Source organism: Eriocheir sinensis, chromosome 5 (genome assembly GCF_024679095.1).
Source record: "Eriocheir sinensis breed Jianghai 21 chromosome 5, ASM2467909v1, whole genome shotgun sequence".
In the NCBI taxonomy this organism is placed as follows: Eukaryota; Metazoa; Arthropoda; class Malacostraca; order Decapoda; family Varunidae; genus Eriocheir; species Eriocheir sinensis.
In genome coordinates this window covers 22,724,184-22,868,362 of record NC_066513.1, presented here as the reverse complement: position 1 = coordinate 22,868,362, position 144,179 = coordinate 22,724,184, and the positions used below count along the sequence as shown (strand labels likewise).

The 144,179-nt window shown below is 44.3% G+C and overlaps 1 protein-coding gene and 2 long non-coding RNA genes across 3 annotated transcripts; 2 read left to right on the top strand and 1 right to left on the bottom strand.

Moving 5' to 3' along the window:
• Window positions 1-10,305: 10,305 nt before the first annotated feature.
• LOC126982615 (uncharacterized) lies at window positions 10,306-14,694 on the top strand. The gene is made up of 2 exons (XR_007735271.1): window positions 10,306-13,199; window positions 13,271-14,694. It is a non-coding gene; the product is annotated as an uncharacterized LOC126982615 (long non-coding RNA).
• Window positions 14,695-42,668: 27,974 nt separating this feature from the next.
• LOC126985386 (uncharacterized) lies at window positions 42,669-123,045 on the top strand. Its single transcript, XM_050840193.1, has 5 exons — window positions 42,669-42,907; window positions 104,085-104,322; window positions 113,307-114,431; window positions 114,858-116,011; window positions 118,233-123,045. Exons 1-5 carry the CDS (start codon window positions 42,682-42,684, stop codon window positions 118,487-118,489), a joined length of 3,000 nt encoding a protein of 999 aa, XP_050696150.1. The 5' UTR covers window positions 42,669-42,681; the 3' UTR covers window positions 118,490-123,045.
• A 4,447-nt stretch (window positions 123,046-127,492) lies between these two features.
• On the bottom strand, window positions 127,493-130,106 carry LOC126985395 (uncharacterized). The gene is made up of 2 exons (XR_007738676.1): window positions 128,749-130,106; window positions 127,493-128,689 (listed from the first exon to the last, which is right to left on the bottom strand). It is a non-coding gene; the product is annotated as an uncharacterized LOC126985395 (long non-coding RNA).
• Between the last annotated feature and the right edge of the window lie 14,073 nt (window positions 130,107-144,179).

The following is a 144,179-nucleotide window of genomic DNA, read 5'->3' as shown; positions in this document are numbered from 1 at the left end:
TTTTTTTTTTTTTTTTTTTTTTTTTTTTTGTGTAATTCTATGGAAGGAGAAAATGAATACAAAGCAGAAGGATTAAAAATAGAAAAAAGAAGGGATGAAGAAAGAAAGGAAGGAAGGAAGGGATGCAAGTAATGATGAATGAATGAAGGAAGGAAGGAGAAAGAAGCAGGGATGGAAGGAAAGAAGAATATATGTTAGAAAAGAATTATTTCTCGATGTAAAACTATCGTAGAAGGAGAAAACAGAAAGATTGAAGAATGAAAGAATGAAAGAGAAAGGGATGAAGAAAGGAAGAAAGCAAAAATAGGGGAGGAGGAGAAAACGGAATAACATAACGATTGAAGAATGAAGCAAAAAGGAAGAGATGGAGGAAGGAAGGAAGGAAGGCAGGAAGGAGGAAAGGACGCCTGCTGGAGGAGGGTGGCAAAGGCGTCTTTTATGCTGACGGACTGACTGCCTCCCGACCCCTTACCACACCTTCCTGCCATGAATAATAACTACCCTCCCCCTTACCCCCCCCTACCTCCCCCCCTCTCTCTCTCCTCCAACCTCTCCTTAAGCTGACTTCTCGGGACTCGCCTCAAAAGCTATTTACCGAAACCTTCTTACCGATTTCCCTTGACTGACTGACTGAGTGACTGACTGACTGAGTGACTGATTTTCACTTTCCTTTTTCAACATTTTTCATCACCTTTACATTTTTTTCATCATGCACAAAGAACTGAAAATGGTTTAGTGTGGTAAAATGAGTCTGAGGAAATTAGGTAAACGAAAGGCAAGAAAAGAAATATATGTGCAAGTATGTATGTATGTATGTATGTATGTATGTATGTATGTATGACCTCTCCTCACACACCCTTCCTTGCATCAGTGTCTCCTCCAGCATTCCAAGAAGTGAACGTGTGTGCATGCAGGGATGTGAGTACGCAAAAACACTTTCCATCCTTCCTTCCTTCCTTCCTTCAGTATTTCAAGCGGTGGACTTTCCTCCGCCGAGCCGCGAAGAATTTGAGTGGCGGACGCAAGACCAGCGAAAGCACCACCACCAGACCCCAGACCACAAAAATACGTGAACCTTCGACCCTCACCTCATCTCATTTTCCTGCCAAGCCTCTTTCCCCTCCTCTTCTTTTTCCTCATCTTCCTCCTCCTGCTTTTCTTCCTTCAACTATCCCCTCCCTCTGTCTGTCTCGTTCCTTCCTTCTCTTATTCCTCATTTTCTCCTGCTCCTTTTCTTCTCCAACCTTCCCTTTCCTGTGTCTGTCTCCTTCCTTCCTTCTCATATTCCTCATTTTCTCCTCATTTTCTTTTCCAGCCTTCCCTTTCCTGTGTCTCTCCCTTTCCTCCTCCTCCTATTTATCATTTTCCTCCTCCTACTCATTTTATTCTTTCAACCTTCGCCTCCCAGTGCCTGTTCCTTTCCATCGCCTGTTGCCCCTCCTTTCTTTTTCATCTTACTACTTATATTTACTCATTCTCCTGTCAAGACCTTTCCTCCTCCTCCTCCTCTTCCTTCTCCCCATTTTCCTCCTTCTCCTCCAACCCCCCTTCGCTATGTCTGTCCCTCCCCCCCTCGTCCCTACCTTCTTTTTCATCTCAATGCTCATACTTTCACATTTTCCGTCCCTCCTTCTGCGCGAGGTGATGACAGGAAGGTTTTTAACGCCGCCGTGGCTCCACAAACACTCTAATTTCACGTTCCTCGCCCCACCGGACACCTTTCTGTTAGGTTGTCAAGGTGAGGGACGGCCAGGTACAGGTGAGGGCTATGGGGGGTTCCGGGGCGTCACCTTGGCTCTTGTTCCCCGTGACTTTTGCTCCTACGTTTCCTTACTATCATAATTCCATGTCTTCTGCTCCTCATTCAGTCTTCCTTCCTCCTCATGTTTCTTCCTCATCATCTAATTCTTACTTTCTCTTCTATTTCTCCTTCTGTTTCGTCTCATACTCTTCTTACTTTTCATGGTTTATATCCTCTTCTCCTGCAGTTATCTCTTCTATTTCTCCTCCTGCTCCTCCCCATACTGCTCTCCTTCTTCCTCTCTTCTTTTTCCTTCTTCAACTCTTACTTTGTCTTTTATTTCTGCTCATTCTTCTCCTGCAGTTATCTCTTCTATTTCTCCTCCTGCTCCTTCCCATACTGCTCTCCTTCTTCCTCTCTTCTTTTTCCTTCTTCAACTCTTACTTTTTCTTTTATTTCTCCTCATTCTTCTCCTCATCCTGCTCTTCTTACTTTTCTTTCTTCTTCTTCCCCTCCTTCTCCTCCTCCTCCAACACTTATATTCGTTTTCTTCTTTTCCTCTTCTTCTCCCTCTTCCTGCAACTCTCTCCAGCATGTGAAAATGAAGTGTTAATTTTTCCTTCTATTTCTCCTGCTTCTTCTCCTTATACTGTTCTTCTTACTTCTCATGTTTCTCCTCCTCTTCTTTCAACATTTTCTTTCTTTTTTCGTCGTCTTCTCTTCTCTTCCTCCTCCTCCTGCAACCCTCTCAAATATGTAAAAATGTATAGGTTTTTTTTTTCTCGTATTATTTCCCTTCTATTTCTCCTTCTGCTTCGTCTCGTGCTGATTCTCTTCCTTCTCATGTTCCTCCTCCTCTTCTTCCAACTCTTTTATTTCTTTTTCGTTGTCCTCTCTCCTCTTCCCTCTCCTGCAACCCTCTCAAGCGTGTGAAAATGTTTAGCGTTTTTTTCCTCCTTTTCTCTTTCCTCCTTTTCTTCGTAACCCAAGATAGTTCACGCGTCTTACAACCTCCTCTCTTCTTATCTTTTTATATTTGTTTTCTGTTTCTCCATGTCCATATCTTCTCTCTCTCTCTCTCTTATATATATATATATATATATATTTATCATATTTTTGTTCCTTCTGTTCTGTCTGTGTTGCTTTGGTGATCATTTTCTTGCTTCTATTTTATATCTTTTTATTTACTTCCATTTTTATTTTATTTATTCTTTTTTCCCTTTTTAATGTTTTTTTATATCAACTCTTCCTTCTTTTCTTCATTCTCTCCTTCATTCTCTCTTCTTCCCCTTGTTGATAAAGTGTTCCCAAGCCTACACTCGTTTCCTTAAATCAATCAACTTTTTTTTTCCTTTATTCGCTCCATCATTCTCACTTCTTCCTCTGGTTGATAATGTTTTCCTGTGCCTATAATCTTTTCCTGAGATCAATCTTTCTATCTTTCCTTATTCGCTTCGTCCTTCTGTCTTCTCCATGGTGATAATATTTTCGCATGCTCTAATCGTTTCCTAAAATCAATCCTTTCTCTCCATTATCTCCTTCCTTCTCTAATTGTTTCCCCATGTCTATAATCGTTTCCTTTCCTTGTGCTTAGTTATCATCCTTTCCCCTTTTGTCCTGTCTTCTCCTTGGTGATAATATTTTCGCTTGCTCTAATCGTTTCCTAAAATCAATCCTTTCTCTCCATTATCTCCTTCGTTCTCTAATGTTTCCTCATGTCTATAATCGTTTCCTTTCCTTGTGCTTAGTTAACATCCTTTCCCCTTTTGTCCTGTCTTCTTCTTGGTGATAATATTTTCGCATGCTCTAATCGTTTCCTAAAATCAATCCTTTCTCTCCATTATCTCCTTCCTTCTCTAATGTTTCCCCATGTCTATAATCGTTTCCTTTCCTTGTGCTTAGGTATCATCCTTTCCCCTTTGTCAGTAAGAGTTTCCGCTTCACCATCGCGTGCTACATCCCTTAGTCGAGGTGCAAGCGCCGCTGAGGAAAATCCCATTATGAGAGAGACGCGCGGTAAAATGAACTCTGTGTCGTATTCTCCGTATGGCACATGTATTAAGGAAAGCTTCTTACCGGAGATGGCCTGACGCGGGTGCCGGTGATGGTGTGTGTCTGAGTGCGGGTAGGGGGAGAGGGGCGGTAGAAGAAAAGGGAAAAGGGGGGAGGAAGAGACAGGGGAGTTAGAGAGAGGCGGTAGAAAAAGAGAAGAAGGAAAGAGAGAGAGGAGGAAAGAGAGAGAGGAGAGAAGAGAGAGGGAGAGAGAGAGAGAGAGAGAGAGAGAGAGAGAGAGAGAGAGAGAGAGAGAGAGAGAGAGAGAGAGAGAGAGAGAGAGAGAGAGAGAGAGAGAGAGAGAGAGAGAGAGAGAGAGAGAGAGAGAGAGAGAGAATTATATAACTGTGTGAAAGATCTATTTTTACGGTGAGGATACAGACCAAAAGCTAAATAAAAGGCTGAATAAAAGGCTCAATGAATAAAAACAACACACAAAATCACTGCCCTCGTGATGAAACCAGAGGACGAGGTCGAAAGCGATGACCATGCAATCGATTTCTCTTTGTTTTTCGTATATCTATTTTTATATACGACACTTAGGAAAACGAATGTAAAACTCTTCTGGATATGTCTGTAAATTAAATACCGTCACCCGGAATCAATCGCCTCACACTAACAGTTCACAGATGACAGACAGGTGGGAGGAGAGATCAGCCAGGTATCAGATTATTCCTCTAAGCGACAATACGATTTGCAGGCACTTAATCTTTATTCATACTCGACGCTCCGTGAATGTTATGAAAACGGCTTAAAATTTGCCTGATCTGTTTGTGACACTCAAGATTTACTCACGTGACGGTAATGCCTTCAGCGGTGAGTGGAGGACAGCGAGAAAAACGAGAGGGAGGGAGGGAGGGAGTCATGGATTATTCAACGTGGACTAAAGGACTTCCGGATAACACTTGCTCCATTATACCGACCCCAATCAGGCGTTCTTTTCTTCTCTCTTTACCACCTCAGGCACACAGCGAGCCAAGACCCTCAGTGACTGGCTTTAAAATCCTCCTCCTGCTCTTCCTGCTTCGAGGGGCTAAGCAGACGTCCCCTCTTATTCACTCCGCTGAGCCGCTCGTCTGTGCAGCTTCCTCCCCTCGGCCGCTAATTCATCCCGGGTCCTCGTCCCTTCCCATCATCCCTCGCGCGCCTCTTCTTATCTGTCCCCGCCCCCCCCCCCCCGAGTTGTTGGCCCCTGTCAGTCTCCGCTCCGGTCCGGCGTGTGATTAAAGTCGTGGCAATAAACTCGTGATTAATTCAGACCGGGACACAAGGCAGCCGGTTCATCCCGCCCGCCGCCCGCCTAACCTAATTCTGTCCTTGTCGGGTGGTGTTTTCCGGTTCATCCATCTCACCTACACACTCACCTACACACGCACACACACACACACACACACACACACACACACACACACACACACACGCACACTGACCCTCTTTTCCTCCGCCCTATTAGCAGGTCTCGACGCCACTGCAAATTATATCCATTCGTTGCCACCCCTTCCTTAGCCGAGTTAATTAGTTCAGTGTTAAAAGATTTTTGCGAACGCGCTTTTTTAGGGTCTTAGGTGTAGAGAGGTAATGAGACCGTCCTCTGATGCTGGCTCACCCAATATATCTACCTATTTATTTATCTTTCACTTCATATATTCCTTACAGGTTTACCAATGACTCCCCTAATTAATCTGTATGCATATCTGTGTATCTATCTATCTACCTACCTATCTATTCATCTATTTGTCTCGATTTCCATTCATTCATTCATTCCTTTATTCATCTAATCAGGTATCTATCTAATTACCTATGAGGCGATCTATCTATCTTCTTTCCCTCATTTATCTTTTTTTGGGGGTAACCATCTACGTTATTGTCGTTTTCCCAGTCTATCTCCCTTCCATCGCTTATCTGTTCATCTTTCTAATCATCTTTTATCTCTCCATCTTTCTACTCATCGAGCCGGCCAGCCATCAAGTTCCCTCTCTCATCCTTTTCTGCCTCGCGGCCCATGTGTTCACTGCTACATTTTCTCCTCTGTGACGGTAATTGAATCCATGCAAGGGGCTCTGGGGTACAGTTTCAATACTCCCCTTTGCGTGTTGTCAGTATATTTCCCTTTCCTCATCAGTCCGTCTTCCCCTCTTCACGATACACGGGTTAGTTTTATTACCATTTTTATTTTTGTTTCGCCTCCTCCCTCACGGCGCCGTGCTCGAGGTAAACAGACAGATCGGAGGCACAATACATCACCCTCAGCCAGCCTCTCCCTGCCTCGCCTCTGTCTGGCCTGTTGATTGATTGGTTCAGCCTTACAGCCACACAAACACCTGAGACCCTCCATCCATGCCTGCCGCCCACCTGCCTGCCTGTCTGTCTGTTTGTCCGTCTGTCTGTTTGTCCTCTTCTTTCCTCTACTCTAGCAGCAACACCTGAATCGTCTGTTTTATCGCCGTCGCCACGCGTTTCAAGACCAGTGTAACCCTTATCTACCTGAGCAACAAACGACCTAAGTAATAAAACAACAATAAGACAATACTGTATCTTAAGCCACGTCGCTCTACTGAACACGCGAGGAAATTAACTAAGTTTGCAAGGCGAGGGTCCGACCGACCTTGCTTCATTTTCCGACGGAGGGAGAGAGAGAGAGAGAGAGACACTTGCCCCGCACGCTCAGGGCCGCTCGTGTGTGAAGGGCGGCACGTCCAAGTTTGTATTTATCACGGGCTCTGACTTGACGGCGCCAGGCTCTCGTGCCTCATCCGTCTCTGGCAGGACCGACTCACCTGGGACACAAGGGGCACCTGAACCACCCGTGCCACCACCTACACCCCCATCACCGAGGCCTACCCCTACCCAGTATCAACTAGGATGTTATACAAGTTTTCTTTCTGTGTTTTCTTTTGGGTATTGCAGGTAAAAGGTATGAGGAGGGAACCTTTGTTAATTTATCTCAGGTGTGAGGAATGATTGATTACCTACACGGATAGAAGAGACAGACAGGTGAAAAAAACAAAGAGGGGAAGACAAATAGGGCAAGAGGGCAGGTAGGTAGGTAGGTAGGTAGGTAGGTAGGTAGGCCGATGGACATAAAAACACGGAAACTCAAAATATATAAATGCAAAATAAAACATACGCCCACACACGCCATCCCCCTTCCACCCCTGGGTAAGAAGGTAGGCAGGTAGCTAGGTAGGTAGGTTGAGGGAGGTAGACAGGTAAATAGTCCAAGATAAAACAAACACGGACACACCAAACAAATAAATGCAAAATAAAACATGCGCCTCCTCCCCCCCAACGCCTTCCCCCCCCCCCCCCCCACACACATACACCTAAAAAAAAGCAAAAACACAGCACTACACAGCTTCGGCACAACACACTCGCCGTACAGGGATTAATGGGGGTCTGTGCACAATCCCTCGCCGCCGTCCTCTCTTACCCCCTCCTCCTACGCCCCCTTTATCACTCCCCCTCCCCCTCCTCCCCTTCCCCCCCACCTCCCCCGGGCCCGTCACAAGGCCGCCCAAAACCGTCATGTTCGTCAGCCGCCCTTCCAGATTGCCTCGCCGCTGAATCATTAATCAACACCCGGGAGAAAGAGAGAGAGAAAGAGAGAAAGTGAGAGTGGGGAAAAACTGAGTGAGAGAGAGCTCCCCCCCCCTCTTCTAGTTCTCCTTCCCCTCTTCTTCTTTCTCTTCCTCTTCCTTCTTTCTCCTCGTCCTCAATCTCTTCCTTCTTCTCCTCCTCCTCCACTTGTGCTACAGATTATTTTTATATTTTCTTGATTTTTGTATGTTGGATAACGTAAAGGTGGTGGTGGTGGTGGTGGTGAGGTGGTGAGGTGGTGGTGGTGAGGTGGTGGTGGTGTTGGCGATAATGGTGGTGCCGGAAAAGTTGTCTAACCTCGTGTTTTATTGTAACTGCGAAAATTACCACAGGAGCTCCACTCATGCGAGAGAAAAAAAATAGAGAAAAGAGAGATTCGAACAAAAACAGACAGACAGACAGACAGACAGACAGACAGACAGACAGACAGACAGACAGGCAGACAGACAGGCAGGTAGGCAGACAGACAGACAGACAGACAGACAGACAGGCAGACAGACAGACAGACAGACAGACAGACAGGCAGACAGACAGACAGACAGACAGACAGGCAGACAGACAGACAGACAGACAGACAGGCAGGCAGGCAGACAGACAGACAGGCAGACAGACAGACAGAGACACGGGCAGACAAAACACACAGACGGACACACAAACAGACAAACAAACACACAGGTAAAGGGCATTAAAAATCTATAATGTTGCAATTGGCCCTGGAACCAATATTTTCGTGAGCCCTAATCCCGTGTATTTACCTGCATTACGCGAGGTACAGGTGTATTAAATCCGGCAGGTGTACGACAAACACGGGCAAGTAATGGCACACAAACTATACACAAAAATACTGGAAACTCATTAATGTTATCAGATATTTATTTTATTCTCATCATACTTTTTTTTATATTATTTTCAATGATGTATTACTATTATCACAAGCATACACACACACACACACACACACACACACACACACACACACACACACACACACACACACACTAACAGCCCCTCGAGCTCCCCCAACCTCACACACAGATACCCCAACCCTCTCTCTCTCTCTCTCTCTCTCACACACACACACACACACTAACAACCCCTCGAACCCCCAACCTCACACACACATACACACACACACACACACACACACACACACACACACACACACACACACACACACACACGAGCCTCCCCTCCCTCATCGCCGCCACACGTGCCACCCCTAACTTACGGCTCTTTAAGTGGCTCGCTTATACACTAGGAGGCGATAAAACTCACATTATTACTACGCTCACTTCCGCCCCCCAGCTGTCGATTTTTATGCGTCTCCTCCCTTCCTCCCCCCCTGCCTTTTGCCCTCACTCGCACCCAGAGCTAGGCCGGTGTTCTTCTCCCCCTTCATCCCACACACCCTGCCTCCCCTCACGCCTCGACCTGGGCCCTGAGTTCGTGTCCTTCGTCTGATGTTGAGTTCGTGTCCTTCGTCTGATATTGAGTTCGTCTGCTCCCTCTCCATGCACACAATACACTCCCCCCCAGACCCAGACAGACAGACAAACAGAGATGGAAAGGCAGACAGGACAGCAGGTAAGTAGGTAGGTAGGTTAATAGACATACAAACACCCCATTGCATCATTACGTTTTTTTTTTTTTTTGTCCTATACTGTGACAAATAAAAAAGACCTCAGAGAGTGTTCGGTTTCTCCTCACCCCCCCTTCACACACACACACACACACACACACACACACACACATTGCACGCCACCTACACCCGGAACTTACCCAATGTGCGTCTTCTCCCCCTCTCCCCCTCAGTCACCCAAGCACACTTCACTACCCGCTCCACACCCCGACCTGAGCCTAAACTACGTCCAGCATAAGGGCGATTTCTATACGTCTTCTCTCCCCCCTCCCCTCCCCCCGCGCCCCCCACCCATTTTGAGGTCCCTCCCCGCGGACCACTGCAATAAAGACAATAAACGTGTGAGGCCAGGAGTTATTCATGTGTATTTCTCTCATGGGAAGTATTTGCTATGTTCCTGGTGGGGGGAGGGGAAGGGGGGAAGGAAGGGAGGATAATGGGGGGGTGAGGCAAGGTCGGGTTATAGACTGTGAAGGAGAACGGTTAATGTTTCTTCATATGATTAATGCGTTTCTTTTGTTTTCTGTCTGTCTATGTCTGTCTGTCTGCCTGTCTCACCTTTCATGACTACAATAACTACCACGAAACACACACACACACACACACACACACACACACACACACACACACACACACACACACACACACACACACACACACACTACCGCATCTCTCAAATCAGCAGCGGAAATCATTACGATAAAATTAAAGGCAGTGTTTATGAGGACCGCATGAACGCGAGGGGTAAATAATTCCAGTGATGTTTGACCGGGAATTAATTCTCGGTGTTCCTATAAATGAAAACGTACGGAAGAGGGATTAGTTTGCTGCCGGATGTTATAAATGCATTTAACGCCGGCGAGTAAATGGCTTTTGGAGTGGCCAGACCTTATACCAATCGAGTGAATACCAATTTATTTAAACCCCTCTGTAGCAATACATATTAGTTACTCTGCAACACACACACACACACACACACACACACCTCTCCCGCACCCCCCCCCCCCCACACACAAAGCCACACGCAACTAACACATGAACACTAACACCCTCACACTAACGCACTAACACGCACACTAAAACTACTCTCTCTCTCTCTCTCTCTCTCTCTCTCTCTCTCTCTCTCCTTCCCTTAGCAACACTTCCCAACCAGCCAAATAAGGGGCAAGACAGGGAGGTAAAGGGCCGAAAGTCGAATCTTAAGTTAGCTACAGAAGACCCTTGCGGTGGTGTTGAGGGCGGGTTAGTGGAATGCAAAGGAGTGTCTGGGCGGCTACTGAGGACGGGCCCCTTAAGGAAACAATGAGGCCGGGCGTGGGCGGGAAGGGAGGAGAGAGTGAGGGCAAATCTTCACCTTTACGCACACTGTACAGCTTTAAGAGGACGACCAACACCTAAACCAACACTTCCTGACTTAATTCTTGTTTGGATGAGAAGGTGGAGTGTTGAGAGAAACAGATAGATGGATGGATGGGTAAGAAAAGGGGTGGAAGAGAGAAATTAAAGTGGAAATGCATAATGAGGGGGGGAGAGATTTAGGAAAGAGGGTAAGGAATGAGGGAAGAGGAAATTAGAGGTAAAGGAGGGAAAAAGAAGGGAGCAGAGTCGAATGAGGAGGAGATGGAGGTCGATAGTTGCATAGACATAGATAGATAGATATAGATAAATAGATAGGTAGAATAATAGAAAGAGTGTAATGCAACAAATCCTGGTTAACAATCGTCTTCACAATAACAAACATAATCTTTAGTGTGGAAGAGAATTAAGATAAAAATTTGTGGGTTGAGTGCTAGCCGGGAAGCATTTTTTTATTTTTTTCACTTTGCCTCGAATTGTTCCTGTAATGGCGAGGTTAATGTTGCCTCGAGATGGATTTCGGGCAATAACTTACTCATTAATCAGACCAAACGACTTGCACGTCTCAGGAGCGAGGAAAACATGACAGGGCACTCAATCTCCCTACCACGAGAATGATGGAAAATTAGAGCAACGAAAAAATCTTAAATACGGTTATATACTTGGAGTTAGCAGGAGGGAGAGATGGAAAGACAAGTAAGATGATGATGAGGAAAGAGGTAAATAAATGAGAAGGCAGGAGGGAAGTACTGAGGAGATGCGAGAGGAGGAATACAGAAGAAAAAGTGGGGAAAAAAATGCTTAAAGAAAAAATAGGTAGCTTGTCATCATCAAAAGGAAAAACTGTGTGGTAAAAAAACTTTCCTCACCACATTATAATACCGGTGAAAAATTAAAGTGGAAAATAAGGTTCAAGTTGGCATTCAAGAGCTTCAAGCGTTTAAGATTAAGATTAAGCAAAAACTCGCTCGAAACTTTTAAACGTGGGAAAATTTACGACTAAGAATGCATCAACTTTCTTTCCACATAAAACCGATGAATCACTAACAAGTTGATGAGCGTGAATATAAACACAGGTAAGTGACCCTTGATGAAGACCCCTTAATAACCTATGCCCGGCCTGGCGTGACCTGAGGAGGAAGAGGGAGGGAAAAGGAGAGGGAGATGGAGAGGGAGAGAGGGAAAGGAGAGAGGGAGAGGAAGAGAGGGAAAGGGAGAGAGGGAGAGGAAGAGAGGCAAAGGGAGAAAAGAAAAGGAGAGGAAGGGAGAAGAGTGGGTGAGATGATTTAAAAGGGAGGGAAGTTGGAGTAGGCAGGTAGGCGGAAAGGAAATAAAAGGAAAATGATGAGGAGGAAAGAGGTAAATAAATGAGAAGATAGGAGAAAGGTATGGAGGTGAGGGGGGAGGAAGAAAGGGAGAGGAAGGGAGAAAGACCGACGAAAAGGGTGGAAGAGATAAATGAAAATATATATGCATAATGAAAGGGAGAGGGAGGTGTAAAGAGAATAAAAAATGAGAAATTAAAGAGAAAAAGAGGAGGAAGAGGAAACTAAAGGTTGAAGGAGGAGGAAGGGATGATAAGATATGAATGAGAAGAAAGATGAGAAAGAAAGGAAGAGGATAATAGAAAATAGATATGAAGAACAAGATTAGAGAAGGGAGAAAGGAGTAGAGAAAGAGGTAAAAGGGAGGATGATAAGAGAGAAAATATAAAGAAAAAGATATGGGGAGGAGTAATGAGCAGAGAAAGAGATTTGAAGGAGAAAGATGAAAAGAAAGGAAGAATAAAGAAGAATAAAGGATATGGAATGAGCAGAGAAAGAGATTTGAAGGAGGAGGATGAGAGGAAAGGAAAAATAAAGAAGAATAACGGATATGTAATGAGCAAAGAAAGCGATTTGTGGGAGAAAGATGAGAATAAAGAAAGAATAAAGAAGAATAAAGAAAGATATGAGAGGATAAATTAAGAACACATAAACAAGAGAAGATAGGGAAGCGTGAGGAGGAGGAAAGAAGACGGGGAGTGGGTGGGTGGAGGGGGAGGATAGTAGATCACCCAGCAACACCACCTCTCTAGCTGGACATCAAAATACCTTCCAACCCCCCCCCACCCTGAAAACCCTCCCAGTCAGCAATGCCTCTTGTAGCTGGTCTTACGTCTTGGCAGCAGCGGCCATTCGTTCCTCGCCTTAAACACCAGACTTCGCTAAACACGATTATGAAGAGGCGGTGGGCGTGTGGGGCGCTGAGAAGAGGAGGAGAAGGAGGAGAGGGATAATGAGGAAGAAGAACAAGAGGAGGAGAAGGTGGAGGTGGAGGTGGAGGGGTGGTAGCTCTGGTTAAAGAAAAAATATGATGACTGGCAGCTTTTTGTGGGAATGGAAGTGAAGAAGAGGAGGATGAAAGACTGGAGGTAGAGGAAAGTGGAAGAGGGAGGGAAGAGAAAAGAGGACTGGGGAGGAGAAAGAGAAAACTAATGGGAGAGAAAATGGGCGTGTTAGTGAAGGAAGAGGTGGATGGAAGACTAGCGATGGAATGAAAGAGGAAGGGGAGAAAGAAGAGGGAGAGGGAGGAGAAAGAGAGGAGGAAGGGGAGGGAGAAGAGGGTTGGGGAGATTAAAGGAGAACTAAGAATAAGGAAAAAAGTCTGGAAGAGGAAGAAAAAGGAGAAGAGAGGTGGAGAAATAAAGGGGATTTAAGAATAAGGAAATAAGTCAGTTAGAGGAAGAGAAAGGAGAAGAGAGGTGGGGAAATAAAGGAGAACTAAGAATAATGAGAATGGAAAACTGATAAAGGGAGAAGAAGAAGAAGAGAGGTGGGGAAATAAAGGAGAACTAAGAATAATGAGAATGGAAAACTGATAAAAGGAGAAGAAGAAGAAGAGAGGTGGGGAAAATGAAGAGAAAACCAAGGATAAGGAAAATGAAAGCTTAGAAGAGGAAGGGGAGGAAGAAGAGAGGTGGAGGTATGAAAGGAGAGGCAAGGGTAAGAAGAATGGAAAACTCGAAAAGGAAGAGAAAGGAGAGGAGAAGTGGGGAAATGGAATAAAGAACAGAGGGAAAGGAAAATGGAAGACTGGAAAAGAGAAAAGAAAAGAGAAATGGGGAAATAAAAGAAGAATGAAGATTGGAAAGAATGGAAAACTCGATAAGGAAGAGAAAGGAGAGGAGAAGTGGGGAAATGGAATAAAGAACAGAGGGTAAGGAAAATGAAAGACTGGTATAGGAAGAGAAAACAGAATTGGGGAAGTGAAAGGAGAAATAAGAGTAAGGAGAATGGAAGACAGGAAGAGGAAAAGAAAGGAAAAGAGGGATAGGGAAAAAAAAAAGAAAAATCAAGAGAATGGAAAATAGAATACTGGAAAAGAAAGAGAGAAGAAAAGAGAGATGGAGAAATAAAGAAGAGAGAGAAATAAGGATAAGGAAGATGGAGAGAAAGAATAAGAGAAATGGGAAAATAAAAGAAAAATCAAGAGAAAGGAAAATAGAAGACTGAAAAAGGAAGAGAGAATAAAACAGAATTGGGGAAATAAAGAAGAGAGAGAAATAAGGGTAAGGAAGATGGAGAGAAAGGAGGAATAATTAGTACTAGTTGGGTAGAGGAGAGAAGAGGAGGAGGAGGAGGAGAGAGAGTGAAAGGACAGGTGTGGGCGGCAGGGGGGGGGGGGCATCCCTAAGCGTCAGCCACTAACTCAGGTAATTACTCCTCGCCCCCCACCCCCCTTCTCCCCTCGGCTCCTCACCTGGGCCAGAAAACTCGCGGGAAATTCAACTTGGCGGGATGTAAGTTCGGGCAAAAAAGTTATGTGATCAAAGGTGTGGGAGACTATAAGGTGCCTCACACACACACACACACACACGCACACACACACACACACACACATATGACGTATATACCCCTCACCCCTCAAAAACCAAGCATATCCACCACGTAAGTAAAAAGTATATAGCCATAACCAATTATTATGAAGAAAAGAATGACAAAAAGTGGGAAAAATGAATCCAAGAAATTAACAGAAAATCACAACACAAACACAAAACAAACAGAAAAACACATAACAAACCCTAGAAATTAACAGAGAATCACAACACAAACAGAAAAAAGGAAACAGAAAAAGCAAAGAATAAAACATAAACAAACAAAATGCACCAAAGAATAACAAAAGAAAGACCAAAAACTTACCCAAAAAGTCAAACAGAAAATTGAGACATGAAGAGCAAGAGGGGGGGGGAGAGAGAGAGAGAGAGAGAGAGAGAGAGAGAGAGAGAGAGAGAGAGAGAGAGAGAGAGAGAGAGAGAGAGAGAGAGAGAGAGAGAGAGAGAGAGAGAGAGAGAGAGAGAGAGAGAGAGAGAGAAATACACATTGAGGACAAATAAAACAAGACAGAGAGTGAGAGAGAGAGAGAGAGAGAGAGATAAATACACACAGATGACAATAGAGATCAAGACAGTGAGAGAGTGAGGGAGAGAGATACACATAGAGGGCAAGATACTAACCAAAGCAGAGAGCAAAGAGAGGCGAGGCGAGACAGGGCAAGGTCGAGACGGTGTTCAGAGTGGTCGAGTGTCTAGCGAGCTTACACTCTCCCCGTCAAAAAAAATATGGTAAAAAAAAAACCCAACGCCGCTCCATTAGCAAAGCGTCAGAGAGCAAGAAGGAGAGAAAAGAAGAAAGGAGGAGAAAGGGCATAAGGGACAAGGAATGAACAGAAGGGAGGATGAAGGAAGAGGAGGGGAAAGGGACATTAGGGGAGGGAGGCAGAGGCAGGGAGAAGAAGAGGGGAGGATAAAGGGAGGGAGAGGAAATAAGGAGGGGCACAAGTGACAAGGAATGAACAGAAGGGAAGATGAAGGAAGAGGAGGGAAGAGGGACATTAGGGAAGGAAGAAAGAGGCAGGAAGGAGACAAGGAAGAGAAAAAGAAGAGAGGAAGATAAAGGGAGGGAGAGGAAAGGAGGGGGGGACAAGGGAGAAGGAATGGACAGAAGGGAAAATAAAGGAAGAGGAGGGGAGAGGGACATTAGGAGAGGAAGGGAGAGGCAGGGAGACCAGTAGGGAAAGGAGAAAGAAAGCGGATGAAATTACACGGAAAAGGAAGGAACAAGAAGCAAAGAATGGATAGAAGGGGAGGATGAAGGAGGAGAGGAGAGGGACATAACGAAAGGGAGGGAGAACCAGGGAGGAGAAGAAAACAGGAAAGACAAGAAAGATAGAAAAGTACAAGAAAGAGGAGGAAACAAAGGGCAAAGAATGGACAGAAGGGGGAATGAAGAAGGAGAGAAGAGAGACATCACTGAAGAGAGGGAGAACCAGGGAGGAGGAGAAGAAAGGGAAGAGAAGGAAGAGAGAAAAATACAAGAAAGAGGAGGAAACAAAGGGCAAAGAATGGACAGAAGGGAGAATGAAGAAGGAGAGAAGAGAGACATCACGAAGGAGAGGGAGAACCAAGAGAAGGAGAGAAGTAGAGAAAGGAGGAAGGAGAGAAGGGAAGGAAGAAAGAAGAGGAAACTACAAGGAAAAAAGGAAACAGGAGGGAAAAAATGGACAGAAGGGAGGAAGAAGGAGGAAGCGGAGAGATACATAACGAGAGGGAGGGAGAGGCAGGGATGAAAAGGAGTCAAGAATAGAGAGAAATAAAACAGGAAAGTGAAGGAAAAGGGGAAAGTACAAGGAAAATGAGGAAACGAGAGGCAAACAATGGACAGAAGGGAGGATTAAAGAGGAGGAGACGAGAGGGACATTACTAAAGAGAGGAAGAAAGAGGAGACAAGTACAAAGAGAGGAGGAAGCAAGGAAGTAAAGGAAGAGAGGAAAGGAAAAAATGGACGAGGTAGGAAATGGAGGTAAGAAAACGATGAAAGAAAAAGACAAGAAGCAGCAGGTGGTAAGCGGAGGAGGAGGAGGAGGAGGAGGAGGAGGAGGAGAGAGGAGAGGATAATGTTAGGTGAGAGAGGCGAGGTAAGACGAGGAAGAGGAGAGAAGAGGATTAAGAGGAAGCCAGAGGAAGAGAGGAAAAAATGGAGAGAGAGAGAGAGAGAGAGAGAGAGAGAGAGAGAGAGAGAGAGAGAGAGAGAGAGAGAGAGAGAGAGAGAGAGAGAGAGAGAGAGAGAGAGAGAGAGAGAGAGAGAGAGAGAGAGAGAGTAAAAAGAAGAAAAAGAAATGGCAGGAGTCAGAGGGGAAACTCAAATGGAGGGTAAAAAGAGAGGAGGTCGGTTGAGGAGGTAAAGAAGAGGGAGAAGAAGAAGGGGAGCTAGGAGGGGGCGGAGAAAGGAGAGGAGATAAACGAGGAGTCGAGAGGAAAGCAGTAAAGGAGGGAAGGGAGGCGGGGCGAGTGTGTGGAAGAGGAAAAAGAGGGAGATTTAGAGAGAGGGGGGAAAGAGAAGGGAGGGAGGAACATGTGGTGAGGAGGGAGAAACGAGAGGGAGAACGAGGAATATTTAGAGAGAGGGAAGGAAGAGGAGGGAGGGAAATGTAGAGTGGAAAGAACATGTGAAGAGGGAGAAAAGAGAGGGAGAAAAGAGAGTGAGAAACCGGTCAGGAAGAAGGAAAGAGGGAAAGAAAGGGAGGTAAGAAAGAAGGAAGGGAATAAGAGGGAAAGGAAAAAAACAAAAGGAGAAAGCGATGGAAAAATAACACACAGGCAACTTAAAGACAAATACAATAAAGAATAAAGGAAAGGAAAATCATAGAAGAGAAAATGATGGAAAATGAAGACACAGGAAACATAGAGACAAATATAACAGAGGAAAAATAAAGGAGAAACACAGAAGAGAAAGCGATAGAAAAAATAAAATGAAGGAAACTTGAGATACAAATATAATAGAGGAAAAAATAAAGGAGAAACACAGAAGAGAAAGCGATAGAAAAAATAAGACGCAGGAAACATAGAGACGAACATAATAGAGGAAAAAGGAAAGGAAAAACGCAGAAGAGAAAGCGATTGAAAAAATAATATGCAGGAAACATAGAGACGAACATAATAGAGGAAAAAGGAAAGGAAAAACGCAGAAGAGAAAGCGATAGAAAAAATAAGATGAAGGAAACTTGAGATACAAATATAATAGAGGAAAAAGGAAAGGAGAAACGCAGAAGAGAAAGCGATAGAAAAAATAAGACGCAGGAAACACAGAGACGAATATAATAGAGGAAAAAAGAAAGGAAAAACGCAGAAGAGAAAGCGATGGAAAAACAAAACACAGGAAACTTGAGATACAAATATAATTGAGGAAAAAGGAAAGGAGAAACGCAGAATAAGGAAAAACAAGACACAGGAAACTTGAGATACAAATATAATAGAGTAAAAAGGAAAGGAGAAACGCAGAAGAGAAAGCGATGGAAAAACAAGACACAGGAAACTTGAGATACAAATATAATTGAGGAAAAAGGAAAGGAGAAACGCAGAAGAGAAAGCGACGGAAAAACAAGACACAGGAAACTTGAGATACAAATATAATTGAGTAAAAAGGAAAGGAGAAACGCAGAAGAAGGAAAAACAAGACACAGGAAACTTGAGATACAAATATAATTGAGGAAAAAGAAAAGACGAAACGCAGGAGAGAAAGCGATAGAAAAAAATAGGATGTAGAAAACTCAAGATACAAATATAATACAGTTAAAAGAAGAGAAACGCAGAAGAGAAAGCGATGCGAAAACAAGACACAGTAAACTTGAGATATAAATACAATGAAAGGAAAATTATGCTCACCGATAAATTAATGTTGACAAAAGCGAACCAATATATTATCCACGAGCCAGCCAGACGCATCGGATGAGAGAGAGAGAAAGAGAGAGAGAGAGAGAGAGAGAGAGAGAGAGAGAGAGAGAGAGAGAGAGAGAGAGAGAGAGAGAGAGAGAGAGAGAGAGAGAGAGAGAGAGACACACACACACACACAGACACAGACACAGAGAGAGAGAGAGAGAGAGAGAGAGAGAGAGAGAGAGAGAGAGAGAGAGAGAGAGAGAGAGAGAGAGAGAGAGAGAGAGAGAGAGAGAGAGAGAGAGAGAGAGAGAGAGAGAGAGAGAGAGAGAGAGAGAGAGACGGGCAACACTCTCCCCGGCCTCCAAAACAGTGATTAGCGCCTCTTTAGCGTGAATTAAGGTGACGTAACTCTGGTACCTGCAGGGACCAGAGACATGAGTGCCGGTAAGCCTCGACTCACCTCATCCCTCCTCCTCCTCCTCCTCCTTCTTCTCCTTTTCCTCTTCCTCCTCTTAATCTCCTCTTCCCTCTCATTCTCGTCCTCTCATCCCTCTTCCTCCTCCTCCTCCTCCTCCCCCTTTTCCTCTTCCTCCTCCTCAATCTCCTCTTCCCTCTCATCCTCGTCCTTGGTCTACTCGTCCTCTTCCTCTTCCCACTCCCCCTCCTCCTCTTCCTCCGCCTCCTTCTCCCTCCCGCTCTTTCTCATTTTATTTCTATTTTTCTTCCCATTCCTCTTCCTCTTCCTCCACGTCCAAATCCTCTTTCTCTTTCTCATTTTTCTCTTTTTCCTTGTCATTTTCCTCCTTTTCCTTCTTCTCCTCCTTCCTGGTTCTCTCATCCAATTTACACTTCTCGTCCTTACCGCTCCTCCACCTGTGCGTCCAGTCCACCTGTCTTCTCCGTCTCGCTGTCCTTCATCGTGTAAGTTTCTGGACAGGTGACGCCCTTGGACACGACTAAGCTTTATCTCCCAAGTCTTTAATAGTTATCTTATGCCTTGAGGGTTGTGGATGTAAGTAGGTTGGAAGGTTTCTTATCTTTTATTATTTTTCTCCTTTTCATCTCCTTCATTCATTCTCTCTCTGCCTAAGTCTACGCTGAAACTTCTCTCGTATACATCTCGCAAGTTTCAGCTTCCAGCCTCCTTCATCATCCTCCTTCCCGAAATATATACGAGCGTTATATTTGTGGATGCTGAGGCTGTTTTTGTTGTTGTTGGCGGCGGTGGTAATGCGGGTGTTGGTTCCTGAGGCGTTATCATTAAGAAGCAGCAAAAACAACGGTATTAGCAACAACAGCATCTAAAGGAAAAGGCAAAAGGGAAGTTCGTCAGCACCTTAGCACCTTAGCACCAGTAGTAGCAGAGGCAGCACCGGTCAAAAGAGAGGTTCGTTAACACCTTAGCACCACAGTAGCAGAGGCAGCATCGGTCAAAAGAGAAGTTCGTCAGCGCTTTAGCACCTTAACACCAGCAATAGCAACAGCAGCAGCACCCACCCTATCGGTTTGTCAGCACTGGGTCGTGGCTGATGAATCCTGCTCGCGGCTTTAATAACACACGGCATCACAAAATCTCTGGAACTAATTAGTGGCGACACACGCTGGCCTCTGGGAGTAATTCAGTGTTTTTGTGGCTTGCTGGCTCACGGCGGCCGCTCGGAAGCCTCACAATTTTGTGGAGCTCAAACTTATTAATTTTACCCAAACCATAAAAGGGAACGAGGTAAATTATTAGTCCTCTACCTCGACGTGTGCCAAACAAACAACTGATATATAGATAAACGCAATTACTATTCAACCAAACTTTTATGTTATCTGTTTATAAAGTTAACGAAAAGGACGAAATGTAAAGAAAAAAAGGGACAGATTAAGGAGTTTACGCAACGCTACCGAAATATAGAAAAAAGGAAAGGTGAACAATCATGGACATAAAACGAGTCTGTACAGGCTTGTCCCGTAATGAATATTTTTTCGTACAATAAGTGAATAGAAAATGTAAGCTGCTATATATAAAAAATGGAGTAATTAAATGTTTTACTGTGTTGTGGTCAGGTGTAATCTAAAAGCCATACCTGACGACCGAGTAATTACAGGTGAGGGAGAACACGAAGCTTAAATAGAAGGGCTTGAAGAGGGAAGAAGATTTTTTTTATGCTAAATGACGGTGGAGGAGGAGGATGAAAAGGAAGGAGTGGATGATCTGGAGGTGAGAGAGAAGAGAAGCTGGAGAAGTGAGGCTCGGGAAGGGAGAGAGACTATTTGAAGGCGAGACTCTGAGGGAGAGGAAAGGGAGAGAGGGTTGAGAAGCTAATCCGGGGGCGAGGAGGGAATAAGAAGCTTGTGTAGGGAAGTTTGGGTGAAGGAGAAAATTCTGCAGCAAAGTGAGTATGGCGGAAGGAATGGGAGGATGAAGGAAAGGTTACCAGGGACACGTGGGGAGGGGGAGGATTTTTTATGCTATGAAATGGTGTGGAAGGAAGGGGAGAGAGGGAGAGGGAAGGGAAGGTTGTTTGGAGAGAGGCGTGGTGGAGGGCAGGATTCCCTAACGTTAGAGATTATATGGGATGAAGGGAGGATAAAAAGAGGGAGTAGAAAAGGGGAGTCAGTATGGGCAGATAAAGGAGAGGAGAGAGGCAAACAGTAATGCAGATAAGGAAAGCCGGATGAAAATGAATAAGGCAAAGAAGAGGAAAGAATATCAAAGGAAAAGTATGCGTGAAAGTGGAAGAAAGAGGAGAGGGAAGGGAAGGTCGTGTGGAAGCTGGGATGGTGAAGGGAGGAGCATTTTTTTTTTTTTTACAGCAGAGGAGACAGTTCAAGAGCGTTAAAAAAAAACAATAATGAAAAAAAAACGCTACTTACTGCTCCTGAAACGACAGTATGTATGGAATGAAGGAAAGATAAAAAGAGGAAGGAAAAAAAGGAAATTCAGCAGGAAACGTAGAAAGAAGAGAAGATGAAGCAGGAATCAAGGCAAGCAGTAAAGGAGTTAAGGAAAGCCGGGAGAAGATAAGGCAACGAGGAGGGAAGGTCAGCAAAGGAGAGGAGAGATTGAGAGAAAGTAAAAGGAAGGGAAGAGGGAAGGGAAGGACATATGTGAAGGGAGGAGTGATGGAGGGAGGGAGTTTTTAAGGGAGACTATGGGATGAAGCAAAGATAAAAAGAGAAAGAAGAAAAAGGGGATAAGTATAGAGTTTTTAGAGATTGTATGGAATGAAAGAGAGATAAAAAGAGGAAGAAAAAAAAGGAGGTGAGTAAAAAGCGGAGAAAGGGGAGGAGATAAACCAGTTAGAAGTAGTAAAGGAGAGCAGGGAAGAAGATGAATAAGGCAAAGAAGAGGGAAGGTGATCAAAGGAGAGGAGTGAGGGAGGGAAAGTAAAGGGAAGGGAACAGGGAAGGGAAGGTTATGTGTGAAGGGAGGAGTGAGGAGGGAGGGAGTTTTTAAGGAAGACTATGGGATGAAGGAAAGATAAAAAGAAGAAAAAAGGGGGTCAGTAGAGAGTTTTTAGAGAGATTGTTTGGAATGAAGGAGAGATAAAAAGAGGAAGAATAAAAACAGGGGTGAGTAAAAAGCGGAGAAAGGAGAGGAGATAAGCCAGTTAGAAGTAATAAAGGAGAGCGGGGAAGAAGAGGAATGATGCGAAGAAGAGGAAAGGATATCAGAGGAGAGTAAAGAGTAAGAGGAAGTGGAGGGAAGGCAAGGGAGAGGTGTGGATGGAAGGTGTGTGTGAGTCTTGATTACCTGGGGAAACACACCTTGATGTCTGATTAGGAGCTGCTGGAAAAAATAAAACGTAAAAAACAAAAAGGAAAAATGCAAAGCTCGCACATTCAGGAGTAAAAAGAGAGCGCGTCATCAAGTACACACACACACACACACACACACACACACACACACACACACACACACACACACACACACACACACACAAAGGAAAAAAAATGCCCCCAAAAATGAGCGAAAAAAAAACGCAAAAGAGAAAACAGCACCTGCCCACCCGCCTGCCTGGGAAACGTACAAACGAGATGAAAAAACGGAAGCAAAAGAGAAACAAAAGAAAGAGGTAAAAAAAGAAAAAATGGCAACAAAAAATAACGACAACAACAACAGCAGCAACCATTTGAGGCACTAGAGCAGCACCAACCACACGCGACTCAAAAAAAAAAAAAAAAAAAAATAACGTGCTTAATGAAACCTCGTTCGGAATTCTGATTAATGAACACGAGAAGAAGAAAGATTAACACGGTAACTTTTTTATTTTCATGTACTCGAAGTTCCAAGACCGACGGGAGTGTTCAGCGACGCCGGGATAGAAACGCCGACTGTTCAGAATTATGAGAGTCTTTAAAAACACGCTTTCATTCTTTTTTTTTTTTTGCTTTACACCTTCACCCGCAGATGCATTCACACCCACGCACTCTCTGTCTTCTCTGTCTTCTCTGTCTTCCGTATCTATCTATCTATCTATCTATCTATCTATCTATCTATCTATCTGTCTATCTATCTGTCTATCTACCTGTCTATTTATCTATTTATCTACCTATCTATCTGTTTATCTACCTATCTATTTATTTATCTACCTATCTTTATTTATCTATATTTCTATCTATCAATCTTTTCCATACACACACACATACACACACCGAACCGTGACAGTGTTTAGTAAATTAACCTTTATTTCACACAATCATTATCAATATAACAGTAATTTGCTCTTTTTTCCTCTCCTGTGAACTGAAAAATTACCCATCAGTCCGAACCCTCAGATTACACGCGGGGACGAAGCTTCATTAAAGAGATTATTTAGTTTCACTTTATGTATGTGTGAATATAGTTTTACGTTAACCTCAACACAACTCCATCCTTTGAACACCTCCAGTCTAGGTCAGGAATCCTACAATACCTCATCTTTCACTCACTCAACAACCTCCCCACAACATTATGCAGCCTCCGACCAGCACCCTAACCAATCCACTACTTTAACCCTCCCAAAACCCCAGCAGTATTCAACCACAAACCAGCTCCGTAACCTCACACTACCCCTTCCTTTAACCCCTCCTCAACCCCTCCTCAACTTAATCTCAGACCAACAACTTAACCTCTCTAAGCCCCATTCTTCAGCCCATTCACAACCCCACCACAGCTTATCCCCGGACGAGCATCCTAACCCCACACTAAGTCGTCCCTTATACACTCCACATCCCCTCCATAACCCTTCCTCTAATCCTCTTTCTTCAACCTCTTTACATCCCCAATACAACTCAGCCCCGGACCAACACACTAACCCCTCCTCAACTCAACCTCCGACCAGCATCTTAACCCACCAAACCTCATCCTTCAACCCCTTCCAAACCCCACTACAACGCAGCCCGAGACCAGCACCCTAACCCAACACTACAAAATACTTAACCCCTCCACAACCACTCCATATCTCAGCAGACCAGCTCCCTAAATCCACTGAACCACATCTTATAACCCTTTCCCAACCCCAGTACAACGCAGCCCAAGACCAGTACCCTAACCCCACACTACCCCATTCTTTAACCCCTCCACAACCCATCACTTAGTTAGCCTCAGATTAGAACCCTAAACCCTCTAAACCTCATCCTTTAACCCCTCTACAACCCTACCACCACGGACTCACCCTAAATTCATGTCCTATAACCAAGCACACGAACCTCCTTAACCCTTTCCCAACCCCCTACAACGCAGCCCTAGACTAGCACCCTAACCCCACGAATCCCCATTCTTTACCCCCTCCACAACCCACCACTTAGCCAGCCGCAGAGCCAGTAGACAACCGCAAGTATATCAACGTAACGAGGAAAGTCGGCCAGTTTAGACCCGCCTGACTTAGACTCGAACCCCGGGTCTCCCCCCTCAGGGCAAGGAGGCGGCAGGTGTCCCAAGCAACGCAGCCAACTTAACCTCTCAAGACGGCCTTCGATCGTAAAAGTTTCCGTCCATATTACTTTATCGGAAGAAATTGGAAGTCCCGGCATTAATGAGCGGGGGGGGGAGGGAATGGGGAGGGGGGAGGGGGGGAGGGGACGAGAAGGGTGAGGGTAAGGGGGAAGCGTATGAATTATGTGCCTGTTGTGTGTGTGTGTGTGTGTGTGTGTGTGTGTGCTCTTCTCAAGGATAACGCCTCAATAAAACCTGCCGGACCTGCTAACGAGTTTCAGTAGCAATACGAACGATACATAAAAATAATCGTTATCTCTCTCTCACCCACACAGGGACAATCATGACAACAACAACAGTAACAACAACAAAAACAACAACAACGACAACAACAACAATCGCTTCACCTTGTCTACCTTGATACCTTCACTTGAACGACTAATTACATGCCACAACCTCCCCCGCCCCCCCTCACACACACACACACACACACACACACACACACACACACACACACACGCCCCTCATTACCTGTATACATTAGTGAGGCGCGCTGAGTGGTGCTGAGAGCCGGGATGCATCATGGACGGGCGCTGAATAAAATAACTCCGCTGCGTGATTAAATAAAGCCGGCTCGGAGGAATGTGTGAGTGAGAGGGGAGGGGGATTGAGGCTTATGGCAGTACAGCTGAGTAGGTACAGGTGGTGGTGGTGGTGGTGGTAGGTGTTGTGGTGGTGGTGGTGGTGCTAGTTCTCGGTTTTAACGTTTTAATGATCAGTTCTATTTTGGGGTCATTTTGTTTTGTTATGTGAGATTATTTTGTGTGGATGCATATTTCTGTGGTCAAAAAAACTCTAGTAATAGTAGTAGTAGTAGTAGTAGTAGTAGTAGTAGTAGTAGTAGTAGTAGTAGTAGTAGTAGTAGTAGTAGTAGGTGGCTGAGTGGTTAGCGTGCCTGTCCCGAATTCGCCGCGTCGTCGATGGTGTGGGTTCGAGTCCCCCGCTACTACATGGAATTTTTCAGTCACCGCCGAGTGACCTAAGACTACCCACATGCTGTCCTGAAGACCACCTATCAACCCGGACTCTAGAGGAACTGTCCAAGGGAAATCAAGAATAAGCTCCGGTGGGCAGCATGAGCCAAGAATAGAAGGCGCCGCTATAAACACTTGCCTGCGCCACGACGGGCTCGGGCCGACCACCAGGCCCCCAAAAGAATGCCTACCGGTGCCATAGGCCAATATTTAAAAAAAATACTGCTATTACTACTATATAGCCGATGGTATTGAGGGTAAGATTCTACAGGTTTGAAGAGGAAGGAGGGAAAGTAAAGAGAGGAGAATAAGTTTTGGGGGGTAAGAGAAAAAAAGGGAGGTTTAAAGGGAAAAAAATGTGTAAGTGTGAAAAGAAAAGAAGGACTAAGACTGAAGAATGAAGGAGCAAGGCCAAGATGCGCCCCTTTTTCCACGCAGATGCACTCCCCCCTTACCCCTCCCTCCACCCACCTACCCACACACGCACAAGAAAATTCAAGCCACGGTCTCGGTAAAATTTCAACTGCACGAACGAGGAGGAAGAAAACTCACTGAGAGAATGACCACCTGGGGACGGGACGCAGTGAATGGAGAGGCAGGAGACAGAGTGTTCAGGTGTAAAGGCGCAGGACAGGTAATACTGGAGTCCTCGTCTTCCTGCTCCGACCCAAATGTGATATTGATTCTCTTGGGCACACGTAGTAAAAGAGAAAAAAGGATTATAATATACCCATTTACACTCTCCCTCTCTTTCTTTTTCTTTCTTTCTTTCCTCCTTTCCTTTTTTTTCTCTCCTTTTTTCTTTCCTTCGTTCTTTCCTTTTTTTCCTCCTTTACTTCTTTCCTTCTCTCCATATTTTCTTTCTCTCTCTCTCTCTCTCTCTCTCTCTCTCTCACCCCAAGATCACGCCACGAGCCAGTGATTACAAAAGCGTCATAATGTATGTATCCGGAGCCTCGGCAGCACGTAGCAATATTCACGGCGTCTATATTGCTTTGGGGACGAGAACTTAAATATTTCCGTTCACATTCACCTCCTACTGATGGCGCTGGTGCTGCTGTATCCTGCGGGGTATTAGAGTTAAACAATCAGTAGAGCGGGTCCGGAGAGTGAATGAATTATGTACACTACTCGACTTTGATATCCGGCCAAGGAGGAAGAACAAAACCCAAGAGTACTAACCGGAATATGATTACCTGGCGCACTGTTAACAAAACCGCGCCAGCCAACAGTCCCTCCAGCAGTCAGGGCGAGGCAGGGGAGTGAGTGAGGCAAAGGCTGTGCAATGCGCTGTAAAGATAACCGTTATCGGCCGCCCACCACCGACAGAGTTACCCCTGTCACGCCCCCACCCTCCACCCGCCGCCCACCGCCGCCTCCCACCCGCGACACCCTCCCGCCCATGTTCAATGTACACTTTATGCAGAGATAAGACCACCTTATCGCCACACACGCGGCTCACAGCGGGAACGAGTTGGCGGCACGTTGATTTTTTCCTCCCTGAGTCTGTATAGCGGAGGTGTTCCAATAGTCGGGTGTATGAACGCTTTTTATTCTTATCATCGGTATTGACTCTACTTTGGTACGCGACGGTTATAGTTTTTTTTACATTGGTGGTAGAAGTGAAAGCCGATTTTTATAGTGTTAGTTTTTCCCTCACCGGATGGAAATGGATGATTAATCTTTGAATAAACGAAGAAAAACTCTGTTGCACATTTTATGGCCCCATTCTTTTCATTTCACTAATTAGCGACACATTTTCTTACCAATTTACGGACTAATAAAAGAGAATATCGAAAAGTGTAAAAGGAGAAGCATTGTTGATTCATATTCTTTTTATCTTTTGCTTGAAATTGAAAAACGTGTTCGCTTTCGTTAATCCCAAAAAAACGAGTTAGCTCGCGCGTTTCCTGATTCCTAATTAACATTTTAATTCATGCACATCAAAAGACAGGAGCCCGTGTACACGTATTACGTCAGGCTTTGCACACACACACACACACACACACACACATACACACACACACACACACACGTCACATAGGGCCAGTCTTACAGTCCAACAATACAGGATGTTCGTAAGCTCCCTAACCAAACACAAAATACGACGAAATTCCTTGTAGTTCTAGTGTTTGTCGTTGATATAAAAAGGAGGGAATTTTCGAAAACCACACAGGAAATTTCTTTATTAGTATCTGGTTTTGAGTAGAAATAACGGATCATTGTGGTGGATATGGATTGGTTTGGGCGCTAACAACAATGACTATAATGGACTGTGGAACCGGCCTATAATCCCCATTGAGTAGCTACAAACGGAACTCGGCCAGACTTCAATTTCTAATAATCCCTTCCGCTAAAAAGACAATTTCATAATAATTTTCCTGGCAACACATCTGCACGACCGGCATCCAGGAATAACTTTAACAGCCCGGAACAGAAAACGAAAGGTAAATACAGACCGGCGGACGAGAAAGAACGCAAAAACCAAATGGCTTTCCTGAAACAATACAACAAAACTATGACGCCCGGGATGACACTTTTTCCCGCACCTGGTCACTCCGCCTCACCTGCCGCCCCCCCCCACCCCCACCCCCCGCCCCCCCACCGCGGGAAAAATGCTAGAAAGTTTTGGCGACTCGGTTCACGTGAGCAACTCCTCCTCCTCCTCCTCCTCCTCTTTCTCCTCCTCTTCCCTTTTTTCTTCCTCCTCATCCTCGACTTCATCCTCCTCCTTTTCCTCCTCCTCCTCCTCCTCCTCCTCCTCCTCCTCCTCTTCCTCTTCCTCCTCCTCCTCCTCCTCCTCCTCCTCCTCCTCCTCCTCCTCCTCCTCCTCCTCATCCTCCTCCTCCTCCTCCTCCTCCTCCTCTTCCTCCTCCTCCTCCTCTTCCTCCTCCTCCTCCTCCATCTCCTCTTCCTCCTCCTCACGAATCCCCCTTTAGGCTAAAACATTACGTGAGTTGAAATCAAACTCTTCCCTAAATAAATTAAGAAAGACTCAGATTTACAGAAACCTCTCTAACACTAGGCGAAGGTTAGCCCGGTGGATCTGGCTGAACCGGGGCTGACAGGCGCCTGAAATATCGGACGATTGGCCTTATTTCTCTCGCGTTTAGAGTTATGTAATCGCCTCCACTTGAAAACCACGCAGGCAATCACTTCTGCCTGGCTGGTGCTCGTATACAGCTCATGGAGGCGATAGTATAAAGTCCACACACGAGTTTCATAGCTTTTTAGATTTATATTATTTCTATATGCCTGTTGCCTTGTCTCTCTCTCTCTCTGTCTCTCTCTGTCTCTCTCTCTCTCTCTCTCTCCTCCAACGCCTGTAAACTGCAAAGGTACGTATATATTATTGCTCGAGCGCAGCCTTGAAAAACAAACTCAATTTCACGAGTGTGTAATTCCGAACTGCACGCTATCTGGAGGACTAAGAGGAGTAATATGAGGCCGGGGAGGGAGAAATGTCGGACAACCTGGTGTGCCTGAGAACGCCTGGCAGTAGTGAAGGTGTAAATTCATGCCTCACGGGTGTAGACATGCCGGGGAAGAAGAATGCATATAGTAACCCTGGGAAGGCAACAACTCAAGGTGCATGAAGAAGCCTTGAAAATCGAAAGCTGTCTCAATCTATTAAGTTTTTCCTCACACTATATTGATATGCACACCGACTTACATACACACAGACAGACGGACAGACACAGGCACAGACAGACCAACAGACCCCCCCACCCCACCCCACACACATACACAGAGCACCGTCCAGCCAGGTGTGTTCAGCAATCAGAGGGCGCCACATAACCTGTAATCCACGTGTTATTCAGCGCCGGGACGTCACAGGAAATCAATTCACTGTTTAAACTATTCTATCGCTTCACTTGCTCTGTTTAACTAATCAGTTGCTCCCATGCTCTACCTCTACCGGCGCTGGACTTGTTTCACGGTCCATCCCTCGTGTCTGTGAAGCTCTGGCGGAGTGCACATCCCTCGCCTTTCAAACAGCTGTAATCACCTTTTTCACTGAGTTCGTGTGATAATACAGGCGTCCGATTATAATGTAACCTATTGACTTCATTAGTTTGCTCATATGATTTTGTACAAACTAATTTTGCAGAGAACAACATTATTAAATTTGATAGTTATTGGAATTATGAACTCAACTGCCTGTAACACTTATCAGTTTAGTTGTGCCAAGGTAATTCTTGCCTGAATGAATGTATTTGATCATATAACTACATATCGGAATACTTCCTTCTATCTTAATTTGATACAAGTCTGAAAGGATTAAATTATGGTGTGTTGCTTACCAACATGACCAAAGAGCGAGACTTAAGCAAAAGCAGTAAAAGGAACGGCCAGGGAAGGAAACCAGCCAAAGAATCCCTTTAAAAATGTTAGATTCACGGATTAATCCTGCACGCTTTGAGGACGTGTTCATCCCTCGCTGCGGAAAATATGAACGCGGGTCAAAGCGAGGAAGAATAACGCCAAAGAGGATAAAGCAAAGTTCCGTTATTTTCCTGCGCGGGTGAATGAAGCAATACCACAGTGCTTAACTTTTGGCTTGCGGAGGAGAGAGGAAGGATGAAAAAAAAATGTAAAGTCTCTCTCTCTCTCTCGCTCGCGCGCCAAAGAAGATGGATGGGGCCAGTCAGCTTCGGCGGATTGCCTTCATGATAACACTGATGGTGAAAAGGAAAGACAGGGACGGAGGTGAGGGGGGAATGAAGGGGCGTCGAGGGAGTGACGGCATCCTGGTGACGTGATCGAAAGGCAAATGTAAATATTGAATGCCCCGATAGGAATCTTAGTGAAGGGTGATCAAAAAGCTGGGAAGGGAGATATGGACGACTGAAGGAGGAAGACGTTAAGGAATTGAAAGATAACAAAAAAGTCTTATGGATTAGTGTGTTGAATACAGCCATTTCGAAGATGTAAGTAAAGGAGGGGAAGATAAAGATATGGACGACTGAAGGAGGAAGACGTTAAGGAATTGATAGATAACATAAAAAGGTCTTAAGGATTAGTGTGATGAATACAGACATTTCGAAGATGTAAGCAGAAGAGGGGAAGATAAAGAGGGAAAAGATGAAATACCAAATGATGAAGTGGATACGGAATCATTTAATGAAGAAAAACCTTATTGATTATGGGATTAATTAGAGCCAGGGCGGAGGAGAGATAAGCTTAACGAGGGGACGTGATAACAGGAGCAGATTCTAAGCCCTTACAATGAATAGGAAGGTGATTATAAACAAACAAACAAATGAACTTTAAACAGGCAGAATCCAAACCCCTATAGAGGAGAAGGCAACAAGACGTGCTGAAAACAATACCGGAAAATCAACAATAATATAATGTACAAGGGATTTAGAACAGAACACAAACTAATTAGCAGGAAAATGATATAATGTAAACTTAGGTAATAATAATGACCGCAGGTGTGTGTGTGTGTGTGTGTGTGTGTGTGTGTGTGTGTGTGTGTGTGTGTGTGTGTGTGTGGTGCCATTGCCAAAACAGCACATTACGGCATCGATATGACCTTTAATGGCACACTTAGCGCAGTTTTATGGTATTTGGCACTCACTGGAGGACCAATACCGCCTCGGGTAATAATAATAATAATAATAATAATAATAATAATATTGAAACACATCGAACAAATCTGACTATGAGAAGACAAAACAGAAAAAGACAAAACAAAATACAAACGAGGAAGAGAAGCAGGAGGACTGAGGAGGAGGAAGAGAGGAGGGGAGGACGAGGAATATTAGGACGACAAGAATGAAAGGAAGAAGAGAAATCAAAGAAGAAAGTGAGACAGCTAACCTCCTAATCCTGTTCTTCCTTCCTTCCTTCCTTCCTTCCTTCCTCCTCCTCCTCCTTTCCTCCTTGGCCTATCGAGTAAGTGTGTCCCGATATCCAATGTGGCGCGAGACTTTATCGGAAAATGAGTCCCGGGTATTGTGCTTCCCGCTATCCTCGTGTTCCCCGTGATGGATACTCGCTTACGAGGCTGACGAGCAAATTACGTGTTGGGGGCAAGTCGTTCTGGAGGTGGAGGCGGGAGTTGTTTTCGCTTTTTATCTTGTCCTTGGATACGTTGGATACCAAAAGCGTCTAAGTGGAGCAGTGGTTTGCGAGTATAACTACGGATCTGCGGGCCTGGGCTGTCGACGCGCGACCAACCCAGCTGTCCATCCTTCCTTTTGGGATGGTCGATAAATAGGTACTTGGGGAAACCTGAGTAAGTTAAATTGTGGTGACCCGTACGGAGATGATCACCGCAGCAAGCTCAGCCAAAGCGTATTATTCATCCTTTAATGTACCTTCAATAATTATAACCGTATAAATGGAGATATCATTAGGAAGAAGAGGTAAATGAATTAATAGATATATATTCAACAAAACAACCATATCTATAAAACAGATACATAAATACTAATAAATTCCTATGATCCACCAATACGTTTTCTAGGAGAGGCGTTGAGAGACCAACTATCAGGCGCAGGTATGCTGACTCACAATTACCTGTATTTAATCTTGCACAAGTGGCTTCATTTGGGAGGTAACATCATATCGGCTTTTCATCGTGACGCATTGTTCCTGCGACACTCGAGGGGACGAGCAAACACGTTTCTTGCACACACACACAGTTGTCTTTATTGCTGCCAAGACAATATCGAGTTGCCCGGGGTTGTGAATATTGGAAACGCTACTTACTTGTATTTACGACTTTAGATGACTTTGATATTCCCCGGCCTGGAGCGTTGCCTTGTTTGTCTTGCAGCAACACACGCGAGAAAAACCTCACCTCAGTTATGTATTGCCGCCGCCGAGAGAATGCCTGAGTCGATTCATTTAATATTCGAAGCGTGCATTCCATTTACGATCCCGGTTGACTCTCCTGTATGTTACCCGCTTATATGGAGAGTGTTATTTATTCTAGTTTACATTATATTTCTCCCAGTATACATTTTTTTTATATATTTCCTCCTTTATATAAAGTTGTATACAATTTACATTATATTTTCCCAGTATATATAAGTTATCCAATATTCTTTCCCTTATATAAAACTGTCTATTCCAGTCACCTACAGAACAAAGAAATCTACCATTCCTTGTAAACGTTAGTCAGGTGTACAGTCGGCTAAAAGGTATCGAACACCCAAGAGTCGACTGAATAGAATTTGAGCGAAATCTGTGGACATGGTGTTGTGTTGGTTAGGTAGGTGGGTAGTGTAGCCCCCCCCAAAAAAAAATTCACAACACCATGCCTATAGATGACCCTCAAATTCTATGCAATCGACTCATGAGTGTTCGATACATTTTGCCGACTGTTCAGGAACGACAACAACGTCTCCTAACACTCTATTACCGTGTGTAGGAACCAAGTCCGAAACAACCACACTTAACCTCACACACAGGAACCAAAGCCGCCACTCCTACCATTTATATCCATGTGGGGTACAGGAGCCCTGCCGGCATACCTGACCTGTGACCACCGCCGCCAGCCACCACACCTGACACACACCTGCCATTGACGGGGTTCCCTGGAGCACGAGAGAGTCACTTCTGGACGGCTGCCTCACCTCTGCTTTGATCTCTCTCTCTCTCTCTCTCTCTCTCTCTCTCTCTCTCTCTCTTATTTTTACCTCTAACTCTGTCCTCTCTCTCTCTCTCTCTCTCTCTCTCTCTCTCTCTCTCTCTCTCTCTCTCTCTCTCTCTCTCTCTCTCTCTCTCTCTCTCTCTCTCTCTCTAACTGACTCTCTCTCTCTCTCTCTCTCTCTCTCTCTCTCTCTCTCTCTCTCTCTCTCTCTCTCTCTCTCTCTCTCTCTCTCTCTCTCTCTCTCTCTCTCTCTCTCTCTCTCTCTCTCTCTCTCTCTCTCTCCCCGTCACGTGCGGCTCCTGATCACCACGTGTCTCGCTTCTCGCCTTTCTCTCGCCTCTCGCCTTCACCTTTAGTGCCGCGGTCCGCCTCGGGCTCCTCGCGCTCAAGATGAAGAGTTCCTGAAACCCTCGGACTCGTAATAATCGTAGCGGGGGGATGGAAGTGGGTTTAGGCTTTTCATTTAGGCTTTTCATTCAGGCTTTTCATATAGGTTTTTCATTTAGGCTTTTCATTTAGGCTTTTCATTTATGCTTTTCGTTCTTACCTACTATTTCTTGAAGTCTTTGCATATTGAAATGATAATCGTGAAAGTAAATATATAAGTTCACATCTCTTCGGGCTTACTGTAAAAAAAAAAGTGTTTCATACTGCCTCACTAATCTTGAAACTATACTTTTAGATGGGTAATAAACTCCATCACTGAAGAGACTTATAATATTTTGAGTCACCTTTTCAATCACTACATCACAAAGGGAAAATAAAACGTATCACCAAAAATTTTACGTAAACAAAATAAATACGTTTTTCTGCACCGGTTACTTGATAAAATAGATGAACCGGTGCAGAAAAACGTATTTATTTTGTTAACGTAATTTTTTGGGTGACACACTTTATATTCCCTTTGTGATTTAGTAATTGAAAATGTGGCTCAAAATATTATAAGTCTCTTCAGTGTCTTATTGATTTTATTATCCATCTAAAAGTATAGTTTCAAGATTAGTGAGGCAGTATGACACTTTTTTTTACAGCAAAGGAGACAGTTCAAGGGCAAAAAAAAACGAAACAATAATGAAAAAAAGCCCGCTGTTCACTGCTCCTAAAAAGAGTCCATAGGAGTGGCCGAAAGATAGGTCAATTTCGGGATTAGAGGTGTCCTGATACACTGCTCGCATGTTTTCTTACAATATATACAAATGATCGTCAGAGGTAAGGATGGGGGAACAGCTTCAAAACGAACACCTTTACTTGGATCTATGATGGGTTAGGTATATTTTCATTCCCTTGTTCCTTTTAGATTGCACTATTCCACTCTATTATTCCATCACTGAGACGGTCATATATCGTCACCTTCGTAAACAAACCGCCTTAGTCATTATTTTCTACTTTACAGGAAATGCGAAAAGAACTGTCGTTATCTCATTTGGCTTAAGATTTTGGCAGAAACGAAAAGGCCAATTCTAGAACACTCAAACCCTGAATGACGAAGGCAACTATACAAAAATGGTAGTCGCATGTTAAAAAAATTGATGTAGAGAAAAATCTGGAAATCGCTGAAAAATGACTTAGGCGATTATTTTATGAGGGTGACGATATACTCCTTCAAACAAATACCTGTCCGTGGGGTCGTGAAGGAAAGAAGGACCCGTTCTACTTCAAGCTCCCTTTATTCACTATATTCAACTTATTATTCCTTCACTCAGACAGCTATATATGATCCCTCAAACAAATACCTCTCCGCGGGGTCGTGAAGGGAAGAAAGACTCGTTCTCCTTTGTCTTGGTGAACGAATAATGTGGAATATAGCAACGAATAAAAGAGAGAAGAAAGGAGAACGAGTCTTTCTTCCCTTCACGACCTATTTACGATCCCTCTTTTCGTTCTTATACTCCACTTTATCATTCCATTACCAAGACAGCAATATATAATCCCTCAAATAGATACCTTTCCGGGAGGCCGTGAAGGAAAAAAAGACACATATTATTTTTTTCTCAACTCCTTAACTCTAATCCTCGTTCACTAAGGAACCATATTTAATTCCTCAAACAAATACCTTTCCGAGGGGCCGTGAAGGAAAGAAAGAGCAGTTCGCCTTTCTGCTCCCTTTTTTCTTTGCTATATTCCGCGTCATCAGCAGCGAAGTGGAAAAGCACAGTGAAAGAGGGAAGGAAAAGGTAATACTGGCCCTCCTCGCCTCTCCTCGCCCCTCGCCTTGCCCTCCTCGCCCCTCGCCTCGCCGTCCCTTCCTCGCCCTCCCCTGCCCGCCAGCCTATTCCAGCACCAACGGCCGGGATCAGACAATATTGCCCTTTTGCATATTTCACATTTGTGTGGAAATTCTACCATCACAGCGAGGCAAATGCGACCTAACGGCTGACTTCCCAGTTTTCGTATATTATCATTCACGAATTCCGTTCATGTGCGCGTGTTCAAACTTATTTCTTCCGCTGTGCTGCTGTTACAAAGGCCCGCTTGCTACTTTTAAAGGGGAAAATAGAGATGTATTAATAGGCTATTGGAATCAGTTGAGTATAGGTACCATGTGAGAATATAAGTCCACTTGTTAGTAAACCATACACACACACACACACACACACACACACACACACACACATAGACACACAAACACAAACACCCCCCCCCCCCACACACACACACAAACACACAGAAACGCACATATAGACACAGACACAGACCTAAACCCACACACACACACACACACACACACACACACACACACACACACACACACACACACACACACACACAGGATCGGAAGCCATCTCCTGCACGCACATTTTTACTCGCCGCATTCCGGTAAGCGGGTTTGAACGAATATTTCGGAGTTTGATTCTTGTCATGAAAAAGAAAAAAAATAGTATCTCAAACTCCCAGTCGTTCTGCATACAAAATAGCTGAACCAAGAGCCGATATATATATATTTTTTTAGACGGTCGTTTTTTAAATGTTGAATTTTTTTTATATGCGAGAAGGTTTGCAGTTTTTCCTCTCGCTCTCTCACGTACACACCGATATACATGTTTTTCTTTTTCTCTTCCTCCGATTATTCCCACAGAGAGAGAGAGAGATAAAGGAAATTGCTTGCTCGTAAAATGACCGGAATTCCTTGTCAGAACGTACGGGAAAGAGTACAAAGAGTAACACAAGAAAATAGAAGAGAAAGGGGGAGAAGTAGAAACACACACACACACACACACACACACACTACTAGAATTCACTATTAAACTCACATAAAAGAACCAAAAGCGAAAATAACACAAGAAAATAACACAAAAGCTTCTTAAGGCTTATCTACTTCCTTATCTCACTTCTCGATAAGAGGCTAAAACAGGATAAGCCATTTCCCCCTCTTTTATCCCTTCCTCTTTAGCTCTTCCCTCTGGATTATGCCCGAGTTCCGTTTTCTTCCAAATTAGCGAGTCCGTGCGATTCCTTTCCATGCAGGGGAGACCCGTTTGTGGATGATTAGTTTCGGGGAACACAGAAAAAGACTTACTCATTCCCTTTCATGCGTAAGCCTCCACATGCTAGATTCTCATTCTCTCTGATCTCATTTTCTCTCTCTCTCTCTCTCTCTCTCTCTCTCTCTCTCTCTCTCTGCTTATCTATGTATCTGCTTTAACATTTTTCCTCCTCCCCTTTTCTTCCTTGTTCACTTTATCTTCTAACCCTCTTCACCTCCTCCCTCCATTCCCCCTCTTCTCCTATTCCGTCCTCTTCCTTGCCTTCCTTTTCTCCTCTTCCTTTTCTTACTCTTTCCCTCCTCTGTTCCTGCCCCTTACTATCATTGTTTCCTTCCTTCATTCGTCTTCTTATCTCTTCCTTTCCCTCTTCCAAACCTAATTTAAACCTATCTTCTTCCTTCCTCTCTTTTCCTTCTTTATCTTCTAACCCTCTTCTGTTCCTGCCCTTTACTATTACCGTTTCCTTCCTCCATTCGTCTTCTCATCTCTTCCTTTCCCTCCTCCAAACCTAATCTAAAACTATCTTCTTCCTTTCTCTCTTTTCCTTCTTCATCTTCCTTCGTTTATTTCTTTTCCTCCCAACCTACCTTTTATTTTCTACATTTTCTCTGCCTTCTACACCTCATGACCTCTTCTCCCTCCTCCGTTTTTCCTTCCCTACCTTCCTGCTATTTTCTTTTCCTTATCTAACTTTTACTCTCTCCCTCTTCCCTTCATTTTCCCACAATCTGACCCTTCCTGTCCTCCCTGTCTCTCCCTTTCTCCCTTTTTCATTTCCTATCTTCCCTTTATCTCTTCCTTTCCTTTGCTAGAAAGTACCCTCTTTTTTCTTCCCTTCCCCACCTGATGACCCTTTCTTTCTTTCCTTTATCTCCACCTCTCCCTCCTCCCTTCTTTTCCCCACTTTCTGACCCTTTTTTCCCTCCCTTTACCTCCCTCTCTCCCTTGCCTCTTCTCTTCCCCACCTCCTGATCGTTTCTTTCCTCCCTTTATCTCCCCCTCTCCCTCCTTCTTTCCCTTTCCTTCCCCACCTGACCCTTTCTTTCCTCTCTTCTCCCTTTCTCCCTTCTCCTTTCTTCTTCCTTCCTCTTATCTTCTCGTGGCCTTTGCAGCGTTTCTGTGCCCGTCACACGCCGCGCCGGGCCTGTATTGCATCATCGTGTTTTAACCCTTATCTGTGACGCTCAAAGGGGCGGTTATTAAGTGAAGGTTTCTGGCTCACTCGACTGTAAAAAACGCGTGAGGAAAGCCATTTCATTAAGGTATTTAGAGCCGCTTAAATTTGCTTATTAAATGCATCAAGCTTGACTAATCTGTATCCAGCTTTTCCTACCTAGTGTTCCTTTACTCCTTCCTCCTCTTCCCCTTCCCTTTCCCTTCCGTGTTCAGGGTTAATGATTTTGGATATCTGACCACCTGGAAAATACTTAACGGAATTTGATGCTTAATTTGTTTTTGTTTTTTAGTCGAGTTATCACGTAAAAGTCTTCTAAACTCTTTCCATTCCATCCTATCGTTCCTCATCTCAGGTTTTCACACTAATTATTGCTTCTTATTTCACATTTTTTTCAGTATTTTACTCTTCATATAGCTGCTTATTCTCACAACTCTTCCTTCTTTAACCCAAACTTGTCATCTCCTCTGAAAGGTCCTCTCATTTTTCATCTCTGCCAAAAACACATCTTACTTCACATTTTTTTTTCAGTCTTTTACATGTCATACTGCTGCTTATCCTCACGGCTATTCTTTTTTTTTTTACCCAAACTTGTCATCTTCTCTCAAAGGTTCTCTCATTTTCCATCTCTGCCAAAAAAATAGTCTTCTTATTTCACATTTTTTCAGTCTTTTACTCGTCATACTGCTGCTTATCCTCACGGCTATTCCTTTTTTTTTTTTTTACCCAAACTTGTCATCTTCTCTCAAAGGTCCTCTCATTTTTCATCTCTGCCAAAAACACGTCTTATTTCACATTTTTTTCAGTCTTTTACATGTCATACTGCTGCTTATCCTCACGGCTATTCCTTTTTTTTTTTTACCCAAACTTGTCATCTCCTCTCAAAAGGTCCTCTCATTTTCCATCTCTGCCAAAAACACATCTTATTTCACATTTTTTTCAGTCTTTTACATGTCATACTGCTGCTTATTCTCACGGCTATTCCTATATTTTACACAAACTTGTCATCTTCTCTCAAAAGGTCCTCTCATTTTCCATCTCTGCCAAAAACACATCTTATTTCACATTTTTTTCAATCTTTTACTCGTCATACTGCTGCTAATCCTCACGGCTATTCCTTTTTTTTTTTTTTACCCAAACTTGTCATCTTCTCTCAAAAGGTCCTCTCATTTTCCATCTCTGCCAAAAACACATCTTATTTCACATTTTTTTCAATCTTTTACTCGTCATACTGCTGCTAATCCTCACGGCTATTCCTTTTTTTTTTTTTTACCCAAACTTGTCATCTTCTCTCAAAGGTCCTCTCATTTTCCATCTCTGCCAAAAACACATCTTCTTATTTCACATTTTTTTCAGTCTTTTACTCGGCATACAGCTGCTTATTCTCACGGCTATTCCTTTTTTTTACACAAACTTGTCATCTTCTCTCAAAGGTCCTCTCATTTTCCATCTCTGCCAAAAACACGTCTTATTTCACATTTTTTTCAGTTCCTCACGGCTATTCCTTTTTTTTTTTTACCCAAACTTGTCATCTTCTCTCAAAAGGTCCTCTCATTTTCCATCTCTGCCAAAAACACATCATATTTCACATTTTTTTCAGTCTTTTACTCGGCATACTGCTGCTTATCCTCACGGCTATTCCTTTTTTTTTTTTTACCCAAACTTGTCATCTTCTCTCAAAAGGTCCTCTCATTTTCCATCTCTGCCAAAAACACATCTTATTTCACATTTTTTTCAGTCTTTTACTCTTCATACTGCTCCTTATTCACACAACTCTCCCTTCTTTTACCCAAACTTGTCATCTTCTCTCAAAAGTCTTTCATTTTCCATCTCTGCCAAAAACACTAACACACATTACTATTATTTCTACCAGTTTAGTCACCGCCATTCCTTTCAAGTCCAGTCTTACAAATCTCACCACCACCACCACCACCACCACTACCACCACCACCACCATCACAGTTTTCAGCGGCAGTTCAAAACATTAACACAATTTTTTATTTTTTGTTTCTGCAAGTTTAGTCACCTCCATTCCTTTCATATCCATCCGCACCACCATCACCACCTCCATCACCACCACCGTCACCACTAAGGCACAGTTTTCAGCAGTGGCAGAGTCCATTCGAAGGTCTCTCAGGAGGAGGAAGAGGAGGAGGAGGAGGAGGAGGACTCACACCAAACCGGGTTAAGGAATTTATTTGATTTGGAGCGCCACCCAGACCCGACCTTGCCCCTCGGGAAGCAGCGCCACTCTCTTCCTATTCTTCCGATTCCTCCTAGTTTTCTTTTTCCTCCTCCTCCTCCTCCTCCTCCTCCTCCTCCTCCTTCTCCTCCTCCTCTTTCTCTCCCAACTCCTCTTTCTCTTTCTCTTCCTTTTCTCCTCCTTTTATCCCTCCTATTCCTCTTCCAGCTCATTCTCTCCCTCTTTTTGTTCTTGTTCTTCTTCTTTCAATTTCTCTTCCTCTTCCTCCTCCTATTCCTCCTCTTCCTCCTCCTCTTACTCTTCTTTCTTCTACCTATAGTCTGACCTGTGGCGCCATCTTCCTCATTTTCTTTCATCACAACTCCCCTTACTTCACCCACGTCCACTCAGCCCTAATCTGCCCCCCTTCCTTTCATCCCTAAGAACTCTTAGTACTGCCCCAACCCAAATATCAGCCCAACGCCCCGAGACACCCCAGGGATGTAAAAAAACAAACCGTGATGTTCCCCTGACCGTGCATTCTCCTGCCTCGCCTTACCTTGCCTTACCCCTCCCTTGCACTCTCCTCGCCTCGTCCTCGCCCTCTCCTCGCCTCGCCCTAGCCCTCTCCTCGCCTCGTCTTTGCCTTCTCCTCGCCTCGCCCTTGCCTCGCCTCGCCCTCCCATCACAAGTAAGAGAGTATAAAGTAACGGCGATGTGTTTTTTTTCCTCATTACAAATTGCATACGATAAAGGGATTTAACACGTAAGTCATTCATAGAAACACACAAACACACACACACACACACACACACACACACACACACACACACACACACACACACACACACACACACACACACACACACACACACAAAACCTTTTTTCTCCCTTCCTCAAATGGGAAACCAAAAGCTGACGGCAGCATTTAAACTTGTGGTCGGTCGCTCCCGCCCTGTCCCCAGCTCTGGGCGGTGTGGCGTGGCTGGGCGCTGGCCAAGAGGGTGGCGCGCGCTCGTCCGTCAGGTGATGTGGCTGCGGGTGGGTGGGAGGGAGTGGGGAGGGGGAAGGAGGAAGAGGAAAGGGGAGGGGTGTGGGTGCGGATAAAAGGTGTGTCCATAAAGTGTCTGTCTGGTGGGTCTGATCACATTGTAGCACGTCACACCTTTTCTCTAATTTGCTATTATAAAATTTTATTAACCTGGCTTTTTTTTTTATCTTACTACCGACGATTATGATGATGTTTTCGAATCTCATAACGTGTGTGTGTGTGTGTGTGTGTGTGTGTGTGTGTGTGTGTGTGTGTGTGTGTGTGTGTGTGTGTGTGTGTGTGTGCTCTAAAAAAATACGAGAAAAATGAAGGAACACTGCAAGGATTTTCGTCTTGAAGGTCGCTCTTCCTATCTCACTCGTTAACCTCATCCATGCCCCTCTGCTGCTTCCTCCTACTCCTCCTCCTCCTCCTCCTTTTCCAACCCCCTCCGATCACAGCCAGATGCCGCCCAAGGCAAGGATTCCGTCGACAGAGTATTTGTGATTTTAGCGGAATTTCTACTCGGAAAATTCAATAACAACCTGCAGCGTTTTTGCTCTGTGCGTCGCTTTGCCAAACGAGCAGGTGGCTGGATGGCTGGATGGCTGGCTGACTGGCTGGGTGGCTGACCGGGTGGCTGGGAGGGTGGGTACATGAATGGCTGGGTGAATGTATGAATATAGATGGATAGATGGGTGGTTGACTGGAAGGGTTAATGGATGGCATGGGTGGATAAATGGCTGCGTAAATGTATGGATATAGATGGATGGATGGGCGGATGGCTAGGTGGCTTACTGGCTGGAGGAATGGTTGGATGAATGTAAGGAGAAAGATGGAGGAATGGGTGGCTTGGTAAATGTATGGATGAATAGATGGATGGTTAGGGAGAGGAAGGGAGAGATAGATAGCTTCCCCGGAATGACAAGGATCAGTTTTGTATCGTGTTCCGGCGGGAGAAAATGTGGAATACTTGTCATATAAACGCTTGTTATTAATACCGCGCCGGGCCGTCATGCGCGGGGAAGGTTAGTGTGTTGGTAATGCCGTTATTGGACGAGATGTCAAGTCTTGATTGAAACGGTGCCAGGCAGGTAAAAAAAAAAAGTGCTATGTGATATATGTTTTTCCCTACGTTCGTTTAGAGTGGGCAGGGAGGGACGTGTGTATGTGTGTGTATTGGACGGACACACACACACACACACACACACACACACACACACACACAAACAAACACACCCACCCACACACACTGTAGGAGGCGGGAAAGAATGACTCGGATACGCAAGAACAATAATATCCACAACAAATTGCGATTGCCGTCACATAAAGTCTTTTTTCCACTTTCCTCGTGCATTATAGGCGCGTGTAAGTCGGTGAGGGATGAGGGAGAGGGCGATAAAAGTGAGTTACGTGCTCCGGAGCGTTAGTCACCCTTAGGCCCGTCTGGAGGTGTGTGGGGGGGGGGGGGGAGTGGGGGGGATTGCGAGTATGGTAGTTATGGAAAAGTGGCGGTGATGATGCAGGTGATTTTGATGAAGATGGTAAAGAGAGAAAAAAGGTGAAGTAAGTAGTGACGGTGGAGACAGAAGTGGAGGTGGTGCAGATGGATGTGGTGTAGATACGAGTGGTTGTGCAGGTGGAGGTGAAAATGGTGGTGGTGCTGGTGGTTAAGTTGGTTCTTGAGAAAGTAGTAGAAGTGATGTGACAAGCTGTGGTAATGCAGGTAGTGGTGGAAGTGATGGTGCAGGTGGTAATGGTGGAGGCGACGGTGAAGGTAATGAAGCCTGAGGAAGAGCCGGTGTAACAACTTGTGGGGGTGGTGTTGAAGGTGATGAAGGTGGATGTGGAGGTGTAATTTTATGTGTTGCAACAGTAAAAAGGATGATCTTTATCTTAGCAAAACTTGTGTGTGTATGTTTTCTTTATGTTTAAATTCTTTTTACTCACTGTCTTTGTTTAACGGCGCTATGAACGTGTCTTCCCACAGGTCTGCTCCTTCCGTTTGTTGCTCAGGACGTTTTAAAAATAGGATAGTCTTCATCTTTATAAATTTTGTGTGCTCTTCTTTATGTAGTTTTAACCTGTTTTTAACCTTTTAGTATTAGTCAGGTTATATCGTCTATAGCTCAGGACGCTTTACAATAAGTGACGTGTTTTTTTTTCAGATGAGCGTTGAGTGTGATGGGCTGGGGGTGGCGGCCTGCGGCGTGCGGTGGGCGTGGCGGCCCTGCGCGGGTGTGGGCGTGGGTGTGCCTGCTGGCGTGGGCTGGCTGCTGGGCGGCGCGGGCTGAGGGCTGCGGCATGGGCGAGCTACGGTGCCACGACGGGAGCTGCGTTTCCGCCGACCAGTACTGCGACGGCGAGGCGGACTGTGCGGGCAGCGAGGACGAGCCAGCGCACTGCACGCGTGAGTACTGCTGGCCTGGCCAGATTATATCTTTTGTTCTTTGTCTAAACGGCCCTGGAACGTGGGATGTTTCCTTAGTGGGAAGTGGAAGATAATAAATGGATCTAAGACACCTGATTTACCGCTCTCCCTAATATCATACAGGGACTACTGGCTTGTTCCGGATCTCCTAGTTCTTTCTGTGTCTATTTTGGGTGTTCAAAGGATGAGTCGGCAAACGTCACGTAAAATTATCTCGCCTCACGTTCTCTGCAGGACTATAAAGCTGCTAATGCGTGACCTGTGTTTTTCTGACTACTGGATCTGTTTTAGGTGTTTAATTCAAGGGTCTTGCTCTGTAACATTCCCTTCCCACTCTGTATGAGTTTAAGAAAATTAATCTACTACTACCCCTACCTCACCCTGTGGCTACTCCTGGCCTAGATGTGTGACGCTTAACGACATACTTAAACTCTTACTAAATACCGCCGCTGTTGTACTTTTACCAGGGTAACAATAAATATGGGTGGAGCAGTAGTAGTAGTAGTAGTAGTAGTAAACATAGCGGCAGTAGCAGTGACAAAAGCAAAAATTACGACAATACAAATGTAAAATCTGCAGTGAAAGTCTACGGTAAAAACCAGCAGATTTCATTACTTCCACGTTCTTCTCTTACCCCCATAAAGCAACACAGTACTATGGAAGGAAAATCATGTACCACTCCCAAAACAGAAGGGCCGTTGACAGGGAAGAGCAAAAAAATATCGCACATTTAATACACAGCGTCGTAACGTTATAACAGTGTCAGGGCGCGGCGGAGGGGAGGCGATACGAGTATTAATAATTGCAGGTTGTGGCTCATTTTATGCTGCTTTTTTTTAATCTTATAAAAAAATAAGTAGCAGACGGTAATAATAGTAAGCCGCTGCATTTTTAAACAAACTTCTTGCAAAATATATAACTGAAGAGTTATTTAGAGAGAGAGTGAGAGATTGAGATTGATTTAGAGAGTCAGATTGATTTTGAGAGAGAGAGAGAGAGAGAGAGAGAGAGAGAGAGAGAGAGAGAGAGAGAGAGAGAGAGAGAGAGAGAGAGAGAGAGAGAGAGAGAGAGAGAGAGAGAAACAAATAAAAATCACGAGATGACTGACAATAGAGGGTATAGTTTTAGCAGTTTAAACAAAGGATTAACTACTGATACCAACAATGGAAAGGTATAAGCAAGTAACTATTGAAATAACATATAACAACAAATACAGGTGCCAGTTTTTCCAGTTTAAAGCAAGATTATGTTCTTTTACCTTTAAGTGCTAGTTCAAATATTCCTCCCTCTTATGTATACCTGCACAGGGCTACGTCAGGTGAAAGGGAGGCAAAATAAAATGACTCAGAAGCAGCTCAAGAGGGAGAGAGCAGCGTGCGTCTGGCGGAGTCTGGAAACTGAGGCGTAGAATCATTATCCGCGAATTAAGTTCAGAAGGAAAAAGCGAGAGATTATAACTTAATCGCCATAGCCTTAATTTAATGACACTGGATCCTCCTCCTCGTCTTCATCATAAGCAAATTTCGCGCGGCGGTAATTTATGTCAAAGAATTTATCTGGCCGAGGAGAGGAACTTTTTCCCGCCGCGAGAAGGAAGGAAAAAGGAACGAGAAGAGGAACACGAAACGCTCCGACCAACTCAACAGTGTGATGAGAGAATTAAAACTTCGTCAACGGTGCCGGGATAACGTTAAGAAGCTTACAGTAGCGGCGAACACTTACTTCTTTCTTTTTGGCGAGCGAGAAAAGATTGAGATACGATTTTGTTTTAAGAAAGACTCACCATTTTCTTTCTTATCTCGATGTTTGCAGTAAAGTGGCATCTTGTTATTTGTATAGGAAAAGTGTTTATAGAGTTATTATTCACCAGATAGAAAGATAAATGAAGAGAAGAAAGAAGTGTGGAAAGATAGGAAGTAGAAAAAGCGTAGAAGGGAGGAAGAAAAGGATAGTGATGGAAAGGGTAGATAGGAAGATTACAGGAGAGAGATAAAGGAGGTAGAAGGAACGGAAAGAGATGGAAAGATGGAGGAAAGATAAGAGAAACATGAGGCAAAAAGGCAGGATGGGAAGAAGAGTAAGAATGAAGTGATGGACGGAGGGAGGGAGGTATGAAGGTGTGAGCGGCAGGTAATATACATAAAAAAGCCGGTTTGAATATTAAAGAAGCCGTGGATCACAACACCTGCCCAACGCAACGCAGCGCTCAAATATTAACAGCCGCTCCTCTGTAATATTCCGCTGGACAGGTGTCGGGCTGAATATTTTACGCTGAGGCTTAAATGGTGTTTTCTTTAATTCCTAAGTCTGTCAAAGCCGGTTATTAAGCTCTGTATACATGAGGAATGAAAGGAAAATTATCTCACTCAGCGCAAGAGGAGGATTATAAGATGAAAAAACAAGAGGAAAAATCTGATGCCTGAGCGTAAAAGATACAAACTTTCCCTCTTAATTCTTCAATCAGTCGACGCACAACCGAGATGAAAGTGTTTGACGAAGAAAAGAAAAATGTAATCACTTAACACAATGGCATTTTTTTTTTTCATTTTTACTATCTGTCCAGGCCCATGTGTCAACGTCGAACTGGAAAATATATATGCAATAAGAAATATGAGGAAAGATTACGCATTAAGCACAAAAGAGATCACAACATTTCTTTATCTACTGTCTGTTTAGGTCCATCCGTCGACGACCACCTGAAATATTTATATGCGAAAGGAAATAAAAAAGAAAGACTGTCTCACTTAGCAAACGATTTCAGTTTCCCTCCATGAAGAATTAAAAACTACAGAAAGAAAGAAAACAGAAGGGAAATGAGAAAATAAAATGGAAAATTTCTCACTAAACTCAAGGGAACTGACAAACTTTTCCTCTTTTAAATCCTTAATCTGTCGACGCCTAATAAGTGGATTTAAATGCAAAACGAAATGAATGGAATATTATCTCCTTCACCCGAGAGAATAGGTACACAGAAAAACGTATTAAAACCAAGATTACGAAGGCGTGGAGCAGTGTGTTTTGCCTCAGGTGGGTAATTAGCATAACCCAGGTACGGGGAAAGCCAGGTAAGCGAGGAGCCAGGTAAGGGTAAGATAGGTGAGGGGAAGCCAGGTGAAAGAATGGCTATACAGAAGATTAACATTCCCCGCATAACTCCTCTAATTCAGAGCGGTAAAAAACTGTAAACTTAATCTTAATGCAAGTCTCACATTTTCTCATCTGCATTTCCATGGAAACTTTCTTTCTCTGTAATATACTCAGTTTAACAGACGAGAGGAGAGGCGGTGAGCGAAGGGAGGACTGAAAGAAGGAAGACTTAGAGGGAATGGATGGAGAAGGAGGGGATAAATTAGACTGTGGGAACTTGCGGTGCGATGCAAGCGTTGGACGAGATGGGAGGAGGAAAAGGAGTGAGGAGGAGGAAAGAGTGAAGGATACAGAAAAGAGGTGTAGACTCATGTCGGAGGAGAGAAGAGAAAGAAGAGGATGGAATAAGAAGAGAAAGAGAGGTAGCAGAAAGTAGTGAAGGTGGGAAATTGAATGTGAAGTGAAAACGAGATAAGAGGAGAATAGATAGGATAAAGAAGTGGGGGGAAAAGGAGAAAGAGAAGGAAGAGAGGGATGAGAGTTGGAAGACTGTGTTCGGGAGACTTACATAAGATAGAAGACAGAGAAGAAGGAAAAGCTAGAAGAGGAGTAAGAAGGAGAGGTAAGGGGTGGAAGATAGGAAATAAATGAGCGAAGGAAATAAGAAAGGGGGGGAAGAAAAGAGGGAATGAAGGAGAAGAAAGGTGAGAGATGGACGAAAGGAAAGTGGAGGAGTTGAGATGAAGGAAAGAGGAAAAGAAAGGCGAGGTGGAGGAGAGTCGGAGAGGGAGGGGAGGGAGAAGGACTTGCCTGGTTATCATAAGTTCGCACAGCTCCGAAAACTAATTATGTAACTTGAACAAACTTCCTCAAAAACAATCAGAGCGTGTTGAGGCTTCAGTAATGGACAGCAGCAGACTTGTTATTTGTAGCCTTTCCGAACTATATTCTTCGAGTTTAATGCGAGTTAGTGTTACCTGTATTATTAAGGCCTACTTTTAACGGATACTTATGCATTCCTTAAAACACCATCACCATTATATTTACCCCCCACCCCCCCCACTACCACCACTACCACCATCATCACCACCACCACCAACAATAACAATAACAGTAACAACACAACCAATAACAACAACGCAACCACCGCCACCAATAAAACCACCAACACCATCGCCAACACCAACAGCAGCAACATCGCCACCACCATTATCACCACCACCACCACCACCACCACCACCACGATCATTTATAAAACTCAGTAATCTTGTTCTTCTCGCGCTGCAAGCAAGGAGTCGGCACCACTGCTTCCTGGGATCAATTTTCGTCCAGTGTTTTCCGTCCCTTCATACAAGAGAACGGTACTTAAAAAAAATATATACAGTGTTCTATTTTACAATACCCGCTGCTTCTCCGATCATTTCTTCTGCTTACTTTACTTAAATAACAGTGCTTAACTTTTCTTTCCATCCAGCATGTCCGTTATGTTAAGTTACTTTAATTCTTTCCCATTCTTATTTCCATGCTTACCACAGTCCAAGGCAAGTACACCTGCTCGCCCATCTACTACTGCCTGCTCCACTGCTTTCATTTACTACTTTATCGGCTTCTGCTTCCTTCCTTAGTGTCTGCGGCAAGTACATCTGACCTCGCACTCCCTATATTGGCTCCTCCAACGCTTTCTTGTACCTCTCCGTCATCACCACTAATTAACTTTTGCACGCTACTTTTCCTCAATACAGTATTTCCCTTCCTTTCACTCTTTTCCCGAGCCACCCGTCTTTACTATGGCTTCGCTGGGATCTTTTAATGAAGTCTTAACCCTATTAACATGTTTTCCTGGTCTCCTGTTTTTCTCTCTCCCCAGGTCCTCAGAGCATCTATAAAATATTAGTCTCCCAATCAGATATTTCTAAGGCCTCATATTTCTTTTCGTCCTGCCCTCCGCCCTTACGGCTATACCTTCCCATTCCTCAACCACCTCCTCAGTCCCTCCGTTCCCTCATTATCAAAACCTTCTCTCCTCTCCTTCTCTCCTCCCCTCCATCCCTTCCTTCCGTTCCCTCCTCGCGCCCTTTGTTGAAGCCCTCCCCTCCCCCACCCCCTTTGTCCCCACCACCTGTGTCGCGTCTCATTACTCACCTTATTAACGTCACCTTCCCGCCTCCAACCCGACACCCAACACCGTAAAAAGGCCTAAGTGAGTGACCTTGCTTCTCCTCGCTTGCCCTCAGGTTCTCCCCTTCACTCAGTTCACATACCCTCGAAAAGCCCGGAATACTGAGCTTTAGCCTACGGTAAATTCATCAGCATTACCTAACATTACCTTCCGTCTTCATTACTCCTCCAGCCAGATTTTCCTTTCCCTTTTAAACCCACGACAAAAGCCTCCATACAATTACAGCCGTGAATACCGAGCCCTAACCTACATTAGATTCATTAGCATCCCTTTACCGTCTTTAATACTCCTCAAGTCACCCTTTCCTTTTCCTCCAGCCAGCCTCTCCTTTCCTCTCCTACCTCTACATACCTTCCGTGCACTTAAAACCTTGAATACTGACCTGGAAACTCCATAAACACACACAATAGGCCTTTCCCTACCCGCGTCCTGGGCTGTAGAGGGAATTATGTACTCAGGACCCGTATACGTAGCTCTCCCGTTCGCCTGAGTGACTAATTACTTGCCCGCATCAGCCCAGGAGGAGGAAAGGGTGGCGGCGAAGTGGTGGCGGAAAGGTTAGGGTGAGGAAGCGGTATAGTAGTGGTTGTTGATGATGGTGACGGAAGTAATGAGATAGTGGTTGGTGGTATTGAGAGTAGGCTACTGATAGGTGATGGAGTTCAGGGGAGTAAAGTAGTGGTTAGTGGTGATGAGAGAAGTGATAGGTGGTGGTGTTATACTGAGGGAGTAATTATGTGGATAGTGGTGTTGTCGGTAGCGAGATGAGTGGTATGGGTGGTGTTTCTGTGAGGGAAATGTGATTGATATAGTGGTGGTGGTGGTGGTGGTGGTGAGAAAAGCTGTAGGTAATGGTGGTTGTTGTGGTGGATGAGGTTTGTGTGAGAGTGAAAGAATCGAGTATTAGTGAAAGATTATTTACTAGTGTAGTAATAAAGGGTGAACGAAAGGCTGAAATGAAAGTAATACAGTAGGTGAAGTGTGGTGAGATGAGGTGACATGATGGGAGATTTGTGAGAAAACAGAGTAAGGTGAAGGTCGGTGAAAGAATGAGGTGAGGTAGGTGAAAAAGTGAAGTGAGGTGAGATAGGCGGAAGAATGAAGTGAGCTGAAGTGCATGAAAGACTGAAGTGAGGTAAGATAAGTGAAAGAACGAAATCAGGTGAGGTAGGTAAGAAATTTAAGTAATGTCTGGTAGGTAAAAGAGTTAAGTGAGGTGAGGTAAAGTGAATAAGTGAGGAGAGGTGAGGTAGGTGAAAGAATGAGATAAGATGAGGTAAAACAGAGAATAAAATGGGGAGTGGTAGAGGAAATAATGAGGTGAGTTGACGCAGGTGAAATAATGAGGTCAGGTGAGATGGGGTTGGCGAAAAATATATTGCAATGCGTCTGTATACGTGTGTTGCAAGGTGAGGTGTTGCAGTATGTAATATGCGAGTGATGATAAGCGGTTTTTCAGCTGGATAAAACTATGGCATTCTTCTATATAAAAATTAATCTCTGCCACTATATATGAAACATTGGTATCAGTTGTACTGCAAAAAACACCGAAAGGAAAATTCACACACACACACACACACACACACACACACACACACACACACACACACACACACACACACACACACACACACACTGCAATGGATTAAACCTATTTTTCTCACCACTGAGCATAAAAAAAAGGAATAAAAGAATGGGGAAAAAAGCAAAGCGTTTCACACATTATAACCCAACACGGTATGTCACCTGCCTGCAACAGAACCTCAGGTGGGGAGAGAAGGGAGATGAAGGGGCGTGGAGGGAGAGTGATGGGAGGGAGGAGAAGGGGAGAGAAGGGAAGAGGAAGCGGGGACGTGAGAGGAGAGGGTAAGGGAGGTAGGGTGGGAAAGTGGAGAAGGGGAGAGAGTAGCTGGAACATATAGAGGAAGGACGGAGGGAATATGAAGTGTGAAGGAAGTGAGGGGAAAAGGGAGACAAATAAAATGGAAGATGGACTGGATCGTAAAGTGGAAACGTAAAGGAAACATGCGGGGTGGAAAAAAAATGAGGAGCAAGAAGGAAGTGGAAAGGTAAAGGAAACATATAGGGAGAAAAAACTATGAGAAACAAGGAGGAAGTAAAGGTAAGTAGGTAGGGAAAAAAATGAGAGGAGTTAGTATGCCAGGAACAGGTAGAGAGAGGGAAGGGAAGTGTGATGGGACGGGGAGGCGGCGGGCAAGGGGAGGCTGTCATCACGCTCTTGACAAGCCATGAAAACAATATTGCAACACATTAACACCTTCCCCACGTCCAAAACATGTTCAACAGTCGTGTATCAAAACAAAGCACGTTGTCGACGCTCCAGAGATAATAATATTTACTTTTTCACGAACCAAAATGCTGCACATGAACACTAAATAGACAAGTCGGTACTCACTCATAAAGGTGACGTCTGTTCCTCGCTGCGACGGCCTTGTACTGGAAGAAAAGGGAAATACATATGAACGAAAAAATATACATAACTGACAGAAATAGAAACGACTGAGACCAAATATAACTGCCAGAAGTAATTTTTAAACGGTGCTTTAAAGACTAACAAATAAATCATGAATGCCTCTGAAACACAAGTATATATATATTAGTGATTTATTATTTAGTTGAGTTCGTGATGTGATAATACACTTTGGCAGTCATTGAATAAATACACGTGAATGGTATCGAAAAAAAATATATTATTCTATCGAGTTATCATATCAGGTAATGACGTGAATGGTTAATTTGCTATCACCCACACACACACACACACACACACACACACACACACGCACACCCGTACCCACCAACACAAACACCCGTACCCCCGCACCCACACAAAAAAGTAATAAATCCATCTATACAATACATCACATCCACCTTCCCTCTTCATCCAAGTTGGGTTTGCCGAGTCATATCCTTTCTCCATCCCATCCATCCCTCCTCCCCTTCTTTGCTTACTACTTTTCATTCCTATCTTTTCCCTTCTCTCGCTTCCTCTCTCGTCCTTCCCTTGCCCTTCCGTTCTTTGCCTTTCCTCGCCTCTTTCCTCCCTTCCGTTCTTCCTCCCTTCGCCCTAAGGCTTGCCAAGTTATATCCTTCCTCCCGCTCATCCATCCCTCCTTCCCTTCCGTCCTTACTACTCTCCTTTGCTTTCCTATCTTTTCCTTTCTTCGCTTCTTTCCCTGTCCTTCCCTTGTCTGTCCTCTCTTTCCCTGCCATTCTCGCATGTTTCCTCACTCCCTTTCTTCCCTCAGATCCTTTTTCCATCCCATTCATTACCCCTTTCCTCCTTTCTTAACACTTTCCTTTGCATTCCTACCCTTTCCCCTCCGTCGCTTCCTCTCCCGTCCTCTTCCTAGCCCTACCGTGTTTTCCCTTCCAATCCTTCTCTTCCTTCGCTTCTTCTCCTGTCCTCTTCCTAGCCCTACCGTTTTCTCCCTTCCAGTCCATCTCCCCTGCTTCCCTTCCTTCCTTCCTTCCATACTACTTTCCTGTTCTTTCCTATCGTTTCCCTTCTCCGGCTTCCTCTCCAGTCCTTTCCTTGCCCTTCCGTTCTTTCCCTGTCCTCCTCGCGCTCATTCCTTCCTCCCTCCCGCTCTTCCTCCCTACGCCCTCCGCCCTTTTCAAGCACTACGCCGCGTATTTGCTTTGCTCGTGAGTCACGCGTCGTGTCTCGGGCGGCGCCACACACTCCTTACGTGCCCTGTTTAACCTTCTGATTTATCTCCGACCCAAACTCAGGCGCCGTCCTCGACTCTTTTGCCCGAGTGTGTGAGCGCCGCCGAACTCGCAAAGATAGACAGATAGATAGATAGAGATAGATAGACAGAGAGATGGATATAGAGAGACAAAGCGAAAGAGGCAGATACAAAATTAATATAAAGATAGATAGATAGATAGATGGGAAGATAGACTGATAAATAGATAGATATAAATAGACATTGTGGGCTGAAGATAGATAGATAGAGAGAGAGAGAGAGAGAGAGAGAGAGAGAGAGAGAGAGAGAGAGAGAGAGAGAGAGAGAGAGAGAGAGAGAGAGAGAGAGAGAGAGAAATGAGGAAGGAGAATCTTTATAACGATGTTTAACTTTCATTATTAAGGAGTTATCTAAAAACGGGCAGCCTTCAACACTACGTTTCCTCTTTTGATCCCGTTAATGAGGATGGATGGGACGAGCTCGGATTTTTGAGACATTCTAAAGACATTCCTCAGACATTTTTAAAAACATTCCACTCACACGATCTTCACAACTCAGCCGACACGACCTAAACTCATCCAAACACACTTTCACACATTTTTTTTTTTTTTACATCAGAGGACACGGCTCAAGGGTAACAAAAAGAGTACAAAAAAAAAACGCTACTCGCCGCTCCTATAAAAGTAAAGAGTAGCCAAAAGAGAGGTCAATTTCGAGTGGAGAGGTGTCTTGATATCATCCTCTCCCCTCCGAACGACCACCCCTTACCTGTAGCCCCTTACCTGCTCCCTTACCTACCTGGATATCCATAGTGACCAAATGAAAGAACTGGCCACTTGCTATAGGGTGTTAATGAAGAGAAAACAAACACTAAATAAGAAGAGCAGCCTACACTGATACCAATACAATAATCTTCCTTCGTCTTTATTTCCTCCTGCCTACGACTTGAACTTTTTCGAGGGGAGGGTATCGAGACACCTTTCCATCCGAAATTGACCTCTCTTTTGGCCATTCTTCTAATTTTTTTTTTATAGGGGCAGTGATTAGCGGGCTTTTTTCTCTTTTTTTTTTTTGCCCTTGAGCTGCTTCCTTAACTGTAGAAAAAAAACTTCCACACATCACACACCATCCCTTCCTCTGATACCAATACTAAACCTAAACTGATACCAACACATGAACCTAAACTTATCCAAACACAAAACTTTAACACATCTAATATCATCCCTTCCTCTGATACCAATACTAAACCTAAACTGATACCAACACATGAACCTAAACTTATCCAAACACAAAACTTTAACACATTTAATATCATCCCTTCCACTGATACCGATACAAAGAACAGGATCGCCACTTTTCTTTTTTTTTTACAACAAAGGAGACAGCTCAAGGGCACAAAAAAAGGAAATAATAATATGAAAAAGCCCGCTACTCGCTGCTCCTAAAAAGAATCAAAAGAGGTGGCCGAAAGAGGGGTCAATTTCGGGAGGAGAGGTGTCCTGATACCCTCCTCTTGAAAGAGTTTAAGTCGTAGGCAGGAGGAAATACAGATGAAGGAAGATTGTTCCAGAGTTTACCAGCGTAAGGGATGAAAGAGTGAAGATGCTGGTTAACTCGTGCGTAAGGGATTTGGATAGTATAGGGATGAGCATGAGTAGAAAGTCGCGTGCAGCGGGGCCGCGAGAGGGGAGGAGGCGTGGAGTTAGCAAGTTCAGAAGAGCAGTCAGCGTGAAAATAACGATAGAAGATAGAAAGAGAGGCAACATAACGCGGAAATTAAGAGGTAGAAGACTACCAGTAAGAAGAGGAGAGCTGATGAGATGAAGAGCCTTAGACTCCACTCACTCCACTCTGTCCAAGAGAGCTGTGTGAGTGGAGCCCCCCCCACACGTGAGAGGCATACTCCATACGAAGCTTCACTAAACAGAACGCTTCACTGTTACACTGGGTACAAGAGAGGATGAGGGCGGGGAAGGGAAGGCGAGGAAGAGGCAGGAGGGAAGTGAATGCAGCTCGTGTATTTTTCCATTAGTGTGGGATCTTAGGAGGAGGCTTAAAGAGACTCAGCACAGGGCGGCCGAGCAACTGGGGAAGAGCAGCCACAAGCACCACACCTGCCCTGACGCCCACCTTACCTGTCGCCCCTTACCTGTCCCTCTTACCTACCTGCATACCTATAGTGACTTAATCAGCGTACTTGCCACTTATTATAGGATGTTAAATAAGAGACAACAAACACTGGGAAAGAAGAACAAGAGCAGAAACAAGAACAAGAACACGTAGAGTAGAGAGACAGGTAAGGTGAAAAGACCATCACATACACACACACACACACGTACACACAGGTAAGGCAGAGTCACCTGGACACTACCGCCTCACCTGTGCACCGTGGCGGCAGGCAGGCAGGTGTGTCAAGGAAGCCAGATCAGTAAATAAAGCAGACGGTCTCCTTTAAGCCCAACATTTGTCCGCTCCCGTGAAAACCCCCAGGTCTCTCTCTCTCTCTCTCTCTCTCTCTCTCTCTCTCTCTCTCTCTCTCTCTCTCTCTCTCTCTCTCTCTCTCTCTCTCTCTCTCTCTCTCTCTCTCTCTCTCTCTCTCTCTCTCTCTCTCTCTCTCTCTCTTCTTTTTCTTTATTCTTTCTGGGGTTTTTTTCTTTTTTCTTTCTTTCACTTTTTTCTCTCTCGTCCTTTCTCTCTCTCTCTCTCTCTCTCTCTCTCTCTCTCTCTCTCTCTCTCTCTCTCTCTGTGTGTCTGTCTGTCTGTCTGTCTGTCTCTCTCTCTCTCTGTCTGTCTGTCTGTCTCTCTCTCTCTCTCTCTCTCTCTCTCTCTCTCAGTAAGGTAGGAGCAGCTCGTTAAATATTGTATTATCCACTACGGTAGCACAAGACAAAGCTCTGGGTTAGGTAATCTCATTTGAAATTCCATTGTGTGTATCTACGTTGAGAGGAGTTCATTAAATATTTATGGGCAGCACGCATAGGGCTGAGACCAGAAGGCTTTTGTTACGGGGTCTATGGTATAAGATTTCCCCCAATCATATACGAGACGCTAAGAGGCAGATGTAATTTTTTTCTACCTTAGTCTGTCTTTGTTTCCTTGTGTTCTACTTTCAAACGTATAGAGAACAGTTGTATTTATCGTCTCTCTGTGGCTTGTGTTGAACGTCTCCACAGTTTCCCTTCTTGAGTGTGTGACAGGAAACCATTATCAGGTAAAAAATTGGGTCTGATAATCCCCTTCCGAGACAGGGAAAAATAATTATCTTTTATATTGGTGACAAGGGGAGACCGAGAGAGAGAGAGAGAGAGAGAGAGAGAGAGAGAGAGAGAGAGAGAGAGAGAGAGAGAGTACAATATAAAAGGTAAAGTAGGAAAGAGAGAAAGAAAGAAAGAAAGAAAGAAAGAAAGAAAGAACGAAAAAGAAAGAAAAAAGAAAAAGAAAGAAAAAGGAAAAAGAAAAGAAAGGAAAGGAGAGAGAGAGAGAGAGAGAGAGAGAGAGAGAGAGAGAGAGAGAGAGAGAGAGAGAGAGAATGCTTGGGAATTGTTACTCGTGAGCCCTCTAATAAGATACAATGAAAAGGAAATACTGGAACCCATCAATAAAAGATAACATTGAAGGAGAACGAAAATATATAAAATTGTGAAATGACCCTAAAAGATATTCAGAAAAAAATATTTGAATGTTGTGGAAGTAGATTCAAGTTCACGGGAAACTGAATAGTCGCGGCGCAGAAAGTGAAAATTTCGTTAAAAATGCGTAAATTTCAGGGAACGAGTAAACTTTCCGTGAAACACTCGAGTCCACGGAAAGTAAAGTTCAGGCGAAGGGTTAAAAACAATAAAATTCAACTAAAAATAAAAGTTTGCACGGAAAGGTGGAGTCAACAAGAAAAAAGAAAAAAAACAGGAAAAATAAACGTGGGAAACGAAGCACGAAAACAGAACAACAAAATCCGCACACAGCAAGTTAGGCGGAAACACACACACACACACACACACACACACACACACACACACACACACACACACATACAGATACATACACTAATAACACAGGAAGGAAACACAACAATGAAATATTTCCCTTCCTGACTCTCTCTCTCTCTCTCTCTCTCTTAGGTCTGCACTCAATACTCTCCTCACACACACACACACACACACACACACACACACACACACACACACACACACACACACACACACACACACACACACACACACACACAACCAAGCTTCTCAACCAGCCCAGACACAGACACATCCTCCCACCCGCAGTGAACCGCCCTCAGCAATCAGTGCGACACCACAACATTATTGCCCCGATACGGGCACGGACTGACCGCTATAAGAACAGCGCAGTGCCCGTGATGGTCAAATATATCAACAATGCAAACTAAGAGCAGCACAATTTGTATGTTTTGTAAATATTTTTCATTAGGACTTATTGTTGTTGTTATGATTATTATTATTATTATTATTATGATTACTATTATTATTATCATTATTATTATCGTGATTATTATTATTATCTTTACTATGATTATTGCTATTATTGTTATTTCTATTTTCCTTTTTATTTTCGATCATACTACTTTGTTCATTTGTCTCATTCATTTCATTTCATCTTCCATTGATGTATATTTTCAGCTCTAGGGCTGCCTGGTACTTCATGAAATAAACCGTTTATTATTATTATTATTTATTATTACACACACACACACACACACACACACACACACACAAAGGGACCCTATAACCCTCCATCCTCTCCCCTTTCTCTCTCTCTCTCACTCCCTTCCCATCGTTCACTCACACACATGCACCTTATAACTCTCTCTCTCTCTCTCTCTCTCTCTCTCCTTAAGATTCCCCTTCTTCGGCACTCCACTTCCCGAGGACCGAAAGCGTTCAACGAGCCGAAGAAGCGTGCAGACAAGTAAATAATGGCTTCTTGCCTTCAACACCAGCCACGCCACACTTCCACCGACCTAACAAGTGGCTGTTCTTTTATGACTCTCTCTCTCTCTCTCTCTCTCTCTCTCTCTCTCTCATCCCATTTTCCTCCATCCTCAATGATGTTTATCGTGTTTTGTTCTTTCTTCGCTTTGTTTGTTTGCTTCTTTCGTTCTCTTTAACTACGTCATCGTTTTCCTTATGGTTATTCTCTCTCTCTCTCTCTCTCTCTCTCTCTTCATTTTGCTGACGTCGTGATGTGGAAAGTTTAGCCAGCTGGAGCGTGGAGTGTGTGTGTGTGTGTGTGTGTGTGTGTGTGTGTGTAAACATATTATAACCAACATCCTGTGTGTGGGGGTTTAGATTACAGACACGTGGCTTAACTGAGACATTAACTAAAAGGGGAGGGAGCAAGTGGCCGTGTGGCGGGACAAGGCGAGTGTTTGGTGCGTGTGGGCGGAGAGGAACCTTTATTAGTACTGCCTCGAGTGTTGTGGCCGCTGGGAACGTGTCTACAGAGCCGTCCAGTGTACTTGAGTGTGTGTATGTGTGAGGAAAGGGGAAAGATATGAGTGTGTGAGTGGATGATTATTTCTTTTTGGTTTAATTATTTTTTGTTGTTATTATCAGGTGTGTGTGTGTGTGTGTGTGTGTGAGAGAGAGAGAGAGAGAGAGAGAGAGAGAGAGAGAGAGAGAGAGAGAGAGAGAGAGAGAGAGAGAGAGAGAGAGAGAGAGAGAGAGAGAGAGAGAGAGAGAGAGAGAGAGAGAGAGAGAGAGAGAATAAGAGAAGATACATTGAAAGAAGAGAAAGAAAAGAGAAGATAAGTTGAAAGAAAAGAAAATAATGAAAAGATAAATTAAGAAAAGAGAAAGTAAAGCAGAGAGAGAGAGAGAGAGAGAGAGAGAGAGAGAGAGAGAGAGAGAGAGAGAGAGAGAGAGAGAGAGAGAGAGAGAGAGAGAGAGAGAGAGAGAGAGAGAGAGAGAGAGAGAGAGAGAGAGAGAGAGAGAGAGAGAGAGAGAGAGAGAGAGAGAGAGAGAGAGAGAGAGAGTCAAGGGGTGCATAGGGCGTGAGTGAAATGAGAATTAAGGCCAAGGAACTATAAACCAAAGACAAACAAACACACACACACACACACACACACACACACACACACACACACACACACACACACACACACACACACACACACACTCACACACACACACGAATACGAGACCATAAATGAGTGAGTAATTGAGTGAGAAATGGAGTCAGGAAGGGCAGAGGTGGAGGAAAGGTATAGCGGAAACGGAGGGGAAGGAGGAAGAGAGGGAGGAGAAAACATTTAACTCAAAGGAACATTATTTAGACTCTCCCTTTTTGACCTCTGACAAATATGTATACACAGCCATTAGCTCGAGGGGCGGAGAGAAGGAGGGAGTGAGCGAGTGACGCGCGAGGAGGGGAGAGCAGTGGAAAGAGGAAAACATTGCATCAAGACCAACATTGCACCCTTTCTCCTTCTCTAACGACTGACAGGCATGTACAGACCCATACCCTTATTGACTGACAAGCCGACTGACGGACAAACTAACGACTGGCTAATTGCGCGGGTGGATGAGCCAGTTGCTGAGTAAATAAATAAGTGAATGAAAGAATGAAGGACGAAGTGAGTATAATGAAAGTATGACAAAGAAATGAATGGCTGAATGAGAAAATGTCCAGAATATGACTGACTGGCTAACTGACTGACTGACTGATTGAATGAATGAATGAGTACATGAGTTACTTAAAGAATGACTGATGAATAGCTAAATGAGTAAATGTCCCAAATATATGACAAGCTAAATGAACAAGTGAATGACGCATGCAAACAAGGGGAAGAAGACAGGGTAGGAAAAGGGACAGCGAAGTGATGGGAAGGGAAATGGTGTGACAGGGGAGGAAAGGGGGCAAGTGAGAGGTCCTTTCCTTTCTATTCCTTTCCTTCCCTTTCCTTTTCCCTCCTCTGTTTGTGGCAGGATTATTATGTTAGTGAGCATGAAATGAGACGTTCACACCGCTAACCCATTATCTCTCTCTCTCTCTCTCTCTCTCTCATTGTTTCTTTCTTTCCTAGTTCCTCCGTTCTCTCTTTCATTCTTTTCTTTTTTTCATTCATTCTCTCTCTCTCTCTCTCTCTCTCTCTCTCTCTCTCTCTCTCTCTCTCAAGGAATTAATTCAGCGTGTCTGCTCAAGCCTTTCATCCTGGCCTCTCTCCGCGCCGTGACTTAATTATCATGAGTTTATTGCCGAGGTTCATTCATTTATATTTATTAGGCCCGGTAAACACTTCCTCGACCTTATTACCAGCACGAGGCTTACTACTTTTCATTACTTTACACGTTTTGACACTTGTTTTTTTTATTACTTGTTTTTATTATGTTTTTTTCCGATTTATTTAACACCTGCCTGGCTCATTAATATCCAAAACCACTTGATAGATTTTACTTATTCCTCCATTGCTTTACTTTTTTTTATTACTTGCTTTTTATTTTCGTTACTTATTTACTTGTTTTTTTCTAATTCATTTCACACCATCATGATTCATTAAATTTCCGATACCACTGATAGATTCTACTTATTACTCTATTACTTTACTTTAATATTACTTGCTCTTTATTTTTGTTACTGAATTTTATCACATTTTTAGTTATATTCATTTCACACCATCACGATTCATTAATGACCAATACCACTTGATAGATTTTACTCTGACTCCATTACTTTACTTTTTTATTACTTTTTCATCTTTATTACTTATTTTTATTGTATTTTTATCTATATTTATTTCACACCATCACGACTCATTAATGTCCAATACCACTTGATAGATTTTACTTTCATTCCATTACTTTACTTCTTGATTACTTGCTTTATATTTTTGTTACTTAATTTTATCACATTTTTATTTATATTTTCTCACACCTTCACGATTCATTAAGGCCCAATACCACTTGATGCTGAGCTTGATCGATGTTACACTCTTGCTCGATTTTTACCCAACTTTTGGTGTCGATTTGAGGGTTCGCGGAAAAAACTAGGAACTCATTTAGTGCTCCATATTTTTAACCTCATTTTGTGGCTCATTTGAGAGGCAGCGTAAATACCTGGAGACTCTGGCAGGTAAATGTTAAATGGATGCGATTAATTAATATGATTTTGATTTCCCTTTCATCCACTTTCACACAGGTGTTGATTTTGATTAACCTATGTTGGTAAAGAAAGAAAGAAAGAAAGAAAAAAAAATAGATAAAGAAAGAAAGAAAGAATGAATGAATGAAAGAGGATGAAAAAAGGAAAAAAGAAAGATAAAAGGAAGGACTAAAAAAGAAAGAAAAAAGAAAGAAAGGAAAAATAAGAGAGAGAGAGAGAGAGAGAGAGAGAGAGAGAGAGAGAGAGAGAGAGAGAGAGAGAGAGAGAGAGAGAGAGAGAGAGAGAGAGAGAGAGAGAGAGAGAGAGAGAGAGAGAGAGAGAGAGAGAGAGAGAGAGCAAAAATATTACATGAGGATGAGGAGACTAAATGAAAGCAAGGCAAAAGATTAAGTGGCGCAAGACGAGAGGGAGATGAGAGAAAAAATGAGACGAAAGAAAAAGAAATGAGAAGAAAAACGCGATGAAAAGGAAGAGGCGAAACACACACACACACACACACACACACACACACACACACACACACACACACACACAGAGGATAGATTAAACGAGGAGACGAGAGGTCAAAAAAAAAAAAACGCAATCACGTGAACTGCCAAACAGCGAAGCGAAATTTTCTACCTGTGAAGATGAAACAGGTGAGAGGAGGAGGAGGAGGAGGAGGAGGAGGAGGAGGAGGGTCACACAAACACACATACACACTCACCACTTTTCTCTCCCTTGCAAACGTGTCGAGTGTTTTCCTCTTGGTTCATATTCACTCTTTACCCTTCCTCTTCTCTCCCCCTCCTCTTTAATTTCCCTCCTCCCCCACTTTTAATTTTCCTCCCTGGCACTCTCCCTCTCCCTCCATTATTCTTATTCTTTTTCCTTCTCCATTTTTTTTATATTTTCCTTCTTACCTTCTACTTTATCTAATCATCTCTTCCTTCAACTTTCACTTCCTGTTTCTCCTGCTCTCTTTCCTCTGTTTCCCCAGTTACTTTATTTATTCAACTTCTCCCATCTACCCTTCATATTCCATCTATTCAATTCCCTGCTCCTCCTTCTCCTTTAGTTCACTGATTTCTTTCCTCTTCTTTCCCCTCTTCTATCTATCTCTTGTCCATTCAGTCTCATTAATTTCCTTCTTCCCCGCCTCCGCTTCCTCATTCTACGCCTACTATTACTACTAAACACACACACACACGCACGCAAACAATTACAAGTACCCTCCAGACTCTCTCTCTCAATGCCTTTCTACACGAGTTCAACTTTCCCACACTCACGCGAAACCAGAACCCAACCAAGCACTCCTACTCCTCCTCCTCCTACTCCTCCTCTCACATCCCCCTCCTCCTCCTCCTCCTCCCCCTCCTCCTCACCTCCTCGTCATCATCACATTCATTATATCAGCATCGTGGTAGTGGTGGTGGCGGTGTTCTCATATTTCGTTAACATGACATCTTTATGCGCCTTTCTTTTGTTCTCTCTCTCTCTCTCTCTCTCTCCCGCTCTCTTTTATACGCCGCTGCGTCAGCCTCTAATTGTTTTTATTAAACTATAACATCTCTCTTTTATTGGCTCGTATTGTTGCTCATACTCACACCCACCTACCCACACCCACCTACCTACACTCACACTCCCCCACACCCATACATCCCCCCCTCCACCCCCCACCCCCCACACACACACACCACATTCACACTTTTTCGCACTCCTTTCTGGTCAGTAATTCAGTATCACAATACATTATTACAGTTCTTATATCCTCTCTTATCCAAGTGGTAAGAACATAAATTAAAATGTTATAAAGTGAAAACTCGTGTGAATGTTGTGAGGGGATTCATTACACTCTTTGTGTGAGAAAGACGCGTAATTTTCAGACAATTAATAGAGAAATTATTATAGAAATCAAGGTGGACAGACGACAAAGGAAAGATATGAAATTAGAGCATTTGGGGGGGAGAGGATAGAGTCAGCTTTGGCAAATTATCGTACTCATCGCATTTCATTTTCGTAGTTGCTGACCGATAACTATAACAACAAAGAACGAAAAACATCAATATTCAACAGCTTCAGCACTAACTTTGATTTTCTCACGTTATTTGTGTAGGTACGAGAGTTTGAGGCATAAAAATGATTAATACGATATGTGGTTAATACGATAATTTGGCAACGCTGGATAGAGTACATCAATATCAGACAGAGGTGGATGTCGCTGTGAAAAACTTTTGTCCTACAGTGAACTAGTAGCGGCTTTAGATGATGATAACGATGATGATGACTATTCAGGCCATGTTGAGGAATTTGCTTCAGTAATTTTCCAGATACATATATTTAGGAGACTTTTTCTCGGTAATCATTTCGGGAACATTTTTTCTTCTGATAATATTTTCTTTTGGAGACATTATCCAATCCCCGAGGCGCCCCTTCGCAAATCCCTCTTACGTAAGGCTGATTGAATCTCGGGGCTGGAAATGAAAAAAAAATGCGTATACTTAAGCCTTAACCCGCCACACCGAGCACTGAGGGAACGAAAGTGTGTGTGCGATTTGGGGATGTGGGGAGGGGGGGCGAGGGGAGGAGAGGGGGGGCGAGAAGGGGAGGGGGCAGTAATATGGTCCTTGCCAGACTTATCTCTACCCTCTCTCTCTCTCTCTCACCTAATGAAACCAGGTACATAAATACACACGGACGTTATATAGAGTGGCCGAAACGATGCACAAATCATACCCTGGAGGAGTAGGAGGAGGGGGAGGAGGAGGAGAAAGAAGAAGAAGAAGAAGAAGAAAAAGAACAAGAAGAAGAACAACAACAACAAGAAGAACAAGAACAAGAACAAGACAAAGGAAACTAACACGAAACAAAGGGGATGATGATGAGGAGGAGGAGGAAGAATAAAGAGAAAAAAAACGAAGAGAAAAGGAACACCATAGTCTTCACCGACACCCTCCAGAGCACAAGAGAAGTCGTGATCTAAAGTGGACGGAAGGAAAAGAAAAGAAAAGAACACGAGCAAAAGAAAAACTAAAGCTCTGGGCGCCGAACTACCATGCGAACAACTATATGGGTGGATAAACCAGCTGGAAAGAGGATGAAGGACACGCTGGTAAAAGTGATGATATGGAAATGAGAGGAAGGGAAGAAGAGGGTATGGAGGAGCGAGAGAAGCCATTAGAAAGGAAGAGCAACTAAATAGGAGAGTGGAGGAAGAGAAAGGGGAGAAATAGAAGGAGTAGGGAGGAAGAGATGGGAGAAGTAGATTGCTTAGAATAGGAAAGAGGAGGAAAGAGGAGACTGAAGAGACTAAAAGAAAAAAAGAGAGGAGAAGTAAGAAAAGAATAAGAAAGAAGGATGAAACCGGGAGAGGAAATGAGACTGAATAAGAGCAAAATGTACGAAAGATATGAGAGGAAAGGAAAAAAAAAGGCAGGGTGAGAGAGTGAGAGAAGCAACGACAGAGAAATAGCATGCAGAGGAACGACAATGCGAAAGAGAAAAAGGGAATGAGACGAGATGAGAGAAAATGAGGACGAGAGTGATGAGAGAAAAGAGAGGCTGGGTGAGAGAGGGAAGGAGAGAGGGAGGGAGAGAGAGAAGCAGAGGGAGAGAAATGACTGTAACAATAGCATGCAGCACAAAGGACAGCGGAGGCAACAGGCCATTAGCTTGTAACGAGCTTGTTGGTGGGCCATTTAACTCACTAAACGACGAGGCGGGCGAGAAGGAGGGCGATGAAATAATGTATGGCCCGGAAGGAGAAGCAAGGAAGTGAAGGAGAAAATGTGAGCCTCTCCAGAAAATGAGAAAAAAGAGGAAAGAATGGAAAACTTAAAAGAAAACGGAGGATATTTGTTTAAGATTGTGTTGGTGATGGTAGGAAAGGAGAAGAGGAGGGGAAGCAGAGAATATATGAGTCTCTCCTGAAACTGAGAAAAGGGGAAGTACTCAAAGAAACAAGGAAGATGTCTTTTTACTATGATGATGTTGATAAGAAAAGAAAGAGGAGACTGAGGTAACATATGACCCTCTCCAAAAAAATAAGAAATGGATAATAAGGAATGGAAAACTTGAAAGAAAACGGAAGATATATTTTTAGAAGTGTGTTGGTGATAGCAAGAAAGAGGAGGTTAAGGTGACATTATAATCCTCTTCAGAAAGTAAGGAGAAAAACGGGAAGGAATGTAAAGCTTAAAGAAAACGAAAGATGTTATATTTAAAGTTTGGTGGTGATGGTGAGCGTGAAAGAGAAGACTAAATAAGAAAATAAGAAAAAAAGGAAAGGAATCTAAAACTTGAAAGAAAACGGAAGATATTTATAAGACTGTGGTGGTGATGGGGAGCATGAAAGGGGAAGCTTAAAAGAAATGACGCCCTGCAGAAAATAAGAAAAAAGGAAAGGAATAGAAAACTTGAAAGAAAACGGAAGATATAAGACTGTGAATGTGATGGTGAGAAAGAAAGAGGGTCAGGCGACATATGACCCTCGTAAGAAAATAAGAAGAAAAAAAAGGAAGAACTAGAAAGCTTACAGGAAAAGAAAGGTCAAGACTCGTGGTGTTGGTGAGAAAGAAAGAAGTGGAAAGAGGAAGTTAAGATGACATTTGACCCTCTTCAGAAAATAAGAAAAAGGGAAATGAATGGAAAACTTAAACAAAAGGCTAAGGTGACATAACCCTCCAGAAAACAAAAAGAAAAAAGGAAAGGAATGGAAAGCGTAAAGTGTATAGATGTTTTCTTAAGACTGTGGTGATGTTGGTGAAAAAGGAGGAAGAGGGAAGAGAGGGGGGGGGAAGGAAACATATGACCCTTTCCAAAAAAATAAGAAAAATGGGAAGGAAGGAAAAGCTTAAAAAATACGGAAAATATTGAAAAGACTGTGGTGGCGATAATGAGAAAGGAAGAGCAGGGAGGAGGAGACTGTGGAGACAAATTTCCCTCTCCAAAAAAAATAAGAAAAATATGAAAGGTATGAAAAGTTTAAACAGAGAGAACGACATTTTTAAGACTGATGGTGATTAGTGAGGGAGAAAGAGGAGGCTAAAGATACATATGACCCTCTCAAAAAATAAAAAATAAATTAGAGGAATGAAAAGATTAAAAAAAAGAAAGGCGGTTTTATATCTGTGGTGGTGTCGGTGAAAAAGAAAAAAGAGGGAAGAGGAGAGGAAGCAGAAAATTTGACCCACTCCAGAACATGGGATTAAAAGAAGGAATGAAAAACTTGAAAGAAAAAGGAGGATATTTTTTTTTACGACTGTGTTGGTGAGAAAGAAGAGGCTAACGTGATATATGACCCTCGGAAGAAACAGAAACAGAAAAAAAGGAAAGGAATGGAAAGCTTAGAGTATACAGATGTTTTCTTACGACTGTGGTGATGTTGGTGAAAGAAAGAAGAGAGAAGAGGAAGTAAAGGAAGACATATAACCCTCTTCGGAAAAATAAAGAAAAAGGGAAGAAATGGATACCTTAAAGAAAACGAGGTATATTTAAAGAAAACGAGAGGTATTTTTCAAGGCCTTGCTGATGTTGGTAGGGAAGGAAGAAGAGGGAAGGAGCTAAGGCGGACACATGACCCTCTTCGGAAAAAAATTTAAAAGGGGAGAAATGGAAAGACTTAAATATAAAGTCAGCTATTTTAAGATTATGGAGTTGGTGTTCGTGAGTTTCTATTTAGGGATGAGAAATAAGAACAAGATAGTCATGCATGGAAGACGGCAAAGGTACAGTTGAGAGAATACAATAAATCTGTGTGTTGGAAGATGAAAGAGAAAAAGTTGTGAACACCAGAGAAATTTAGAAAGGAAAGGAGCACGAGCGATACAATGAGATGAATCAAAATTACGAAGAGCGAAGATTACAGCGGCAACGATTAATTAATGGAAACAATAAAAATGTACAAGATTTTAAAAAGAACAAAGATTAAATGTACGACCATACTTTATCTTCCTTTAATTAGTGGTGTAATTGCCCATAAATACTCATTAATTGGCAACTTCCAGACGTCAAAAGACAAGGGAGGAGGAGGAGGAGGAGGAGGGGAAAAAGGAGGAGGTGGAGAACAAAACAGGAGGAAGAGAGGGAAGAGGAGGAAGAACGGGGAAGGGAGCAGAGGAACAGGAAGAAGGGGAAGGAAACAAAAGAGGAAGAGGAAGAGAAAAATAAGTAGAACAAGGACAAGGAAGATGAGGAGGAGGAGAAGGAGATGAACAAAGACAAGTATTAAGACGAAGAAAGAGAAAGACGAAAAAAAGACAAAATAGGAGGAGAAGAAGAACAGACACAGGGAATATAAATGAGACTAAAGAAACAAGAAAATAGGGAACACTAAAGTAAAGATAAAACAAGTTAGAAAATTTACTAGCGAGAGCAGGAAAAAATAAAAACAGAGAGGAAGGAGAGTCGGATCATAAGTACCAGAATCAGAACCCTTGCGCCCCGAGACATCTATTCAAGTCGTACACAAGGACAATCTGAGCCTTCCGCTAATCTGCATATTGACGAGGCTGAGGACGCTCCACTGTTGACTGCCTCCACACAGCGACCACCACCACCACCACCACCACCACCTCAACCACCACCACCACCACCACTACCACGACCACCACCACACCTCCATCATCACCATCTCCACCACTAGCCCATGTTGACCTCCAATGCCCTGAGTCATGAGGTGGCCTGGTGATAGGTTAAATAGATAGATAGATAGATAGAGAGATAGAGAGAGAGAGAGAGAGAGAGAGAGAGAGAGAGAGAGAGAGAGAGAGAGAGAGAGAGAGAGAGAGAGAGAGAGAGAAGCAGGCAATTAGAGGATGAAAAAGAAACAAGGGCAGGTGAAGGGGAGAGAAAGGAAGGGTGAGAGAACTAAACAGGAGCAAGAAGGAAGGAAGGAAGGAAGGAAGAGAAGACGGAAAATAAGGAAGGAAAGAAGGAAGGAAGGAAGAGGGGCGAAACTTGTGGCGAGAGAGGAAGGAAGAAGAAGCGAGGAACGGTGGATTTAGAGGAAGGATCTGGAGGTGAGTGACGCGTGAGGAGAACAAGAGGAAGAAAATACAATGACCATAAGAGGAAAATTATATAAGGCTAGAGGACACAGCAGCAGGAGGAGGAGGAGGAGGAAGAGGACCAGGTAGAGGAGGAGGCGGAGGGGAAGGAATAGAAGGAGAAGCAACAGGAGGGATAAACTTAGACAAAGGGGTGCAGTGAAGCTGAGGGGTTAAGGGGCTGTGAGGCTGGTCTGCTAGAGCGCCTCCATTCACGGGAACTGTTGAGGGCAGAGGGGAGCAAACGGAGGAAGGAGAGAGGCGGAAAGGAGGGAAGGAGGGATGGAAGGGGGGATTGGAAGAAATTGGGAGAATGGACAAGAGGGAGGAAGAATAGGAGGAGAAGGAAGGTGTGGAGGTAAGCGAAGGATGGGAGGGAGATGAGGATGGATGGATGAGTAGAGGAGATGAAATAAGAAGCGGAGGAAAATAGAAATACACAAGAGGGAGGAAAAATGGGAGGGGAAGGAAAGTGTGGAGGTAAGCGAAGGATGGGAGAGAGATGAAGATGGATGGTTGAGTAGAGAAGATGAAATGAGGAGCGGAGGAAAATAGAAATAAAGTGATAATAGAAGGAGTGAGATGAAGGAGGATAGGTAGAGAAGAGGAAATGAAATGAGGATGAAGGAATATAGGAAAAAAAGGTAAGAATAGAAGGAAGGAGATGAAGGAGAATGGAAGAGAAGAAAGCGAGAGGGAAGAATAATGTCATAAGGATGGAGAAGAGTGGAAGAATAGGGATGAAGGAGAATGGAAGAGCAGAAAGCGAGAGGGAAGAATAATGTAAGAAGAATGGAGAAGAGTGGAAGAATAGGGAATGAAGTAGAATGGGAAGGAGTGGAGAGAAGAGATGAAAAGAAGAAAGGAGGGAGGGAAAAAGCAATATAAATGTAATAGGCTGAAGGAAAATAGGCAAAGGGTAGGAAGATGGGAGAAAGAAGAAGAAGAAGGAGAAGTGGAAGAAGGAGCTAAAGGAATTAATCTTACTCCACCTCCCTCCACCTTCCTTCCAACCGCGCCTCACTTCCTTACTCCTTCCCACTTCTTTCCGCCACTTCCTCCACCTCCCCCCCCCTCCTAAGCCTCCTTCCCCTTGAGGCTTCCAAACTCCTCCAATTACGTTCTGTGGGATTCAGGCAAAGGATTGGCTGCTGCTTGAAACAATGGTCTTATTTGGGCAGCCTCTTGCAGGTGTGTGCGTTCGTCTGTTTGTTTGTGCGGGCCTTTCTTCCTCTCTTCCTTCATTCGTTCTTCTCTCTTTCACTCTGTTTCCTTTTCCTTCTTTGTCTATCTTTCTGTCTCTGTGTATTTGTCTGGCTGTCATTTTGTTTATTTGTTTTCTGTTGCGGCCATTGTGTGTGAGTCTATCTGTCTGTCTCTGTCTGTCTCTGTCGGTATCTGTCTGTCTGTTTGTATCTGTCTGAATGTTTGTCTGTGTCTATCTTTCTATCTGTCTATCTATATCTGTCCTTCTATGTCTGTCTATCTGTTTGCCTCTGTCTCTCTCTTTCTATGTCTTTCTATTCATCTCCGCCACGAGTCGAGTACGTGATCAGAACTTGGTGAATCCCACACATGCATTAATTTACGCTACAATGGCGTCAGTGTCACGAGTCCCATTAATATTATACTTCAAAGGCATCTTGGGCTTGAGACGCTAATTTCGAGGCGGAGGTAAGTGTGGGAGCGAGACAAGAGGAGGAGGAGGAGGAGGAAGAGAATGTAAGGTAAGGTTGATTAGGAGGCAAGGTAGGAAGAGGGAGGGAAGTGGCTTAGACGAAGGTTATGAAAGGTGTGTGGGGGGGGGGAGGGAGGGGTGATTGGAGGAAGGGAGGCATTGGTAGGGAGGGAATATGGTGACAAGACATACAAGAGAGATAGCTGGAAAGAAGAGAAAATAGTGGAAGACAGGGAGGAGGGGGAGGTTGATGGAAGAAAAACACATGGGTGGATGGCAGGGAGGAAGGTGGGAAGGGACCACAGGTAGGGAAGACAGAGGAAGGGTGAGCAGAAGGAAGGTGAGGAGGCTGGGATGTTGTCTCCTTGCATCTTAGTCCGTCTCATGATGCTAATGGAAGCTGGGGGAGGCGGGAGGTGTGTAGGAGAGTCAGAATGAGGGGGAGTGCAAGGTAAGGGCAAACAATGATCAAATTAAGTCTCACAGGTGTCTTAATAAATATCAGGTTAAAGATTTTTGTGGAAAGTGAGGGTAATAATGTGGGGGAAAAATAAAATTGAAGAAAAATAGATCAACTGAATATGATAGTTGAAATAATATAGTTACACGTGAGTCTTTATTATTTAGTGTGAAGTTTATGTATTTCGTGTAATGTGAGACTACCGACGTGAGAAAAATATTAAAAAATGAGTACAAAATATATAACTAAAAAAAGTGTACATTAAAAAAATTTACATAAGTGTTTGTATTTTTATCAATTAACAGTATTGTCTTGTTAGTATTATTACGCTTAAGTACTGTTTGTAAAGTGAGACAATCAACGTGAAAAAAAAGTAAATAAGAATAAGAAAAAATACAAACTGAATCAAATAAGTGAATAATTTAAGCTTGCAAACAGCGGCTCGTACGGTAATACAAGAAACAAACCTGTAAAAGCAAACGGCCTGCGAGATTACGTGTGCTGAATTTTAAAAGCATATTTTAATTACCTGCACTGCTACACGAATAATTACCTTACTTAATTGGGGGAAAATATTCCATTTATATTTTTCTATAATCAGCACGCGCCGCCCACACGGTTACGGATGTATTTATTTAAGGACGCAGTAAAAACGCAACGGAGCAATTTATCGTGTAGTAAAAGGGACAAGCGATATAAAAAAGAGATGAAGAGGAGGAAGGATTTAAAGTGTGAAAACCCGCTACAAAAAACAGGAGCGTGAAGAGATAAGTGACGGGAAACCAATATTATAGACATCTGGCGGGAGAGAGCGACCACTTCATTTGCATAAAAGATAAAAAGTATGAAGTATTAAGGATAAAAAGTATGAAGGCCCGCAACAAAAAAAAAGGAAACACGAAGAGATAAATGACAGGACACCAGTATTATAGAGACATCTGGTGAAGGAGGGCGACATCACTTCGTTCATATAAAAGAGAAAAAGTATGGGGTATTAAGGATGAAAAAGTATGAAAAACCGCAACAAGCCAGAACAACAACGCGCAGAGCTAAATGACGAACACCAACATTACAGAGCCATCTAGTGGGAGAAAGCGACACACCACTTCGTCTGCATAAAGCCTGGACGATGATGATCACAGGTGATGAGGAAGAGAATAACGCAACAGATGATTCAAGACGTAAATGATAACTGGTAAAACACCCGGACTGGAAAGAGAGACACCTGGTGGGGGGGAGCAGCGCCACCTTGAACAAAATAAAGCATACCTGGGCCTGATAACCAGTGATTGTAAAAGACGTGACGGCTACACTCGAGTACGACGAAGGTGAGGACACAATGCAATGGCTAAGTAGAGAACATGAGAGTAACATCTTATAGTACCAAACATCGTAGAAAAGAGTCTGTCAGTGAATGTTTTAATGCACAAAAACAGTTATTACAAAAGAAATTAACTTAAAACCAGGGAGATTAAGGACATTTCTTGAGGGTCAGGAGGCAGGTAAAGAGCTGTAGTAATATATAAAAGAAGACGGAGCAAGATGCCGAAAGAATTATCAGTTTGGGTTAGAGAGGCGACGTGGTACAGGAAACATATAAATAACACTAAAGGAAATGAGAAACAATGAACAAAGAAGACGAGATACACAGAACAACACATAGGCACCACTCAGACTGACAAACAAAGAACACAGGTGACGTGAAACAGGTAAAAACACACAGGTAACACCGAGGCTACCAAGCAGAGAACACAGGTGACGTGATACAAAGAAAACTAGCAGAGAACAGAGGCGACGTGGTGGAGAGAACAACACACAGGTAACACTCAGGCTAACACACAAAGGACACAGGTAACAACACACAGGTAACACTCAGGCTAACAAACAGAGGACACAGGTAACAACACACAGGTAACACTCAGGCTAACAAACAAAGGACACAGGTAACAACACACAGGTAACACTCAGGCTAACAAACAAAGGACACAGGTAACAACACACAGGTAACACTCAGGCTAACACACAAATGACACAGGTAACAACACACAGGTAACACTCAGGCTAACAAACAAAGGACACAGGTAACAACACACAGGTAACACTCAGGCTAACAAAGGACACAGGTAACAACACACAGGTAACACTCAGGCTAACACACAAAGGACACAGGTAACAACACACAGGAAACACTCACACTAACACACAGGTAACACTCAGGCTAACACACAAAGGACACAGGTAACAACACACAGGTAACACTCAGGCTAACACACAAAGGACACAGGTAACAACACACAGGTAACACTCAGGCTAACACACAAAGGACACAGGTAACAACACACAGGTAACACTCAGGCTAACACACAAAGGACACAGGTAACAACACACAGGTAACACTCAGGCTAACACACAAAGGACACAGGTAACAACACACAGGTAACACTCAGACTAACACACAAAGGACACAGGTAACAACACACAGGTAACACTCAGGCTAACACACAAAGGACACAGGTAACAACACACAGGTAACACTCAGGCTAACACACAAAGGACACAGGTAGCAACACACAGGTAACACTCAGGCTAACACACAAAGGACACAGGTAACAACACACAGGTAACACTCAGGCTAACAAACAGAGAACACAGGTAACAACACACAGGTAACACTCAGGCTAACAAACAGAGAACACAGGTAACAACACACAGGTAACACTCAGGCTAACAAACAGAGGACACAGGTAACAACACACAGGTAGCAGGTCATGCCATCAAACAAAGGAAAAAAAACTGTCGGCCGTGAATGCTGTAATGTATTTAAATTTTATTCGGCAATAAGGTCGGCCTCCAGCGAGTGGCCGCGCCTCGTCCCCGCCGCCGCCGCCGCAGTGCCCAATTAGTTATACGCGAGGCATAAATATTTAGCAGCCATGATGAGCTCACCTGTGCCATTATGTCACACACACACACACACACACACACACACACACACACACACACACACAAGCCTTTATTTTAATGGAACTTGAAAACAAAGAACACTAATTATGAATCTACTAATCACTGGCCATACTTTGCTGAACTAATCCAGACAAGTTCACACCAACAAACGGTCTCAATGGGCGCCACGGTATCCCTTAAACGGACCTGCCGCGCTGTCCCGAGAGATGTGAGAGAACGCAAATCCTCAGTAATACATAACAAGGTAATTACAGACGCGGGGGACATGCAGAGCTTAGACACCTTAGGCAAACTTCCAAATACTAAATTCAGAGGTCGGGAAGGCAAAACACTCAGTAACAAATAGGAAAGCATAGGCAGCATCCAGGTGTTCAATTCAGTGTCCAGCTCACCTGTTGAAGCACCGCGTTAGTGTGTACCTTAAGAAGACTCACACACACAGTTTATATATAATGGTTCAAGAAGTAAATCGTTGCCCTCGAATTTTCTACTATTTTTTTTTTGTCTTGTACGTGTTTTTATTTTTATTTTTTTGGTTTAAGTGTATACGTACTAATTTTATGGCTTAAGGATTATTATTATTAGCGTAAGTCTTTTATTTGTGTTAATATTATGTTCATTACCGTTATTATTAGTGCCAATGTTATCTATATCATCAACTTTACTAGTCCCATTAACTATATTGCTTCCTCTTACCCCGGAAGATACAAATTACACGCATTAACCGGAGTGACAAGATAAAACACCTGAGACAAAACTCATTACCCTCACCTATTTTCCGCTCTGAAATAGGCTTAGAAATAGGCTTAGGCCGGCGGGAAGGACAGGATAAAGGAAGACTTTGGGATGGACTCGCGTAGGATAAAACCCCATTATAACTAAGGAAAAGGGCGGGTCTACTCGAAGGCGGCGGACCCAGCGAAGGAAATGACGCGCAGAAGGAAAGAAGATTCGAGTCCAATTACGTAGCGAATGAGATTATTACGCGTTAAGGGATGAGAAGGAGGAGAGTAGAGGGAGACTGGAGGGGTTGTAGGGGGAAGAGGAAGGGGTAGATGTGGGATACTGGAAGGGGAGGAGAGGAGGACGGTTTGTAGTGGGAGTGGAAGAGGTGGTAGTAGGAGACTGAAAAGTAGTGGGAGAGTGGAGGGGTTGGGGGTGACGGGAAGGGTTTGCGAGGGGAGGAGAGAAGGGGAGAGATTTGGGGTAGAACGAAAGTGTAAGGGGGAGGAGGAGAGGGGGGAGATGCGATGCGTGAATAGGAACGAGAGAAATGTGGTGAATGTAGTGGTAGATTATTATGCATAGTTAACGATGGAGCGGCAAGGGAGAGGCGGAAGGGGAGAGGGAAGGAGCTCTGGTGGGAGAAGGGGAGAGTGGAAGAAGAAGAAGAAGAAGAAGAAGAAGAAGAAGAAGAAGATGAAGACGAAGATGAAGAAGAAGAAGAAGAAAAAGAAGAAGAGCAAGAACAAGAACAAGAAGAATATGAACGACAAGAAGAAGAAAAAGAAGAAGAAGAAGAAGCGAAAAAGAGAGACCATCATGTATATTATCTCCCAGTAAAGAAGCTGAACAAACAAACAAAACTCTACGCCATCCCAACACCTCTAAGTAGGTACATTTATATTTGTCTCAAGTCAATTTGCCTTGAGAGAGACAAATAGGTAGAGAGAGTCAGAGCGAATATTAATACTTTATCACTATTTTCCACCCCTGAGAAAGCTGCACAGACAAAGATTTACGTCCCCTCAGAAAAGGCGAAATCATTTAGTTGTAAATCGCATTAGCTTGGACGGCGAGGGCAGGGGCGAGGCGAGGCGAGGAGGGCGATGCGAGGAGGGCGTGGCGAGGGCTTAAGCGAGGGCGAGGGCTGGCATGAGAGGTGGCGTGAGGGCGAGGGTGAGACGCAGGCTAAGAGAAGGGCAAGAGGGCCGGACTAAAGACGGAGACCACCTGGAGGAAGGGTGAAGTGAGAGGTACAATGGGTGCTAGTTAAGGAGGAAATAGGAGACAGAATTAGAGGTATCAGGTTAGTAATGAAGGTTTAAATAGGAGAAGGTTTAAATGTAAGACCAGGTGCATATAAAGGTCTTGATACGGAGGGTGTGAGGGGTGGAATAAGATATATATTGAAGGGTTGAATTAAGGATTGATTGTGAGTGAAGACTGGAATAGAGAAAGCAAACTGGAAACATGGAAGAGGCTGCAATGAAAGTAGGGAGAAGGAATGAAGTGACAAGTGTAATATAGACAGGAATGAAGGAATGAAGGGTGTGATGAATGATGAGGAATGGAGTAAAGACTGGAATGAGGGAAGAGAGAAGGAGTATAGGCTGGAATGAACGTTTAAATGAAGGGCGGAATGAGGAATGGAAGATGAAGTGTAGGCTGGAATGGGAGCTTGAAGGAGGACTGGAATAGCTAATAAAGACAAGGAGACTGGAATCAGGTAGAGAGAGCCTTGGAAGTAGCGCCTCGCCAGGACAAGGAGAGCTACAATGAGGGAGCTTGAAGAGGCGTAACCATGACAATACACAAGGCAGGAAAACACACACACACACACACACACACACACACACACACACACACACACACACACACACACGTATACCTGTTCATTATAGTCCCAAGCCAATGAGAACACCTGCTTTGCATATTAATTGTCACCTTGTTTACAGGCATTGTTACACCTTGATAACCAAATTAGTGTCGCTATTATTCCTGTTTTTTTTTGTTTTTGTTTTCAAGGAACTTAAGTAGAGGAGGTTTGTTGAGTTCATTTACCTTTTTATTTGTGTTAAGTATGATTTGTGGTGCTTTTTGTCTTGTTTCTTGGAGGGAGGACGAAAGGGGAGTAGGAAGAAAGGCAGGAGAGAGAGGAGGAAGGATGGAGGGCAGGGTAAAGGGTTGGGATATACAAGGTTCATGCAGTATTCATATGTGTTATATCGTAGGTCTCTCTCTCTCTCTCTCTCTCTGTAAATATATATTACAGGCATTGCGTGAAACTCATGTATGGTATACAATAATTAGGCCTTCTAGTTCTACAGGATCTGTACTCAATTTTTGCCAAAGTTTTAAATACGCGTATCTTATTAGAACTTTATATACTTTACCCAGGATTTCATTAGTGACCTTGTTACACAATGCACATGTGTACATAGGAAGAGTAGATAATAAAACACAGGGGTGTGGCTCTGTATTAACATGTTGCGATAATGGCGAGAGGAGAGGGTTGGCACAACGCCTAAAACGAGCGCGGAGGCGCCTTGTTTGCTACTGTTTGTTCATTTAACACAGTGCCCAGAATTAACTCGGTAAGCTACAGGATCCATAGGAAATGTTAACAAATTTTTTATTCCATAACTTGCCTTAACGTTTTAGGTAGTAAAGATAATGGCTTTGTATTCTATACAATGCCGGGTTCCTCAGTTTGCCGAAAACATACACGTGTGTGTGTGTGCATATATATATATATATATATATATATATATATATATATATATATATATATATATATATATATATATATATATATATATATATGAGACTGATTTCATCCCCACACAGGTTTTTGTCACCCTAAAAATCTGCTTTTCATATTCTATTTTTCTCTCCTAAACCACTGCACAAACTTTTCAATATTTTCATCATAATTCCAAGCACTCTCTCTCTCTCTCTCTCTCTCTCTCTCTCTCTCTCTCTCTCTCTCGAGACGGCAACTGGGAGAGAGCAAAGGCAAAGACGACGAAGAAAATAAGGTCGAGAGAGAGAGAGAGAGAGAGAGAGAGAGAGAGAGAGAGAGAGAGAGAGAGAGAGAGAGAGAGAGAGAGAGAGAGAGAGAGAGAGAGAGAGAGAGAGAGAGAGAGAGAGAGAGAGAGAGAGAGAGAGAGAGAGAGAGAGAGAGAGAGAGAGAGAGAGAGAGAGAGAGAGAGAGAGAGAGAGAGAGAGAGAGAGAGAGAGAGAGAGAGAGAGAGAGAGAGAGAGAGAGAGAGAGAGAGAGAGAGAGAGAGAGAGAGAGAGAGAGAGAGAGAGAGAGAGAGAGAGAGAGAGAGAGGATGAGGGAAATGTTTTAATGGATGCTGCAAACAAAAATGGAATAGTTATTTCTCTGTTTTGAATTAGAATGAGAGAGGGAAGCAGAGAGAGAGAGAGAGAGAGAGAGAGAGAGAGAGAGAGAGAGAGAGAGAGAGAGAGAGAGAGAGAGAGAGAGAGAGAGAGAGAGAGAGAGAGAGAGAGAGAGAGAGAGAGAGAGAGAGAGAGAGAGAGAGAGTAATGGTGATGATGGGTATTAACGAGGAGAACGATGGCAATGACGAAGATGCTGCAGCCGTTTGTGTGTCGCTGTGGAGGAGGCGACACGCGGCACAAAGGGAGACACTAATGGAAGCACTTACACCTGAACACACCCGTCGCTCAACACACTCCTAAAACACAACAGGTATCCAGGTATTCGCTACACGCCCAAAAGTTACGCTCCTGGTCATGTAAAAGAAATTGGGTTACTCTTTGGGGCATGTACATCTCAACACACCCGTCGCTCAACACACTCCTAAAACACAACAGGTCTTCAGGTATTCGCAACACGCCCAAAAGTTACGCTCCTGGTCATGTAAAAGAAATTGGGTCACTCTTTGGGGCATGTACATCTCAACACACCCGTCGCTCAACACACTCCGAAAACACAGCTGGTCTTCAGGTATTCGCAACACGCCCAAAAGTTACGCTCCTGGTCATGTAAAAGAGATTGGGTCACTCTTTGGGGCATGTACATCTCAACACACCCGTCGCTCAACACACTCCTAAAACACAACAGGTCTTCAGGTATTCGCAACACGCCCAAAAGTTACGCTCCTGGTCATGTAAAAGAGATTGGGTCATTCTTTAGGGCACTTACATCTCTTCACAGCCGTTCTTCAAAACTCTCCTAAAAAACATAAGGTATCCAGGTATTCGCTACACGCCCTGAAGTCACGCTGCTGGTTGGGTCACTTTTCACACTTATTTTTATTTGGGCGAGCAAAATATTTTAGGTAAAAGAGGAAAGAAAGAAGAAAAAAAAAAAGTAGAAAGAAGTAAATGATAAAAGGAACAACAAGGGTTTTAATATATGTGTTTAGTTCTCCCCTTAGCAACTTTCCTTCACCGTATAAAAAAATAGCAGAACAGTACTCAGGAAAAGGAAAACATTCTCCCCTTTCTCTCTTCAGTTTTAGAAGTAGAAAAAAACATGAGCGTTACTGCATTCACCAACAATAATAAACTGAAATAAATAGAAACATTTGCTCGTCTGTATTTTAGCTTTTAAAAGTAAATCATAACTTTGACTCCCTTGTATTAATGTTTTAGATGAACACACACACACACACACAAAAAAAAAAAAAAACGTGCCCTCCACCTCCATCAAACATTTTAATTTATACACAAAATCTACACACAACAAACTTTAAACACTGAAAAAAAGATGATACCGTCACTTTTTTTCCCTCGCTGCCAAGTCTAAACAGGATCAGCCATTCAGTAAACAGCTTAACTGAGAGGCAATGCTGACGTGTAACTCGCTAGTGCTATAAGAGTGCTGGGTGTCACCTCCTATGAGCTTAACAGAGGTAGAGGTGGGGAGTACAGCAGCAGTGGGCGCGTCATGAGAGAGGAAGGAAGGGGGAAAGTAGAGGTAGTGGTGGTGATGGAGTGGTGTTATTGGGCGTGACATGGGAGAGGAAAAAAGGGAAAGAGTAGAGGTAGTGGTGGTGATGGAGTGGTATTATTGGGCGTGTCATGGGAGAGGAAGGAAGGGGAAGAGTAGAGGTAGTGGTGGTGATGGAGTGGTATTATTGGGCGTGTCATGGGAGAGAAAGGAAGGGGGAAAGTAGAGGTAGTGGTGGTGATGGAGTGGTGTTATTGGGCGTGTCATGGGAGAGGAAAGAAGGGGAAGGGTAGAGGTAGTGGTGGTGATGGAGTGGTATTATTGGGCGTGTCATGGGAGAGGAAGGAAGGGGTTAGGGTAGCGATATTGATACATAATGATGGAGTGGGAGCATTGGGGTTGTCATGGGAGAGGAAGGAATGGGAAGGATAGTGGAAGGAAGGATATTATGATGGAGGGCAAGGTGTTTGGGAAAAGACACAGAAATACAGGAAGAAGGTAAATGCAAAATAGAAGCAACAAGGTGATGGAATATAAAAAAAAAGACGAGGAAAAAATACATATTAAAATGGAAATGAAGGTTAAGGGGCAGGGATGGTTAGGGAAAGTGAGGCACAGCGGGAAAGTCACTGATGCACAGCCGTTTTTCGCGCATCACACCGCAAGAAGAAAAGGGGTAAAAAGGCGGCACAGCAACAGGTCAGGCCGGGGCAATGACTAAGAAGCATATGACAACCACACAGAGGGATATGGGCACAGAAAAGCAGCTAGAAAAGGAAGAAGAGGTACAGATTGAGTGGGAAGGAGCGACAGAGGAAAAAGGTACATACATACAACTGAAAAGTGAAATAGGACAGAAATAAAATATAAAAATGTCGTAAAAAGACAGCGCGCAGAAGGAACAAGAGTGGAGGGCAAGGGACTCCGAGACACAGACGAGGCGGCAAACAGAGGGAAGGAGCCATTGATGCACCGTGGGGGAGGGGGTTGGGGAGGGGACAGACGCTGCAGCAGACAAGGTGTGCCGGGGGGAGTGACTATAAGGTGCAGATCAAAAGAACACGCGTCGCCGTGAGCCGCGGGAAACAGACGTTCTCGTAATTAAGCTTCTTACCTTAGGCTGCTTACCGCCGGGCCCGGGTAATGGACCTCAGGTAAGCGGTTTTAGAGTTTCGCGCTAAAGGAAATCGATTTCACACACATTTTTTACGCGAGTGCTCCGGTCGAACTCAACAAACTGGTCTGTATATATATCTTTGTGTTGTTTAATGATATGTAAAGTATATTCATGAAGATTTTCTTGCCGGTGAGTAAATAAACACAACGATGTCCTGAAAAGTAAGTTTTTATTGTGCATTAATGAGTTAATCAGTGTTGGTGAGTCTCCGCAGTTTCCCATTGTGCAGAAGACTGACGTGGCACTGAGCGCTAATTATTAAAGTTCAGTCATTATTCTGATGTTAAAAAAGAAGATACTGCACATCTATAAAGAACATATTTTGCTTTTGATTTATTTAACGCTGGTAAATGCGAATATTGTTTTTTTTAATGGCGAGCTAAATATTGACAGAATTGTACGTTAATCAATACATTTTTTTACTACGCTGCAAGCCGAAATCATCGCGATCATTAAAAGGCATACATTTCGCTTCCACGGACGTACAAAACAGTGCCGGGGCGGACAAGGTGTCAATTAACGAGCATATTTTATTGTGGACCGTGTATGAAAAACAGACGTGGATACAATGCGTTAATAAGGTCATATATTTCGCACTGAACACAATAAAAAGTACATAACGAAACTACGTAATAAATTCACGAAAATATATTGTTTTATGTTCGCGGAATCAGGAAATAAACGATTAATCAATGCATTATTGGAGTAATGAATGAAGCTTTGAGTGAATGTGAATAACGTGACGAGACTGAAAATTTGTGTTCCAAAAACCTAATGCATTTCACTGTTGTTGAGATAAATGATAAAAATGAGTATTCGAGAAAGGCTTTAGCAGTGGTTCGGAAAAAGAGTGAAAGAAGGAGAAGAAGAAGAAGAAGAAGAAGAAGAAGAAGAAGAAGAAGAAGAAGAAGAAGAAGAAGAAGAAGAAAAATAAGAAAACTAAGAAAAAGAAAAAGAAGAAAAAGAAGTAGAAAAGGAAAAAAATACAAAAACCAACAACAAAAGAAAGAAAGACGGAAAGAGAGAAGAGAGGGAGGAAAAAAATAAGTAAAACAAACATGAACAACAATACAAACAACAACAACAAAACCATAAACAACAACAAAACCATAAACAACAAAAACAAAAACATAACAGAGGACTAAAAGAAGAAGAAAAGAAAGAAAAGAGAGGCAGAAAAAGAAGGAGCAAAACAAACATCTCTCTCTCCCCGGCCCCTCCATTAAATATTCTTCATTATAATCAGAGCCAAACTTGCCTTGTGCTTGAACTTGTCTGCAAAAGTTTGTGGAGGTGAGGAACAAAGGACACGAGGGCACATTCTCCCTGGCTGGCTGGGGAGAGGGGGAGGGAGAAGGGAAGGAGAAGGGGGGGGGGTAGAGGGAGAGGGAAAACTTTTAGAGAGAACGAAAATGATGGCCGAAAAAAGGGCAGTGAGTGTGTAAGAGAGGGGGATGAGGCCACACCATTTTTAGAACCACCCAACAAAGATACATACCCTCATACATACATACATACATATATATAAGTACAAAACACCTCTCCTCCCGAAATTGACCTCTCTTTTGGCCTCTCATTATTTTTTTCTTTGTGGGAACAGCGATTAACGTTTTTTTTTTTTTTACACTTTTTTTGTTGTTGCCCTTGAGCTGTTTCTTAAGCTGTAAAAAAAAAAATCCACACAACATACCCATAAGAACAAAGTATTCAATTCTTGTTCTGCTTTTTTTTTTTTTTTTTTACATATAGTACATTAGAGTCAGGTCTTGTTTCTATAATGTAAGGTTTGCACGGGTATATATCTGTAGGTATGTCTATCTCGATCTATTTCTTTATCTCTAACTTTCTTTCTAACGCTCTTTCCCTCGTTCTAACTCTTTCTTTTAGTCTCTCTCTCTCTCTCTCTCTTCTAATAAATTTGCAAAGCCCAGGGAGATTTACCGAGATTACTTTTTCCACGAAGCCAAGAAATGCGGTACAGTAAATCAGGGAGTAATCAGCGAGGAGAAACAGTCAATACGTCATGCCCGGCCCCTCACCTGCCGGCAAAATCAATCAGTGGGGAAGGTAAGGAATCAAGGAAAATACTCGTACTAAAAATAAGAAAATAGTGAATGGCCACGAAGTAATTCCCACACAATCGCCTCGCCTGGTAATGAATCTCGGCAAGGAAAGCAAATAACTCGGGTGTAAGTATGGTAAAGAAAAAGCATTAGTTAACCAAGGGATTCGGCAAGCCTAACCTAACCTAACTTAACCTAACCTAACCTAACCTGACCTAAGCAAACCTAACCAAACCTAACCTAGCCAAACCTAACCTAACAACTTAATATACCTAACGAACTAACCTAACCTAACCTAACCTAACCTAAGCAAACCTAACCAAACCTAACTTAACCAAACCTAACCTAGCCAAACCTAACCTAACAACTTAATATACCTAACGAACTAACCTAACCTAACCTAACCTAACCTAGCCTAAGCAAACCTAACCAAACCTAACTTAACCAAACCTAACCTAGCCAAACCTAACCTAACAACCTAATATACCTAACGAACTAATCTAACCTAACCTAACCTAACCTAACCTAAGCAAACCTAACCAAACCTAATCAAACCTAACCTAACTACCTAAAATACCTAACAAAATAACCTAGCCTAACTTAATCTAACCTACCCTAACCTAATCTAACTTCCGCTTACCTACCCAAACCTATCATGAATTCCTCACCTGGTTATCAAGTGACCCAACAGGTAAAGGCGAGCAAAAAAGTTAAATCATCATGTTAAAATAAAGAAAATAAAGACTAACATGAAAAAAATCTTGCCTCATATTCTTTTCACAAACATTGAAAGTCTCACATCATGTTCTCCCCACAAACATGAAAAGAATCTTGCCTCACGTTCTTCTCACAAACATTGAAAGTCTTACATCATGTTCTCCCCACAAACATGAAAAGAATCTTGCCTCATGTTCTTCTCACAAACATTGAAAGTCTTACATCATGTTCTCCCCACAAACATGAAAAGAATCTTGCCTCACGTTCTTCTCACAAACATTGAAAGTCTTACATCATGTTCTCCCCACAAACATGAAAAGAATCTTGCCTCATGTTCTTCTCACAAACATTGAAAGCCTCACATCATGTTCTCCCCACAAACATGAAAAGAATCTTGCCTCACGTTCTTCTCACAAACATTGAAAGTCTTACATCATGTTCTCCCCACAAACATGAAAAGAATCTTGCCTCACGTTCTCCCCACAAACATTGAAAGTCTTACATCATGTTCTCCCCACAAACATGAAAAGAATCTTGCCTCACGTTCTCCCCACAAACATTGAAAGTCTTACATCATGTTCTCCCCACAAACATGAAAAGAATCTTGCCTCACGTTCTTCTCATAAACATTGAAAGTCTCACATCATGTTCTCCCCACAAAACATGAAAAGAATCTTGCCTCATGTTCTTCTCATAAACATTGAAAGCCTCACATCATGTTCTCCCCACAAACATGAAAAGAATCTTGCCTCATGTTCTTCTCACAAACATTGAAAGCCTCACATCATGTTCTCCCCACAAAACATGAAAAGAATCTTGCCTCACGTTCTCCCCAGCTCATGAATTCAAGAAAGAGGTAAAAATACGACGTGACAAAATAAAGATCACAGTAAAAACAAACGGTAGAAAAATACAGACCCACAATTTTTCTTACACGCTTTGCTTTTCTCTGGAGGCTGAGGGAGAATCGGAACCTAGATCCTAACAAAGGCAACAAAAAGGAAACGGAAAGATTAAAACTCAGAACAGAAAATGAAAAAAACAAAACACGCAGCAGAAAAAAAAAATAGAGCGCGGACAGGAAACGCAAAGAAAACGACACACATAATAAAGAGAAAGAAAAAAATACAAGCGGGATATAATTTTGCTTTACTCCTCCCTCGGGTTGGAGCAACAGAGAAGGTTTATGTTATGCAAATATGTACCAAATGCAGTGTACAGAGAGAGAGAGAGAGAGAGAGAGAGAGAGAGAGAGAGAGAGAGAGAGAGAGAGAGAGAGAGAGAGAGAGAGAGAAGAGAGAGATAGAGAGAGAGAGAGAGAGAGAGAGAGAGAGAGAGAGAGAGAGAGAGAGAGAGAGAGAGAGAGAGAGAGAGAGAGAGAGAGAGAGAGAGAGAGAGAATCATGACAGTATATATAAACGACTTCATGTGATAAATAGAGAGGGACAGGAAGAGAAAGAGAGGGATATAGAGAGAGACAGAGAGGGAGGGAGGAGAAATAGGTCGGAATAGGAGAGAGAGAGAGAGAGAGAGAGAGAGAGAGAGAGAGAGAGAGAGAGAGAGAGAGAGGAGTGCGAGGCATCCACTCATAGTTATTTAGTTTACTCATAATATCTTTCCGTGTTCGACTCGCAGGGAGAACGCGTGTGTTGAGTGGTGAGCCGTTTACCGCTAAGCTACGCGGCCTGACTTATGCTGGGTGATGGTTTGAAGGGGGGGGGGGGAGAAAGAGTAGGAGAAGGAAGAGGAAGAGGGGGAGGAAAGGGGGGAGAGGTAGGAGGAGGAGGAAGAGGAGGAGGTGAAGGAGTAACAAGGAGAAACAAAACGAGTCATCTAAAGTAAAATGATGATGATTATGAGGAAGAGGATAAGGAGGAAGAGGAGGAAGGGGATCAGGTAAGAACACAAGTGATTAGAAATAGAATAGTGATGATTGCAATAAGGAGGAGCGGGAAGGAGCAGGAGGGGGCGAGGAGGAGGAAAAATAGGATAACTAGGAAATAAAAGCGATTAGGAGTAGAATGATGATGGTGATAATGATGATGATAATGATGATGATAATGATGATGATGAGGAGGAGGAGGAAGAGGAAGAGGAGGAGAAAGGACTAGGAGGAGAAAAAGAAAAGAGAACCGAGAAGGAAGAAAAAACGCGAAAGAAAAGAGAAAGACGAGATTTGAATGATGGTGATGATGATGATAATGATGATGATGATGATGACAAGGGGGAGGAGGAGGAAGAGGAGGAGAGATGACTAGGAGGAGAAAGAGAAAGAAAAGAGAACCGAGAAGGAAGAAAAAACGCGAAAGAAAAGAGAAAGACGAGATTTGAATGATGGTGATAATGATGATAATGATGATGACAAGGAGGAGGAGGAGGAGGAGGAGGAGGAAAAGAGAGGACTAGGAGAAAGAAAAGAGAACCGAGAAGGGAGAGAAAACGCGAAAGAGAAGATTTAAATAGCAAGCAGAGGAAGACAAAGAACATCATGAAGAGGTAACAGCCCCATGGTAGTTATGGAGACAACATATGAACAACCAGGCCAGAAAACCAACCTCGAGGCCTTCCAAAGCTCACCCTCGGCACCGACCTTGCCTTCCAACGCCCTACGTCCACTGATATCACGACACACGGTACAAGCCTAGCATAACACTCTGAATAATTAAACTTTAGCCTCACCCGCGCACCGGTGGGTCTGACCAACGAAATGACATGGTGCAAGGAAACGCCGGCGTGCCCAAAGGTGTGTAGATGTCAGATGCCACCTTTCACTGTCTCTTCACCCGTATAAAACAAAATAATCTTAATCATATGGATGAAAACCAATATACAGTCTTAAAACTCCTGCCCAACTCTATTCTTACGGAGTATTTCAGGAGTTATACATCTCAAGTTATGGAAATATGTATAATAACGAAGGTAAAAAGCGCAGAAGGGTAACCATAAACTTCGTTGCGTCTTTTCTCTCTCCAGTGTTGCCATATCTCAAAAGGTCAAGTGAATATGTTTATGACGCGAGGTTCTGGCAAGTATTACTGTCCTCAGCACTTCCGTTTACCATTCCTTCCTTCCTTCCTTCCCTCCCTTATCTCCTCACAAATGTGGATTATAGTTCGTCATGACGTGGAAGGATGTAGGTTTAGGTAGTCATATGAAGATGTATTAGCATGGACAGCGAAAAGGCAGGGACCCGTATTCTCAAACCTTTCGGCGCCCAATTACACATATTTTACAAGGCTTTCGCAGGCGTTTCGGGCATTTTCAGGGGTAGTTTAATGGCCCTGGTGGTTGTTTAACTCTTCTTCTGTACCATGAATGTGAAAAAATCCTCATGAAGGCCCGATTAATCTCCATTTTGACCTTTGAAAGTAGTTAATGTGCGAGGTGGAAGCGTCTGAGAATACCGCCCAAGGTCATTTCAAGGACAAGAGTCACGCATCCCACCAATATGACCTATAAGTCTCTCTCCTATTGGTCTAGAGTCCCTCACGCGCAATACGGAAGCCCTCATTGGTCAGGCGGGTGGTGAGCGGCAGAGGCGAGGCAGAGGCGAGGTGGTCAGGCGGACGGCGAGCGGCAGGGGCGATGCAGAGCGAGGTGCTTCGTCCGAGGCTCCGACACATCAAACCAACCACTAGTTCGCCCGAGTGTTGCCGACGCGTTGTCACTTAATTATTTTTCTTTCTCCCTTAGCTTGGTCACGTATGCCATTATATTTACCCATTACCTCGATTTCTTGACTTCTCCCTTCACTTACTCCTCCTTTACCTCTTTTCCAAATCTCATCATCCTTAGTTTTTTCTCTTCCCTATTTTCGTTATATTTTCCTTTTTTTTCTCTCTTCCTCAACTCCTCTCCCTCTTTGTATTACTTTTTTTTCCTCTTTACCTTGCTTTCCGATCCCTTTCTCACCTATTTGTTTCTTTACCTATCTTCTTGAACTCCTCCTAATTACCTTACCTTCACCTTTGCCTACCTTTCCAAACCCTCTTCCCTCGTGCTTATTCTTTCACCCTCTATATAGGTCACGTTCTGAGCTGTGTGTGTGTGTGTGTGTGTGTGTCCTTCCCACTCTCTCACCCGGAACCGTCACACGAGGGCAGCGGCTCTTCCTCTCACGCTCCTTGCGCAAATTTAGTTAAGTCTGTCCGTATTAAGTTAGCGGGAGTGTGTCATGCAAAATTATATTATATATGACGGACGGAGAACGGTGCCGCGCGGGCGCTTAGTGAAGCTATTCCTGGCATTAATAAGATGACGGCCATGTTCTCCTCCTACATCTTCCTCTTCCCTCTTCACCTTCACCTTATTAACATTTTTCCTCTTCCTCTTCCTATTTCATCAGTTTCTTTTTTCTTATTCCCCTCCTTTGATCTTTATTATATTTATTTTTCTTCCTCTTCTTCATATCCTCCTCCTCCTCCTCCTCCTCCTCATCATCATCATCATCATCATCATCATCATTATCATCATCATCATCATCATTCTCTTCCTCACTCCCATCCTCCTCCTCCTCCTCCTCCTCCTCCTTAACCAACACGTTCAGCATTAATTAGTAGGCAATTACGTGCTACTGTTGCTTATTGTATTAGTGGCAATTAATAGTATCCCGCTGCCAATCACCGTTATTGATGCTCAAGGACCAACAACACTGATGAGACTCAAATAGATTCCCTCGTGCACGTGTTTGCCGGTAAGGGTTTGGCACGATTATAATCATTATGCTTCCTTCTGTGCTTTTGTTCTTCTTGTTCCTCTTGCTATTATTCTTCCGTGCTTTGTTCTTATTTGACGTCTTTATTGTGAAACTTAATACTTCACTGAAAATGCTTTCTTCGCTACTACTGATGTCTGAATTTGAATCGGCTATTTTATTATCATTCTCATAATTATATCCACGGAATGATGGCGAACAGATAAATAAGTGTTCATGCTTTTTTATTGTTCATTGTTGTTGTTGTTGTTGTTGTTGTTGTTTCTTGCCCTTGAGCTTTTCCTTTACTGTAAAATAAATCAGGTTCTTCACAACTTTCCCATTTCACTCTTGCCTCGGAAAACCTGCACTGACACACATTGGCTCACATGGACATCACAAATTTAAACCATAAACAAATTCATCTCTCTTCTGGCCTCCCATTCTTTACTCTCTTACTGGAAATGCGCTTGGTGGGCTTTTGTTTTTCTCTGTTATAATTATCTATGCCCTTCAGCTGTTTTCATTCATGTAAAAAAAACAACTCGGAAAAAAACTCAAATGTAACACTTTTATCCATCACTCACTCATTCATTCATATTTTTCGCACTTTTTTTCTCACCTGGTCAACGTACCGAAACAAACTCCTTTTCGTCCTTTTTTCTTTTCCTCGGAACAGCGTTTAGTGGATTTTTTTTTTTTTTGCCCTTTTGTTGAGCTGCCTCCCTTGCCGTAAAAACAAACAAAAAATATCATCATCATCATCATCAGCGGCTACAGTGGTGGTGGCCCTTCCCTCACGCCGTCACCCGCCCCGCCTAGTTTATACAGCACCGTCTCATTATACACGCAAATGTACAAGAACGTCCGAAATTACTACGCGGGATTTATTGTCGGTGTGTCTTCTGCATCACAAATAACTAGCGCGGCAGATTTTACTCTCTCTCTCTCTCTCTCTCTCTCTCTCTCTCACACACACACACACACACACACACACAAGAATCTGCATCTCATTTGGAATTGAATGAAACACAAAATGGAGAGCATACTGTATTCTGTTCTTGCTAATTTTCCACTTTAATTATTTCTGTCACGAATCACATTAAAAATCCAGCATACTAAAGTGGCGCGGATACTTTGCTTGAAAAGGACGAGTAATTTACATTGTTACCAGGAAATTAGTTTAAAAGATTTCCTTATACGAGTGCGTGAGAAGTATGGGAACACGATTTTTTTTATTATAACAACATATCTAGACAGTATTCTCTCTCTCTCTCTCTCTCTCTCTCTCTCTCTCTCTCTCTCTCTCTCTCTCTCTCTCTCTCTCACTTGGCTGGTTCTTAAAGACGTCCAGAGAAGGCTGAAGGTTACCTCTGTATGTGTGTGTGTGTGTGTGTGTGTGTGTGTGTGTGTGTGTGTGTGTGTGTGTGTGTCTTGCTGCTTGTCTGTAAACTCATGTCGAAAGAGTTAATGACTACCTCCTCCTCCTCCTCCTCCTCCTCCTCCTCCCCCCATTTTGTATACCCTCCCTGTCCCTTTCCTGTTATACGTTTCGTCCTCATTTCCCTTGCCTATTACTTTTACTTCTTCTCCTCTCTCCATTCCACTTTCTTTTTATTCCCTCATAACCTGACGCCCTTCACTTCCCACGCAGCGTTACTCCCATCCATTCCCTTCACTATCACACTCCCGCTCTCACCCCCTCACTCTCACTCTCACACACTCACTCTCACACATTCCCCTCCGTCCTGTACACAAGCCCTAAACTCTCTCTAAACTCTTACACACGTGACAGCCTCTCTCTCTCTCCCTTAAAATAAACAACCCCGCCAGTGTACCGTTCTCCGGCTCTCCTGACGCAGGTATTGCAGCCATCAGCGTACCTGTCGCGGCCCAGGTGAGGAAAGGCGCGGAATGGCTCACAGGTGGTAATGACTTCAGGTGTGTGAATGGGTCAGGTGTAGGTGTGCATGGGTGATGTGTGGGGATAGGGAAAGTGTTAATGGTTTTAGGTTTCATCGAGTTTTGTTGTGAGTGGTGTGGTTGTTGTAGGTGTGGAATGAAGGTGTAAATGGTTCCAGGTTAAGTGTGGAAGTGTTGATTGGTTATGCCGTTGATTGATTGTGGTACAGCCCTAAAGTGTGGATCGCAGGTGTTAATGGTTACAGGTAGAGTGTGGTGTTCATGGGTTCTGTTGTGGATTGGTGTTGTTATTGTCTATAGATGTGAAATAGAGGTGTTACTGGTGTAGAGTGGAGTGGAGGTGTTAATGGGTTAAAGAGATACTACTAGTCTTAGGTGTTGTTGGGTTCAGATACGGAATAGAGGTGTTAATGGTTACTGGTGTAGAGTGGAGTGGTGTTAATGAGTTAGAGGAACGTGGAGTGGTGTTAATGGGTTAGAGGTACAACTAGTCTTAGGTGTTACTGGGTTCAGATGCGGAATAGAGGCGTTAAATGTTACAAGTGTAGAGTGGAGGTGGTGGAGGTGTTAATGGGTTACAGAGGTACTACTAGTCTTGGGTGTTATTGGGTTCAGGTGTAGAATGGAAGATGTAATTAGGTTCAGGTGTAGAAAGGAGGAGCTGGTAATGGGTTTAGGCGTGGACCAGAAAACATTTTAATGGTTTTAGAGGTGGATATGGTGGAGCTGATGACTGGTTTAAGTGCAAATGAGTTCAAGTAATGGTAAGGTTTTCGTACAGATGTCTGATGTTACGCGTTAATTACAGAGACGAACACGAAGTTGAATTATAAGCAAACGAGTAAAAAGAGTTTAGAACCTTCAACAATATTTCTTTCAACAATAATAATAACGATGGCGATGATAATATAAAGTTGATGAAGGTAAAACTAAAAGCAATGAGCCACACACTGATCCCCTCCCTCCTGAAGCCTCTCTCTCTCTCCACCCAATCCTTGCCAATCCTGCGCCCGGAAGAAAGAGATTCACTTCCCCGAGTCACCCGCTTCGCTTTAAGATTCGTAGCAGTGCGGCTCAGTCCAGGAAATAGATTTTGATCCGGAGTTCGTTCCCTGGAGATGTTTCGCTGCGGGCTTTGGAGGGCTCGGAAGGGGGGGGGGAAGGGAGGAAGAGAGGCCGTGAGGGAAAAAAAAAAGAAGGCTGTGAGGAAAAAAAACGGGGAGATGAGGGGCGAAGATAATGCAACAGGGGTGAGGAGGAGGTGCAAGGAAGGGGAGAGGAGGAGAGAGAAAGAGAGGCAGGAAAAGGTTTGGGCATAAAGAGGAGAAAGAGAGCCGGAGAAAGAGAGAAATACAGGAAAAGTGGGAGAGAGAGAGAAAAGGAGAATTACGTTACCAGGGAAAAAGGATAAAGAAGAGAGGCAGAGAGCAGAGGGACAGGATGAGAGGACGGCGGGTTAGGAGATAGGCAAAAAAATCCTCCTCGATCTCCTACTTTAGCGGTGCCGTCCTCCCTCCCTCGCTTGTTGTGGTTGCCCCGCTTATTGTAACACTGAGGCGCGGCTACACGGCGGCTCACTGCGGCAAAGGGTGCTACTGCTACACAGGGGGACTACCAGGGTGTAGGGGAAGGGGGGTAGTTGCTGAACGTTTGTGTTGAAAGGGGGAAAAGGGTGTGATGGGGGGTAGGGGTAAGAGGGGTCAAAAGAGAAGTAAATTAGTGCGGTTTGCCGTATACTCGAGATGCAACACAGAGAGAAAGAAGGGAAAAAGAACGTTGGGGGAGGGATGCTGCAAACTGGTAATGGAAGGGGAAGGGGGTGTTGAGGAGTAGGGGTGAGAGAAGGGTCAAAGGAGAAGTAAATTGGTTTGGGTTTGCTATATAGGCGATGCGACACAGAGAGAGAAGGGAAAGAGAATGTTGGGGAAAGGAAGGGGGCGTTGGAGGCTTGTGTTTGAAGGGGGGAAGGGGATGATGGGGTGGGGTTGAAAGGGTCAAAGGAGAAGTAAATTGGCGGGGTTTGCTATATAGGCGATGCGACACACAGAGAGAGAAGGGGAAAAAGAAATTGTTGACGTTCAAAAAAGAAATAAACGCAGGTAATGTTGTATTTTTATTTTCACTCTCCCTCTCTCTCGTTTTCTATGAGGTGCTGTATGGGTACCGTGAGGGAGACGGGTGAAGTGTGAGGAAGAGAGGGAAGGAGAAAAGAAACGTTGACGCCGAAAGAGAGAGAAATGCAGAGACAGTTTAGAGACAGAAAGAAAGAGAAAGAGGGAGGCAGAGTAAGCGAGGGAAAGAGAGGGGAGTTGATGGAGACATATGGAGTGAACGAATATAGGAAAACATGGGAGGGAGAAGAAAGAAGAGAGGTAGAGGAGGAGGAAGAGGAGGAGGTGAAGGAGTACAGCGCATGAGAACGAATAGGGTGGGACCGAAAAAGGGAGAGGGATGGACAGAATGCTCTAGACAACAAATGGCGGATGTCAGGAGAAAGGAAAAAGGGAAGCAGAAAGTGACAGGACAAATATAAAGGCAAGAGAGAAACAATAAAGAAGAGAAGAAGAATGCAGCGAGACAGGAAGGAAAGAGAGAGACATTGGGGGACAGAAATAATAAAAGAGAAGAAAGGAAGAAAGTGCATTAAAAGAGAAGAGGAGGTAGGATAGAAACAAAAAGAGGAGGAAGAAATGAGAACAGTAAACTAGAGATGGACGAAAAAATGGAGAACGATAAGAGAGTTTACACAGGAGGAAAGAAGAGAAGAAAGGAGAGGAGAAAAGAACACTAGTGGAGGAAAGGAAAGGAGGGGAAGGAGAACGATACGAGAGGACAAAGGTAAAAGAGGAGGAGGGAAGAGGAGAAAAGATCACTATTGGAGGAGGAAGAGGAGGAGAAGGAGAATGAAGAGGAGAAAGAAGAGAACAGAGAATAGGAGAAAGGACACTAGAGGGAGAGGAAAGGAGGGAAAACGTGGACAGGAAAAAGGGAAAATAGAAACACACACACACACACACACACACACACACACACACACACACAATCTGCGGGGGGCCTAAGGGTGTATGGAGGTAATCAAGTGCTGATTAGGTGACAGGATTGGACGGGAGCGATATTAAACTCCCTCGCCTTGAGCGGAATCAATTTTACGCGACAAAAATCTCCTCCGATCACCATCCAATACGTGCGTGTCCTGCAGCTGTTGTTGTTGTTGTTGTTGTTGTGGTGTTTTTTTGTTTTGTATTCGTTTTGTGGTTGCTGTTTTTGTTGTTGCTGTTGTTTTTATTTTTTTCGTTTTGTTGTTGTTGTTGTTGATGATGATGTTTTTGTTTTGTTTTCGTTTTGTTGTTGTTTTTGTTGTTGCTGTTGATGTTTTTTTGTTTTGTATTCATTTTGTTGTTGTTGTTGTTGTTGTTGTTGTTGTTGCTTTGCGGGACATTGCAACTTTATCAAGGCCTCTAGCTATACAATAGTTCATGTCAGTATATTTTTTTTCTAGTTTATTTATTAGTTTTTACATTGAAACATACAGCGCTATGGAGGCATTTATTTTCACTAAAGTTATTGAGAGATATTTGGCTGTTTATTCAGGTTTATTTTTTCGTTCTTTTTATGCCGTGTTGTATTTGTTTAAAGCCAGCATGCAATAATTAAGGTTAACACACACACACACACACACACACACACACACACACACACACACACACAGTCAATCAACCAAAAGACAAGGGATGAAGAGACGCAAAAACACGAGTTAAGAAAATAAAATAAAAAAGCGAAAAAAGTGGAATTAGGAGAATGTGAAAGAAATGGAAGGGAAATAAGTTCGAATACCTCCATTCCCTTCCCTCCAATTCTCTTCCTTGCCTTTGCTCCTCGAATCTCTTCTTCCCTTCCCTTCCTGCTCCTTCAGACGCTGCTCCGGAACTGTTCACATCAGCTGATTGAAGTAGTTGAATTCTTGGCACGCTTTGTTAGTCATGAGGGGAATCAAAGTAAAAAGCTTTTATAATCAAGTGTATGCTCTCTCTCTCTCTCTCTCTCTCTCTCTCTCTCTCTTGCATGTCGTTTCATCCCTTATTTCTCGTTTATTGTTTCTTTCTCCTCGTTTCCTTTAATTCTTGTCTTTAAATACTCTCTCTCTCTCTCTCTCTCTCTCTCTCTCTCTCTCTCTCTCTCTCTCTCTCTCTCTCTCTCTCTCTCTCTCTCTCTCTCTCTCTCTCTCTCTCTCTCTCTCTCTCCCCATTCGAACATTCTCATTGGACTCAATTTATCCAAAGTAATTTAATTTGCTCTTCATTCTTTTATTACGTTTTCAACTTTTCCATTCTGCATATTACACAGAAACCTTTCCCATTACACTGAATCTATTTACTAGTCTGTCCATTATCGTCACACACCGTTATTAGAAGTAGCAGAAGTAGTAGTAGTAGTAGTAGTAGTAGTAGTAGTAGTAGTAGTGGTGATGGTGGTGGTACTGTGGAGAATGGGAATAGGAGGAGAGATCTATCCTGGCATACTAAACATTATCTAACCTAACCAAATCGCCCAAGTAACCCTTCACCCTTTCACCACCTTGATGTCCTATAACCTGACCTAATCTAACCCCTCCACACAACCCACCTCCACCATCTTGACGCCTAACTACGACCTAACCAAACCTAACCCCTCCACACACAAATGTATATACTATTTTAATGGAGGCAGCGATTAACGGGCTTTTTTTCCTCACCTTTATTTTTCCCTTGAACTGTTTCCTTTACAATAACAAAAAAAAAAAAAAACATATCCTAGCCTAGCCTAGCATAACCTAACCTGACTTATAACCTGACCTAACCTAACCTAATTTATAACCTAACCTAACTTATAACCTAACCTAACCTAGCTTATAACCTAATCTAACATAATCTAACCTAACCTAACCTATAACATAACATAACCTAACCTAGCTTATAACCTAACCTAACCTAACCTAAACAAACCTAACTTACAACCTAACCTAACCTAACTTATAACCTAACATAAACTAGTCCCCCTGAACACCTTCCCCTTACCACCTAACCTAACTTACCTAACCCCCTTGAATAACCCCTTTCCTCCACCCCTCTGAGCCCAAACACCTCGACGCCTCACAAACTCACCTGCAAACAGCCGAAATTTTAGGACCCAAGAGCCTGATTAATATTTATCGGCGCCTCTCAACACACGAACTGATGGAAAGAAAACAGGATATTGCCTCCCAGTGTTGCATAACAGCTTGACGATGAAGGCGTGTGTACCTTACCGCGGGGAGGTGAGGAGGAGGAGGAGGAGGAGGAAGAGGAAGAGGAAGAGGAAGAGGAGGAGGAGGAGGAGGAGGAGGAGGAGGAGGAAGAGGAAGAGGAAGAGGACGAGGAGAAGGAGAAGGAGAAGGAGGAGGAGGAGGAGGAGGAGAAAGAGGAGGAAGACGAAAATAAACAAGAAGATGAAGGCGAAGAGCACACCGAGGAGGACAAGGAGGAGGAGGAGGAAAAAGAGGAAGAGGAAATGCTTATGTTGCGACCATGCAAGGGAAAAAATAAAAACAGATAAAATATATATTCTAGGTAAAAAATAAATTGCGCTCCATAACTAAATAGGGAAACTAATAAAATCACGCATAACTCTCCTTTTTTAATGATCAAAGTTGGTTTCATAATATTACGCGTGTTCAAAGTCTAGATTCAACCCAGGCCAGAGCTTTAGAGAGGGGGAGGAGGGGGGAGGAAGGGGAGGAGGAGGAGGGGGAAGAGGGGCAGCAGGGGAGGAGGAGGAGGAGAAGGAAGGAAAGGGAGAAGGGGAGGGGATGAGACTGAACATATTTCCGCTATTTATTCCACACACACTCACTAAATATAATATTCCCGGACCACTAATATGCACGGCGAGGCCCCTATACTAAAACTCCCCTTCCGGACTTTTGCGTATGTGTGTGTGTGTGTGTGTGTGTGTGTGTGTGTGTGTGGGATGAAAGCGAACAGATGGAGAGTAGAGCTGGTGGTTGATAGTTTGGGTGTGTCTGTCTGATTGAGGAGGGGACGTAGAGCCTAGGGGAGGGGAGGGGAGGTCATAGGTGTGGGTGAGGGCGAGGAAAACGTAGCAGAGGTGGGTAAGGAGACAGATGGTAGATAGGTGTGAGAGGTAACGTTGCCAGATTGTCTAACTTGCCTCTTACTTTTACCAGCTTCCGACCCAAAAACTGCCTCGTGGACCCCAATAAGAAGATTCACTTATAATTATCGTTAAAATAGTTAATTCCTGATGTTTCTTGGCAATAGTTAGGCGTCAGAAGCCGGTAAATACTATGCTCTGAGTACGACAATCTGGCAACGGTGGTGAGAGGATCGGGGTTAGGTAAAGGAGGAAAACAGGTGACGCACAGGTGTTGGCGTAGGGCGAAGGTATATAATAGGGTTAGGACGATGAATGGAAAGCTGCAGAAAAGGAGAGGGTATGTAGGTGGACAGGGTGGGTGTGGATATAGGAAAACAGGAGGGAAAGGAGAATGACACTGGAGGAGGAAGTAGAAGCACAGTGGAATCGCGAGAGGTATGGATGAGAGAGGGAAACCTAGATAAACATTACATATAAAATCAGAAGGAAAAGGAAGATACTGGAAGGGGAAGAAGAAGAAAGAAAATGGAGAGGCAAAAGGTATGGAGGAGGGGGACAGCTAAATGGACAGAAATTAACTTTACCCATAAAACCAGCTCGGTAATGAGTGCCCGGAAAATAAAACAGAGAGACAAGCCACACAAAGATCCATTAACTCGTGTGGCGCAGAGGGAAAAATGGTAAGAACACACAACGTTGAACCCCTTCTTTACACACTCCCTCCTCCGTGTGGATCTTTGAAAAGCGATATGTCTTGTGTGGAAGGTGAGACGAGGGGAGGAAAGGAGGAGGAGGAGAAGGAGGAGGAGGAGGAGAAGGAGGAGGAGGAGAAGGAGGAGGAGGAGGAGGAGGAGGAGCTGTATGGATTGAGTGAAGGGGAAAGACGAAGCAAAACCAATGAGGAGGAAGAAAGGAAGAAAAAAGAGAGAGAGAGAGAGAGAGAGAGAGAGAGAGAGAAGAAAAAGAAAAAGAAAAAGCAGGAAAGCAAGAAAAGAAGCAAGAAAAGAAGCAAAAAAAGAAAAAAAGAAAAAGACAGAAAAAGAAAGACAGAGAATGAAGGAAAGTGAGAAAGAAAGAAAAATAAAGAAAGAGAGTGAGGGACGCATTCTCGGGGTCACAGCAAGACAAAGAAGGGGCGGCCAGCAAGCAGAGTGGGCGGCCCAGGTACTCGCGGGAGAAGCTTTACTTGGTTATACATTAAAAAGTGCATTTCCCAGCGGGGCCGTCGGGGTGCGCGGGAAGAATGGTGCGGCGGGAGGCAGTGATGGCCGCGGGATTGAAACAAATGGGGGGCATGCAGACGAGGGCGATGAAGAAGGTGTGAAGGTGTGAACGGAGACGTGAAGAAGGTGTGAAGGTGTGAACGGAGACGGGAAGAAGGTGAATATTGAACAGGGAATAGGAGGACGACTAGAAAGGAGAAAAAACAATAGGAAACACTCACTGAGGAGGTGGAAACTGAGCAGGGATAAAAAGAAGAAAATGTGGTAAACAGGACTTAGATACGGGGTGTAGGTACTGATGCAAAGGTAAAGCTGCTAAAGAGAAGGTGAAAGGTGGATAAACAAACGGTCACAGGGAACGTGGAAACAGAGAATGTGCAAAGTAGAGCATAAAGAAGGTAGAAAGGTAACGGAAATAAGGAGAACGTGAAGGGGAAAAAAGGAAGCTGGAAGAAAAAATGGGAAGTGAAAGAACATGGAAGGTTAATAAGGTGAAAGGTAGACAGCAGGAAATAGAAATCGTGGGAAATGAAGAGCCAGGAAATTAAGAGCTAGAGGTGGAAGGTGAGAAGGTCATGGAAAAGAAAGAAGCTGAACGGGAAAGAGGGAAGCGATGATCACGACGGAAAGATTAAGCGTTGGATGGAAGAAGACGAAATGATGGTTTAGCTAAAGTGCAAAATTTAATGGGGAGGAGGAGGAGGAAGATTAATCGAGGAGGAGGAAGCTTGAAGTTCTGATAGAGGAAAAGCGGGAAGGAGAGGGAAAGGAGCAATGGAGGAATACCAGGAGGGAAGATGGGGGCGTCGACGGAGAAGGAGGAGGAGAAAATCGAGGCTAAGAAGAAGCGAAAGAGAGAAAACCGAAGGCGTAATGACAATGAAAAGATTATTATTATTTTTTTACAACAAAGGAGACAGCTCAAGGGCACAAAAAAAAGTAAACAATAATAAATAAATAAAAAAGCCCGCTACTCGCTGCTCCCAAAAAGAATCCAAAGAGGTGGCCGAAAGAGAGGTTATTATTATATTAAAGAGAGAAAGAGAAAGAGAGAGGGAAGGAAAGAAGAGAGGGGAGTTTATGGAGACGTATGGCATGAACGAGTAAAGGAAAAAATGGGAGGGAGAAGAGGGAATAGAGGCGAAAAGGAACAGTGGACAAGGAAGAGGAATTTGATTTTAAGGTGAAGCGGAAAAGGGTAAACAGAAGGAAAGTTTAAATGGCGGACAAAAATAATCAGATCACTAAAAAAGAAAAGATGGAGTGAACAGAAGACAAGGCGACAAGGTCAGGACAAAACTAATGAAAAGAGGGAAACAGAAGGAAAGGCGAAATGGACTAAAATAAGGTTGATCACTAAAGCGAGAAAAGATGGTGGTGTCAACAGCGGCGAGGCGGCGGCGGAAAAAAGGAAGAGTGATGTGGATCGCCGTGGATATAATTAACATGCAGTGACGTTTAATAAGGTAAACTGCCGCTTGATCGTCACCGGAGCCTTCATTATATTACTAAAACACTCAGCAGCGGCGTTACATTACTCACTGTCCAGCTGACCGAGCAGGAAAATATATCTTTAGGCACGCCATTCATGAAGTGTGATTGAAAAAATGAAAAAAAAGTTAGCGAAGATTGAATCAGCGACAGAAAAGGATTGAAGAGAAAATGAAAGTGAAAGAACAGGAACAAAGAGTGAACGAAATAATCAGATGAAAAAAAATGAGTGAATGGATTAGTGATTTTAGAGTGAATGTAACAGGGAGAGAAAAAAATAACTGAATTACAGATAAAAGAGAAATTAGAATGAATGAAAGAGAGACAATGAAAGACTCAGTGAAATGATTAGTGACATTAGAGGAGTGAATGAAACAGGAAAAGAAAAAATAAATGTACCAGAAAAGTAATAAATGAAAAAATGAGAATAGATAAAAGAGTTTGAGGAAAAAAATAGTGTGAAAAAAAGACAGACAAAAAGAGAGAATGAAAGAAAGTGAGAAAGAAAGAAAAATAGGAGGACAAAAAGAAATGAACCAAAGTAGTAAAACAAAAAAAAACGAATAATAGATGAAACAGAAACAGGAAAAGATTAGTGAGATTAGACGATTGAATGAAATAGGAAGAAAAAAAAATAAAAAATCGAGTAGTAATAAAACAAGAAATAAAATTAATGAAAGAGACCGAGAAAATGAATGAGCCAATTAAATGCGTTGCGTACACTCGACTCAATTTGTTCGGCGAATAATACACTTCCAATTACCTGCATCAACACCTGGAATACTAATTGTCTGGAGTGCACCGGAGACGTGACGTGACCTCGTGACCTGAATACATAACCCACTTCTCTCCCCCACCAATCTCATCTCTTTCTCTCTGTTCCTTTCTCTCTTTTCTCTCCTCCTTTCTCCCTTCCTTTCTCTCTTTATCTTTCATTTTCCTCCCCCATGGATTTCTCTCTCCCCTCTCCTCTCCCTTCCTTCTCTCCATCTTCCTCACTGTTACCTCTCATACACTCCTCTCTCTATCTCCATCTCCTGTTCTTCATTTGAGGATATTTCGTTTTCTCCTCTTTCTATATTTCGTGTTGCACTTTCTCTTCCTGTACGAAAGAGTGTGAAAAATAGGCTTAGAATCTTTATTTATGCCTATAACTATCTAACTATAACAAACTGGAGGAGCATATCTCGTTTTTCCTCTATATTCCTTGCTGTACTTACTCATCCTGTACAAAAGTGTGAAAAAGAGGCTTAGAATCTTTATTTATGCCTATAACTATCTAACTATAACTAACTAGAGAAGCGTATTTCGTTTTTCCTCTATAGTCCTTTTTGTAGTTACTCGTTCTGTACAAAAACGAGTGAAAAAACAGGCTTAGATTCCTTACTTGTGTCTGCAACTAACTAGCTAACTCCCCTCTTTCCTCCCTCTCTCCACCTCTCTCACTTTCTCCTCTCAAACACGCCTCTTTCCCATTCATCTGCTTTCGTTTCCTCTTCCCTCCTTTTTTCTCCCTTCACCTTCCTTTCCTCTCTCATACACTTCTATCTCCTTTCTCTTTTCTCTTCTCCTTCACCCCATATAACAGTTTCGCCTCTCTTCCTCTCCCCTCTTTTCTCTCTCTTCACCTCTTTTTTTTCCTCACTCATGCACTTCTACTTCTATCTCTTTTCATTCTGTACAAAATGAGTGAAAAAAACAGGCTTACATTCCTTACTTGTGCCTGCAACTCCGCCACTCCCGATAGTCCCCCTGAGCAAGCCTCCACGCAGTTACCTTACCATTCCTCGTCCCTCTCAGCAGGACCCATCAGGCATGACTTGCGTGGGCGTCCCCTTCGTCTCCTCAAGGAAAAAACTACAACAAAACACGAAACTAAAGCAATCCATCCCATCAGAGTTAGTCCGGTTACTGGGTCCCCTGCTAATCCCTTTAACGGGCCACGAGAACGATAAATCCTGCTTGAGAGCGAACTGTGACCCGCTTGTATGGCATTCGATCCCCTTAAGGAGGTTTGTACAGCGATAGTCCCCTCTGAAAGACCCCCTTGAGAAACAGATGGGTGTCGGGGAGGCTGTTTTAATCTCCCTCTTACATCTCTCCTTCCCCTCTCCTCTCTCTTCCCTCTCTCTCTCCATCTCCCTCACTCTCCCCTCTCATACATGCCTGCCTCTCTCTCTCTCTCTCTCTCTCCCATTTCTCTTTTCAGGGCTGTCTCTCTCCTCTCCCTTCTTTCCTCCCTCTCTCCACCTCTCTCACTTTCTCCTCTCAAACACGCCTCTCTCCCATTCATCTCCTCTCGTTTCCTCTTCCCTCCTTTTTCTCCTTTCACCTTCCTTTCCTCTCTCTTACACTTCTATCTCCTTTCTCTTTTCTCTTCTCCTTCTCTCCATGGAACACTTTCCCCTCTCTTCCTCTCCCCTCTTTTCTCTCTCTTCACATATTTTTTCCCTCACTCATGCAGTTCTACTTCTGCTATCTCTCCTCTCTTCTTTCCTACCTTCTCTACTCGTATTTCCACCTCTTTTTCTCTTCTCATTCATGTCGATTTTCCCTCTTTCCTCTCCCTTACCTTTCCCTCTCCTATGTCCCTCTCTCTCCCAATTCCATTCCCTCTCCTATTTCCGCCTCGCCACTTCGTATAGCAGTGTACTTTTCCCTCCCTTTTCTCTCACTGTTCCCCTTCCATTTACTTTCCTCATCCAAGGTCATTCTATTCGTCCCTCCTCCATCTCTCTTTCTCATGTCTCTCCCTTCTCTCTCTCTCTCTCTCTCTCTTTGCTTTATATTCTCCCTCACATCTTTCTACACTTCTCCCTCCGACAATTATCTCGTTTTTCTTTTCCATGAGTTACTCTCCCTCTCTTTCCTACTACCGTGTACTCTTCCCACGCATATCTCTCTCCCTTCTCCTCTCCCTTCTTCCTCTCCCCTCTCCTCTCCTCACCCTTCTCCCTCTCCCCTCTTCTCTCCTCTCCCCTCTCCCCGTGCACGCGTTACCCCTCACTTGGGAGTCAGTGATCCTGCCGTTGAGGGAGACGAGCGGAAGACCAATATAGATTTTTGTGTTCTTTTGGTGTGAGTCAGTGTTGATCTGTGCAGGTGGAAAGGGGGGAGATGCGATGACTCTCTCTCTCTCTCTCTCTCTCTCTCTCTCTCTCTCTCTCTCTCTCTCTCTCTCTCTCTCTCTCTCTCTCTCTCTCTCTCTCTCTCTCTCTCTCTCTCTCTCTCTCTCTCTCTCTCTCTCTCTTCATTATAGGACACACCATCGCACGGCTGCCAAGGGACCATAAAGGGAGTAGCGTAAGGGCGGCCACTACTCTGCCAGGGACCATTAAAGGGCATTAAAGACACGCCTCACCTCACTTGTGTTACACCTGAGCTTACCTCCGTACCTTACCTACCTGACCTCATCTCTACCTACAGAACGTCATATCTACCTTGTAACACCTCACCTCATCTATAGTTCCAAATACCTGTCTTTTTTTTTCTTCACATCTCACTCTTCGTCTTTTTTTTCCCTTCTCCCCTTCTTTCTCTCTCTTCATCTCCCTTTCGTTTCCCATACACTTCCATCTTCTCTCTCCTCTCCCTTCTCTCTGTCTCCACCTCTCCATCTATTTTTTCTTCTCATACACGCCTCTTTTTCTCTCTCCCCTCTTCTCTTTTTTCCTCTCCCATCTTTTCTTTATTTTCACATCCTTTTCCTCTTACCTGCGCTGCTGTCTCTCCTCTCTTCTTCTCCTTTAACACCTGTCTTATTTTTTCTAACACCTGAACTTACCCATGCAATCTAACACTTGACCTTACCTTTATCTGTCACATGGCTTCACCTTTCCCCTTTAACACCCATACCTTTGTTACACCTGTCCTCCTATGCATTGTAACATCTGACGTTAACGTTATCTACCACACCTGGCTTCACTTCTACTCTTTAACCCCTGACCCCTTTTTTTGTGTGTACCCTTAAAGTTCCTCCAGCCTCCACTAATTCCCCTCTCCCCTTTCCCTCTGCACAATCTCGTCTAATTCCCTCTTTTCACACCTTTACTTTGCTCCTCATCTCGTCTCTACAGCCTCCTCACTGTCCCTCTACATCTCCGCTCTCCATAACCTCCTCGTATCTTCTCCTCTCCACGCCCCCTCTTCCTCTACTCCCCTCTTTCTCTCTCTCTACAACCTCTTAGTGTTTTCTCCCCTTCACGCCCACTCTGACTCCCTTCCCTTTCGTCCCACCACACCTTCCCCTTACCTCCTCTCCACATCCTCCTTCCATCTTCTCCCCTCCACGTCCACTCGTCCTCTCCTCCCCCCTCTTCCCACGAGTACGCAGCCCCGCCTCAGGCCCTCCTCAGCGCCTCATCACCCCAAGAAGGCTTCCAGGCGTCGTGTTTTAAGACTCGCCTAATCCGACTCATGGTTCTCCAGATTACAGTAGAACGACCAACGTGCATCACAAGACCTGTTTGGAGGAGGAGGAGGAGGAGGAGGAGGCTTCGTCATCACGGGATTAATGGAAGCCAGGGAGATGAGGAACGTGTGTGTGTGTGTGTGTGTGTGTGTGTGTGTGTGTGTGTGTGTGTGTGTGTGTGTGTGTGTGTGTGTGTGTGTGTGTGTGTGTGTGTGAGAGAGAGAGAGTGTGTGTGTGTGTGTGTGTGTCTTAAGTGGTCCAGGTGTAAAAATGTAATTATCCAGGTGTTTTATGGGTGCTCTAATCAGCCCAGGTGTAAAGACGCGGATATCTGAGGGGCCACTGAATTTTTTTAAGGACAAGGTGTGGAGATGTGTTATACAGGTGAACCATTCAAGAGCTTTAGTGTACCTGGCTAATGTCTAAGGGGTACAGGTGTAATTTACTTGGCACAGGTGTGAAAGTCTAGCCATTAACGTGATTTAGCGTTACCTGCAATTAGTGTTTAAAGGGTAGACGTGGCTCTGGTTTGAAATTATAACTGCTCAGGCGATTTCGGTTTACCTGTAAAAGATTTGAAGGGCATTTGTAAGGGGTTCAGGAGGAGCTTATTCTTACCTGTCCAGCACTACCTCTCCTAACCCACCTGCAACACACCCACGCTCTCAGGTGCCTCGATGGACTTAAATCTGCGGAAAATTACCTGGCAGCCTCCAAATGCGGATCCGAGGAGCTGCTTTGCATTGCCTTCACACTTCCCCGAGCGGCAACATGCGCGCATTTAGCAAGTATATATTTACCGTGCTCACCTTCCCTATATTCCGTTTGAAGTCGCTAACGAGGGAGCGTATGTAAAGAAAAACGCACATTTACAGCAACTCGTATTAAAAGCTCCTGAACAGACCGCAATAATCTTTCAGAGGCGGGATAAACTTAGCTAAGCACACCCACGTTCAGTTAATATTGACAGCAAAAAATAAATGAGCTGCAAACACGAGTATACGTAGTTAAACCTTCACCATCAGTATGTATTTAGAACGTGTACTTGTAGGTGAGCAGAGCACGTCTTTTTTCCTTCCTTCCCTCTTCCCTTATGCATGCACCTTCCCCTTCGTATCTTCCATCCCGGCCGGCTTTACCTCTTCTCCAATGCACCTCCTATTTTCCCTTTCCTTCAGTATATATTTAGAACGTGTACTTGTAGGTGAGCAGCGCACGTCTTCTTCCCTTCCTTCCCTCTTCCCTTATGCATGCACCTTCGCCTTCGTGTCTTCCATCCCGGCCGGCTTTACCTCTTCTCTAATGCACCTCCTACTTTCCCTTCCCTTCCCTTCCTTTCGCCTTTGTGTCAGGTCTCTCTCTCCCTCTCTCTCTCTCACACACACACACACACACACACTCCCTCTCCCTTTATGCGCCGCCTTCTTTCTCCCTTCACTAATGCAGCTCCGGCTCCCTCTTTTACCTCCCTTCCCTGTCTCCCTTCCCTTTCTCCCCTCGCTCTCCCGCACACGCCAGCGAGCAGCGGCCGCCTCAGGGGTCCCACACGCCCTCAACAACCAACTTGCTCCCTCCGCGGCGGGCCGGAGAGGGGCGCCACTTGCAGTAAATAAAGGAAGAGGTCGTCGGTGGCTTCTCTGTCTCGTGATTAAATCTGCGCCGCCCTTCCCTGCCTAGTCCAGCACAGCCGACGCCCGCCGCTGTTTGCTCGGTCAACAGCCACAGCGAGGGAGGCGAGGCAAGGCGCCGCCACAAGTGTAATACAACTCCCACACGAGTCACACTCACGACGTAGTCTCTTGTTTTTTCTTTACAGAGTTCCGTCCCTCACTTCCTTCCCCTCCCTCCTATTCTCTCAGTCCCTCTTTCCCTTCCTCTCTCCCTCCCTGCCTCTACCCCATCTCCTCTCTCGTTTCATCCTTTGGTCGAGGTGAAGCCACTCTTCCTCACGCTTCTGTAACTCTTGACGCCGTGTGTGTGACGAAGAGACATTCGAAACGGTTCACTGACAACTGCTGGAAGTCATTTGTCTATACTCTTGGGGGACAGAAAGACACATTCGATATCCACAGACCTTATCAACGCCTTCAGGTTTCCTTCTTCTTTCAGGATATTACACTTACTTAAACCTCCACTTTCAGTATATATTGAAAAAGTGTATATGTAGGATATCGATGCGCCTCTTCTTCCCTTTCTTGCTATCCCCTTATGCAATCCGCCTCCTTTTCTATATAAACAAGAACGTAAAGTACTACAGCCACGTTCCTTTTCCTCTCGCCTTCAGAAGGTAGCCACCTGTACTACTTGGCTATATAAACAAGAACATTACAGGCTACAGTCACCTACCTTTTCCTCTCCTTTTTAGAGCGTAACCGATTGTATTACTTGTCTATATAAACAGGAACATAAAAGACTACAACCATCTTTCTTTTATTCTCCCCTTCAGAGTGTAACCGCCTCTACTACGGCACGGTGGGCAAGACGTACGAGCTGCAGGTGCTGTGGCCGCTGCAGACGAAGCGCGCGCCCGTGTGCAACCTGACGCTGGTGGCTGCCGGGGGGCCGCACGGGGACCTCATCCAGCTGGCCTTCCACAAGTTCACTCTGGGCAAACTGAACTCCCACACGGACCAGGGCTGCCCGCACGGCCACATGCAGATCATCGAGAACCAGCGCATATACAGGTAACTTCCTCTTGACGCACAGGTAACTTCCACTTGACACACTTCAGAAATCTGTTGGCGTATATTAATCACGGTTTTCCTCGTGGGAGCATCGTGTTTGGTGCATTTTAAGCTTGTTTTACTCTACCACAGCTGATTGAGATGATTGAGATGATTTAAGACACGCTGCTTCTGGGATCTATCGGTGTATAATCATGGTTTTCTTTCTAGGAGCATCATGTTAGGGGCGTTTTTGTCTGGTTTTATTTCGGCACTTGTAGGCGATTGAGAAACGGCGCATATATTGGTAATTCTGGCTTCCTCTCTAAATATTTCCTTGCCGGTGGGACACTTGCAGAGCTTGTATTTGTGTATATATCCGTTATTTTCTTGGTAGGAGAGTCAAATTATGGGCGATATTATCTAGTTTTATTACGCCACAAGTAGATAACTGAAGGCCGGTGCATTTAATGGTGATTCTCCTCCCTCTAAAAATATCCACTTGCTGGGGTGACATTTTCGGAGCTTTCATTAAAGTATATGACCACTGTTTTTTTTTTTTTTTTTGTAGGAGCATCATATAAGGGAAATATTTAAATACAGTTCTATTCAGCAACATCTTTGGCTTCCTCTACAAATATTTCTTTGCTGGTGGGACATTTTCCTGAGCCTTTATTAGAGTAAATAACCTTTCTATTCTCTGTAGCAGCATCATGTAAGGGAATTTTAATCTGGTTGTATTCCGCCATATGATGATGACTGAGAACCAGAACATATACAGGTAACTCTGGCTTCCTCTCCACACACACTCAGTAGCTGGTTGTTTCCGATAAGCTGCAATTCATATTTAAATTAAGTACACAGCGATAATTTCCCGGCAAACACCAAGTGAGTGGCTTTTTCTACAGGAAGGACCGGAACGCGCACATCCGCTAACCTTTGTGACTTTACGCAACGACAACATAACAGGAAGTTGTGTTGAAAAGAACGCGTGAAATCTGAAATCTGCATATGCACAGGACTATAATGGGGCACATTTCCTGGCGCATCCCTCGAGCTTTCATGTTTTATCAAGCGAACAAAAATTATATAAATTAAAAGAATGCATAAACTGCGGAACACGCGAAAGCTGAGAATTAAAGCAGCAGAATGTATTTTGCCACACAGTCGTTCTCTGCCCCGGTCACACGCGAAATTCACCGTTGCCAGATTGTCGTACTCAGAGCATAGTATTTACCTGTTTCTGACGCCTAACTATTCCCAAGAAACACCAGGAATTAACTATTTTAACGATAATTATAAGTGAATCTCCTTATTGGGGTTCACGAGACAGTTTTGGGGTCGGAAGTTGGTAAATATAAGAGGCTGAGTATACGACAATCTGGCAACGTTGCGCGGAATGAACGTCGAGTGTCCGTTCACGCGAGGGCGGGCCGCGGCGAGCAAACAGAAACACATTAAACACACAGTCACACCGTATTCAACGTATGTATGCGAGCAGAAATTTATTTTACCTTAAAGGAAACAGACCAAAGGTAAACAAAAATATAAAGAAAGGACTCGATTTAATCTCTTACCTGTGATCATTCATTTACTGCAGTACCACACACACACACACAAAAAAAAGGGGGAGCAATAGAGAAACATTTACATGGTCTTATTTCTGTAATTTTAAAACGACGGGAGATATACATCCTTTTTCAACAATAAAGGAGGTAGATCAGAAGCTAAAAAAAAACTTCAACAATTGCCAGCAAGATAACGCAGGAAAAGCCGAAGATATCCAGAGCGATCCATCATTCTACAGATTATAAGACTTGCACGCTTAACACTCGGATAGAACCTCTTGCGAAAATCTTTGCAAGTAGTTATTTTTGTCTCGGGTGTACTAAACATCATTTCATATTAAGCTTATCGCCTATAAAACTAAAACGCGTCTAGTTGTAAAATTTTCCGGTTTAATTATGCCATTGGTTTAAACATTGCTTGTGTATGAACTTAAGTCTGACTCGCGAAAACGTTACCGCCAGTTCCTTCCATACTTCAAAATTATGCTATTTTCACTGTCTAACATTTCCTAAACTACAGACTAACCGTAAGGAACTATAGCTCTCTCTCGAAACAATCAGTGACTTACACGGGAGCGCAATAAACAGTCCGCGTAATAAAGAAAGTTAAATACCTTACTGGATGGACAACTTGGGACGCAATAAAGACAATAAGTTATTTGTGCAAGTGTCCAAGATAAGTTTACCTGCAAAAGGAGGAGGAGGAGGAGGAGGAAGGACGAGGAAAAGGAGGAAGAGGAGGAGGAGAGAAAGAAGGAGGAGGAGCAAATGAAGGAGAAGAATGAAAAAGAGAAACAGGAAGAAGGGAAGGAGGAGTAGGATTTGTAGAAGCAAGAGGAGGAGGGAGAGGAGGGGGAAGGACGAAGAAAAGGAGGAAGAGGAGGAGGAGCAAATGGAGGAGAAGAATGAAAAAGAGAAATAGGAAGAAGGGAAGGAGGAGTAGGATTTGTAGATGCAAGAGGAGGAGGGAGAGGAGGGGGAAGGACGAAGAAAAGGAGGAAGAGGAGGAGGAGCAAATGGAGGAGCAGAATGAAAAAGAGAAATAGGAAGAAGGGAAGGAGGAGGAGAGGGAGGAAGAGGAGCAGGGCCACAAGCAGCAGGAGCATGAGATCAGTAAGTCACGTGACACTCGGGCGGAGAAGAAGGAGGATAACCACGCCGGGGAGCACCTGAGACCCTAAACGTCAAAGGCCACAAGACAAAGTGAGTAAAGTTTAATGAAATTCGGAAAAGTCGGCGGCGGATACTCCATGTTGGCGTGACAGCACATGGGCGGGGAGGGACTGGGCGGTGGAGGAAGGGGGCAGGGCGCGTTGTGGCAAGCAATTATGTGTTGTTTAGCTGTGTTGCGGTGTTCTCTGCTTTCAGTACCGCTCCGTTTTGTTGTAGTGTTGTTTTGCTGAGTTGCCGTGTTGGGTAAGGTGTTGTGGGAGGCAAGAATGGGAAGGAGAGAATGGGAGGGTGGTTCAGGTGGTGTGGGTGAGGAGAGCATGAGAGATAGGGGGAGAGGAAGGGAGAAGGAGGGGTTTATTGTGGCGTGGGTGGTAAGTAGGAGGGAAGAAGGGAAAGTGTTTAGGAGCAAAGGGAGGAAAGGAGAGGTGGTGGTTTAGGTGGTGTGGGTGAGAGGAGGAGTAGGAGAGAGGGAGAAAGGAAAAGAAAATGAGTGTCTTTTTTGTGGTATGGATGGTAAGAATCGAAGAGTAAAATGGAGTAAGGGAGAGTATAAGGAAGAAAGTGAGGGGGGGGAGAGAGAGAGAGAGAGAGAGAGAGAGAGAGAGAGAGAGAGAGAGAGAGAGAGAGAGAGAGAGTTCATGATTTAGGTGCGCGAGGTAGAAGGAGGCACCACTTCGCTCCACCTGACAACACAATACTTGGGCCTCAGCTTAACTTTCCTCCGCTTAGCAAGTTGGTCTAATCTGACTAAACACACTCCGGCGACTCGGTGCGGGGCTGCGGCGGCTGATAAGTCTCGGGGCCTCGCACGCCTCGCCTCGCCCTGCCGCACCGCGCTGCCTCCTCCTCCGATCCTTGTGTTGATAGCATTGTGGTGGAGCAAGATTATCCACGACGATTATTCCATCACTCACTCACGGACTCACTTATTCATTAGTTCCCTTTCTCACTTACAAACTCATTCATTTACTCACTCATTCACGTATTCAATCACTCCCTTTCGTGCAGTCATTCATTCACTCACTCACAGACTCACTTATTCATTCATCTCCTTTCTCACTTACAAACTCATTCATTTACTCACTCATTCACGTATTCAATCACTCCCTTTCGTAGAGTCATCCATTCATTCACTTGCTTTAGACTTTCCACTCTCACTTACTCACTCACTCACTCACTTTCTCACTTCAACGCTTCCAGACGTACTCATTCATTCACTCACTCACTCATTTTCTCACTTTCACTCTCCCAAGTTTATTCATTCACTCTATCATTATCTCACTTTCACTCCTCTAAACTCGTTCACTCACCCATTCAGTCACTCAAATAAGCCACAAAAGATTAATCAGTTAGCTCACTTAGCCATTCATCCACTCACATAAAAACACACCAGGTTATCGTTACACATAGAAGTACAAATATGGGTGCAGGCAGGCAGCATGTGCAAGTGTGAGGTTCAGTAATAATAAGCTACATGGAATCGGCTACGTCCCTTCAATACACCAAGCAAGACGTAGGTAAAGAGGTAAGTAGGTAAGAAGATAGGTAGGTAAGTAGATATGTATGTATGTAGGTGGTTGGGAAGGTAGGTAGGTAACTAGGTAAGAATGTATGTAAGTGGGTGAGTAAGTATAGGTAAGCAGGAAGGCAGGTGGACAGAAAGGAATACAATGTGAAACAGGTAATATTATTTTGCCTGCAGCACGGATACGAGGCAAGGTGGTGGGAATTGTGGGACTATCAGGAGTGCATGTAATAGCTAAACAAACCATGGCGGAGCGTTAGTGGCGGGAGTGGTGGTGTTGGTGGTGGCGGTGGTGGTGGTGGTGGTGGTGGTTAATGGATTCCCGCCCAACCCGCCCAACCCGCCCACCCAACCCACGCACCCAGGCCGCCCAAACAGGCACGCCTCGCTATCTCTCGCCGCAGCAGAAGCAGCTCCGGGGAATTACTGTGTAGCCAACTATCTCCTTCACGACAAACAGACACTTGCCGGCTGTTAACACCGAGTACGACGCCACTCTCGTATACACTGATTAAACACTGGCTCGCACGCACACGCACACGCACACACACACACACACACACACACACACACACACACACACACACACACACACGCCGGTAGTGGTAATCGCCTTGGTATGAGGTAAAAGCTCTGTAGTGGATACAAAATTAACAAGAACAAGAACAAATACAGAATAAAGCAGGATTAGGAACAAGAAGAAAAGCAAAAACGAGAGAGGCATCCAAACAGAAGTGATTCGAAAAATGAAACGCAATCAATTCATATAAAAAAGAGGAAAAAAAAAGCAGAAAATAACATAAAATAGTGGAACATGAATTAAAATAAAAAGTCGAAACAGAAGTGATTATAAATTAAACACAATCAAAAGATACGACAAAAACACGAAAAAAAAACTAACATAAAACACATTAAACACATACCTTACATGGCGACGGCGGTGAAGGTGAAGGTATCGGTGGATGAAGAAACAGGTGAAGAGGCGGACGAGAGGCGAAGGTGGGGAACCAGGAGAACATAGGAATGGGGAGGGGGGGGGGGGCGCCTCGTCAAGGAAACAGTGAGGAGTTAAGAGCATGATGACCCCCTCCCTCTTATCTGGCCCATCCCCTCTGCCTGGGGCCACCTGAGGGAAGGGTCAACACGCCCTACCTAAGACAGACCCCGACGTGACGCCCGCCTAGTCCGCCCCGTCTCCTGTAGGCGATGACGGTGGTGGTGGTGGTGGTTTTGGTGATTGTGGTTGAGGGTTTATTTACTTTTCGTTCTTCGGTGGCAGAAAGCGAAAAACAAGAAGGTTAGTCACTTTTAAATGGCTTTGGTTCACCTCAGATTTCAATACGATAGGATATAGTTCTTTTAACTTCATGCATGTGTCTCTTTATTATATGATCTAGTACACTGCTTCACGGTCTAATCTTTTCAATTTCATCTTCAAGAATTCCTGTCACTGTTTCGCCCACATCTATCACAGTTATTTTATTAGTACAGCGCTAACGTTACTTTACCCGAAGGTCGCGTGGGTACGTTTTCAAATCCTGTTCCTCGCATATATTTTTCTCGTTGAATTAGAAACATTTCACCTCTAATATTTCTCTGGGTCCTTTCCTTCATCTTTTATAAGCTTATTTAAGACATGAGTTGACTCTTGCAAGGTACTTCATTCCCTGCGTACCCTCTTGAATACCCCTTTTTTTTCTATTTATCATTAATCTAAAATTTTCATCTTTGTCTTAGTCTTTACCTTCATTTTGTAAGTCTTCTCCTTTTTTTTCTTCTTTTATTTATTGCTCTTGTTGCTTGGTGTTTTTTTTTATTTTCATGTTCTTGTTCTGCTTATTATTATTATTATTATTAGTATTAGGAGCAGCGAGTAGCGGGCTTATTTTATTATTGTTTCCTTTTTTTGTGCCCTTGAGCTGTCTCCTTTGTTGTAAGAAAAAAATAGTATCATTCTCCTTCTTCTTCTTTCTTGGCCACCACCAGCACTGCCACCCCTCATTCCTTCACCTTTCATCATCATTCTTTCTCTTACTCGATTTCTACTTTTTCTGCTTCTCCACAATCCACCTTTCCACCTATTTCTTATCTTTCTCTTCCTCCTTTCATATTCATCCCTCACTTTCTCCTCTTCCACCTTCTGCGTCATCTACTTATTTTCTCTTCCTCCTCCTCCTCCTCCTCCTCCTCTCCGCCAGCCTCTCTTCCTGGAACAAACACGTAACAATACCATTAGGCCCTGACACACACACACACACACACACACACACACACACACACACACACACACACACACACACACACACACACACACACACACACATACACACACACTAATGTCAAGTGGGGTACATCATTTCCCTGTTTGTAAAGTTCTTTTTATCATAGCTTAATACACACAAGGAGGTACTGCTGCCGCTCTCCGCCTAAGTGGGACATAATCTGGGTCGCGTGGACTCTGGAGGAGGACAGTGATTTAATCAATCCGTTTGCCACAGGGGAACGTTCAGTTCACTCCTGTTGCAGCAAAGTGGCGATCAATGCGTTTCTTGAAGGAGTTGATGGTCTCTGCGCTAACCACTTCTGCAGGAAGGCTGTTCCAGTGGCGAACAACTCTATTCGAGAAATAACTCCTGCCGATGTCGGTATTGCATCGCTTTGCTTGAATTGTTTTTCCGTTGTTTCTTGTTCTCAGGTTAGTTTGTAGCGTGAAGAGTTTGGAGTGATCAACGTTGCTAGGAGGAGGAGGAGGAAGAGGAGGAGGAGGAGAACAGAAGGAGGATAAGAGGAAGGGATAGTGGAGAGAGAAAGGCTAAGAGCAGGAGAAGTAGGAACAGAAAGGAAAATAGAAAGGGAATAAGAGGACGGGAAACGACGAAGAAAGAGAAAGAGGAAGAGGAAAAGGAGGAACATAATAAATCGGTGGAGAAGTAGAAAAAGGTGAACGAGGAGTAAGAGGAAAAAGGATGATGAAAGGAGTAGGAAGATGAGGTGGCAGTGGTTGTGGGCCAAGGAAGAAGAAAAGGGAGATTGATAGGTATAGATAGATAGATAGATAGATAGATAGATAGATAGACAGATAGAGACAGTACTAAGAAGCAAACCAATAAATTCCGTGTTTGCAATCATGACTCAATCCCGCGTCATAGAGTAATTTATTCTTCCAACGGCAAAGGTGGCAGGTAATTAGCGGGCAGGTGTTACGGCGGCAGGTGGACGGGCGCTGCATGATAATTACGATCGGCCTCAGCGTGAACGTCGGGTCGTCACGCTCGTTGAATATCATTAGGCCTCGCTCCATTTGTTGACGCTAATGTAGTATTTTTAGCATTTTTATCATTTTTATCATTATTATTATTATTGTTATTATTATTATTATTATTATTATCATTATTGTGAGCATCATCATCATCATAACTGTCATAATTGGAAAACACATTCGCTCCAACAGCAACAACACCATTACCACCATCAACAATATCACAAACACCACCACCACCACCATCATCACCACCACCACAAACAACAACAACAACAACAACAGCCTCGGAACAGAGCGCAGTAGAAGAAACAGGAGAGGAGGAGGAGGTGGAGGAGTAGGAGGCAAGTTCAAAGTGAAGACGAGAGGGAACGAGGGAAAGAGAAGGGAGATAAGGAAGGAGAGGGGGGCGGGAAGACGAGGAACAGGAGGAGGAGGAGGAGGAGGAGAGATAAGGGGAAAGGAAAGGAGGAAGGTAGAAAGGAGGGAAGGAGAGAGCTGGAGAGTTTGGACAGCTCCTGCTCCTCCTCCTCCTCCTCCTCCTTCTCCTTCTTCCTTGTTCCTAAATAATGGAGCAGAGAACGCCAAGGCCAGGAGGGAAGGGAACTTGCGAGAGGAGGAGGAGGAGGAGGAGGAGGAGGAGGAGGAGGAGGAGGAGGAGGAGGAGGAGGAGGACCGGGAGGAGGAGGAGGAGGAGGAGGACCGGGAGGAGGGGAGGAGGAGGAGGAGAAGGACCGGGAGAAGGAGGGAAGATGAAGAAAAAGGGCACATGAAAGGGAACAGACAAAAGAAGGAGAAGGAGATGAAGGAATGGTGGGACAGCAATGAGAGCAAAAGAGTAATGGGCAGAAAAAAATCGATCAGAAAAAGGTGCAGGAGCCAAGATTGAGAAGGTGGAGTTCGGGGCGGGAAGGGGAAGGACGGGAAGCTTTTGGCTGCTCCAAGTTGTATCTGACCATGAATATTCCTCATTGGGGATTGGGGAAGAGGATGTGGATGCTGCAGAGGCTGTGGAGGGATGACAAGGGCGCGGAGGGAGGAAGAGATGACGGGCAGGAAGGGAGAAGAGGAGAGTAAGTAAAATGAGCTATTTACAGCAGGGAAAACGGAGAATATCAAAGAGCAAGATAAAAAAGTGATTAGGTATTGGAATGTATTAAAAATGCTCTGTTATGTGTATGTGTGTGTGTGTGTGTGTGTGTGTGTGTGTGTGTGTGTGTGTGTGTAGGTCACCTGTGCCAGGATGTCCCTCAGTCTGGCCGCCTGTCTATCAGTTTGTCTGTTTTCTCTGTGCCTGTCCATCCGTTTGTCTATGACTGTTACGCAGGTCGAGGATGGGATAGACACACACACACACACACACACACACACACACACACACACTCCATGACCACCAGCACCGCCACCCTCCTCCCCTCATCGTCACCCTGTCTGCCCTATGAGCCTCACCATAACACCTCTCCCCCTCTCTCCCCCCCAGACCGGGCTTCTGGTGCGGGGACGGCCTCGGCCTGCCGATGTACTACTCCGAGACGCCCTCCGTGTCGGTCATCATCACGCGGCTGCCCACGGACAATGACCTCACCGCCCTCGACGACTTCCCGAGTTACTATGTCAAGATGTCGTACAAGTTCCTGCGGCGAGGGTCGGCGGTGGTGCGCTACGGCAAGGAGGAGGAGCCCAAGTACCTGGGCCTCCGGGACAAGACGACGGTGTGCAACGCTTTCTTCTCCAACTGTGACCAGCAGCCGTGCTACGTGCAGTCCCCGAACTTCCCCGGCATGTACCCGCGGAACACCACCTGCTACTACCACCTCAAGCAGACCAAGGCGCCGCCCGGCAAGAGGGCCATCATCGCCCTCAGCCAGGACGACGGCCAGCTCGTGCACATCAAGAGCCAGGCGCAGCCCCACGACACGGCCGAGCGGCACCTCAAGCTGTACGGGGACTGCTACTACGTGGGCGACTACGTGCGTGTGTACGACGGCAACTCCACCACCTCGCCCGTGCTGGTCACCTTCTGCCGCGGCGACGTGGTGCCGGAGATCGTGTCCTCAGGGCCGGACGTGCTCATAGAATTCACCACGTCACCCTTTGACCGGCCAAATCACGAGGTGCCGTGGACACATCTGGCGGGCTTCGAGCTGAAGGCAGAGACGCGGTTCATCCCGCAGGACGCCATCGGCGAGGACTGCCGCGTCGTGATCCGCAGCAGTGACAACAGCAGCGGCTGGGTGGAGGGCGCCAGTCACAGCGTGCCGCCCAACACCACCTGCGTGTGGCAGTTCCTGGGTTCCCACGGCCAGGTGGTGTGGATCACCTTCGTTTACTACACCAGGACGACGCAACTGGCCAAGCTGCAGGGCAAGCTGTGCAGCACGCAGCTCGTCATCGCCGACGGGGAGTGGCCGGAAGGCACGTCCATTGCCCGCCACTGCCGTGACACCGAGCTGCGCACCTGCCACCGCGCTCGCCGCCTCAAGGAGGATGCCTCCGTGCGGCCCTGCGACAGGAACGAGTCTTACGTGTCCACCGGCAGGAACCTCAGCATACAGCAGCTGTTTGAGGACGGGAGCATAGTCACCAAAGTTTCTTTTTTGCTCAGGTAAGTACAACCAGTCACTTTGATGCACGCGGTAGTGCTCCTCTTGTTGAGACTGCTCCTCAATGTTCACTGTTATCGGTCATAGGCAGGACAGGCAGCCCAGGAGCATGGCGGATCCAGGCTGGCTGACCAGAAATTCATTAAGAGTTGCTTTAGGAACATCACTTAACTTGTGATTTTCTTGCGCTTATTGGTGTAGCTGGCCGGGGACTTATTAGCCTAGAGATGAAAAACTGCCCTTCACTTAACGGAGCATGTTGAGCTTTCAGGCTGCAATGATTGACAACCACTACCCTCAGCATGAGTCTGTGCTGCTGCCTCTGTTGTCCCGGGGTTCTTGCTAGGCAATGCTGGGTGGCGAGTGGCCAGTGGGCGGCCAGAGGAACATATCTATAATGCTCGTGACTGGGCCATTCTTCCCACCAGGTACGAGTTTGTGGACCGGCGGCAGACCGGGGACTGGGTGGGCGACCCGTGCCAGCGCGTCATCCGCAGTGACGGAGCAGAGCGCGGCAGCTTCACCTTCTCGGCGCCGCGAGACGTGTTCCTGTACGGGCGGGGCGGCCGGTCGGCGGTGTCGTGTTCGTGGCGCCTCCTAGGGGCGCCGGACCAGGTGGTGCGCCTCACCATCACTGCCCTGCAGACGGGGTCGTCGAGCTGCCGCAGGGAGGTGAACCGCCAGACCAAGGCGCTGCGCTGCATACCCGGCTCGCCATCCCACATGTCCCTGTCGGTGTCCGAATGGCCGTGGGCGGACGTGGAGCTGCCGCTGGCGTGCGTCTGCACCCAGGACGAGATTCCCCTCACGAGGGAGTCTCACGGGCCAGACCTCACCCTCAACATGACCATCCGTGGCATGCTCACCCACGAGGACTACTCACACTACTCCTTTAACGCCTCCTACGAGTTCCTGAAGGCGCCGGGCTGCATCGGGGCGACGCGGGTGCTGACGGGCGCCGCGGGGGAGGTGGTGGCCTCCTCCTCCTCTTCGGATACCAAGGCCAAATGCGAGGGCTTCCCGTGGCTCCTCAAGACGCCGCCCAAACACGCGCTCTTCCTCACGCTGCCCCGCGCCAGTCTTGACAACGGCACCTGCGCCTCCGACACCCGGTTGTTTTTTCACGTGCCGGGCCAAGCCGACCCCGTGCTGGGCGTGTGCCCCGCCGCGGACCCCGCCGCCGCCATTACCTTCTTCTGGCCGCCTCAGGCACTGGGACCGCGTACCATCAACCACCCGCCGCCCGCCGCTGAGGATTTCGACTTGGCGGCCAGGGAGGAGACAGAGGCGGAGGAGAAGTCGTTCAAGCAAGAGTTGGACTTGCGGGAGCCCAACGAACAGGGATCGTCGCTGGTGGTAGCGTGGCAGCCCCGCAGCGCCTCGCAGCTCCGCCTTCGCTGGCTCACCACCTGGACCCCCGAGGAGGCTGACGACCTGGGGACCTTCCCACACTTCCACCCCGAGGGTCCCGGGGGCTGGACGGACGCCCACAGCGCGCTGCAGTGCAAGGAACTGTGCCCGGAGCTGCACGCCTGCATCCCCTCGGAGCTGTGGTGTGACGGCAAGCAGCACTGTCCGCAAGGTGAGCCGCGGACACTATACACTTCACCCTGACAATACTGACAGCTAACACACGGCACCCGAACCACGAAGAGAGAGAGAGAGAGAGAGAGAGAGAGAGAGAGAGAGAGAGAGAGAGAGAGAGAGAGAGAGAGAGAGAGAGAGAGAGAGAGAGAGAGAGAGAGAGAGAGAGAGAGAGAGAGAGAGAAAACAGGGAGGGGGGGAGGAAGAGGAATAGGCGGATCTAAGTGCCAGGGAACAGCAGTGAAGATGGAAGGAGGAATGTAACGGCAGCTCAGCGAGTGGGAAAAAAAAACTTTAGTGTCAGCCCAGCAGTAGCAGCGGAGGCACTACACGCTGGGAAGAAAGGTTCGGGGTGGCGGGGACAACAGTGACGGTTTAGGTGGGGTCGGCAGGGCGGCACGTGGAGTGAGGGGAGACAGGGGAGTGATAGGAGGAGTCGGGCCAACGATCCCCTTTCCTGATGGCACGAGACAGTCTAAATTAACCCTCGCGTCATTGCACCGCCACGCAATAAGGGAACTCTTAGGCCCCAGCGACGCTCCGGCCGTGACTACTCCCATGATTTCCCTCGTGTTTTGCTGGCCTCCGTTTGTGTGTGTGTGTGTGTGTGTGTGTGTGTGTGTGCTTGGCTAAACACACACAGACACACACACACACACACACACACACACACACACACACACACACGGGTCTTTGCTCTCGTCTGCTCAAGTCTATCTTCCTTACTTCCTCTCTCAATCCGTTTGTTTGCCTGTTTGTCTCTTTCTCCGTCCCTGTTGTTTTACGTCTTTGCATGCTATTTTGGTGTTTATTTTCTTTCTTCCTAACACTTCCCTCCTTTTGCTAATACATTCATCTTTATTTCCATATTAATCTTTTCACACGCAGGTATAGCTTATGCCCCCAAAATTTACCTTGCCATACATTTTTTTCCCCCAGACTTACCTGCACAACCCCTCAATGCACCTTTCTTCCTCTTCCTCTACTTCATTACACCTGGTCAACCTTGCTTAACTCTCCCTGGTGATCGAATGCAACACTCTAATTCACTATATCCTCTCCCTCTCCTATGTCACACTGATTACAAAGAACTTTCCTCCACTTCAACAACTTCTCTTACATTTCCACACCTGCTCATCCTTGCCTCATGCTGCTTCTTTGCTTCAACCCACGCCTCTCCTTCCTCATCCCAGCCTTGCTTCTAAACTACTTCCTCTTCTTCTCTTTCGTCACACTGCACTTTGCCCCAGTTCCCCCCCCTCCCCCTCCACCTCTACTTCATACTCGCCTCGCTTCTAACCCACTGTTTCACTACCTCCTCTTTCTCCACTTGGTCACACTGCCTACACACAACCATCTTTCTCTTCCATTACGTCTCTCACTACGACACTCCCTCACACCTTCGCCTCCGTCCTCCCACCCAACCTCCCTTCCTCACCCCGGCCTCGCTTCTAACCCTCTGTTGCACTACCTCTTCTCCCTCTACTTCGTCACTCTTCCTTACACGTAACTATCCTCGTCTTGCCTGATTACCCCTGCCTGATGCTCTTCTGTACCCGACCCCATGTTTTCCCAGCTCACCTCTCGCCTCTTCTTCCTCACACCACATTTTCATTACCATCTCTACTTCGCCACTCTTGCTTGCACATAACTATCCTCGTCTAGCCCGATTACCCCTGCCTGATGCTCTTCTGTACCCACCCTCAGTGTTTCCCAGTTCACCTCTCGCCTCTTCTTCCTCACCCCCTTTTTCATTGCCATCCCTACTTCGCCACATTGTTTATATACAACTACCTTCCTCTTGCGCTATCTCTAGCTTCCACACATGCTAACCCCTGCCTGATGCTTCTTTACCCCAGCGGCCCAACGTTGCAAGATTATCGTACTCAGCCGCTTATATTTCCCGACTTCCTACCCCAAAACTGTCTTCTGGGCTCCAATAACGAAACTCATTTATAGTTATCGTTAAAAGAGTTAGATCCTGATGCTTTTTGGCAATAGTTAGGCGTCAGAAACCGGTAAATACTATGCTCTGAGTACGATAATTTGACAATGGTGCCACAGCCTCCGCCTCCCCCCCGCCTCTCCTTCTTCACCCTGCCTCGTTTTTCTCCTCCCGCCACCGCCTCTCCTCCCGCTTCTCCTTCCTCACCCCGCCTCGCTTCTCTCCTCTCGCCACCGCCTCTCCTTCCTCACCCCGCCTCGCTTCTCCCCTCCAGGCAGCGACGAGACCGTGGCCAACTGCCTGCTGGAGCGCGTGCCGTGGCTCTACCTGACCATCGCCAGCCTCACCCTGCTCACCCTGCTCTCCATCACCGTCTCCGCCGTCAGCCGCCACCGCCAGCAGAAGGCCAAGAAGCGGCAGCAGGACGCCAGGCGGGTGTCCACTCAGGAGTCGATCCTCCCGCCGAAGGAGAAAAGCTTAAGTGCCTATGCTCTCGACTACACCGACATGGACTTTGAAACGACCGTCTGAGGTGCTCGTGGCGGTCTGTAGGGGGCGCTCTCTCTCTCTCTCTCTCTCTCTCTCTCTCTCTCTCTCTCTCTCTCTCTCTCTCTCTCTCTCTCTCTCAAGGTCAGTGGTCAGTCGATGCTCTTCTATTGTATTATTGTGATCTCCTTTGCGATTTTGTACATGACTGAGCGGCGCGGCGACCCTCCCCCCCCCCCTGGTCCCCCCCCCCCTTCCTCCCTTGAGAATGGCTTAAAGAGGAGGAGGAGGAGGAGGAGGAAGAGGAGGAGGAGGTGAAGGGGAGAAGGAGGAGGAACACAGAGTAGTTACATATACATACGTGTTTAGTACTTGTCTTGTCTCAGCGCTGCGCAGGAACGTGAATCTTTTGCTTATTGAAAATTATTATTATTATTATTATTATTATTATTATTATTATTATTATTATTATTATTATTATTATTATTATTATTATTATTATTACTTGTGCACGCGTAAAATTATATTCTCGTCCTACGACTTCGACGAACTCAAAATAAAAGAACCGAAATTCATACTAAAAAAAAAACGACTCGGTAACGATGATTATATTGAGAGAACCCGAAGAAATCAGCCTCGAACACAACATATCAATTAAACAGTATTAGCAGGCGAGGCTCATGGATTTCAGGGTGGAGCGACGGCAGACATGTGGGGTGTGTGTGTGTGTGTGTGTGTGTGTGTGTGTGTGTGTGTGTGGGCCGAGCTAAGGCAAGGCAGCACAATCGACACATCAACATTTTCCTTCCCTGATCCCGCCATATCCACCCCCACCCCCCCATCACCACCACCACCACCACCACCCCCACCACCACCATCACCCCCACAACAACCACCACCACCACCATCCCCACCACCACCACCGCCGCCACCGCCCCCGGCCGTCGCCCTCGCTCCACTACACAAAGTTTTCTCCTTATTCTTTTCGTCATCGAGTTTATAAAAATTTAATATATAATATCGGAAGGTCTGACGGAGGAGAAATATTTCGTATATGTGTAGATTGAGGCTGCCAGGAGGAGGAGGAGGAGGAGGATGAAGAGGAGGAGGAAACATTTTAAGGTCGACAGGATCAGTTTTGGGGTCACGGAGATCGTTTTTATGTTCGTACGTATGTGTGTTCGTGTACATACGTTTACCTTTGTTTGCTGTGTACCTGTTCTTTCGGTACACCTGTTTACAAGCACACCTGTAGCTCCCCACACTGAAGTAGTGCTAATTAAGACCTCCGAGTGACTTATTCCGAATCAAACTTTCCAGAATCAAAACATGTTGACGGCCTAACGATTCGGCAGCTTCGTACGTCTAGATATTATTTTATTTATTTTGATTTTTACATATTTCTTTAAGACTTGATCCGTTTTTTGCCTATCAGCGGAGGCTCACCCGCCGGAGGAAACTCGCTTAAGTAGGTTACGAATATGTTTGTGATAAGACGTGGGAATTTGCGGTCTGGGAAGAGGAGGATGAGGATGAGGAAGAAGAAGAGGGGGAGGAGGAGGAGGAGGAGGATTTGGGAGGAAGGCCACAGAGCATCATCACACGATCTGCATACTTCAACAACATATTCGTGAGTTGTTGTTGTTGTTGTTTTTTGTTATATCAGAGAAAAATACAAATCTTTTTTTTTTTTTGTTTTACTTTCATGGAGATTTAATTGCCTCTCGATCCTGATATTCATATTTTTACTGGAGTTTCCGACAGCTAACATTTTTACACCTTTTTTTCCATATTTTGTATTCAAGTTCTAGTCATAAAAACGAATATTAACGGCGTTTTTATTTCTACTTGTTCACGTTTTCACACCTGCTCTGTGTTCTTGAGGTTCCTACACGCCTCGACTCCGGCATCGTCACGGCAGGGGAGGGAGCAACGAACGTAGGAATGTTGCGTTTCCTCGGTGAGCGAATATGGTGTTGGTGAAGGTGTTGGTGAGTGTCAGTGAGAGCGTTAATAAGAGTGGCCCAGTGGTCGTGTCGGGACTCTTCAGTCATTGTACAGTATGGTCCACTATGGTCCCAAGGCGGTGGTGTTCTCTCATCTACACGTTGCAGAGGAGTGGTGAGAGACGGAACTGTAATACGCTACGAGAGTCTTTCCCTTCGCCGTTTCTTTCCCTTCCTTTGCTAAACTACTTTATTTTCTCCATGATTGTGCCCTACCTTAGGTCCCAAGGTGTTGCAGTCTCATCTACATATTGCAGAGGAGTGAATATAAAAAGAAAACTACTGTACACTACTGCAGTCTTTCCCTCATCCGTTTCCTGACTTTACTTTGATACATTTTCCCACTTGTTTCCTTCCTGTGGTCCCGAGGCGGTGCAGAAGGGTGAAGACAAAAAAGTAATTGCTTTGCGCTACTAGTCTTTCCCTCATCTGATTCTTGTCCTTTATTTCACCATTGCATCCACTCCTTGTTTCTTCCCCGCCTGAGTCGAGGGGCTTCACGACGGTGCTGCAGACAGAACGAGGTCACGGGCATGGCAGGGCAGGCCAGGGCTTGGAGGAGGCCCTCACAAACCTGCCTCCACGCCGCCGCCGCCGCCGCCACACTCCCGACGGCACGGATGGACGGCCACACGCACCACACGACTGTCTGTCTGTCAAAAACACAACTCCCTCGTAACACTAATAGCCAGGTATTTCGTAAGGTGTCTCGTGTTTTCTGTCAATTATCAAAAGAGTAATTTACTCTTTTAATTACCAATAAATCACTTTGAGCTCAAAGGTAGTGATCCCATGTTTGGTTTTTGTATTATCTAGGAACACGAAATGCCCCTTTGGGTTTTTGGTGGAGGCAACAAACGGGTAATGACGTTCAGTGGACTTACTGTTAAGATGGAACGGAAGTGTTGTGAACTGTTGTGGTAAAAGTCAACGTCAAAGCAAAGGGAAAGGCGGAGGAGTTTGTGACGTGTGGATAAAATGGAACGTGACTGACGTGAAAGAAAAGACTTTCCGTAAACACGTGACGAGTGAATGCTGCCACAGGTAACCGGCCCGAGGCGCGGCACCTGTGGCGGCGGCTAATGAGGCGACGCTAACGGTGACGCCACCTGGCGGGCCGCGTCGGATGGGGCGAACCCAGGAAAGAAAAAACGAAGAGCAACACTGCGAAGACAATCACGGCGGAAAACAAAGAATATATGGAGCGGAAAGGCAGAGTGAGTCCATGCATGGGGGTCGGGGCTCCCTGGCGGCCAAAAGCAGCAGGGCGCCGCCAGCCAGTGTGTCGGACAAGGAAAGCATTGCAGTTTTAATGAGTTTTATACGGCAGCGTATAACTAGGGGAACATTACCCTTACCGCTTTAGTGCATAAGGTTCATCTTTTATGTCTTCAAAGTGTTTTTATCTGGTTTGCACTAAGTGTTGAATGGTTTCCCGTTACCACGTTGGTCACCCCGGGGCGGCGGTGGCCACGCCCCTTACCCCAGGCTCCCCCGCTTGGATCTCCCCAAGGAAACAAACCACTTTTGCTCACCATTTGCCAATGTAACAGCTTCAATATTTTTGTAATTTAGTGACGTGTTAGGTAACTGATATTCACTAGTTTGTATCTCACGGACTGTTATTTACATACTCTTGCGAGGGTCTGGAGGGTCTGGGCTCGGCCGCCTGCACGCCTGCACGCCGCCGCGGACCAGCTGGCGGAGCGCGGCTGTTCGCTCGGACGGTGGTTGTGTTTCCTTGTGTGTGTTTATCAGTGTGTCGAGTCAGCTCCATGTGTGGACTATGTGTGTACACAACACTGAAGTAATACTTTTTGTCGTGCTGGATTACTGCTACACATCAGGTCTGACTACCGGCCTGCATGGATTAACGAACAAGTGTGACTAAGGGCCTACCTGGATGTATCTTCATGAACTAATTAATTGGTCGGGTGTGATTTGAGGCCCATTATGATTTTGTCTCCATGAGCTAATTAGACAGGTGTAATTACAGGCCTACCATCGTTATCTACATGAACTGATTGATCAAGCGTAATTAGAAGTCTATTTGTAATTATCCTCATTAAGAAATTGGGCAGGTGTGATTAGAAGCCTACTTGGACTTTGTCTTCATTAACCAATACATCAGGTCTGATTATAGGCCTAGCTCTATTTTGTCTGTAAATCAGTGGGCCAGGTGTACACAGTTTAAGGCCTACCTGTATTTTGTATATTCTGACTAAGTGGACAGGTGTGATTCTAGGTCTACTTGTAATTTTCTTTAGGTATTAATTGGCCAGGTGTTCTCTGAGGCCTACGTGCATTTTCTCATTAATTGATTGGTCAGGTTTAATTGGAAGCCTGCTGACAATGTCTTCATGAATTATCGGGTCAGGTGTACACAGTAATAACCTGTATGAGTCGTCAAGAACTAAGTGATCAGGTGTAATTATAACTACACATGCATTGGATCATTACAAAACGATCATATATTAACATCTCTCTCTCTCTCTCTCTCTCTCTCTCTCTCTCTCTCTCTCTCTCTCTCTCTCTCTCTCTCTCTCACACACACACACACACACACACACACACACACACAAATAACACAAAAACTCCAGGACGAAATTGAAATGGACGCAAATACACGATAAAAAAAATCAGTAAAAGCGGAACTAAAAATAGAATTGATGAAATCTTGAAAACAACACCGCAGACGTGCAAACCACCCGGCAGAAAATGGTGTAATTGAATACTGCTCTCCACACTTGTTTTACCCCCCACCCCCACCCCCACCCACCCCCCACACACACGACTTCATGCCACTTCATTCATGCAAAGTCATAGGTTTAAACACTCATACTTCACTCTCTTTCTCACCACCTGAAATCAGACGCTTTGATATATTTACCAAGCTGCTTCTTTCCACATTCAGACACTTCAACATCACGTCATTTTAACTCCTTTCTGCCCTCTAACTTAAGCTCACTCACAAAGATACGCATGGATGAATGATTTTGTTTCACTCACTCACTCACTCACTTACTCACCTTCTCACTCACTCTCTCACTCAGAATTCACTTATCATCCCTTCAAGGCACACAGCTCATGACGCACCATTTCTTATATTCATTTATTCATCGACTTGTAAGGTTATCAATTTTTAACCAAACACGTGTATTAATTTTACCTGGGTTGCTTTCTATCTGGATTCGAAGCAAGACCAGTGATTTTGTAGAGGCTGACATTCTACAAACTAAAAATCATGCAAGAATAGTGAGATGAGCTAAGTGGGACAGTGGAAAAGGTCTTATAGTGTGTTGCAATATTATGTCATCCGCGAATGAACGACGCAGTGAGAATAATACAAAAAAAGACAGTCCTCCACAGTGCACAACGGTGATCTTTTTACTCCTGATACGCAATTACACCTTTTTTCCACGCGGCACTTTCGATGATCACGGGGCGGGTCGTCGCGCTGAGCCGCTCACGCAATATACAAATCGTGTTAATAAAATTTATGGTTATTTATTCAACTCAATTATAAAGTACAAAAACCCGGCGGGGAGGAGGAGGAGGAGGAGGACGCTGGCCGGCCTCGCTAATCAGTGGCATGTAATCTGTTTCATTAGGAGCGCAAAACGAGGCTGAAATAATAAGCATGAAAAAGGACAACAGACTAAAATCCTAATCGGCGTGAGTTGCACAAAGATTAAGTTGCATTATTAAGCATGCACCTACAATGCTTGCCAGCGGGGATGTTTTTGTACCGGGCTTTTTAGTTTCTGCTTTTTCCCTATATTGCCCTTGAGCTATTTCCTTTGCAGTAAATAAAGAAGACGTGACGTAAGGAATAGAAAAAACGTTCCCGTGCTGAATTATTTAAGAACGTTAGAGAGAGGAAACCGCGGAATTCAGTTAGTTACATAAAAGAATACACATCACAACATGAATCCCATAGATGCATGAGTGGCGCAGGAAATCAACGTTTATGAAATGAATTAAAGAGACGTGAGTGAAAGTTACACAGACATAAAAATACTTGCAGCATAAACTGAGCCACTGAAAGAAGTGAAATGCAGGGAGAAAAGGCGTTCGTGTTCTGAATGAAGAGTGGAAGAGGGAAACAACTGCAAACAGCAAAGTCTTTCACGGCCGTGGAGAGCAAAATAAATTAAGGGGACGATGGATGCTCTTTGAGGCGCCTCGTATGAACACAGACATCAAGGGAAATGACTTCAAACAACTCCGTGACACATTTTCCCTTAACACTAAACATATAACCAGCACCACCACCACCACCATCACCACTAGCAGCACCCCCATCAGCACCACCGCTACCACCACCACTATCACCACAACCATCACTACCACCAGCACCCACCACCATCATCACCACCACCACCACCACCACCTCGCCTCTGGGCCGCAATAAAAAGGAAAGATCTAATTATTATATTACGCCTTTCGCGGGCTCGCTCATTTTGGCACTAATGTAACGCCAAACATCCCTCACCGTGAGACACTTCAAAAGTATGTGGAAAATAAATAATAAATAAAAACAATTATAGTAAACGCGGATATACAACTAAAAACGCAACATAACGAATATGATAAATCGAGTAACACACTTTGATGAGGCGCAAGTATGTAAATGAGTTAAAAAAAAAAAAAGCTATTTAAAAACACGGACATCATCATTTGCAGTGACATGCTTCAAAGTCCGTGCAAATGGAAGAAGAAAAAACAAAAAGAAATAATAATTGACACGTAGACAAAATTGAAAACATATCCAAACGAACGAATAAAATTATTAGTTACACATTCTGATGAAACACAAATACGTAAATAAGATAAAACAAAAGCTATAAAAAAACACGAATTATGTCTTTGGCTAATAGACACTTATAAAATCATTAATAAATTCATGAATGTATGAAAACTGCGGCATTACTACAATAAACAGTTCGTATAACACATTGACCGGTGAAGAAATAACGCAGCAAACAATTAAGAAATACAGTTAGTGAGCGATACAAAAATGAGTGGCAGCGAAAATAATAAATAACCTGAATAACGAACAACCAAACAAATAAACAAATAACACCGGAGCGCGGAGGTCAGGAAAGAGCAGTGACCTGGATACATGAAAAACAGTGCACAGAGGTTAAGGCTCTGAAGAAATAACATGAAAGAGTGTGAAGGTAAGGTAGAACAACAACAATACAACATAAATCTTGAAAAGGCAAAACATATATAAAAAAAAATAAGAGTATGAATAAACAACAGTAAGGAACAGAAGAAGGACAAAAACGTTAGGCCAGAAGGAATAAAACAAAGAGAATAAATAAAACTCAAGTGACTGAATAAATACAAGCAGAGGATGAGAGAAAGAAAAAGGCGTGTTCTGGATAACAGGCGGATGAATAAGTGATACAGTGAATAAACAAAGACCTGAGCTGACGGGCAGAGGCGGCAGGACACGTTATGCCTCCCAAGCCGATAAGGTATTTTCTATGATGAACTCAATAAAGACACTGATCCAGGTAGCAATTGGATGACTAAGTGATGACGAAAATAAAGTAAAGCCTGAGCTGAGGGACAAAGGCGGTAATGCAAACTTTTCCTTCCCACTCGGCGTTAGTATCAATGGTGCGTTTTTTTTTTTTTTTTTTTTTTTTTTTTACAACAAAGGAGACAGCTCAAGGGCACAAAAAAAGGAAACAATATTAAAAAAAAAAAAGCCCACTTCTCACTGCTCCCACAAAAAAGAATCAAAAGAGATGGCCGAAAGAGAGGTCAATTTCGGGAGGAGAGGTGTCCTGATGCCTGTTACCTGTTACCATTCACAGAAACAGACCAAAAGGGAAACAAAATAATATACAAGTGCCCGTAACTTACTACACTAACAAAGAAAACAGTTGCCATGGAGTTGAATTAAACTTTAGGATCCGAAGTTTCTTGATAATTTTCTCCACCAAAAGTTTAATTGATCATAGAAAGAAGAAAATCCAGTATCAAAATGGTAGCTCATGAATTTAAAAAAGACGTGAGATGTTGAGATTCTAATTAACTTTTCCATTAATAAGTTGAAAAAAACACTATTATAAAAGAGACCACGTAACACCTATGGGGGGGGGGGGGGTGAAAGGCTGAAAATGCTGACTAACTCGCAATAGTACACTAATATAACGATATACACTAATACACTAATATAAAGTAGGTAAATGAAATGAAAACAAAAGGCATCTGTGGTCATCAAGGTGTTATTTACCTAGTGGGGTAATTAAAACTTCGAACACCTTTCTAATAACACCAGGGAAGGAAAGAATCATACAAGAGGCACAATCCACCTATAAGAAGAAACTAAGACACAAACGCCTGAGGTAATCATGGTGGTACTTACCTGGCGGACTAATTAATCTTGTGCACACCTCTCCTTACAAGACAAAGACGAAGGGAGGGAGACTGGAATGAGGTGCTAAGATGAGGGAGTTAATGAAGTCCCTCCCTCCAGTCTCCCTCCTACTCTCGCTAATTACAGAGAAGGAAAGGCTGGTGAGGGGGACGTAGTTCTGTACCCTTCTCAGCCTTCACCTCCACCACCACCTCTGAGGGAGAAAACAGGCTTACATTAGAGAGTTTTAATCCTCTTGCGACTCATCATCATCATCATCATCATCATCATCTGCCTCCTTTTAATCTTTCCCCTTCCTCCTCCCCCTGCTCCTCCTCTTTTTCCTCATCTTCCTACTTAAAAAAGTCAATATAACTCATTTCAAATCTTTAATGAGCTCCGCATAATTTTTCGCCCCGAGACTATTCCGGGACAGTCATTTGGGTTCAATCATTGTTCCACACATTTCAGAATTGCGGTCTTTTCTCACACATACTGAACACGCAGAACAAACCATAAACACCATGCGATAAATGAACACTGGACGTAAAAAAATAAATAAAATATAATAAAATGGAAAATAAGAAAACGAAATGAAAGTCCGGGATTGAAACAAGGCGAGGGAGTCCAAAAATAAGCCTCTCTCACTGCTACACACAAAACAACACACACACACACACACACACACACACACACACACACACACACACACACACACACACACACACACACACACACACACATGTACAATATTTGGAATTCATAACAAGGTAAACACTAATTGTAATGCCATACTCTGATTAAATAACCTTGGCACGTAAGCTCCTCCCCCTTTCGTATTAGAGTGCAAATCATTGGTCAGTCCACAAGCAAGCCACGCCCTGTCTCCAATTCGTTACGGCTGATTGGTAGAAGCTGGGAAAGGTTGAATTTGATTGGTGGTTGCTAGACTGGCGTGGGCGGGTTTTATTTGCCAACTTTATTTGAACAGAGTAAAGTAACCAAAAATATAATATCGTAATGACCTAATGGGACCTGACCATGCCTGAACTAACAAGGTGACAGATGATTCAAGTTAAATTAAATGGTGAGTACAGGCTAAATATACAAGTGAAAAAGACAAAAATAAAAACTATTAAAACCTAATGCCAAGAGAACCTGACCTGACCTGAACTTGCCTGATCTGGTGATACAAATGCAGATTAACAAAAAAAAAAGGTGATGAAACACGGCAAATACAGGTGATTGATTGAAACATATTTATACAACCTGGTATCATGAGGACTTGACCTGATCTACCATTACCTGAACTGACCTACTGATACTAATTGCAGGTAGATAGAAAAGGTGAAAGTGCAGGTAAATGTAAACAGGTGAATGACAGAAAACAATAAATTCCTGGGTATCTGCTTCTCGGCTGTGCAATGTTACGTTTCTTTCCTATCACTCTTCACATCATTGTTTCGTGTGGTTTTCTTTGGGTCACTTTCGACACGTGAGTTGGACTGAGGTGTGACAATGGAAAAAAAGTGGCGAATGTACTCTTGCCTGCGTGTTGTTCCTCCTTCCTTGAATTCCCAGCCCCATTAATTCCCGTTTTCCCTTCCATTCCCTCATTTTTACCCTCACGACACACACATACAGTCCCGACCCTCCGTAGACGTTTATTGAAGGATTTATCGGTGGACTTGTAGATCATTATCAGTATTTCTCGATGTAGTAACACCAAAGGCTTATGACACCTGAAATTACAACCCACACCTTACCTTACCTGATTGCCTTACCTTACCTAACCTTACCTAACCTAACGAGATATGACAGACCTAACCTAACCTATCCTTACCTTACCTAACCTTACCTAACCTTACGAAATATAACAAACCTAACCTAACCTATCCTTAACTTACCTAACCTTACCTAACCTAACGAGATATAACAGACCTAACCTAACCTATCCTTACCTCACCTAACCTAACGAAATGTAACAGACCTAACCTAACCTATCCTTACCTTACCTTACCTAACCTTACGGAATATAGCAAACCTACCCTATCCTTACCTTACCTAATCTAACGAAACAAAACTTGACCTAACCAAACCTATCCTTACCCTACTTCATCTAACTTCATCTTCCATATCCCTTCCTTTCCCTTACCATACCTAACCTGTGAAGCTTTCCCTCTCTCTTACCCTTCCCATCACTAAGCGTCCCTTCCCTACCATTCCCTTCCCTAACCTAATAACCTCATCTCACCAAGCCTTACCTTACCTTACCTTACCCTACATTACCTTGCCATCCCTTCTCTTCCTCTCCCTACCCTTCCAACCTTTCCTCATACCACTTAGCTTCACTCCCTCCCTCCATCCCTCCATTTCCCCTTCCCTTCCCTCCAACAATAAAACACAATACCAGTGAAATATTCCTCCCCCTCCCCCTCCTCTCTCTCTCTCTCTCTCTCTCTCTCTCTCTCTCTCTCTCTCTCTCTCACACACACACACACACACACACACACAGGTATAACACATATTTACCTAAAACACAAAAATACAACCCCCCCCTCCCCCCCTCCCCCATACTCAACACAGCCTATCATGGGTGCCAAACATATACTAGTCTAAATAAATAACAAAAAATATCTAAATATATAAATATCTTACTTTCGGGGTAACTATTTTTATAAGATGAGTTTGACTGTTTTTTTGTTTTTTTTCTGTTGATGTTTTTGGGGGAGTCTTCTAATGGATGTATATTCCCTTAGATACTGATTTATTTACCTTATTTACCTTATATATACAGATTTATTTTAGTGATCCCTATTATGTTTACTACTACCGCCCTCTTGTTTTTCTTTGTTTATTTTCTTCTACTTATTTTTTTTGGGGGGGTGTAAGTGTATATTGCTTGTATCAGTTATATTATAGTTTACACTGTGTAATACTTGCGTGTTCTTTTTTTCCTGGTGAGTTGATGGTACAGTTTGTCTCTACCGTATGGTTGGTTTACCGGCATCCCACACAAATACATGACGTGTAACTGTAATTTTATACTTGTTTGTACAAATAAAAGATCTCTTATATTTCCCAACAGAATGCTGGTTTTACTCGCCTTATTTTTTTTTTTCCTTCATATTTGTCGAGGAGGGTGGACGGGATTTTTTTTTCACAATCTCAGGTGAAACAATTACATGCCTTGGCCAGGTGTGAAGACCAAGAGGCGTAAACATCATTGTAGGTACGAAGGGCAGGTATACACAGGTTATAAGTATGTTCTGGACACAGTTACAGGTAATCTTTTCTGAAACAACGTGTGTAAATCCATTGTTTTGACACTCCAAAGAACGAGAAGAAGGAGGAGGAGGAGGAGGAGGAGGAGGAGGAGGAGGAGGAGGAGGAGGTTACTGCTCTAAGAAATACGAGCGGAGAGAAATGAGGTGAGAAAACTTGGAAGGTGGAGATGGAGGAGGTTTAGGGGTGAGGAAGGAGAGGAAGTGTAAGGAAGGTGAGAGGGAGACAAAGGAGGGGGAAGAGAGTTAGGAGGTGGAAGGAGGAGGAAGGTGGAAAGACAAAAATGATAATGAGAGAAGGGGAAAGGATAAGAGAGAAATAAACAGGAGGTAGGAAGAGACAGAATAGGAGACAGAAAAAGGTGAAGGAGGAATAAGGAGAATCAAGAGGCGTAAGAATGAAGAAACAAAATGATGGAATAGGATGAAAAATGGTAGAAAAAGAGAAAAGGGTGATGAGAGAGAGAGAGAGAGAGAGAGAGAGAGAGAGAGAGAGAGAGAGAGAGAGAGAGAGAGAGAGAGAGAGAGAGAGAGAGAGAGAGAGAGAGAGCAACATAACGAGGCCAGGTAGGCGCCGCGTCATTCTTTAGCTTCATAATTAAGTTGGACCGAGTTTTCTCATTAGCAGAGAACAATTATTTATCCGATTCCAAACTTGTGGTGAGAGTAATCAGCCGTGCAGGGGAAGAGGAGGAGGAGGAGGAGGAGGAGGAGGAAGACAAGGAGGGCGAGGAGGGGGGAAGACGTAATAAAACTCACCCAACAGTTTCTCTCTCTGTTCCCTCCACTCCTTCCCTCTCGTCCCTCCTCCACATCAAACATTAATACAGGTGTGCGAGGGGAAGGGAGGAGTTGGAGGAGTTTGGAGGGAAGTAGGAAAGGAGGAGGACGGAGGTATACAAGGTGGGTGGAAAGTTGTAGGTAGCCACTAGAGGGAGGGAAGGAGAGGGACCGGAGGGAAACATAGGCAGTGATAATTGATGAGGAGAGATGAGGGGAGAAGGGAGAGGAAAGGACAGAGGGAAGGACGGAGCAAGGAAGCCGAAAGGAAGGAAGGAAGGTGTGAGAGAAGATATGATGGAGGAAAATGAGCTGTGAAGAAAGGACGCAGGGAAGGAAGGAGAGAGAAAGCAGGAAGGAAGGAAGGAAGGAAGGAGAGAAGATGCGATGGAAAAGATGATTTGTGAAAGAAAGACAAAGGGAAGGACGGAGAAAGAAGCCAAACAGAAGATAGGAAGATATGAAAGAAGATACGATGGAAGAAGGTAAGGGAGGAAGGAAGGCAAGACAAGGAAGAGACAGGTATAGAAGGTAAGAATGGAGAAAGGTAAGTGGAGAGAGGAGGGGAGGAAAGGAACAATGGAATGAAGACGTGGAAGGGAGGCAGCAAGTTTGACAAAGAAGATCCAGGGAATAAGGAAGAAGGAAGAAAGGAAGGTAAGTGGAAAGGAGGAAGAGGAGGAAGAGGAAAGGAGGAGGAAGGAAAGGATGAAGGAAAAAAGAAGAAAGGAATACAAGATAATAACTGGAGAGAGAGAGAGAGAGAGAGAGAGAGAGAGAGAGAGAGAGAGAGAGAGAGAGAGAGAGAGAGAGAGAGAGAGAGAGAGAGAGAGAGAGAGCAGGTAAGCAGACAGGTAGGTAGGTGAAGGAGCATTAACTAAACTTCCCTCTACCTGCCATGATTGCCTAGGGAGAGAGAAGGATCTTGGCTTACACACACACACACACACACACACACACACACGAGGCGAACAACAGCTAACTTAGTCCAAACACAGCCTCCCCAACTTGTATGTGTGTGTATGTGTGTGTGTATGTGTGTGTGTGTGTGTGTGTGTGTGTGTGTGTGTGTGTGTGGTTATTGTTGTTGCTGTTCTAGTGGTGGTAAATGTGGTGGCAGCAGTAGTGGTAGTGGCTGTAGTAGTAGTAGTAGTAGTAGTAGTAGTAGTAGTAGTAGAGATGGAAAATGACAAGTGATAGCAGTAAAAGTAGCAGTAGTAAAGGCAGTTATCAGAGTACTCGTATCAGCAGTAGCAGAAGTAGTGTAGTAGTAATTGTACAAATAATGGGAGGGAGGAAGGGGGGTGTAAGATTTGTAATGTTCGAACTATTAAACATGAGGACCTCGATGGGATGAGGAGTGAGAGAGGAAGGGAGGGGAGGAGGAACAGATGATGAGGGGACATAAGGGGAAAAGAGGGAGAAGGGGAGGGGAAAACGTTGACAGGCTGCACGGCTATTACCTTACACGACATTAAGAGCCATAGTACTAAACATTTCGTTGCCCAAGTTCACACATTTGACAAGGCTTTCGTAGGAGTTTGGGGCATTTCCAGGATTAATGTTATGGCCCTGGTGGTAGTTTTATCCTTCTTTTGTACCGTGAACCTAAAGAAACACTGATTAGGACCTGATTGACCCCCTCTTTGACCTTTAAAAATAGCTGATATGAAAAGCGAAAATGTCTTATAATACGGAGCTGAGTACTTCACGTTTAGTATCTCACAGCCACGCACACAATTTCGCCACACGCTAAAGTCACACAAAAATTACAGTATAAAGGAAATATTTCAAACATTACACATTGTATTCATCACAGCTTCCCGACCGGCAAATTAAAACACTCAAAATAGAAATATAAAAACATGAAAACGTATACTTATGATTATTTTTTTTTGCATAACTTTTCTGCCGGCGAATAAGACCATCATACAGTATATAGCTAAAAAAATTAAATAGGACCATATCACTCAGCTGGAACGGAACACATGACTGGGGACGAAAGGGAGTGGAAAAAGTGACTGGGAAAAATATAGAAAAAAAGGTTATCAGTAAGTTTTTTGTGTGTGTCACCAGAACGTTGAACATTTATGGGAAGTAAAAAAGTTTCCTATGGTGACCAATTGACATGACACATATTAACGGGTGTATGATGAGTAGGTGAACAGGTGTGTGTGTGTGTGTGTGTGTGTGTGTGTGTGTGTGTGTGTGTGTGTGTGTGTGTGTGTGTGTGTGTGTGTGTGTGTGTGTGTGTGTTTCTCGCTTTATCTATCTATTTATCTCTATCATTCTATCCACTTATCTTCCTTACACACACACACACACACACACACACACACACACTCCCCCCCACCGACCACCCCCGACACACACGCACCTGGCCGTTTCAAGTGTCAAATGGAAAGACCCCAGCAAGGCCACGCTCACTTCGCACCCACAGACAAAGGCTTATTGACGGGAGGGAGACAGAGGCCAGGAAGGGTGGGACAAAGGGAGAGGAAGGGAGGGAAGGAGCGACGGAGAAGGGAGGAAAGGGATAGCGGGAGAGAGGGAAAAGAGAAGAAGGAAAATGGGATAGAAGGAGAGGATCAGTGAGCATGGCCGATTACAATAATAATAATAGATGTGATGTATGGTGGGATGTGTAGTGTGGGGGGCTGGGTGTAATGAGTGGTGTGGTGTTAGGTGTGGTGAGGCTGGGTGTGGTATGGCTTGATATGATGTGTTGTGTCGTGTGGCTGGGTGTGGTGAGGTGGTGTGGCGGGGTGTGATGTGTGGTGTAGTGTGGCTGGGTGTGGTATGCGGTGTGGTGTGGCTGGGTTTGACTTTCCTACCACAGTACTGCGGAAGAAGGGGTGAGGGAGGGGGGTTGAGTAGGAGTCGGAGTCGGAGTCGGAATCGGAGTCGGAGTCGCAACCTTAAAATATCCTAGAGTCGGAGTCGGAATTTTTCATGTCCGACTCCACACACACACACACACACACACACACACACACACACACACACACACACACACACCTGTCTGCTTGAGATAGTTTGGGATGTGCAATAGTTTGTGTGACTGTGCACGCGTGTGTGTGTGTGTGTGTGTGTGTGTGTGTGTGTGTGTGTGTGTAATTACTGAGGAAAGCTTTTGATCTCTCCCTCCCTTCCTTCCCCACCCCCACTATCACACACACACACACACACACACACACACACGTCACCCAGCACCCCCACCACCCCTCTCCTGCCCCCAGCACCCACCAACTCATCGCAGAATCTATGAATTTCTAAAAGCGAGGCGTACGAGGCGCTGCATGCTAAGCGGCGTGGAGACAGCAAGGCCAGTTTATGGAGAACGTTAAAGCACCGGAATAGTCACCACCACCACTACCACCACTACAACCACCAACACCACCACTACTATCACCACAACTACCACAGCCACTACCACCACCACCACAATCACCACTACCACTACCACCACCACCACCACCACCACTACCACCACTACCACCACCACCACAACCACCACCACCACCACTACCACCACCACCTGAAATACTCACGAGCTGCAGGAATAATAAAACGAAAAGATAATGCAGGAGAGGGTCTTATGTTTTTCTTTTTTTTTTTTCTTTTGCGTTTTCTTTTTTTCGTCTTCGTCCTCTAATCATTATTTTTTTCTTCTCATTTTTCTTTCTTTTTCATTATCTACTTTTTGTTCTTCTTTTGCTTCTTTCTTTTCTTCTTCTTTCTCTTGTTTTTCTTCTTCTTTTACTTGAACACTTTTACCAATGTTCATTTTCGTTTCTGTTTCGTGGTTGTGATTTGAATTTTAACACTGGATTACCTTCCTGACGACGACAAGCAGGGATGGATACAGGTGGCGCCAGGTAGCTAAGCGAAATGAAGGGTAGGAGAAGGGTAAGTAGGGGAAAGGAAAAGTAGTAAAAAGGCCAGTAATATGGTAAACAGGTGGGAGTATGTACGGGACGGAGGGAAGACACACTTCGCAATAAGGTTAAGCTGGAGTGTTTGGGCTGACGCTGGTCCACCCCTACTTCGGAGCCCCAGAAAATCTACACAAATTGAATCCTAGCCCACCTGAGACTAACACACCTTCCATAACTCCATACAAGGGCAATATTTTCCTTTCCACGTTCCCCCTTTGAGTCAATACCGATATAACCCACTTTTGGAACACTGCGGGATGATAATGACGATCGCGTGTGTGTTGTTTTCTCGCTTGTTTGTTTCCCCCAATTGTTGCGGTCATTCGTTTTGCATCCCTTCCATTCCATTACGCGATGCAGTCCCTTTCCTGAGGCTTCTCGTCATGTCCAGAGTGCATAGGGTTGGAATCTCTTTTTTTGTGTGTTATTGTTATTACGGTTATTGTGTTCGCTGTTATTGACAGAAGCTGGGGGGTAAGGGGGAGGGGGGGGGGCGATGGGGCAGTGGTGAGGGGGGGTCAGGTAGGAGTCGCGGAGGGCAGTAAGGACAAACACATTTTAAGGATGACGGCGAAATATTGACTAAACCCTCAATCCTCGATATATTTTCCCAGCCACGGCCGCTTGTTATTTTCCAGTGCTAGTGGAGGAGGAGGAGGAGGAAGAGGAAGAGGAAGAGGAAGAGGAAGAAGAGGAGGAGGAGGAGGAGGAGGAGGAGGAGGAGGAGGAGGAGGAGGAGGAAGAGTTAAAGGAAGAGGAAGAGGAAAAGTTAAAGGAAGAGGAAGAGGAAGAGGAAGAGTTAAAGGAAGAAGATGAAGATGAAGATGAAGAAGAAGAAGAAAAAAAAAAGAAGAAGAGGAGGAGGAGAAAATAAGTGAAAGAAAAAAAAAACTTTAACAAGCTTTTTCTCAAGGGAACAATAACAACCTTTTCAAACCGTGTTCTCATGCAACAGAAAACGGCAAACAAGTATAAGAAACCAGAAAACAAAAAAGAACACATAGAAAACACAAGAACCAAGGCAACAAAAACATGACAAAAAACAACGGGCGTAATTCCACCTTTTCCCACCTAGTGTTTGCGAGAAAGAGGACCGGAGGTGACGGGACATGACAGGCAGCACAGGTAATTGGTTGTGTCCGTCTGCTCCAGGTAAAGAAAGGTGAGACGTCCAAATGAGTGGGGGAGATGATGCGTCAGCGTGCGGGAGACAGGTGACGAAGGAAGGCGAGGAGGGAGGAAAGGAGGGTTGGAAAAGGAGAGGAAAGGAAGAGAAATAAATGATGATCTTTTATGTTCTTATTATAATCTTGGTATGAGAGAAGTGAAAGAAGATAAGCTGGAGAGTTGGGAAAGGAAAGAAGAGGGAAAGGAAAGAAGGGAAAGGAAAGGAAGGGGAAGGAAAGGAAGGGAAAGGCAAGGAGAGGAAAGTGAAGGAAAGGAAAGGAAAGGAAAGGAAAGGAAAGGAGAGGAGAGGAAAGGAGAGGAGAGGAGAGGAAGGGAAAGGAAAGAAAGGGAAAGGAAAGGACGGGAAGGGAAGGGAAGGGAAGGGAAGGAAAGGAAAGGAAAGGAAAGGAAAGGAAGGGAAGGGAAGGGAAGGGAAGGGAAGGGAAGGGAAGGGAAGGGAAAGGAAAGGAAAGGAATGGAAATAAGGGACATTACATACTCATGAAAGTTAAAAAAAAAAAAAAAGTCAAGGAGACGGACAAAGACAGAGAAAAACATACAAATACAGACACGAGAGAAAATGAATTAGAAGATGGAAGGTTAAGAAGGGAGATAAAGGACGATCGACAACCATGGAAGGAGAGAAATGAAAGGAGACAGAAAAAGACAGACAGAGAAACAAAGAAAAAACAGAGAGAAAGGATTGTGAGAAGAGGAAGGTTGAGGAGGAAAATAAAACAGTGTATTATGATTATCTGGGAAGAAGAAAAGGGAAAGAAGACAGACAAAGACGTACAGAGAAAGACTGAAAAAGACAGACAGAGAAACAAAAAAAACAGAGAGAAAGGAATGTGAGAAGAGAAAGGTTGAGGAGGAGAATTAAACAGTGTATTATGATTACCTACGAAGAAGAAAAGGGAAAGAAGACAGACAAAGACGTACAGAGAAAGACAGAAAAAGACAGACACAGAAACAAAGAGAAACAGAGATAAAGGATTGTGAGAAGAGGAAGGTTGAGGAGGAAAATAAAACAGTGTATTATGATTACCTAGGAAGAAGAAAAGGGAAAGAAGACAGACAAAGACGTACAGAGAACGACAGAAAAAGACAGACAGAGAAAGAACTGTGCGAAGAGTAAAGGAAATAAAGAACGGTGAGGAGAGAAGTGAATGAAAAGAACCAGGAAAAGGAAGGAAAGAAGCAAAAAAAGGTGCATGACAAAGAGAGATTGAAACAAAGACAAACAGACAAAGAGAGACAGAAACAAAGACAAACAGAGAGAAAGGCTTGTGGGTTAAAATGGAAAATAAAACACGGGCCGTAATACTCTTGGAAGGAGAGAAGTGGAAAGAGACAGACAAACACAGACAGAGAAACAGACAAAGACAAACAGTGAGAAGGGATTGAGAAGAGGGAGGTTAATATCAGCGAGTGCGTCTTTATTCCCTCGTCCTTGAGTCTAAGTGCACTTGACTTTCTCCATTACTCTTCATTGGGCCAATCAACCTTAACGGCGTAATAGCTCCAATCCGTCCAGACCTCAGCAACAAATAAATAGAGAGATAACACGTAGTTCTCTTATTGTTTGTGTGAGAGAAAAGAGAGACATTGTGTGAGAGTGTGTGTGTGTTTGGGTACCTGTGTGTGTGTGTGTGTGTTTGTGTGTGTGTGTGTGTGTGTGTGTGTGTGTGTGAGAGTGTGTGTGTGTGTGTGTGTGTTCAAGGGCTTCATCCACTCCCCTTCAACAACAACAAAAGTAATAGCCACTTGTTGCCTCCACTGCCCCCTCCCGTCATGCACAGCTCGCTCTCGCCGCTCCCAAATCCGTCTTAATACTTTCAATGGAGTTTCATTAGCCAGTCTTCCTGCCTCTTAGTCTTCCCTCCTCTTAATACACGCCACTTGCTGCCAACACCAAACTCCCTCACATCCTATCTGCGCTCACTCTCGCCGCCTCCGAATACGTCTTATGTAATACCTTTTTCATGCCTCTTTATCTTAATATTTGGTTGAATCTACTTGTGGATATTGGTGTGGTATGAGTACCTTGTGTTCAGGGGCAAAAGGGACAAAGTAGTTTCACCCCAGGATTCTTAAGTAAGCATTTTTTTTTTTTTTTACAGTAAAGGAAGCAACTCCAGGGCAAAAAAAAAAAAGAAAACGATGAAAAAAAGCCCGGTAATCACTGCTCCTGTATAAAGAGTAGAGGAATGGTCGAAAGAGAGGTCAATTTCGGGATGAGAGATGTCCTGATACTCTCCTCTAGCTATGGTAACTATGATAAACCACTACACTTCCCTTTTGGCCACATATCTATATTTCCGTCAATAGGAGCAGTGATTAGCGAACTTTTATTCCCCATTATTTTTCCCCTTGAGCTGCTTCCTTTACTTTAAAAAAACACGAATAAACATTTACTGTCTTTTGGTAAATGTAACATCTTGGCATCAACATCACCGAAATCAGGTCGCTTGCATAAACTTGAGATTGAAGTCTTGTTAGTTAGAAGGTGAAGGCAAATAAGCAAATTACCGTATCTCAAAACACGTGACTTAACTTCACATAACATCATTTCCGTATTCCCCACAACGCAGTTACCGCACGTCAGATAACGCCACTATCGTCCTGCCAATAAAGCCTTCATCATAATTCGAATACCGCGATTATCGGACCTCAGATAACCCAATTTTCGGGAGTTGGAATGGCGCTATTATCGTACTTTAAACAACGTCATTATCGTACCTCGAATACCCGAATTATCGTAAGATGAACAGCACTTTTGCCGCCCGTCAGATGAAACATTGATCGTGGCTTGAGTACCGGCAGGGAGTGACTTTTTTTTTTCGAGATTGTACTAAATAGAATCGTCACTACGGTTGTCAGTATGCAGAGAGAGGAAAAAATAGATAGATAGATAGATAGATAGGCAGGTAGATATAGAGAGATAAAAAGGAAAGAAAGAAAGGGTGATAGAAAGTATGAAAGAAGGAAAGAGAAAAGAAAAAGAAAGGAAGAAAAAAAGAAATTATGAATGAATGAAAAAGAAAGAAATCAGTATGAAAGAAAGAAGGAAAAATGAAAGAAAGAAAGAAAGAGAAAGCGAGTGAGAGAGAGATAGTGTGTGTGTGTGTGTGTGTGTGTGTGTGTGTGTGTGTGTGTGTGTGTGTGTGTGTGTGTGTGTGTGTGTGTGTGTGTGTGTGTGTGTGTGTGTGTGTGTGTGTGTGTGTGTGTGTGTGTTGCAGTTTTATGAAGTCGCGCGGGGCATGTTCCCTTTGGCAAGACACGATATGAGGCCAATAACGAGGGAACAATAAAACAAAACAAAAAATACAATATCGATAGGCACATACATACATGCATGAGATAAACGCACACACACACACATACACACACACACACACACACACACACACACACACACACACACACACATACACACTATCTCTTTCCCTCACTCGCTTTCTCTTTCTTTCTTTCCTTCATTTTTCCTTCTTTCTTTCTTACTGATTTCTTTCTTTTTTCATTCATTCATATTTTCTTTTCTTCCTTTCTTTTTTTCTTCTTTTCCTTCTATCACACACACACACACACACACACACACACACACACACACACACACACACACACACACACACACACACACACACACACACACCCAGCTTGTCAGAGGGATCACAAACCATCTATCAAGCCAACATTTTGCTCCAGAGAGAGAAAGAGAGAGAGAGAGGGACAAAAAAAAATGCATCCCAGACATCAGAGACGAAACGAAAAGAAAAATGCTGTTCGGTTATTATTCTGACAACCCGATGCAACGAGAGCAGCTTCGGGGCGGGAGGAAAACTCTGCACCGGTGAGGCCTGGGGCGGGGCGGGGTGAAGGGGGAACGAGGAAGGGGAAGGAGAGATGGAAGGAGGGACAAGAGTAGGTGGGAGTAGTGGGGAGGGGGATGAGGAAAGGAAGAGGAAGAGAAAAAAGAGAAGAGAAATGGATAAGAGACAGAGGAAAGAGTAGGTAGAAGGAAGAAGTAAGGAAAAGAGGAAAGGAAAAGAGGAATGGATCAGGGAAAGAGAAAGGAGAATGTGGAAGGGAGAGAGAAGCGGGGAAGGGGAGAGGGAGAGAAGGAAGAGAAGAGGAATGGAAGACGGACAGAGGAAGGAGGAGGTGGAAGGGAGAAGTTAGATGAAGAGGAAAGGAAAAGAGGAATGGATCAGGGGAAGAGGAAGGAATAAGTGGAAGGGAGGAGTTAGATGAAGAGGAAAGGAACGAAGGAATGGATCAGGGGCAGAGAAAAGAGTATGTGGAAGGGAGAGAGAAGCGAGGAAGAGGAGAGGGAAAGAAGGAAGGGAAGAGAAATGGAAGAGGGACAGAAGAAAGAGTAGGAGGAAGAGAGAGGGAAGAAAAGTAGAGAGGGAAAGGAAGAATGGATGAAGGACAGAAATAGAAGGCGGAAGAGAGAAGTTACGACAGAAGAAGAGGGTAAAAGAAGCAGTAGAGGAATCGATGATCGGCAGAGGAAGGAGGAAGGAGGAGAAGGAAGAGGAAAAATGGAAAAGAAGAAGAGTGGAGGTACAGGTGAGGGACAGAGGAAAGAGAAGGCGGAGGAGGAATAGGGGCGTGGAAGGAGAGAGTGAGAGATGGTAGAAAAGAGGAACAGTGGAAGGAGTAGGCGGGAGGGAGAAGGGAAGCAAGGAAAGGGATGAGGGAGAGAAGGAAGAGGAATGGATGAGGGACAGAGGAAGGAGAAGGCGGAGGAGGAGGAATAGGGGCGAGGAAGGAGAGAGTGAGAGATGGTAGAAAAGAGGAACAGTGGAAGGAGTAGGCGGGAGGGAGAAGGGAAGCAAGGAAAGGGAAGAGGGAGAGAAGGAACAGAAATGGATGAGGAACAAGTAGGAGGAAAGGAGAGGCTAGGACATAGGAGAGGAAGAGAGGAAGTGAGGGAAATGAAAAATGAATGACCGACAGAGGAAGGAGTAGCAGGAAGAGAAAGGGTAAAACAGGAAGAGAGGAAGAGCAAGGAAGAGGAAGGAGCACAAATGGATGGAGTAAACAAGTGAGGAGGTTTTGTTTACCCTAATCTAACTCCCCTACTATACCCTAACTCGAAACCTATGCTCAGCTAACCGAACTAGTCTGCCCAAAGCTAATATAACCTAACTTAACCTTACCTAACACAATCTATCACAACCAAAGCTAATCTAAATGATGTCACAACGCCTCTACGTAACCAAACTTAAGCTAACAACCTCTAACAAAACCCTACAAAAAGAAAACATCCTTACCCAACCAAGCCTAACTTAACACCACGTAACCTAACTGACCTTACATAACCTTACCTATTCTAACTAACGCTAACGTAAATCATGTCACAACGCCTCTACCTAACCAAACCTAAATTTACTACTACTAACAAAACCCTTACAAAAAGAGAACACCCTTAGGATAGGCGGTGGCTGAGTGGTTAGCGTGCGGGCCCCGCATTCACCGCGCCATGGACAACGTCGGTTCGAACCCACCCGCTACCACCTGGGATTTTTCAGTCACCGCCGAGTGGCCTAAGACTACCCACATGCTGTCCAGAAGGCCACCCATTAACCCGGACTCTAGAAGAAACCGTCCAAGTGAATCAAAAATGAGTTCCGGGGAGCAGCATGAGCCAAGCATAAGTGGCGCAACTATAAGAATTGCCTGCGCCATGACGGGCTTGGGCCGACCACCAGGCCCCTGAAGAAAACCTCCCGGCGCTACAGGCGAAAACGTTAAAAATATAATAATAATAATAACTACGCACTCCGCATAAAAGGACCATTAGTGTGTTCAGCGATTAGTGTGCCTCCGCCGTAATTACCATGAAATAAATTAATGAAGCATAAACCCAAACCTTACCTGCCTGGCTACTGGTCACCACACACACACACACACACACACACATACACTGGAGCCTAATTATCAGCCAAAAACATTGACTTATTTATAAATATTTACGTGTGCGGGTGCGTGTGTGTGTGTGTGTGTGTGTGTGTGTGTGTGTGTGTGTGTGTGTGTGTGTGTGTGTGTGTGTGTGGTGCGTATGAGCGACCCTTTGCCACAATTACTGGGTGTCACCTCGCCAATTACCACCATCAACCCACCTGTCCACCACCATCAATACCACCACTACCACCACCAGTATTGCCACCACCACCATCACAAGAGCTACCACCACCTTTCCCACTAACACACGCAGCACCTCCAACCTTTCCCCACCACCTCTACCAATACCTCTCCGTCTCTCATCACAACAAGCACCAGAAAGAATGTAGAAAGAAAAGAAAGAAAAGAAGGAAAAAAGCGAACAAGAAGAACAGGAACAAGAAGCAACAGGAAATACGCAACACAAAAAAAACACAATCAACAAAAGTCATGTAACACACCATATGTTCGTAAAATCTAATATAATGGGAATGATAATATTAGTGTGAATGAATAGTAAAAAGCAACGTTATGAGAGTGAAAAAAAGTTAATGATTTCAAAACCTTTCAGAGAGACATAGAAGCACGATAAATGTACAAACGTTTAAAGAAATACACACAACGAGAGAAAAACGTTCTAAATGAGTACAAATAGAAAACGTTAAAAAACCGACACATAATCGACAAACACATTACTGACTTATTTTGTTGTTCGATAACCAATAATTGCTCTCTTTTTTACGTTGTGTCGGTCCGTGTGTCCGTTATTCAATCTCTCTCTCTCTCTCTCTCTCTCTCTCTCCAACCTCATTAAACTCCACTAACATTCTTAAAACAATGCATTGAAATAGAACAGAGAGAGAGCGAGAGTGAGAGAGAGAGAGAGAGAGAGAGAGAGAGAGAGACCAAGCATTTCAGAGAACAACAGAAGCATTTTCCTACCTTGACATCTCCATCAGGTAGCAAATTGAGCGGCCGCGTCATTATCAAGGTGTGTGTGTGTGTGTGTGTGTGTGTGTGTGTGTGTGTGTGTGAAGGATGGAGGTGGTGGAAAGGTTACCCGTCCTGCACACACACGCACACGCAGACTCTCTCTCTCTCTCTCTCTCTCTCTCTCCGCCATTAGCCTGCCTGTTCGAGCGTAAAATTTCCATTAATATCAACTAATTAGTGGAATGCGAGGGGCGGCGGCAGCGGGCAGTCAGTGGGCAGCGAGCGAGGCGGTCTGTCTGTCTGTCTGTCTGTCTGTTAGTTCGGTCTGTTTGGTCTGCTGAGTCTCCTGTAATCTGTTTTTTTTTTTTATGTTTTTTTTCAATGTGTCCCTCCTCTTTATCTTTCTTCTCCTTCTTATCATCATCATCATCATCATCATTATCATCTTAACTGTTAACTCATTATCGCTACCATCTACTGTCGCCATTCAGTATATCTTTCCTCTTCCCCTCTTCCGTCCGTTCTTCCCTTCTCTTTCTCTTCATCCCTTCCATCACTCCCTCTTTTATATATATTACTACTCAATATGCTTCTCTTCTATTTCCTTCTCTCTTTCTCTCGTCCATTTCTCCATTCCTATTTTTTTTCCTCCACTCCTTTACTCTTTGTAACTCCACTACTACTACTATTATTTGCATCACTACTATTTCATCTTTTCTACTACTACCGCTACCATAACTACAACTCCTACTACTATTTCTACTACTACTACTACTACTACTACTTCTACTACTGTTGCCATTATTACTTTCTTTTTCCCCTCTGGCTATTCTTCTCCCTCCTCCTCTTCCTCGCCTTTTTCCTCCCCTCCCTCACCCCTCACTTTTCCCCGTCTTTCCCTCCCTCGGCGCCGCCACAGGGGAGGGGAAGGGGCTTTTAATTAACACACGTGGCCTACCTGCGTGGACTGTGGCTACGCTGGGAATGATATTTATGAGTCTGTTATTTACTTTCATTCCTTACCGGCCTGCCCTTCGCCCCTTGTGTATTGCGTTGTAGGTGTTTGTTGTGGAATGAAGGACAGAAAGTGGGGAGGTGCCGTTGCGTTTATATTTAGTTATCTTTTGTGTGTGTGTTTTGTTCTTGTTTATCCCAGAGTAGAACAGCAAAGCGGAAGGGTTGGTGTAATGGGAAGGTCAGTACAGGATGTTGACGTGTTTCATCCTTGGGGGACCTAGCAACGTTTTTTTTTTTTTTTATTGATAATGGTTAATATATTTTCGTTTCTTTATTGTGTGA

What these genes read in the sequence shown, in the direction of transcription:
- LOC126985386 (XM_050840193.1), top strand. Translation starts at nt 42,682, where the DNA reads ATGGGCTGGGGGTGGCGGCCTGCGGCGTGCGGTGGGCGTGGCGGCCCT. An exon ending in AAAGTTTCTTTTTTGCTCAG is followed by an intron (nt 114,432 to 114,857) that starts GTAAGTACAACC and finishes TCTTCCCACCAG; the next exon opens with GTACGAGTTTGTGGACCGGC. An exon ending in CAAGCAGCACTGTCCGCAAG is followed by an intron (nt 116,012 to 118,232) that starts GTGAGCCGCGGA and finishes TCTCCCCTCCAG; the next exon opens with GCAGCGACGAGACCGTGGCC.